A 143022-nucleotide genomic window follows, 5' to 3' on the forward strand; every position below is an offset into this window, starting at 1 on the left:
GCTTATTTCAAGTAACCATGATGCTTATTGTTTTCAAAGGAAAGTATTTCATTATTACAAGCATATGTTAATTCTTGGAGAAGCCAGGATTTTGTAGGGCAATGTATTATTGTAAAGAGATTGAGTTCTGGGAATTTTTGAGGGTCAGCTAAGCATGTAGAAAGCGTGGAATATTGATGACTACTGACGGAAGTTGGGATCTGTTGGAACATATGGTAAGCTATGGCAGACCAAGACATTAAAGTTGAGTAGAGGAAAACACCCTTCATCGAGGTACGTAATAACGTACTACTTTGCGTGAACTGTTAACCCATTCTCTTTAATTACATATGTTATTGTTTGTGTACCTCCGATTTGCACCTATACGATTTCAGTTATCACTTGGGTCTAGCATGCTATTTTTATTATCCTATATACCATTTGATTTCAGTTTTGTTATGATATTGTTTCGATATTGACTCTTTGGCTTTGTACCGATATGGATTAATTTGATTTTTGCCTTTGCCACGATATTGTTGAGTTTACCTATAAAGTGAACTTTCGAAACTCTTACAGAACCCTTTTGCTGAGCTTTCACGATTATCCTTATAAACTCTTCGAGACCATCTGTTTGGACTCATATGGCTTTTGTTACCGTCATTGCTTTGGTTATTTTAGTTTGTTATGAACCTTTGATATGACACCTGAATCTTTGAAAAATATCTGTTTTGGACTCTGGATTTTGGATCCGTTATCTGGACCTTTGGAACTAATGTGAAACACCCACTTTGAACTTTGAACACCTATTGAGAGGCTTAGGTTATGTGAACTCAAAAAAGACCCCATTAGTGGGGCATGGGCATTAGCCTATATGTGAACATAAGAACTGTGATCCTGCCAATGGGGGATAAACGTTGGCCCTGTCGACAGGTATGTGAACCTAGGAACTAGTTTCGACACCGTGGGCGGTCGGTGTAAGCAATAACACGCTTTTTGAACCCGTGGGCAGTCGGGGTGATAATAACTTGCTTTTTGAACCCGTGGGCAGTTAGGGTGAAAATAACTTGCCTTTGGACTAAGCCGATGATCTTGAAGTGGAGTTTGCATTTTGAACTTTGAATTCCGAACACCCTTTGGCATTGACTATTGTTTTGATATTCTGGACACCCTTTTTGGCTTTGGTTTCTGTTTTGATTCTGGATTTGACTGGATTTGACTTCGATTTTGATACTAGCTTTGATTACTGTTTGATACTATTTAGTTTCGACTGCACATCCGTTCAGTATTCTGTTTTGATATGCTCTTTCGATTATCGTTATACCCACTCTTTCTGTTTGAGACTTATAGTATTCAGCTCTGACCTTTCTATTTGACCCTTATTGAACCTTGGCATGCTTAGACCTACACTTAGAGTAGTGCTTTATTATGTACTGAGCTTTTCAGCTGACTGTGGTTTATAACATTTTCAGATTTAGATCCTCGTGAGGCGAACGAGGAAGTCGAGGCTTAACCTTGGAGAACTTTTAGTTTGATTTGGTCAGTGAGACAGTGAGTATTATGTGAACCCTGTAAGAGATGTTGCTAAATTTCTTTAAGTTTAGCTTATTTTTATGCTTGGATATGATATTTTCAGCTAGCCTTGTATACTTGTAGGGCTTGCTTTGCAGGCATACGGCGCTGTCATGTCCTATGCCCAGGGTGTGGTTTGGGGCATGACACCTAGCTAGCCCCTTATCCAAAAAGTGCTTCTCCTCTAGGCCTCTGAATTAATTGGTATCAGAGCTAAGTGTGGGCAGTTTTCTGTCTATAAGATCAATTGTCTCAATTATACGTAAATGCCCATGCCCCCCCCCCCCCCATCGGACCCGATACTTATTGTTTGATCTTGATGGTAACTAACTTTGGCCATAAGCTGTTTTCTACAGGTCAACAATGTTGGGGTATATTAAGCCCAAAGACATTGTTGACTTGTAGAAAATTTGGGGGTTTATATTGAGCCCTGAGATAGGGACTAGAAAATTTGTTTACACCCATTTTGTATTTGTTTACACAAGAGACCAACTTATCAGATGATGACTCGTTTGGACCGAGTTAATAAAGTTATACGCCAGGCAGGCATTCCACAGGGATCATTGAGATGATTTTGGGTTACAAACTACTTAGGTTTAAGCTCAACAAATTAATGGTTTGGATCTTCGAACTAAGTGGCCCAGTGAATTTTCTTTAAAAAAAAAAAGCCGCGTTATATGATGCATGCACGTAGGTGAGGTGGGCCCAGTGTATATTGTGTTGCATATGTCCGTAAGTGAGCATAAAAAAGGGCGGCCCAGAGCACTAGGCTCCCGCCATTTCAGGGTCTAGGGAGGGCTAGATGTATGATGAAATCCGTAGGTGAGCATATATTTCAAAAATATAATGAAAACCACCTTGTTTGAGGATCCAAACCTTTCAGTTGTTGGGCCTTAATGTTAATAGACTGTGCTCCAAAAATCAGCTCCATTGGACGATCCTATCTCTTTAATCTATAGATAAACTACACCATAAAGAAGTCTCTATAGATCAAAGAGGTAGGATTATCCAGTGGAGATGATTTTCGTTGTGCGACGTATCTATGTTGGGGCCTTCCAACTGAAGGGTTTAGATCTTTGAAAAAGGGTCCAATGTAAATAGGTCTTTCGATGACCTTAACTATCCGTTCCTAGAGGGTGCGTACTACGCATTCCACGCATACTTGTGTAATCAATAACCCACAATCACTCACTCTTCTATTCTTCAAAAAAAATCAGAGGAATTTTGGTTCAGACCCATATAGAAATTCAGGTACGATTCTCTTTTTCACTCTCCTTTGTTCTTTCTTCTTTTCTTCTTCTTTCTTTTTGTGCTATAAGAGATTTTAGTTTTTTTTTTTTTAATGGGTTGCTTCAATTGGATTTTGGTTTATGTAATAGGATTTCGATTCCTTTGAATTTGGGTCTTGGTTGATTTAGTTTTTTTTTTTTTTGAAAATGTGGGTCTTGGTTGAGTTCTTTTGTAGTGTTTGGTTATATGTAGGATCAATTCTTTTCAGTTTTCTTGGGTTTGTTACAATCTTTAGGGTTTTAGTTTGGACTAGAGGAATCAATTTCCTTTTCATGTCTTCACTTAGACGGATGGTGTGATTTTTTTTTTTCTATTTGTTTAGGGTTTTGGTTGGGTTTTTAACTATTTATTAGGGTTTCTTTTTCTTTTTATCAGGGTTAGGGTTTTGGCCTTTTGGGATTGCGGTATTTTTGTGCGCGTGCGTGTCTGTGTGGGGTAATCAGTTGGTTTAAAATGCCATGGATGCTTGATTTTCTGTTTCTTTTTATTACAGGTTTCAGAACGAGTTGTTGATTCGGGGCTAATGCTTTATTTGGTTTATCATGTTATAAACACTCTTATTAGATGAATTTTCACATTATTTCATTGTTGAAATTGCAATTGTATCTTGATTAAGGGTAGAGAAAGGAATATAAATCAATTGTATTTGACAGTTCTTTGTAATGGATGCACTTGAAGAATTGATTCGGAGTTACACGGAACCGGATTTGGAGGAGGATTCGTTTGAAAATGCGCAGGATAGGGATTCGAGGTATTCAGGAAGGATGGAAAGTGGCAGAGGTCTTGGAAATGCGCAGGATAGGGATTCGAGGTATTCACGAAGCCCTGAGAGAATTGAGAGACATCATCCAGAGTCTGATGAAATTGATCGAGGTTCCTCTCAATCTGACAATGAAAGAAGCATTAGCCACAGACGGAGGCAACGTGAAAAAGAAGCTTACGGAAATGATAGATCCAAAGGCAGAGAGATAAGGATTGGGGAGGTTCTAAAGATTGTTGGAGGAAAAGGCAGCAGAGCTGGAATGATAAAGAGGCAAAAGATGGGGATGGTGATTTTGACTATAAAACTGAATGGGACTCACAGAGGCGTGAACAAGATAGAATGGATAATGAGAAGCTTCATGGTAGACCTGGTTATAGAAAAGATAGAACCAGGACTGAAGTCGTGAAAAACTCGAGTGTTGGAACTACAAATGAGTATTCTGATGTGATAGAGATCAGGCCCAAGTCTTTCGATTATGGGAGCGAGGAGTCCGGATCCATGTCTTCTAGGCATACTACTAGTGCAGGCCAGACTTCTATTAGGGGTTCACAGTCTCCATTTGGAAATAACCAGGGACTGGGGTCTTTCAATAGGGGTATTCCTCAATGAAGAATAGGAGGCTGGAGAGGACGAAGAGGAAGCGTTCAGGGGAGGGACAGGCAACGTGTTGTAATCCCAGTGCCTATTGTGGGACCTCCCTTTGGTCACTTGGGCTTGCCACCTGGACCCATGCAGCCCATTGGGCCGAACATGTCCGCAGCTCCAGGCCCACCAATTGTACCGTTTTTCACTCCTCCATCTCCAGGGCCCATTATTTGGCCTGGACCTCGAGGTTTTGATATGAATATGTTAGCTGCCCCACCTGGACTTTCTCCCATACCACACCTCGATTGTCAGGACCGCGATTCCTTCCTAATATGGGGACTGGCCCAAACCATGCAATTTATTTTAATCAACTTGGCCCTGGAAGAGGAGTATCTCCTAGCGTAACTGGTCCTGGATTTAATATAATGAGACCAATCGGACCTGGAGTACCTCATGATAATGCTTCAATGGGTTGGTGTCCACCTAGGACTAGTGCTCCCCCTGGTAAAGCTCCTTCAAGGGGAGAGCAAAATGACTGCTCCCAAAATTTTGTGGATACTGGTATGCGACCACAGAATTTCATCAGGGAGCTAGAACTCACCAGTGCTGTGGAGGTACCTCATGATATTGCTCCAATGGGTTGCGGTCCACCTAGGATTAGTGCTTCCCCTGGTAAAGCTCCTTCAAGGGGAGAGCAAAATGACTACTCCCAAAATTTTGTGGATACTGGTATGCGACCACAGAATTTCATCAGGGAGCTAGAACTCACCAGTGTTGTGGAGGATTACCCAAAGCTGAGGGAACTTATTCAGAGGAAAGATGAAATTGTGGCCAAATCTGCATCCGCACCCATGTATTACAAGTGCGACCTGCGCGAGCATGTGTTGTCCGCTGAATTTTTTGGCACGAAGTTCGATGTCATTCTTGTCGATCCCCCATGGGAGGAATATGTCCATCGGGCTCCTGGTGTTACTGACCATATGGAGTACTGGACACCAAAAGAAATACAAAATCTAAAAATTGAGGTACATCATTTACTTGTCCTAAGGTTATTCACTTCAGTGTTGGCGTATTTGATATGGCTTTTGGATGTCTTTATTTTCTCTCAAATCTATTTACATAATTACATATGCAACATTTGCTGTCCATTCATATTATTTTAAAACCTTGTGCCTTTTCTCTGAAGTCTTAATTCTGCTCTTACCATGTTTTCAGGCAATTGCTGACACTCCTTCATTTATCTTCCTTTGGGTTGGTGATGGTGTGGGTCTTGAGCAGGGACGCCTGTGCCTAAAGAAGGTATGTTAGTTGAGCTTAACAGAAATTACTATTTCACTTACATCGGAATTGAGTATTGATCTTGATTACCACAGCTAAGAGAGGACCCTAAAGAAAATTTCTGATAGCATTAACATGATAACATCTCTTAACTTCATTGCATTGCTTTGGACTTTATTTATTTATTTTAGAAAATGGATGCTTGGAGTTTGGACTTTATGCTCACACATAATACAGACCAAAAAAAAAAAAAAAAACTTCGCTGCATTGCCCCCTGTTGGAATGCAGTAATGTTTTCAACTGTAATATATCCTTTCATTCCCTCTAATGTGCTTCCTTTTTGTTTGTATGGTATTTTTTTCTCTTAATTTAGTGGGGATTTCGGAGATGTGAGGATATATGTTGGGTGAAGACAAACAGGTTGAATGCGACTCCAGTACCGCGGCATGATTCACACACTTTGTTTCAGCCCTCTAAGGTTGGTTATAATTGCCTTAATATTTTCTGTTTGGTGCATATAATCTTCATTTTTTTATGGATAAATATCTTGTTATAATTTGTGGCCTCATTTTGTGGACTAGGAACACTGCTTGATGGGCATAAAAGGAACTGTTCGCCGTAGCACTGATAGTCATGTTATCCATGCCAACATTGACCCAGACATAATTATTGACGAAGAACCTCCTGATGGTTAGTATTCATGATTCCAAATTTGCCACCTAAAAACGTTTTCTGGCCTTCAAATCCAGAATCTGCACGCATTTCTTAAGTGGTTTATATTTCTTATGCCATTGTCTGCACTCTGCACAATCACGGAATAAGGTTTGCTCCCATTCATAGGGATTAGTTCCATATCCCATCAAAATTTGAATAATCGAAACAATATGGACTTTTTTGGAGATTGGATGCAGTTACCAATTCACCTATGATTTAGCTGGCACTTATTACCGGCACATGTGTCGTGTCGTGTCGTGTCCGATGCAACAAGCGTGTCCACACGTGTCGACACTCCTTTAGACACCTTTAAATGTAATGCTAGAAGTGTTAGACTTAATACGGGCTTGTGGACACGTTTTTGTACCGTGTCAAGTGTGACATTCTACTTTATTATAGAATATTGTATATGCCTCTTTTATCATTAAGTCTTCTTTTATTATAAACTCTTCTTTTATCTCTTCGTTAAATAATATTTGTTGTTATATCCCCTCCCCTCCCCTAAACCTAAAACTCTAAACAAACTCTTATTCCAATAGGACCAATACTATGTTCATTATATCATATTGGTCTCCCTTACTAGCTGTATATTGGAGACGGAAGATAACTAGATTAAATTGATGAATGTGCTGTTATTTGATTATCTCATGTTTGTTTTAGATTATAGTTGAGATTTATTAGTTTGTTAAATGATTACCATATTTATATTGTTACAAATTATACAATAATTAGTAATTCTATATGTATGTACGTTTCACCATTTTTAGATTCTTAGATGTCCTCATGTCTAACAACTCGTATCTGTGTCGAAACTTGACATAGGAATCCATATCCACAAATTATGATTATATCTACGTTCTATTTTAGTTGTGTCCCCGTTTCAAAATTTTGGGAGTTTGCCGTATCCGTGTGTCAACACGCGACACTCGAGTTTGTATCCACAAATCATAGCAATTCTCCCTCTCAAGAGGAGAAAAGAGTGAATTATTCCCTCTGTTTGTGTAGTCTATGTATGAATATACATTAATATGATGTGTTTCATTCGTGGAGGCAACTGTGTGTAACGACCTGGATTTTGGGTAAATTTTTAGACATAATTTTTTTTTCAAAATCTCAAAATCCGAATCGCTACCCCAAAAGGGAAAAAAGCTGACTCTCAACTATAAAATAGTAATTTCATTTCCTTTTGAATTTGCAAACCACCAACACAAAAAAATCTAGAAGCCTCCTAACATAAGTTGAAACTAATCCACTGAATAAAACAAACTAAGGCAAATTGCCTGACAGGATAACTAGTCAAACCAACAATGGCCGAACACACTTTCCTCGATCCCTTTAAGCTCTCTTATTTTGTGTTCATGCCATCATGTAAACCTATAAAAACTGTATTAACTGAGTCATAACGAGCTGAACAAGATCCCTTAGTGCCTTGCACAATAAGAGCTACAAAATGAGAATTACATTATAAAAACATTTTTTATGATTAAACGGTTAGTATAAGAAAAACAACCATTCATTAAAATAAAGGTAGAAACAGAACTGAAAGTAGAAATATAAATAGTAATGAGATAGAAACTAAAAGTGCAAAGATGAATGCATGCGAAGATTTAGAGGCTGTTTGGGTTAGGGTTGACCCTCATCCCCTAATATACATTTTTTTTATATTTTTTTATGTTTTTGTCACAACCAAGCCGAGCCCGACCTTTTATCCTTTTATCGGGTTAGATGGGTTGGGTTAGGGTTGATAGATTTAAAGGCTGTTTGGGTTGGAGTTGACCCTCTTCCCCTAATATACATTTTTTTTTATATTTTTTTCTGTTTTTGTCACGACCAACCCGAGCCCGACATTTTATCCTTTTATCGGGTTAGACGGGTTGGGTTAGGGTTGATAGATTTAAAGGCTTTTTGGGTTAGAGTTGACCCTCGTCCCCTAATATATATATATATATATATATATATTTTATATTTTATCCTTTTATCGGGTTAGACGGGTTGGGTTAGGGTTGATAGATTTAAAGGCTGTTTGGGTTAGAGTTGACCCTCTTCCCCTAATATACATTTTTTTTAAATTTTTTTCTTGTTTTTGTCGCGACCAAGCCGAACCCGACCCTCTATCGGGTTATAAGATGGGTTGGGCTAGGGTTGATAGATTTAAAGGCTGTTTGGGTTAGAGTTGACCCTGATCCCCTAATATACATTTTTTTTTTCTATTTTTTTCCTGTTTGTCGCGACCAAGCCGAACCAGACCCTCTATCCGGTTAGATGGGTTGGGCTAGGGTTGATAGATTTAAAGGCTGTTTGGATTAGAGTTGACCCTCCTCAACCTGGGGTTCGGATTGAGTCGGGCTAGGGTTGAGTCATGTGACCTCTGCTTCGGTTAGGTTGGTCACAAACCGACTGTATCGGGCTCGAGTGGCACCCTTATAATTAGCATCATGGTTCTTTTTTATCTTTTTTTAAATGACATAGGGAATAGTCCCACCCTAAAAATTGGGGTGGAGACACAGTATCCTGGTTCTTATACCTATGCCTCTACAGTCTACTATATAATATGGCGATGCGTCAAATGATCTGGGCCTCCCAAATTATTGCCCAGAGCGTTGGATAATATATAATATTGGTTGAGAAAAGGTTTCTACACACTAGTGTAGATAAGTTATCTACTCACTAGCTTAAAATACAGTGGGGGCCCACATTGTCTGGGTGATCCAAAGCATTCATTTAATTGGCCCTCACATGGATAGGGTGTCCACAAAAAGTAGCTCCGTTGGATCATCCCAACCCTACGATTTGTGGAGGTAAAATGGACGTAGGGTTGGTATGATCCTATGAAGCTGATTTTTTGTGGACACCCTATCTATGTGAGGGCCCATCAAATGAATGCTTTGGATCACCCAAACAATATATGCCCTCCACTGTATTTTAAGCTAGTGTGTAGATAACTTATCTACACTTGTTTGTAGAAACCGTTTTTTGTTTTCATGCCGAAATGTACCACAGACAAGTGATTGGATCCATTGAACTGATCAACGTTCACATCCGTGCTCCATTGCCTTTGAACCCACTTTGATCGGAGGATCCTAGCCCCTTATCCTAAAAGTACTTCTCCTCTACGCCTCTGATTTAATTGGTATCAGAGCTACATGGGAAGTTTTCTGACGGTCTATAAGATCAACGGTATCAATTAGCATATGCATCGTGTCTCTCCTCTACTGTCAACCCTTCTAAGTTGAAGACAAATTAAATCTCAAACTTCTTGTTTTGGAGGAGGACTTTGCATTGCATTAATGCTATATAAACATAGGTTTCAATATCACTCATCATACCTAATCATAAGAAGCAAAAAACATAAAGGCATGCATGTGTCAATATCACTCACCATATATTTCGCCTTAAAATATTGATCCAAAGACGTTGATATCTTAGTAAGACAGTGGCCATTTCATCTCTTTTACTCTTGTTATGTCTTGGAGCTGATGCATTGCTTGGGACCTGATTACCGCATGGGCGTGATGCGAGAAGGGGTTATCCCCGACCCGCTCCCAGATCACGGATCCACACCATTTTTTTTTATGATTCCAAACACAAGTGATTTTATATCAGTAATATGTTTGAATGTTTGGGTTGTAGATCTGGTGTTCTTTGTGCAATTCAAGGATGCTTGGATAGGAGCTAATTTAGAGCATATTTGAGTGCTAGGAGATCCAAGGAGCCAAGATGGAATTGAAACCTTGAAGTTTAAGAGAAGATCAAGTTGAGTTCAACTCTGTTTAGAATGTAAAAGTCCTCTTCTTGTTTTGAGGTTGTTAGAGGCACTTATTTAAGTTAATTAGTGTCCCTTAACGTGATAATATACATGGGACAAGACCTAGCCAACTCTCCCAAAATATTGAAATACATTGAGCTTTAAATGTGCAAACTAGCAGGGCCAAGCGATTGCCCTACCCCAGTCGACTGGAGTGGGCTGAAAAAATAGTCGTTAGGCTATATCAGCTAGTTGTTTGGGAACTTAGTAGATTTACCAACATGCCATTCCAACGCTTGTTTTCGGTCCCCACCGAATCCGAAATTTCGGATTTCGGTCGAAATTTAAAACCATGCTTCTAATAACTATTCATCTTTCTAGATTCCCGTGGTCCGAAATTTCGGATTTCGGTCGAAATTTAAAACCTTGCTTCTAATAACTGTTCATCTTTCTAGATTCCCATACAGGCCAAAAGCTTTGAGCGAGACCTAATAAATAAACTGATGACGTCAAGTCAATTGATGGTTTTTTTTGGAGTGGAAGTTTCAATGATAGGTGAGGCTTTCGTCAAACACAAGCAAGACCAAAGCTACTATTTTTTTCTTGGCACGAGTGAAGAAAAAAACGTTAGATAAAATGTAATTGGTAGTCAATGCATTTTCATTTCTTTCCATATAAAATGAAATTGGGAGACAAAAAAATTCGTCATCTTTTGGTCTTTTTCTTATATTTAAAAAACCACCTCTTTTCTAAAAAATTAAAACCTTTTTATTTTCAACTCCACTTTTATTTTCAAGCACAAGAAGAGCTTCAACCCGGAGCTACCAGGTATGAGTCTTCTTAGTGTGCTTTGGTCATTTATCTTCTCTGTAAATCTCTTCTTTGCCATGAACGTAGTACATTCGAATTCTGCAACCACCACCACCTTACTAGGAAACGAAACCGATCGAATGGCTCTGTTCTCATTCAAGGTTGGTATAATGAGTGATCCTCTTGGAGCCTTATCATCATGGAACCATACTCTCCATTTCTGCAAGTGGTATGGAGTCACGTGCGGTCGGAGGCATCAAAGGGTCACTCGATTGAACCTTAGTGGGCAAAACTTGGTGGGTACTCTATCTCCTGCCATATCCAACCTCACCTCCCTTAGGGAAATCCACCTCCAAGAAAACAGCTTCAATGGCCAAATATCCAAAGATATTGGCCGTCTATTCAGACTGCGACATCTTAATATGAGCCATAATTCTTTGGGAGGGGAAATTCCATCCAATCTCACGCACTGTAGGGACCTCAGAGCCATCCATTTGAGTTTCAATGAGTTGACAGGGGAAATTCCCATCCAACTTAGCACTCTACCGAAGCTATCCTTGTTTCTATCTCATAATCATCTTACAGGGAGCATTCCACCTCAACTAGGGAACGTTTCATCTCTCACCACTCTCTATTTATTTGAAAATAATTTGGTGGGACACATCCCAGATGACCTGGCCCGAATTAATAACTTGAAAAAGATCAACCTTTCTTCAGATTTATTATCTGGTACGGTTCCTTCCTCTTTTTATAATAATCTCTCGTTTCTTGTGGAGTTTGCCGTGGAATATAACCAGTTACACGGAACCCTTCCACCCAACATAGGATTCTCTCTTCCTAAACTCAAATATCTACTTTTAGGAGGCAATCAATTTACCGGACACATTCCAAATTCATTATCCAATGTTTCAAGTCTTGAATGGCTTGGAATGGAAGGGAACCAGTTTAGCGGACCAGTGCCTGAAAATATTGGATGGGCAAAGAATCTACTCGGATTTGACTTGAGCTATAATGGCCTTGGTAGAGCTGATGACTTGAAATTTATCACTTCTTTGACCAACTGTAGTAATCTAAATAAGTTGTTCATACATAGAAATCATTTTGTTGGCATATTTCCCAACTCCATAGCCAATCTCTCAACTCACCTTTATTGGTTGTCAATAGGACAAAACCAAATTTCTGGTAACATCCCTAGTCAGATCGGGAATCTCATCAACTTACAAAGTTTGGCTATATATTCAACCTTCATCACGGGTTCTATTCCCACTTCAGTTGGGATGCTCCAGAACCTACAACACCTCTACTTGGGAAATAATAGTCTGTCCGGGAAAATCCCATACAATATTGGAAATATTACTCAACTGACCAACCTCGATTTAGGATATAACAACCTACAAGGAAGCATACCTCTATCTCTTGCAAACTGTACAAAACTTTTAGAATTGATCCTTTCTCGAAATAACCTTCGAGGTACGATACCAAAACAAATTATTGGCCTTTCTTCGCTATCAATTGCACTCAATTTGTCTCAAAATTTTTTTATTGGCTCTCTCCCATCAGAAGTGGGTAACTTGGAAATTCTAGAGCTATTGGATGTTTCTCAGAACAAATTGTCAGGTGAAATCCCAAGGACTCTTGCAAATTGTAAGAGCATGCGAGAACTTTATATGCAGGGTAACGCCTTCCGAGGAGATGTTTCGTCAGTTTTTACTACATTAACATACATTGAAGACCTTGATCTTTCATACAATAACTTCTCAGGAAAGATTCCAAAATATCTAGAGGGGTTTAAGTTTCTACAGTATCTAAACTTGTCTTTCAATCATTTTGAGGGTGAAGCTCCAAAACAAGGGGTCTTTGGAAATGCCAGTACAATTTCAGTCACGGGAAATGATAATCTTTGTGGTGGTATGCCAGAATTAAAGTTGCCTACATGCCCAGTGCTAGCTAATGACAGACGAGGAAAAGCCCATGTTTCTAGAGTAACCATCCTAGTAGTAAGTGCGGTTGTATGTTTGATTTTTTTATTGTGTGTCCCTGCTTCACTTTACTGGGTAAGAAAGTCAAGGAAGAAACCATCTTCCCTATCTTCTATGGAGGGCCGGCATTTAAAGGTTTCTTATGCAGAGCTCTGTAAAGCAACAGATGGGTTCTCTTCAGCCAATTTGATAGGCACGGGAAGTTATGGATCAGTTTATAAGGGAATCCTCAGTCGCATTGAAAATGTTGTTGCTGTGAAAGTGCTCAACCCTCACTTAAGGGGAGCGTCAAAGAGTTTCATAGCTGAATGCAACGCATTGAGAAACATTCGTCATCGAAATCTTGTGAAGATCATAACTTCTTGTTCAAGCATCGATTTTGGAGGTAATGACTTCAAAGCTCTCGTGCATGAGTTCATGCCAAATGGGAGTCTAGAGAACTGGTTGCATTCAAAATTAGATGGGCAAAATCAATTAGGAAGTTTAAACTTCATTAAGAGATTAAACATAGCAATTGACATAGCTTCTGCGCTGGATTATCTTCACCATCATTGCCATACACCGATTGCTCATTGTGATCTAAAGCCAAGCAACATTTTTTTGGCTAAAGACATGAATGCTCATGTGGGTGATTTTGGGTTAGCCAAGTTTTATCCAAGAATCATTCAGAGCTCATCTGAAGATCAAAGCAGCACAACTGGATTAAAGGGAACTATTGGGTACATTGCTCCAGGTAATAATTTTATCAATTTTTGTCATCATGTCTATCCTCAATGACTTTTATAAAATATTTCTCACTTATTAGGTATATAATGTAGTGCAACAAAGGCTAAATTAGCATTTTGAACCAAAAAAATTACTGGATAACATTTCTATATTTATTGACAGAGTATATAGGAATTTTATTTTAAATCAAGTGGTCTCGTACATGTCACCCGAATAACAGGTGGCCTTTTTAGTACCTATGACCGTGAGTTTTTTTTATTCAAAATAGTTGTGTAGAAAATGCTAATCATGTAAATGGTTAAAAAATTATAATTTTGGAAAAATTTGGAGAAGTAATTATTCAATAAAATCTCTAATATTATTAGAAAATAATGAGAAATTTTGTAAATAAATTTCCAAAAAACCCATGTCTAATGTTTCTCAACAAAAAATGGCCCAACACTCCAATGATGAATCAAATCGTGCTTCTTAAATGAGCTAGAGCAGTAAAACACCCCAAAGACCCATGAGAGAAAATATATTCCAATGAAAGAAGCAAAAGTACCATGAAAAGTGCATTTTTTTCAAAATTATCCAACTTTTCAAAAAGGACCAAAATGCTCTGGAGTTGGCCAATTGGACAGGCCCCTGTTCGATTGGATCCCACTACCGCTGGGCATCATTGCCACAGCCTGAAACCATGTGTGCAACCCCTTTGCCATTTCAAAGATTGGGTGAACCATTTGCCAAGATTGTCTAGAGCTGGACAATCGGCAACCACCATTGAACGAAGGTATAACACTATGAGGAGTGTGACAAACCCGAACATTTAGCAACTACTCATCCACGAAGGTATAACACATTGTCTCCTCTTGCATCTGTAGATTTTGTGGTTACAGCATCTGTAAATTTTGTGGTTACAGCATTAATTGTGGAGATTTTGAACTTAATAAGATTATTGGAGCCAAGGATTGAGCATCGTAGGAGGTCAGCTAATGAGGCGGCGGATATTCTAGTAAAAGAAGGAGTCCTTAGGGAGTCCATGTTAGTCGTGTTGCCGGTTATCCCACCTATCTAATAGGCTTTGTAGTGGGTCTGCGGACCACTCTTAAGTATCATGTGTGGGACATCTTGTCCCTGCCCAATACTTTTTGACTATTAATGCAATGTCAATTTTCAAAAAAAAAAACATAGAGTTAGGTATTTGTTTTCATTCCACTGGTTCAGACGAAGGGTGGGGGTCAAGTAGCCACTTTCTAGCATCGGCCTCACAAGGATTTCCAGATAAATGACTGCCGCCAAAGATCCCAATTGGCGCATCACAAGTTCAATCCATGCCATCTGCTGAAGGTGCACACACTTCCCTCTAGATGTCAGTGGAGGATGGTTCCCACACTCAGAACCCTTGCTTTCTTTCTAATAAATAGTTGTTTCTATTAATCCCTAGTCAAACATTTCAACTTTTGGTGATTTTTTTCAAAGAAAAGTGGTTTGGAAGAAAGATGAACTATGTTCTCCAAAAGAGCTTGAGCACATGGCAAGTAACACTTTCCTAGTCTGGTTATATGGTTCTATACATAGTCATGTCCGGGACTTAGGGCTCATAATCCTTATTTGGTGATCCTAGGGTAGTAAGTGGTACATTACCTCATTCCTTCTAGGATCGTAAGAATGCGGTGTGTGTGTGTGTGTGTGTGTGTGTGTGTTTGTGTGCGTGTCTAATCCAAGGAATGAATTTTTGGCAATCCCCGTTCAGAAGAGAAAAGAGGGAGGAATATTTATAGTTGCCATACGTGATATATGGCAAATCTAGAACCAGGAATGCGGAGGCTAGGGCAAGGCAATAGTAGCATGTGGGCAAATCTAAGGAATGATTATTGTTTAACTAGCTATCAAAGGTTGTTACAATTCCAAACAAAACTCTCCGTAGCTCATTAAAAAGTGTAAAACAATGTGAGTCTTACTCATAATGAAAACATGGTCATGCGAATAATTGTAGCCTTTTGGTAACCATCTTAAGTTCTGTTTGCCAATTATCCTAAATTTAATGTGTTTGATAAATATAAGTCAAGGAGGTTTCTAATAATTCCTAATAATAAATACGAGACTTTTGGATTAATGTTGTGACTGAAATAGTGTTTCTCTTGGAAAGGAAGCTTAAATGATGCCATTTCCCTTTCCGAGACACGTTTGGTTGGTGTGCACTATTCATTCTACTTCCTTGTGTTTAATGGATTTTTCAACAATTGCCTTTTAAGTTGCCTCTCCCAAGTCAACATGAAAGTGAAATTAAAGATTTGACATTTTCAACTATTTTGTTTGTACTTAGAAAATGACATCATTTCACTTTCCTTCTACTTCTTCTTATTTTTTACCGTATAAGTAGTATAAAATTAAATTTAATCTACTTTTGTAGTGCTTTTGCATGTGTAATCACTGAGACTTGGTTGGTTTTAGATGAAAAAATCATGTTGAGAAATTATCATGGTCGAAAATTGGCTAGCATTTTTGAGTAATACATATTGGAATGCTATTCATCACTTACATGACTTGATTGGCCGAAACCCATGTTACATTGATTCTTCTAAATGGGTGAAGTACCCGTGTGGGACACGTACGTCTCAAATTGCACGAGTCTCTAAGACAGTTCTAGATCCCTTTTATCTGTTTTCTGTTTTACAGGATGCTACTGCCACAACTTCATAATTATCACACATTTTGAATTTTACCCATCCTATTAGTTATTTTCTTAAAAAAAAACAGAATATTATATCTACTTAACTTATCAAAATTTAAATATGTTATGGGTTAAAATAATATTATTATGTAAAAAATTAAAATTTGACAATTGATTAAAATATTTTGACGAATCTACAAATCATTCTTCTTGAGGTTTGCTGAATTTGACACTAGATAACCATGTCAGATTCTGACACTCTTACCTATAGGTCCTATACTAATGCAACATAGGACATAACTTCTATATTTTCTTTCATTGTGCTAAATCATTTCTTATGTGTTTCTCTAAAAATTCTAGACTCTTTCCATGCAACTTAGGTTTCTAAATGTGAAGAGATCATTCAATTAACTATCATCTCTTTGATAAAATTTTCACCTTTTTTTCAAAATCAAACCTCATATTTGCTCTTAGTTTCTAACTGGTATCTTATATCCTTTATCACAACAAAAAGTGTAAAAGATGTGTGGAATTGCAGAATATGGGGCAGGTGGCCATGTGTCTACAACCGGAGATGTGTATAGCTATGAGATTCTTTTATTAGAGATATTCACTGGAAAGCGCCCCACGGATGAAATGTTTAAGGATGGCCTAAGTCTTCACAAATTTGTCCAGTTGTCTTTGCCTGATCTAGTGATGGAGATTCTGGATCCATTAGTTCTTGTAGATGATGATGAAGGAAGAGCTACAAACATTACTGAGAATTACAATGACAAGATACGTCGTTTGCAGGAGTGTTTGGTATCTTTAGTGAGGATTGGAGTGGTGTGTTCTGCAGAATCTCCGAGAGAACGAATGGAGATGGGAGGCGTTGTAAAGGAAATGTGTGCTGGGATCCACGGAGAATGATGAAATAGGGCCTAATTTGTCACTGAAGGTTTATCTTACCTCAGTAATTTTTGAGATACTATGAAAAAAAAATTTCACTGCTACATCCGCTTTTGTTTCCCACTGGACAAAGATTACTATTTTACATGTTATTTCTTTGATGTATTTGCAAGTTAATGTTATATTATATGCGTTTTGTTTGGTGGTGCCACTTGCAAGTAATGTTTTTTTCTCATATCTATATTTTCTTTACCTATTAATACAAAATTACTATCAAATCTTGAGTGTGAAGGTTTCCATTGCAATACATTGATCATTCCATCTTGGGAGATTTATGGAAGATGATTTCCAAGCCATTAATTAAAACAAGGTAGCTACATGTTGGAAATTAAAGATAAGTTTGTGGAAGAAGGCTTTATTCTTCATTCTCCTTTTTTCTCCTTTCATTTGAATTTGTATGTGATGAATGCGTTTCTTCACATTCTGTATTGGAGAAACCCTCTCTCCAAGTTTGTATGGAGTGAGATAGGCCTATTTTGATGAGAAACACTCTCCTACTTTTTCTTCTTTTTGTTCTCCTTTGAATTTTTTAGCTTTTGTTTTCCTTTCTCTTTGATATTTCCTTCCTTTAGACGACCACTTGATTTTTTCCTTTATTGGACTCATCACGCACAAACCAATTAATCCCATAGTTAGCAAAACGTGATTCGGGAAAAAAAAAAAAAACGGGACAACCAAAATTCGAGTTTAATACGGTACTGGTTGAAAAAACCATAGTAAAAAAAACAGAAACACAAGAAAATGAGTTTAGAATTTTGTCATTTACAAAATATGGTGGCGCTAAAATTAGAAAGTTGGTTGAAAAAACGTGTTTAAAATGTTTAAAATGCATTTTAAACTTGTTTAAAACATTTGCCTAAAAAAAACAGAGTTTTATTCTTTGTAAAAGTTTTAAATGGCACACAATAAAACAAAAAGAAAAAACGCCGTTTTAAACAGAGTTTTGCTAACTATGATTAATCATGAGGAATAAATGGCGTTTTATATTACTTTGTGATGTGTAATATAAAACCAGTTTTAGGAAGAATAAAGCCTAGAACTACTGTCCTGATGGGTGAAGAATACCCTGTTTTAGGAAGGGTGAATGGTACAGCACCACCTTCTACTCTACTCTAACCACATGAAAATAAGAAAAAAGTTGTTCAATTCCAATCCATTGAGAAGTGATTAATTGAGATTGGTGGGTTCTCTGTCAAACTATAAGAGAAGTAAAAACAAGGGAAATGATTTCAGCATAACTATGTTTTGATACATGCGCGCATGTATCTTGTCTTTTAGCATTTAATTGTTAGGTAAGTACTTTTTGGGGACAGTAAAAACCCTTTTAAAGCTCTTTAAAAGCAGTACATTCGAATTCTGCAACCACCACCACCTTACTAGGAAACAAAACTGATCGAATGGCTCTGCTCGCTTTTAAGGATGGTATAAGAAGTGATCCTCTATGAAAGACTTTGGTCCTGTTCGTTTTGGATTTTGAGAATTGATTTTTAGTCCAAAATATAATCAATATCCAAAACGAATAGGGACTCAACTAGTAACTCTAATGCCTAGACACCTTGTGACACGTTTTGACTCGGTAATCAGTTTTGGATTCAAAATTGATTTTAAAAGCCAAAAACCTACTCGGCCGGCTTGGAGCGAGCAGTGTTATAATTGAAGGGATTGACGAGGTCAAGTCAATTGATGGCTACATCACCAATCACTATAATCGAGAGAACATATGATTTTCCCTCGACTAATGTATTCTCACGATGGAGAAATTTTTTGGACTGGAGTTTAGAGTACAGAAATTTAATTGAAAGGTGACTTTCGTGGACCCCCTTGAAGGGAAAAATACCAAATACTAGACTTTGAAATTTGCAGTCCAAATTCGACATAAAATGAAATGAAATGAAAATGGGCAGACAAAAAAAAATGGTGTATCTGTTCAGCACAAGAAGAGCTTCAACCAGGATGGAGCTTTGGTCATTTATCCTCTCTCTAAATCTCTTCTTTGCTATGAATGTACTACTTTCAGAATCTATAACCACCACCACCTTACTAGGAAACGGAACCGATCGAATGGCTCTGCTCTCCTTCAAGGATGGTATAACGAGTGATCCTCTTGGAGCCTTATCATCATGGAACCATACTCTCCATTTCTGCAATTGGAATGGAATCACGTGCGGTCGGAGGCATCAAAGGGTCACTGTATTGAACCTTAGTGGGCAGAACTTGGTGGGTACTCTATCTCCTGCCATATCCAACCTCACCTTTCTTAGGGAAATCCAGCTCCAAGAAAACAGCTTCACTGGCCAAATATCCCAAGATATTGGCCGTCTATTTAGACTGCGACATCTTAATATGAGCTTTAATTCCTTGGGAGGGGAAATTCCATCCAATCTCACCCACTGTAGGGACCTCGGAGTCATCGATTTGAGTTACAATGAGTTTACAGGGAAAATTCCCATCCAACTTAGCACTCTACCGAAGCTATTCGGGTTGTCTCTGGGTCCTAATAATCTTAATGGGAGCATTCCACCTCAACTAGGGAACGTTTCATCTCTCATGTTTCTCAATTTAAGGGGAAATAGTTTGGTGAGACACATCCCAGATGACCTGGCCCGAATTAATCACTTGAAATTGATCATCCTTTCTTCAAATTTATTATCTGGTACGGTTCCTTCCTCTTTTTATAATAATCTCTCGTTTCTTGTGAACTTTGCCGTAACAAATAACCAGTTACACGGAACCATTCCACGCAACATAGGATTCTCTATTCCTAATCTCAAATATCTACTTTTAGGAGCCAATCAATTTACCGGACGCATTCCAAATTCATTATCCAATGTTTCAAGTCTTAAATGGCTTGAAATGGAAGAGAACCAGTTTAGCGGACCAGTGCCTGAAAATATTGGTTGGGGAAAGAATCTATTCGTATTAGGCTTGAGCCATAATTACCTAGGCCTTGGTAGAGCTGATGACTTGAAATTTTTCACTTCTTTGACCAACTGTAGTAATCTAAAGTTGTTGGAAATACAGAGAAATCATTTTGCTGGCCCACTTCCCAACTCCATAGCAAATCTCTCAACTCACCTTTATCAGTTGGCAATAGGACAAAGCCAAATTTCTGGTAACATCCCTAGTCAGATCGGGAATCTCATCAACTTACAAAGTTTGGCTATATATTCAACCTTCATCACGGGTTCTATTCCCACTTCAATTGGGATGCTCCAGAACCTACAACACCTCTACTTGGGAAATAATAATCTGTCCGGTAAAATCCGATACAATATTGGAAATCTTACTCAATTGACCAACCTCGATTTAGGATATAACAACCTGCAAGGAAGCATACCTCTATCTCTTGCAAACTGTACAAAACTTTTAGAATTGTTCCTTTCTAGAAATAACCTTCGAGATACGATACCAAAACAAATTATTGGCCTTTCTTCGCTATCAATTGCACTCGATTTGTCTCAAAATTTTTTTACTGGCTCTCTCCCATCAGATGTGGGTAACTTGGAAATTCTAAAGATATTGGATGTTTCTCAGAACAAATTGTCAGGTGAAATCCCAAGCACTCTTGCAGATTGTAAGAGCATGCGAGAACTTTATATGCAGGGTAACACCTTCCGAGGAGATGTTTCGTCAGTTTTTACTACATTAACATCCATTGAAGCCCTTGATCTTTCATACAATAACTTCTCAGGAAAGATTCCAAAATATCTAGAGGGGTTTAAGTTTCTACAGTATCTAAACTTGTCTTTCAATCATTTTGAGGGTGAAGTTCCAAAACAAGGGGTCTTTGGAAATGCCAGTGCAATTTCAGTCGTGGGAAATGATAATCTTTGTGGTGGTATCCCAGAATTAAAGTTGCCTACATGCCCAGTGCTAGCTAATGACAGACGAGGAAAAGCCCATGTTTCTAGAGTAATCATTCTAGTAGTAAGTGCGGTTGTATGTTTGATTTTCTTATTGTGTGTCCCTGCTTCACTTTACTGGACAAGAAAGTCAAACAAGAAACCATCTTCCATATCTTCTATGGAGGGTCGGCATTTGAAGGTTTCTTATGCAGAGCTCTTTAAAGCAACAGATGGGTTCTCTTCAGCCAATTTGATAGGAGCAGGAAGTTATGGATCAGTGTACAAGGGAATCCTTGGGCACATTGAAAATGTTGTTGCTGTCAAAGTGCTCAACCTTCACTTAAGGGGAGCTTCAAAGAGTTTCGTAGCTGAATGCAACGCGTTGAGAAACATTCGTCATCGAAATCTTGTGAAGATCATAACTTCTTGTTCAAGCATCGATTTTGGAGGTAATGATTTCAAAGCTCTCGTGCTTGAGTTCATGCCAAATGGGAGTCTAGAGAAGTGGTTGCATTCAAAATTAGATGGGCAACATCAATTAGGAAGTTTAAACTTCATTAAGAGATTAAACATAGCAATTGGCATAGCTACTGCGCAGGATTATCTTCATCATCATTGCCATACACCGATAGCTCATTGTGATCTAAAGCCAAGCAACATTTTTTTGGATGAAGACATGAATGCTCATGTGGGTGATTTTGGGTTAGCCAAGTTTTATCCAAGAATCATTCAGAGCTCATCTGAAGACCAAAGCAGCACAACTGGATTAAAGGGAACTATTGGGTACATTGCTCCAGGTAATAATTTGATCAATTTTCGTCATCCTATCTATTCTCAATGAGCTTTTTAAAATATTTCTCACTTATTAGGTATATAATGTAGTGCAACAAAGGCTAAATTAGCATCTTGAACCAAAAAAATTACTTGATAGCATTTCTATATTTATTGACAAAGTATATAGGAATGTTATTTTACATCAAGTGGTCTCGTACATGTCACCCGAATAATAGGCGGCCTTTTTAGTACCTATGACCATGAGTTCTTTATGCAAAATAGTTGTGTAGAAAATGGTAATCTCGTAACTGCTTAAAAAGTTATAATATTGGAAAAATTCGGAGTAGTAATTATTCAATTATTCAATAAAATCTCTAATATGATTAGAAAATAATGAGAAATTTTGTAAATTTCCAAAAAAACCCATGACTAATGTTTCTCAACAAAAAATGGCCCAACACTCCAATGATGAATCAAATCGTGCTTCTTAAATGAGCTAGAGCAGTAAAACACCCCAAAGACCCATGAGAGAAAATATATTCCAATGAAAGAAGCAAAAGTACCATGAAAAGTGCCTTTTTCAAAATTATCCAACTTTTCAAAAAGGACCAAAACGCCCTGGAGTTGGCCAATCGGACGAGCCCCTGTTTGATTGGATCCCACTACTGCTAGGCGTCATTGCCACAGCCTGAAACCATGTGTGCAACCCCTTTGCCATTTCAAAGATTGGGTGAACCATTTGCCAAGATTGTCTAGAGCTGAACGATCGGCAACCACCCTTGAGCGAAGGTATAACACTCTGAGGAGTGTGACAAAGCCGAACATTTAGCAACTAATTATCCACGAAGCTATAACACCCTGTCTCTTCTTGCATCTGTAGATTTTGTGGTTACTACATCTGTAAATTTTCTGGTTAATGCATTAATTGTGGAGATTTTGGACTTAATAAGATTATTGGAGCCAAGGATTGAGCATCGTAGGAGGTAGGATAATGAGGCGGCGGATATTCTAGCAAAGGAAGGAGTCCTTAGGGAGTCCATGTTAGTCGTGTCGCCGGTTATCTCACCTATCTAACAGGCTTTGTAATGTGTCTGCGGACCACTTTTAAGTATCATGTGTGGGACATCTTGTCCCGCCCAATACTTTTCGACTATTAATGCAATGTCAATTTTTAAAAAAAAAGAACATAGAGTGTTAGGTATTTGTTTTCGTTCCACTGGTTCGTACGAAGGGTGGGGGTCAAGTAGCCACTTTCTGGCATCGGCCTCACAAGGTTTCCAGATTAATGAGTGCCGCCAAAGATCCCAATTGGCGCATCACAGGTTCACTCCACGCCATCTGCTGAAGGTGCACACACTTTCCTCTAGATGTCAGTGGAGGATGCTTCCCACACTAAGAACCCTTGCTTTCTTTCTAATAAATAGTTGTTTCTATTAATCCCTAGTCAAACATTTCAACTTTTGGTGATTTTTTTCAAAGAAAAGCGGTTTGGAAGAAAGATGAATTATGTTCTCCAAAGGAGCTTGAGCACATGACAAGCGATACTTTCCTAGTCTGGTTATATGGTTCTAGACAGAGTCATGTCCAGGACTTAGGGCCTATAATCCCTAAATTTAATGTGTTTGATAAATATAGGTCAAGGAGGTTTCTAATAATTACTAATAATAAATATGAGACTTTTGGATTAATGTTGTGACTGAAATAGTGTTTCCCTTGGAAAGGAGGGTAAAATTATGCCATTTCCCTTTTCGAGACACGTTTGGTTGGCGTGCACTATTCATTCTACTTTCTTGTGTTTAATGGATTTTAAACAATTGCCTTTTAAGTTGCCTCTCCCAAGTCAACATGAAAGTGAAATTAAAGATGATATTTACAACTATTTTGTTTGTACTTAGAAAATGATATCATTTCATTTCCTTCTACTTCTACGAATTTTTTACCTTACAAATAGTATGAAGTTTAATTTGATCTACTTTTGTAGTGCTTTTGCATGTGTAATCACTGAGACTTGGTTGGTTTCAGATGAAAAAATCATGTTGAGAACCCGTGTGGGACATGTACGTCTCAAATTGCAGGAGTCTCTAAGACAGTCGATCTCTTTTATCTCTTTTCTGTTTTTTCTGGATGCTACTGCCTCAACTTTATAATTATCACACATTTTGAATTTTACCCATCCTATTAGTATTTTTTTTAAAAAGAAATAAAACATTATATTTATTTAACTTATTAAAAGTTAAATATGTTATTGGTTACAATAATAGTATTATGAAAACAAATTAAAATTTGTCGAATGATTAAAATATTTTGGCAAATCTACAAATCATTCCTTTTTAGGTTTACTGAATTTGACACTAGAAACCCATGTCAGAAGATTCTGACACTCGTACCAGTAAAAATGCAACACAGGACATAAGTTCTACATTTTCTTTCATTGTGCTAAATCGCTTCTTATGTGTTTCTCTAAAAATTCTAGACTCTTTCCTTGCAACGTAGGGTTCTAAATGTGAAGAGATCATTCAATTATCTATCATCTCTTAGATAAATTTTCCTCCTTTTTTTTTAAAATCAAACCTCATATTTACTTTTAGTTTCTACCTCGAATCTCATATCCTTTATCACAACAAAAAGTGTAAAAGATGTGTGGAATTGCAGAATATGGGGCAGGTGGTCATGTGTCCACAATCGGAGATGTGTATAGCTATGGGATTCTTTTATTGGAGATATTCACTGGAAAGCGCCCCACAGATGACATGTTTAAGGATGGCCTTAGTCTTCACAAATTTGTCCAGATGTCTTTGCCTGATCGAGTGATGGAGATTCTAGATCCATTAATTCTTTTAGAAGATGATGAAGAAAGAGCTACAAACATTGCTGAGAATTACAATGATAAGATACGTCGTTTGCAAGAGTGTTTGGTATCCTTAGTGAGGATTGGAGTGGTGTGTTCTGCAGAATCTCCGAGAGAACGAATGGAGATGGCAGACGTTGTAAAGGAAATGTGTTCTATTAGAAACATATATCTTGGTGCTGGGATCCACAGAGAATGATGAAATAGGGCCTTATTTGTCAGTGACGGTTTATCTTACCTCAGTAATTTTTGAGATACTATGGAAAAAATAATTTCACTGCTACATCCGCTTTTGTTTCCCAATGGACAAAGATTACAATTTTACATGTTATTTCTTCGATGTATTTGTAAGTTAATGTTATATTATATGCGTTCTGTTTGGTGGTGCCACTTGCAAGTAATGTTTTTTCTCATATCTATATATTCTTCGCCTATTAATACAAAATTACTATCAAATCTTGAGTATGAAGGTTTCCACTGCAATACATTGATCATTCCATCTTGCGAGATTTATGGAAGATGATTACCAAGCCATTACTTAAAACAAGGTAGCTACATGTTGGAAATTAAAGATAAGTTTGTGGAAGAATGCTTTATTCTTCATTCTCCTTTTTTCTCCTTTCATTTGAATTTGTATGTGATGAATGCGTTTCTTCAAATTCAGTCTTGGAGAAACCCTCTCTCCAAGTTTGTACGGAGTGAGATAGGCCTATTTTGATGAGAAACACTCTCCTACTTTTTCTTCTTTTTATTCTCCTTTGAATTTTTTAGGTTTTGTTTTCCTTTCTCTTTGATTTTTCCTTCCTTTAGGTGACCCCTTGATTTTTTCCGTTATTGGACTCATCACGCACAAACCGATTAATCCCATAGTTCGCAATATGTGATTCAGCAAAAAAAAAAAAAAAAAAAAAAAGGTATAGCAAAAATTCGAGTTTAATACGGTACTGGTTGAAAAAACCATAGTAAAAAAAAGAAACACAAGAAAATGAGTTTAGAATTTTGTCATTTACAAAATATGGTGGTGCTAAAATTAGAAAGTTAGCCGGAAAAACGTGTTTAAAATGTTTAAAATGCATTTTAAACGTGCTTAAAACATTTGCCTAAAAAAAATAGAGTTTTATTCGTTGTAAAAGTTTTAAACGGCACACCAATAAAACAAAAAGAAAAAAAACATCATTTTAAACAGAGTTTTGCTAGCTATGATTAAACATGAGGAATAAAGGACATTTTATATTACTCCGTGATGTGTAATATAAAACCAATTTTAGGAAGAATAAAGCCTAGAACTACTGTCCTAAAAGATGGGTGAAGAATACCCTGTTTTAGGAAGGTTGAATGGTACAGCACCACCTTCTACTCTACTCTAACCACATGAAAATAATAAAAAGTTTTCAATTCCAATCCATTGAGGAGTGATTAATTGAGATTTGAGGTTGGTGGGTTATCTGTCAAACTATAAGAGAAGTAAAAACAAGGGAAATGATTTCAGCACAACTATGTTTTGATACATGCGCTCATGTATCTTGTCTTTTAGCATTTACTTGTCAGGTAAGTGCTTTTTGGGGACAGTAAAAAACCTTTTACAGCTCTTTAAATATAAAAGACAAGAAACATGAGCCTCTTGTGTCAAAAGATGTGTGTGTTGAAATCATTTCCCCAAAACAAACAGCAAGTGACAAAAGACAAAAGCCATTTATAGTTTGTGATTAATTGCAGCCCTATTTTCCTAGCATTGCTCCCTTCTATTTGTCTCTTCCTAAGTAATGAAAAGGGGCACATTTATCTTTCCCTATCTTTAATTTCATATCTTTTTATCTTAACCCACCTGATAAGAACAAACAACAAATACATTTTTTTTGTTCGTATCTTCATTCTACATGTCTAATGAGAGAGATTTAGAGTGAACCTAAATTATAAACGGAGGATCACCCATTGGCATTGTCATTGTGATTTCTCACGATCCGCCCATTGGAATTTCCATTTTCGCCAAGGTGTATGACCTCCTCATGATGTGTTTTAATTTTATTTATTTATTTATCTTTTATATTATTTTAAATTCAATACGTTTATCATATTCACATGAGAGAGAGAGAGAGAGAGAGAGAGAGAGAGAGAGTGCTTAAGGTCCTTTTTGGATTGCCAAAAAAACAAAAAAAAGAAAATTTCACAGGAAATTTGTTCTTACGGCCCCGTTTCTTTCGACATAAAATTTGTTTTATGTTGTAAAAATGATCATAAAACAAATTTTATGTCCAATTTTACGTCGAAAGAAACGGAGCCTACTCAAATTTTTTCTTCCCACAATTTAGGGGGATGTCATCATAAATTGATGGTCCCTGTCATTGTAAATCGAATAGGGTTGTTTCAAGTTTCCTTTTTTCTTGTTTTAAAAAAGTAAGAAATTTTAGTGACACTTTTCCTTTCCAAGAGAATTCATGTTAGAAACAAGCATGTCGAACGAGTGTGGAAAAACCCAAAATGATGTTGATTTTTTTTTATTTTTATAAAAGCGTAAATTTTAAATGTTAGATACGAAAGTTCTAAGCTTAGTTATTTATTAAGCTTAAAACAACAACACTACCTTGCAGACAAGAGTTTTCAACTCATATAGTTGCCCATTGTTGATGGAAGGGCTAACTTGCACAAAGCTCGGGTCTAGTTTTAAACCAATATGATACATTAAATGGCCCAGTTAAGAGCTTTTTCGAAGCTCACAGTCTAACGCATAAAGATTCGAGTCTTGTTGTCACCGAATAACATGGCAATATATGTTATTTTATGTCATGTTACAACTATCTCAATCATCCAGGGAGCACACATGTAAACTGATAATCTATGATATTGGTCAACGAAAAGATTAGAATGGTGATTGCACAAAACTCACATTAAATTTAACAACCCTATTTGCTTGAACATGTAACAAAAATGGGCAATTGCTTGCTAAGAAATGATATCAGCACTACCATGTTTTGATATTTCCACAAAAGCTACTTGTCTTTTAATATTTAAAGTGGCATACATGTAAACTGATAATCTATAATATTGGTCGACGAAAAAGAGTAGAATGGTCATTGCACAAAACTCACATTAATATAATAACCCTAATTGCTTGAACATGTAACAAAAATGGGCAATTGCTTGCTAAGAAATGATATCAGCACTACCATGTTTTGATATTTCCACTAAAGCATCTTGTCTTTTAATATTTAAAGAGATGTCAGAAGGTTATTACAGTTCCCACAAGAAAATTAAAAAGAAAAGACAAGCTGGGAAAGTGCAACTATTAAAACATGGTTGTGGTGATGTCTAGGGGTGTCAATGGATCCAGACGGTCCGATGGATCGTCCAAATCCAAATGTTAATGAACGGGATCTAAACATATGAATAGGATCCATGGGCATATTTCGGATCATCAAATCGGGGATCCGAAAAATGTTGGATTTTGTACGGGCATGCCACATATGTCCATTGAATAGTCACGATCCAAAATGGTTTACAAAAATACCCTCCAAATTTTGTTAATGCTAACCGTTCTATGAAGGGTATTTTGGTCAAAACCTCTCTTATCACTTAATGAATAGGATGGGAATGCGATTTCGCTCATTTCAGTCGTTTCATTTCATACTTTCACGAAGGAAAAGAGAGAGGGGTTTTGTTCTTTATGGATCATATTCTTTGATAATAGTTATACATTATATTTGTGTATGTAATTTTGATTAGTTTTATTGTTTACAAGCATTATTATACACATAGGTTAAACATAGATAAATTTTTAATTTAGTTGAAGAAAATGCATAGAGACAAACTAACAGTGGACTGCCATTCTATTTCTTTTTTTAAAAATTAATTGTTTACTTAGCTTAGTGGGACATAATAGGACATTCCAATGGACGGTCCGAATTAAAATGGATCATGATCATGACGTGGAAAGTAGGATCCGAAGAACAATCCGACTCCGACCCGACCGATAAGGAATTTGAATGGATCGTGACTGTGACATAGGTGGATCCGACCCGAAGTGGATCAGGTGACACCCCTAGTGATGTCATTTCCCTTGATAAAATGTGACAATAATGTGACAGGTGGTCCTTACCACTGGCAAATGTAAAAACATCAGCGATTATTTTAAGCTAATTTGTGGCGGTCAATAAGGATGATAAGAAACGAATGAATGCTCTCTTCAATTGAGAGTTCTTTAAAAAAGGAAATTCTATCTAACTAATCACAACTGACAGGTCTCCTGGATAACTACAATAGTTACACGTGGGATCTGGATAAATCCAATCCAATAGTGATCATTGTTAGCAAAACTCCGTTTTATTAGTGTGCGCCATTTAAAACTTTTACAACGAATAAAACTCCATTTTTTTTGAGGCAAATGTTTTAAACACATGTTAAAGGCGTTTTAAACGTTTTAAACATACTTTTTGGGCCAACTTTCTTATTTGACCCCACCATATTTTGTAAATGACAAAATTCTAAGGGAAATGATATATTCGCCCCTTTTGATCACCAGGAACACCCCCTGTCAGTGCATCAATGACTAAAGAGGGGCTGTTGAACTTTTGTCAAAAGATTTAAATGCCCCAGACTGCCAAAAACACTGACAGGGGTGTTCCTGGTGATCAAAAGGGGCGAATATATCACTTCCCAATTCTGAACTCATTTTCTTGTGTTTCCGTTTTTTTACTTAGTTTTTTTTTTTTTGAACAAATGCCATATAAAACTCGAAATTTTGGCTTTCCTATTTTTTTTTTGCCGAATCATGTTTTACTGACTATTGTTGTGCTCACTAGATTAGTATTATGAAAATTGGGTCATAAAAACTTTTGCTAGAAATAATGCGGAATTCAAACTTAATGGCAAATCAAACAACAATCCACAAATTAAAGATAGAATCAAATGTACAAACAAGAATAGAGAGACCAGATAGAAAGTGTGGGCTGAGATTTGCTTAGTTCTTGGAACTTGGCAGTTTTTACTAAAATGCCACTCAAACGACTAGTTTTCACCCTAGCCTATATATAGGTTCCTTAACCCTCTAAACAGAATTCTAACACTCGTAAACTCAATTGGAAAGCAATTTGGAGTTAGAAAACCCTTTGGAGCCTATATGAATCAATCTCAAGTGAATTGGACATAGAATTTATTTGTACACGGCACTATTATTGAAAAAATAGCTCGTAGTTCTGCTAAATTCGGCAGAACAACGGCGATATTTGAAAGATGTCGCTATGAATCTTCGAAAATTCGGCGGAATGCTAACGGCCAGTGTGAGTTACCTAAGAATTTCTCTACTTTCTCTCTTCTAAAGTAAAGAAACTAGGGTTTTCTGGAAATCAGGAAAAGGTTTTGAATTGAAAACCCAGAAGAGAAATAACCAGGAGTTAAAAATCTAAACCAGAGAGAAGTTAAAATCTGATTTACGCTTACCTTCTCCCCTATTTATAGAATTCCGGGGGGGGGGGGGTATTTTTGTAAATTTCCACTCAAATTTCGCAAATTACGAAATTGGAAAATCTAATTTCACAATTTGTGATATTTGGAGTCACAACAATGCCATGTCGGTTGTATGGGGAAATGCGATTTCCCGTCTTTTGTGTTTTTTTCGAAAACTGTGATATTTCATCTCTTTTGAGGAATTTCGGCAGACCGTTACTCCTCCGATTGGACTCCGAATCACGTGCGGTCAAATCCGTTGGATTCCTCATTTCGAGGAGATTCCAATGAATCTAATATCGTTAGCTTTTAGGACACCAAGTTTTTTTGAGTAAAAACGGATGTTTTTTACTCAAAGTTAACTTCTTGTTTGACATGCCGTGTGATAACGGGCTTTTTGGTTCTGTGTAAAAGGCGGGTGCTGTGTAAAGACAGGCTTTTGTTGCATCTCTGGGATAAAATCACTTTCGAAAAGTATTTTCCTGTTTCAATAATCTAAAGAGAGATTGAGAGAAAAGGAACTGGTGCTCTGGGACTCGTCATGAGATTCTTCCTCGCAACAACCTACCATTAGTTCCACCTTGACAAAATTGGGTGTCTACAACTATTTACAAATTAGTTTGGAGAGATGATCCCCCCACCCTACCCCTCGCGTGTAGGATTATGTGCCCCCCTTGTAACATGAATTGTGGGCAGACCAATTTGATCTAAAAGTATATAACAAATTGGTTGATCTCAAAGTAGTTGACATGTACAAAAACGACCATGACTCGGTGCATCTCCATTACCATGCTCCATTCATGTATAGGAGTCCCTGATGTTGAGGCTTTCCCCGTGCAAAGGCAGGTTGAACAACCTCTGCCTGTCAAAGAAATGCAGATAATGGAGAGAGATTAGATTAGTGACAAACCTAACTTAGATGGTGAAAAACCCTTTTTTTCAATGTTAGTGAAATTTTCTTTCTTTCTTTGAACTTTTACATCATCAAATATGCAAGCACGATTAAGTCTTAGAAATTGGAATACAGAGTCTTCACATGCCCATTCATCCAAGTTAACAGAAAGGTATATCTTTATCCATTTGTTAACCAAAAAGTACTTATAGAAATGGCTGAATTCCGCTGACAATTAAATTTCGGGAGCTGAACTAGCAGGTTCAATAGCTATATTGAGTAGGAAACTGATTTTTCATTTGAATTTGTACACCATTATCAGTTAACTATGCTCAGGAACCCTTTCCAATCCGTGAACATGGTCACATGCATTCAAAGAGGGATTCAAAATGATATAGCAACCACCTTGTTTAGTGTTCATCATGAGAAGCTAAAACTAAAAATGCATAGAAAACACCAAAGTAGTTATTCCTATACACAGATTACATGTCCTATAAAGACTGCTAGTCACAACTCAATTAACTTGAAAGAGGGACTGATCGATTGCCTCATGACATCCAACACCAGTTGAGTCATTCAAAAGCTGGGCGACTTGGAGCCAAATTCCCTTGCGTGGTGTGGAGCCCTATAATGAGATCCTCATGAGATATGTATAAGGGTTGGACTGCTTACTTAGGCAAACGAGAAGAAGGGTCTGACTTTGAAGTCACTTGCTACAGAAGCATGGATCCCATTTGGATCTAAGAAAGTACTGCAATGTGCAATTGAGTAGGACCTAACCTGAACCTGATGGGTTCAGCCGATTTCGGCTCGGGTTAAGTTGGCCTTACATAAGGTTGGGTTGGGTTGGGTTTGAGTTGAAGTCTCGCCATCGGACCTGACCTGAACCCAAGGTTGTCCCCCCTAAACTCCTCTTAGCTATGGACGATTAAGGTGGTACAAAGTGATCTTAGCTGTAGGATTTTATTTTCCCTATGAGAAGTGGACGTCTAATTCTCTTTTGTCTCTAGCTCTATCTACGGCTTTTCAATAGCAGTAATTTTTTTCCATTAATCAAGAATTTCCATCCTCCTTAGACCCCTATCTCAATTAGGATGGCCAATCATCTGTATTTCAAAAAGAAGGATTGAAGCATCAAGCCTTTACTTTTCATTTATTATATTGAAGGTTCAACTCTCTGCCAATGGTTAATTCCACCATGAAGATGCTAGGGCCTGGACATCATGTGCACCCCTTTCCATCCGATGCCTCCATTAACCCCAGATAGAAAGATATTGGCCAAAGTATCTCAAATAATTATCAACCATTGATTTAGTGCTCGATCAAGAGGAGATGTACAGTTCGTCCAAATCACATATGCTAGCCATTTCAAGTAACCATGATGCTTATTGTTTTCAAAGGAAAGTATTTCATTATTACAAGCATATGTTAATTCTTGGAGAAGCCAGGATTTTGTAGGGCAATGTATTATTGTAAAGAGATTGAGTTCTGGGAATTTTTGAGGGTCAGCTAAGCATGTAGAAAGCGTGGAATATTGATGACTACTGACGGAAGTTGGGATCTGTTGAAACATATGGTTAGCTATGGCAGACCAAGACATTAAAGTTGAGTAGAGGAAAACACCCTTCATCGAGGTAAGTAATAACGTACTACTTTGCGTGAACTGTTAACCCATTCTCTTTAATTACATATGTTATTGTTTGTGTACCTCCGATTTGCACCTATACGATTTCAGTTATCACTTGGGTCTAGCATGCTATTTTTATTATCCTATATACCATTTGATTTCAGTTTTGTTATGATATTGTTTCGATATTGACTCTTTGGCTTTGTACCGATATGGATTACTTTGATTTTTGCCTTTGCCACGATATTGTTGAGTTTACCTATAAAGTGAACTTTCGAAACTCTTACAGAACCCTTTTGCTGAGCTTTCACGATTATCCTTATGAACTCTTCGATACCATTTGTTTGGACTCATATGGCTTTTGTTACCGTCATTGCTTTGGTTATTTTAGTTTGTTATGAACCTTTGATATGACACCTGAATCTTTGAAAAATATCTGTTTTGGACTCTGGATTTTGGATCCGTTATCTGGACCTTTGGAACTAATGTGAAACACCCACTTTGAACTTTGAACACCTATTGAGAGGCTTAGGTTATGTGAACTCAAAAAAGACCCCATTAGTGGGGCATGGGCATTAGCCTATATGTGAACATAAGAACTGTGATCCTGCCAATGGGGGATAAACGTTGGCCCTGTCGACAGATATGTGAACCTAGGAACTAGTTCCGACACCGTGGGCGGTCGGTGTAAGCAATAACACGCTTTTTGGACCCGTGGGCAGTCGGGGTGATAATAACTTGCTTTTTGAACCCGTGGGCAGTTAGGGTGAAAATAACTTGCCTTTGGACTAAGCCGATGATCTCGAAGCGGAGTTTGCATTTTGAACTTTGAATTCCGAACACCCTTTGGCATTGACTATTGTTTTGATATTCTGGACACCCTTTTTGGCTTTGGTTTCTGTTTTGATTCTGGATTTGACTTCGATTTTGATACTAGCTTTGATTACTGTTTGATACTATTTAGTTTCGACTGCACATCCGTTCAGTATTCTGTTTTGATATGCTCTTTCGATTATCGTTATACCCACTCTTTCTGTTTGAGACTTATAGTATTCAGCTCTGACCTTTCTATTTGACCCTTATTGAACCTTGGCATGCTTAGACCTACACTTAGAGTAGTGCTTTATTATGTACTGAGCTTTTCAGCTGACTGTGGTTTATAACATTTTCAGATTTAGATCCTCGTGAGGCGAACGAGGAAGTCGAGGCTTAACCTTGGAGAACTTTTAGTTTGATTTGGTCAGTGAGACAGTGAGTATTATGTGAACCCTGTAAGAGATGTTGCTAAATTTCTTTAAGTTTAGCTTATTTTTATGCTTGGATATGATATTTTCAGCTAGCCTTGTATACTTGTAGGGCTTGCTTTGCAAGTATACGGCGCTATCATGTCCTATGCCCAGGGTGTGGTTTAGGGCATGACACCTAGCCCCTTATCCAAAAAGTGCTTCTCCTCTAGGCCTCTGAATTAATTGGTATCAGAGCTATGTGTGGGCAGTTTTCTGTCTATAAGATCAATTGTCTCAATTATACGTAAATGCCCATGCCCCCCCCCCCCCCCATCGGACCCGATACTTATTGTTTGATCTTGATGGTAACTAACTTTGGCCATAAGCTGTTTTCTACAGGTCAACAATGTTGGGGTATATTAAGCCCAAAGACATTGTTGACTTGTAGAAATTTTGGGGGTTTATATTGAGCCCTGAGATATGGACTAGTAGAAATTTTGGGGCTTTTGTATTTGTTTACACCCATTTTGTATTTGTTTACACAAGAGACCAACTTATCAGATGATGACTCGTTTGGACCGAGTTAATAAAGTTATACGCCAGGCAGGCATTCCACAGGGATCATTGAGATGATTTTGGGTTACAAACTACTTAGGTTTAAGCTCAACAAATTAATGGTTTGGATCTTCGAACTAAGTGGCCCAGTGAATTTTCTTTAAAAAAAAAAAAGCCGCATTATATGATGCATGCACGTAGGTGAGGTGGGCCCAGTGTATATTGTGTTGCATATGTCCGTAAGTGAGCATAAAAAAGGGCGGCCCAGAGCACTAGGCTCCTGCCATTTCAGGGTCTAGGGAGGGCTAGATGTATGATGAAATCCGTAGGTGAGCATATATTTCAAAAATATAATGAAAACCACCTTGTTTGAGGATCCAAACCTTTCAGTTGTTGGGCCTTAATGTTAATAGACTGTGCTCCAAAAATCAGCTCCATTGGACGATCCTATCTCTTTAATCTATAGATAAACTACACCATAAAGAAGTCTCTATAGATCAAAGAGGTAGGATTATCCAGTGGAGATGATTTTCGTTGTGCGACGTATCTATGTTGGGGCCTTCCAACTGAAGGGTTTAGATCTTTGAAAAAGGGTCCAATGTAAATAGGTCTTTCGATGACCTTAACTATCCGTTCCTAGAGGGTGCGTACTACGCATTCCACGCATACTTGTGTAATCGATAACCCACAATCACTCACTCTTCTATTATTCAAAAAAAATCAGAGGAATTTTGGTTCAGACCCATATAGAAATTCAGGTACGATTCTCTTTTTCACTCTCCTTTGTTCTTTCTTCTTTTCTTCTTCTTTCTTTTTGTGCTATAAGAGATTTTAGTTTTTTTTTTTTAATGGGTTCCTTCAATTGGATTTTGGTTTATGTAATAGGATTTTGATTCCTTTGAATTTGGGTCTTGGTTGATTTAGTTTTTTTTTTTTTTGAAAATGTGGGTCTTGGTTGAGTTCTTTTGTAGTGTTTGGTTATATGTAGGATCAATTCTTTTCAGTTTTCTTGGGTTTGTTACAATCTTTAGGGTTTTAGTTTGGACTAGAGGAATCAATTTCCTTTTCATGTCTTCACTTAGACGGATGGTGTGATTTTTTTTTTTCTATTTGTTTAGGGTTTTGGTTGGGTTTTTAACTATTTATTAGGGTTTCTTTTTCTTTTTATTAGGGTTAGGGTTTTGGCCTTTTGGGATTGCGGTATTTTTGTGCGTGTGCGTGTCTGTGTGGGGTAATCAGTTGGTTTAAAATGCCATGGATGCTTGATTTTCTGTTTCTTTTTATTACAGGTTTCAGAACGAGTTGTTGATTCGGGGCTAATGCTTTATTTGGTTTATCATGTTATAAACACTCTTATTAGATGAATTTTCACATTATTTCATTGTTGAAATTGCTATTGTATCTTGATTAAGGGTAGAGAAAGGAATATAAATCAATTGTATTTGACAGTTCTTTGTAATGGATGCACTTGAAGAATTGATTCGGAGTTACACGGAACCGGATTTGGAGGAGGATTCGTTTGAAAATGCGCAGGATAGGGATTCGAGGTATTCAGGAAGGATGGAAAGTGGCAGAGGTCTTGGAAATGCGCAGGATAGGGATTCGAGGTATTCACGAAGCCCTGAGAGAATTGAGAGACATCATCCAGAGTCTGATGAAATTGATCGAGGTTCCTCTCAATCTGACAATGAAAAAAGGATTAGCCACAGACGGAGGCAACGTGAAAAAGAAGCTTACGGAAATGATAGATCCAAAGGCAGAGAGATAAGGATTGGGGAGGTTCTAAAGATAGTTGGAGGAAAAGGCAGCAGAGCTGGAATGATAAAGAGGCAAAAGATGGGGATGGTGATTTTGACTATAAAACTGAATGGGACTCACAGAGGCGTGAACAAGATAGAATGGATAATGAGAAGCTTCATGGTAGACCTGGTTATAGAAAAGATAGAACCAGGACTGAAGGCGTGAAAAACTCGAGTGTTGGAACTACAAATGAGTATTCTGATGTGATAGAGATCAGGCCCAAGTCTCTCGATTATGGGAGCGAGGAGTCCGGATCCATGTCTTCTAGGCATACTACTAGTGCAGGCCAGACTTCTATTAGGGGTTCACAGTCTCCATTTGGAAATAACCAGGGACTGTGGTCTTTCAATAGGGGTATTCCTCAAGGAAGAATAGGAGGCTGGAGAGGACGAAGAGGAAGCGTTCAGGGGAGGGACAGGCAACGTGTTGTAATCCCAGTGCCTATTGTGGGACCTCCCTTTGGTCACTTGGGCTTGCCACCTGGACCCATGCAGCCCATTGGGCCGAACATGTCCGCAGCTCCAGGCCCACCAATTGTACCGTTTTTCACTCCTCCATCTCCAGGGCCCATTATTTGGCCTGGACCTCGAGGTTTTGATATGAATATGTTAGCTGCCCCACCTGGACTTTCTCCCATACCACACCTCGATTGTCAGGACCGCGATTCCTTCCTAATATGGGGACTGGCCCAAACCATGCAATTTATTTTAATCAACTTGGCCCTGGAAGAGGAGTCTCTCCTAGCGTAACTGGTCCTGGATTTAATATAATGGGACCAATCGGACGTGGAGTACCTCATGATAATGCTTCAATGGGTTGGTGTCCACCTAGGACTAGTGCTCCCCCTGGTAAAGCTCCTTCAAGGGGAGAGCAAAATGACTGCTCCCAAAATTTTGTGGATACTGGTATGCGACCACAGAATTTCATCAGGGAGCTAGAACTCACCAGTGCTGTGGAGGTACCTCATGATATTGCTCCAATGGGTTGGGGTCCACCTAGGATTAGTGCTCCCCCTGGTAAAGCTCCTTCAAGGGGAGAGCAAAATGACTACTCCCAAAATTTTGTGGATACTGGTATGCGACCACAGAATTTCATCAGGGAGCTAGAACTCACCAGTGTTGTGGAGGATTACCCAAAGCTGAGGGAACTTATTCAGAGGAAAGATGAAATTGTGGCCAAATCTGCATCCGCACCCATGTATTACAAGTGCGACCTGCGCGAGCATGTGTTGTCCCCTGAATTTTTTGGCACGAAGTTCGATGTCATTCTTGTCGATCCCCCATGGGAGGAATATGTCCATCGGGCTCCTGGTGTTACTGACCATATGGAGTACTGGACACCAAAAGAAATACAAAATCTAAAAATTGAGGTACATCATTTACTTGTCCTAAGGTTATTCACTTCAGTGTTGGCGTATTTGATATGGCTTTTGGATGTCTTTATTTTCTCTCAAATCTATTTACATAATTACATATGCAACATTTGCTGTCCATTCATATTATTTTAAAACCTTGTGCCTTTTCTCTGAAGTCTTAATTCTGCTCTTACCATGTTTTCAGGCAATTGCTGACACTCCTTCATTTATCTTCCTTTGGGTTGGTGATGGTGTGGGTCTTGAGCAGGGACGCCTGTGCCTAAAGAAGGTATGTTAGTTGAGCTTAACAGAAATTACTATTTCACTTACATCGGAATTGAGTATTGATCTTGATTACCACAGCTAAGAGAGGACCCTAAAGAAAATTTCTGATAGCATTAACATGATAACATCTCTTAACTTCATTGCATTGCTTTGGACTTTATTTATTTATTTTGGAAAATGGATGCTTGGAGTTTGGACTTTATGCTCACACATAATACAGACCAAAAAAAAAAAAAAAAACTTCGCTGCATTGCCCCCTGTTGGAATGCAGTAATGTTTTCAACTGTAATATATCCTTTCATTCCCTCTAATGTGCTTCCTTTTTGTTTGTATGGTATTTTTTTCTCTTAATTTAGTGGGGATTTCGGAGATGTGAGGATATATGTTGGGTGAAGACAAACAGGTTGAATGCGACTCCAGGACCGCGGCATGATTCACACACTTTGTTTCAGCCCTCTAAGGTTGGTTATAATTGCCTTAATATTTTCTGTTTGGTGCATATAATCTTCATTTTTTTATGGATAAATATCTTGTTATAATTTGTGGCCTCATTTTGTGGACTAGGAACACTGCTTGATGGGCATAAAAGGAACTGTTCGCCGTAGCACTGATAGTCATGTTATCCATGCCAACATTGACCCAGACATAATTATTGACGAAGAAACTCCTGATGGTTAGTATTCATGATTCCAAATTTGCCACCTAAAAACGTTTTCTGGCCTTCAAATCCAGAATCTGCACGCATTTCTTAAGTGGTTTATATTTCTTATGCCATTGTCTGCACTCTGCACAATCACGGAATAAGGTTTGCTCCCATTCATAAGGATTAGTTCCATATCCCATCAAAATTTGAATAATCGAAACAATATGGACTTTTTTGGAGATTGGATGCAGTTACCAATTCACCTATGATTTAGCTGGCACTTATTACCGGCACATGTGTCGTGTCGTGTCGTGTCCGATGCAACAAGCGTGTCCACACGTGTCGAGACTCCTTTAGACACCTTTAAATGTAATGCTAGAAGTGTTAGACTTAATACGGGCTTGTGGACACGTTTTTGTACTGTGTCAAGTGTGACATTCTACTTTATTATAGAATATTGTATATGCCTCTTTTATCATTAACTCTTCTTTTATTATAAACTCTTCTTTTATCTCTTCGTTAAATAATATTTGTTGTTATATCCCCTCCCCTCCCCTAAACCTAAAACTCTAAACAAACTCTTATTCCAATAGGACCAATACTATGTTCATTATATCATATTGGTCTCCCTTACTAGCTGTATATTGGAGACGGAAGATAACTAGATTAAATTGATGAATGTACTGTTATTTGATTATCTCATGTTTGTTTTAGATTATAGTTGAGATTTATTAGTTTGTTAAATGATTACCATATTTATATTGTTACAAATTATACAATAATTAGTAATTTTATATGTATGTACGTTTCACCATTTTTAGATTCTTAGATGTCCTCATGTCTAACAACTCGTATCTGTGTCGAAACTTGACATAGGAATCCATATCCACAAATTATGATTATATCTACGTTCTATTTTAGTTGTGTCCCCGTTTCGAAATTTTGGGAGTTTGCCGTATCCGTGTGTCAACACGCGACACTCGAGTTTGTATCCACAAATCATAGCAATTCTCCCTCTCAAGAGGAGAAAAGAGTGAATTATTCCCTCTGTTTGTGTAGTCTATGTATGAATATACATTAATATGATGTGTTTCATTCGTGGAGGCAACTGTGTGTAACGACCTGGATTTTGGGTAAATCTTTAGACATAATTTTTTTTTCAAAATCTCAAAATCCGAATCGCTACCCCAAAAGGGAAAAAAGCTGACTCTCAACTATAAAATAGTAATTTCATTTCCTTTTGAATTTGCAAACCACCAACACAAAAAAATCTAGAAGCCTCCTAACATAAGTTGAAACTAATCCACTGAATAAAACAAACTAGGGCAAATTGCCTGACAGGATAACTAGTCAAACCAACAATGGCCAAACACACTTTCCTCGATCCCTTTAAGCTCTCTTATTTTGTGTTCATGTCATCATGTAAACCTATAAAAACTGTATTAACTGAGTCATAACGAGCTGAACAAGATCCCTTAGTGCCTTGCATAATAAGAGCTACAAAATGAGAATTACATTATAAAAACATTTTTTATGATTAAACGGTTAGTATAAGCAAAACAACTATTCATTAAAATAAAGGTAGAAACAGAACTGAAAGTAGAAATATAAATAGTAATAGAGATAGAAACTAAAAGTGCAAAGATGAATGCATGCGAAAGATTTAGAGGCTGTTTGGGTTAGGGTTGACCCTCATCCCCTAATATACATTTTTTTTATATTTTTTTCTGTTTTTGTCACAACCAAGTCGAGCCCGACCTTTTATCCTTTTATCGGGTTAGATGGGTTGGGTTAGGGTTGATAGATTTAAAGGCTGTTTGGGTTGGAGTTGACCCTCTTCCCCTAATATACATTTTTTTTATATTTTTTTCTGTTTTTGTCACGACCAACCCGAGCCCGACATTTTATCCTTTTATCGGGTTAGACGGGTTGGGTTAGGGTTGATAGATTTAAAGGCTGTTTGGGTTAGAGTTGACCCTCGTCCCCTAATATATATATATATATATATATATATATATATATATATATATATATATATATATATATTTATATTTTATCCTTTTATCGGGTTAGACGGGTTGGGTTAGGGTTGATAGATTTAAAGGCTGTTTGGGTTAGAGTTGACCCTCTTCCCCTAATATACATTTTTTTTATATTTTTTTCTGTTTTTGTCGCGACCAAGCCGAACCCGACCCTCTATCGGGTTATAAGATGGGCTGGGCTAGGGTTGATAGATTTAAAGGCTGTTTGGGTTAGAGTTGACCCTGATCCCCTAATATACATTTTTTTTTCTATTTTTTTCCTGTTTGTCGCGACCAAGCCGAACCAGACCCTCTATCCGGTTAGATGGGTTGGGCTAGGGTTGATAGATTTAAAGGCTGTTTGGATTAGAGTTGACCCTCCTCAACCTGGGGTTCGGATTGAGTCGGGCTAGGGTTGAGTCATGTGACCTCTGCTTCGGTTAGGTTGGTCACAAACCGACTGTATCGGGCTCGAGTGGCACCCTTATAATTAGCATCATGGTTCTTTTTTATCTTTTTTTAAATGACATAGGGAATAGTCCCACCCTAAAAATTGGGGTGGAGACACAGTATCCTGGTTCTTATACCTATGCCTCTACAGTCTACTATATAATATGGCGATGCGTCAAATGATCTGGGCCTCCCAAATTATTGCCCCGAGCGTTGGATAATATATAATATTGGTTGAGAAAAGGTTTCTACACACTAGTGTAGATAAGTTATCTACTCACTAGCTTAAAATACAGTGGGGGCCCACATTGTCTGGGTGATCCAAAGCATTCATTTAATTGGCCCTCACATGGATAGGGTGTCCACAAAAAATTAGCTCCGTTGGATCATCCCAACCCTACGATTTGTGGAGGTAAAATGGACGTAGGGTTGGTATGATCCTATGAAGCTGATTTTTTGTGGACACCCTATCTATGTGAGGGCCCATCAAATGAATGCTTTGGATCACCCAAACAATATATGCCCTCCACTGTATTTTAAGCTAGTGTGTAGATAACTTATCTACACTTGTGTGTAGAAACCGTTTTTTGTTTTCATGCCGAAATGTACCACAGACAAGTGATTGGATCCATTGAACTGATCAACGTTCACATCCGTGCTCCATTGCCTTTGAACCCACTTTGATCGGATGATCCTAGCCCCTTATCCTAAAAGTACTTCTCCTCTACGCCTCTGATTTAATTGGTATCAGAGCTACATGGGAAGTTTTCTGACGGTCTATAAGATCAACGGTATCAATTAGCATATGCATCGTGTCTCTCCTCTACTGTCAACCCTTCTAAGTTGAAGACAAATTAAATCTCAAACTTCTTGTTTTGGAGGAGGACTTTGCATTGCATTAATGCTATATAAACATAGGTTTCAATATCACTCATCATACCTAATCATAAGAAGCAAAAAACATAAAGGCATGCATGTGTCAATATCACTCACCATATATTTCGCCTTAAAATATTGATCCAAAGACGTTGATATCTTAGTAAGACAGTGGCCATTTCATCTCTTTTACTCTTGTTATGTCTTGGAGCTGATGCATTGCTTGGGACCTGATTACCGCATGGGCGTGATGCGAGAAGGGGTTATCCCCGACCCGCTCCCAGATCACGGATCCACACCATTTTTTTTTATGATTCCAAACACAAGTGATTTTATATCAGTAATATGTTTGAATGTTTGGGTTGTAGATCTTGTGTTCTTTGTGCAATTCAAGGATGCTTGGATAGGAGCTAATTTAGAGCATATTTGAGTGCTAGGAGATCCAAGGAGCCAAGATGGACTTGAAACCATGAAGTTTAAGAGAAGATCAAGTTGAGTTCAACTCTGTTTAGAATGTAAAAGTCCTCTTCTTGTTTTGAGGTTGTTAGAGGCACTTATTTAAGTTAATTAGTGTCCCTTAACGTGATAATATACATGGGACAAGACCTAGCCAACTCTCCCAAAATATTGAAATACATTGAGCTTTAAATGTGCAAACTAGCAGGGCCAAGCGATTGCCCTACCCCAGTCTACTGGAGTGGGCTGAAAAAATAGTCGTTAGGCTATATCAGCTAGTTGTTTGGGAACTTAGTAGATTTACCAACATGCCATTCCAACGCTTGTTTTCGGTCCCCACCGAATCCGAAATTTCGGATTTCGGTCGAAATTTAAAACCATGCTTCTAATAACTATTCATCTTTCTAGATTCCCGTGGTCCGAAATTTCGGATTTCGGTCGAAATTTAAAACCTTGCTTCTAATAACTGTTCATCTTTCTAGATTCCCATACAGGCCAAAAGCTTTGAGCGAGACCTAATAAATAAACTGATGACGTCAAGTCAATTGATGGTTTTTTTTGGAGTGGAAGTTTCAATGATAGGTGAGGCTTTCGTCAAACACAAGCAAGACCAAAGCTACTATTTTTTTCTTGGCACGAGTGAAGAAAAAAACGTTAGATAAAATGTAATTGGTAGTCAATGCATTTTCATTTCTTTCCATATAAAATGAAATTGGGAGACAAAAAAATTCGTCATCTTTTGGTCTTTTTCTTATATTTAAAAAACCACCTCTTTTCTAAAAAATTAAAACCTTTTTATTTTCAACTCCACTTTTATTTTCAAGCACAAGAAGAGCTTTAACCCGGAGCTACCAGGTATGAGTCTTCTTAGTGTGCTTTGGTCATTTATCTTCTCTGTAAATCTCTTCTTTGCCATGAACGTAGTACATTCGAATTCTGCAACCACCACCACCTTACTAGGAAACGAAACCGATCGAATGGCTCTGTTCTCATTCAAGGTTGGTATAATGAGTGATCCTCTTGGAGCCTTATCATCATGGAACCATACTCTCCATTTCTGCAAGTGGTATGGAGTCACGTGCGGTCGGAGGCATCAAAGGGTCACTCGATTGAACCTTAGTGGGCAAAACTTGGTGGGTACTCTATCTCCTGCCATATCCAACCTCACCTCCCTTAGGGAAATCCACCTCCAAGAAAACAGCTTCAATGGCCAAATATCCAAAGATATTGGCCGTCTATTCAGACTGCGACATCTTAATATGAGCCATAATTCTTTGGGAGGGGAAATTCCATCCAATCTCACGCACTGTAGGGACCTCAGAGCCATCCATTTGAGTTTCAATGAGTTGACAGGGGAAATTCCCATCCAACTTAGCACTCTACCGAAGCTATCCTTGTTTCTATCTCATAATCATCTTACAGGGAGCATTCCACCTCAACTAGGGAACGTTTCATCTCTCACCACTCTCTATTTATTTGAAAATAATTTGGTGGGACACATCCCAGATGACCTGGCCCGAATTAATAACTTGAAAAAGATCAACCTTTCTTCAGATTTATTATCTGGTACGGTTCCTTCCTCTTTTTATAATAATCTCTCGTTTCTTGTGGAGTTTGCCGTGGAATATAACCAGTTACACGGAACCCTTCCACCCAACATAGGATTCTCTCTTCCTAAACTCAAATATCTACTTTTAGGAGGCAATCAATTTACCGGACACATTCCAAATTCATTATCCAATGTTTCAAGTCTTGAATGGCTTGGAATGGAAGGGAACCAGTTTAGCGGACCAGTGCCTGAAAATATTGGATGGGCAAAGAATCTACTCGGATTTGACTTGAGCTATAATGGCCTTGGTAGAGCTGATGACTTGAAATTTATCACTTCTTTGACCAACTGTAGTAATCTAAATAAGTTGTTCATACATAGAAATCATTTTGTTGGCATATTTCCCAACTCCATAGCCAATCTCTCAACTCACCTTTATTGGTTGTCAATAGGACAAAACCAAATTTCTGGTAACATCCCTAGTCAGATCGGGAATCTCATCAACTTACAAAGTTTGGCTATATATTCAACCTTCATCACGGGTTCTATTCCCACTTCAGTTGGGATGCTCCAGAACCTACAACACCTCTACTTGGGAAATAATAGTCTGTCCGGGAAAATCCCATACAATATTGGAAATATTACTCAACTGACCAACCTCGATTTAGGATATAACAACCTACAAGGAAGCATACCTCTATCTCTTGCAAACTGTACAAAACTTTTAGAATTGATCCTTTCTCGAAATAACCTTCGAGGTACGATACCAAAACAAATTATTGGCCTTTCTTCGCTATCAATTGCACTCAATTTGTCTCAAAATTTTTTTATTGGCTCTCTCCCATCAGAAGTGGGTAACTTGGAAATTCTAGAGCTATTGGATGTTTCTCAGAACAAATTGTCAGGTGAAATCCCAAGGACTCTTGCAAATTGTAAGAGCATGCGAGAACTTTATATGCAGGGTAACGCCTTCCGAGGAGATGTTTCGTCAGTTTTTACTACATTAACATACATTGAAGCCCTTGATCTTTCATACAATAACTTCTCAGGAAAGACTCCAAAATATCTAGAGGGGTTTAAGTTTCTACAGTATCTAAACTTGTCTTTCAATCATTTTGAGGGTGAAGCTCCAAAACAAGGGGTCTTTGGAAATGCCAGTACAATTTCAGTCACGGGAAATGATAATCTTTGTGGTGGTATGCCAGAATTAAAGTTGCCTACATGCCCAGTGCTAGCTAATGACAGACGAGGAAAAGCCCATGTTTCTAGAGTAACCATCCTAGTAGTAAGTGCGGTTGTATGTTTGATTTTTTTATTGTGTGTCCCTGCTTCACTTTACTGGGTAAGAAAGTCAAGGAAGAAACCATCTTCCCTATCTTCTATGGACGGCCGGCATTTAAAGGTTTCTTATGCAGAGCTCTGTAAAGCAACAGATGGGTTCTCTTCAGCCAATTTGATAGGCACGGGAAGTTATGGATCAGTTTATAAGGGAATCCTCAGTCGCATTGAAAATGTTGTTGCTGTGAAAGTGCTCAACCCTCACTTAAGGGGAGCGTCAAAGAGTTTCATAGCTGAATGCAACGCATTGAGAAACATTCGTCATCGAAATCTTGTGAAGATCATAACTTCTTGTTCAAGCATCGATTTTGGAGGTAATGACTTCAAAGCTCTCGTGCATGAGTTCATGCCAAATGGGAGTCTAGAGAACTGGTTGCATTCAAAATTAGATGGGCAAAATCAATTAGGAAGTTTAAACTTCATTAAGAGATTAAACATAGCAATTGACATAGCTTCTGCGCTGGATTATCTTCACCATCATTGCCATACACCGATTGCTCATTGTGATCTAAAGCCAAGCAACATTTTTTTGGCTAAAGACATGAATGCTCATGTGGGTGATTTTGGGTTAGCCAAGTTTTATCCAAGAATCATTCAGAGCTCATCTGAAGATCAAAGCAGCACAACTGGATTAAAGGGAACTATTGGGTACATTGCTCCAGGTAATAATTTTATCAATTTTTGTCATCATGTCTATCCTCAATGACTTTTATAAAATATTTCTCACTTATTAGGTATATAATGTAGTGCAACAAAGGCTAAATTAGCATCTTGAACCAAAAAAATTACTGGATAACATTTCTATATTTATTGACAGAGTATATAGGAATTTTATTTTAAATCAAGTGGTCTCGTACATGTCACCCGAATAACAGGTGGCCTTTTTAGTACCTATGACCGTGAGTTTTTTTTATTCAAAATAGTTGTGTAGAAAATGCTAATCATGTAAATGGTTAAAAAATTATAATTTTGGAAAAATTTGGAGAAGTAATTATTCAATAAAATCTCTAATATTATTAGAAAATAATGAGAAATTTTGTAAATAAATTTCCAAAAAACCCATGTCTAATGTTTCTCAACAAAAAATGGCCCAACACTCCAATGATGAATCAAATCGTGCTTCTTAAATGAGCTAGAGCAGTAAAACACCCCAAAGACCCATGAGAGAAAATATATTCCAATGAAAGAAGCAAAAGTACCATGAAAAGTGCATTTTTTTCAAAATTATCCAACTTTTCAAAAAGGACCAAAATGCTCTGGAGTTGGCCAATTGGACAGGCCCCTGTTCGATTGGATCCCACTACCGCTGGGCATCATTGCCACAGCCTGAAACCATGTGTGCAACCCCTTTGCCATTTCAAAGATTGGGTGAACCATTTGCCAAGATTGTCTAGAGCTGGACAATCGGCAACCACCATTGAACGAAGGTATAACACTATGAGGAGTGTGACAAACCCGAACATTTAGCAACTACTCATCCACGAAGGTATAACACATTGTCTCCTCTTGCATCTGTAGATTTTGTGGTTACAGCATCTGTAAATTTTGTGGTTACAGCATTAATTGTGGAGATTTTGAACTTAATAAGATTATTGGAGCCAAGGATTGAGCATCGTAGGAGGTCAGCTAATGAGGCGGCGGATATTCTAGTAAAAGAAGGAGTCCTTAGGGAGTCCATGTTAGTCGTGTTGCCGGTTATCCCACCTATCTAATAGGCTTTGTAGTGGGTCTGCGGACCACTCTTAAGTATCATGTGTGGGACATCTTGTCCCTGCCCAATACTTTTTGACTATTAATGCAATGTCAATTTTCAAAAAAAAAAACATAGAGTTAGGTATTTGTTTTCATTCCACTGGTTCAGACGAAGGGTGGGGGTCAAGTAGCCACTTTCTAGCATCGGCCTCACAAGGATTTCCAGATAAATGACTGCCGCCAAAGATCCCAATTGGCGCATCACAAGTTCAATCCATGCCATCTGCTGAAGGTGCACACACTTCCCTCTAGATGTCAGTGGAGGATGGTTCCCACACTCAGAACCCTTGATTTCTTTCTAATAAATAGTTGTTTCTATTAATCCCTAGTCAAACATTTCAACTTTTGGTGATTTTTTTCAAAGAAAAGTGGTTTGGAAGAAAGATGAACTATGTTCTCCAAAAGAGCTTGAGCACATGGCAAGTAACACTTTCCTAGTCTGGTTATATGGTTCTATACATAGTCATGTCCGGGACTTAGGGCTCATAATCCTTATTTGGTGATCCTAGGGTAGTAAGTGGTACATTACCTCATTCCTTCTAGGATCGTAAGAATGCGGTGTGTGTGTGTGTGTGTGTGTGTTTGTGTGCGTGTCTAATCCAAGGAATGAATTTTTGGCAATCCCCGTTCAGAAGAGAAAAGAGGGAGGAATATTTATAGTTGCCATACGTGATATATGGCAAATCTAGAACCAGGAATGCGGAGGCTAGGGCAAGGCAATAGTAGCATGTGGGCAAATCTAAGGAATGATTATTGTTTAACTAGCTATCAAAGGTTGTTACAATTCCAAACAAAACTCTCCGTAGCTCATTAAAAAGTGTAAAACAATGTGAGTCTTACTCATAATGAAAACATGGTCATGCGAATAATTGTAGCCTTTTGGTAACCATCTTAAGTTCTGTTTGCCAATTATCCTAAATTTAATGTGTTTGATAAATATAAGTCAAGGAGGTTTCTAATAATTCCTAATAATAAATACGAGACTTTTGGATTAATGTTGTGACTGAAATAGTGTTTCTCTTGGAAAGGAAGCTTAAATGATGCCATTTCCCTTTCCGAGACACGTTTGGTTGGTGTGCACTATTCATTCTACTTCCTTGTGTTTAATGGATTTTTCAACAATTGCCTTTTAAGTTGCCTCTCCCAAGTCAACATGAAAGTGAAATTAAAGATTTGACATTTTCAACTATTTTGTTTGTACTTAGAAAATGACATCATTTCACTTTCCTTCTACTTCTTCTTATTTTTTACCGTATAAGTAGTATAAAATTAAATTTAATCTACTTTTGTAGTGCTTTTGCATGTGTAATCACTGAGACTTGGTTGGTTTTAGATGAAAAAATCATGTTGAGAAATTATCATGGTCGAAAATTGGCTAGCATTTTTGAGTAATACATATTGGAATGCTATTCATCACTTACATGACTTGATTGGCCGAAACCCATGTTACATTGATTCTTCTAAATGGGTGAAGTACCCGTGTGGGACACGTACGTCTCAAATTGCACGAGTCTCTAAGACAGTTCTAGATCCCTTTTATCTGTTTTCTGTTTTACAGGATGCTACTGCCACAACTTCATAATTATCACACATTTTGAATTTTACCCATCCTATTAGTTATTTTCTTAAAAAAAACAGAATATTATATCTACTTAACTTATCAAAATTTAAATATGTTACGGGTTAAAATAATATTATTATGTAAAAAATTAAAATTTGACAATTGATTAAAATATTTTGGCGAATCTACAAATCATTCTTCTTGAGGTTTGCTGAATTTGACACTAGATAACCATGTCAGATTCTGACACTCTTACCTATAGGTCCTATACTAATGCAACATAGGACATAACTTCTATATTTTCTTCCATTGTGCTAAATCATTTCTTATGTGTTTCTCTAAAAATTCTAGACTCTTTCCATGCAACTTAGGTTTCTAAATGTGAAGAGATCATTCAATTAACTATCATCTCTTTGATAAAATTTTCACCTTTTTTTCAAAATCAAACCTCATATTTGCTTTTAGTTTCTAACTGGTATCTTATATCCTTTATCACAACAAAAAGTGTAAAAGATGTGTGGAATTGCAGAATATGGGGCAAGTGGCCATGTGTCCACAACCGGAGATGTGTATAGCTATGGGATTCTTTTATTAGAGATATTCACTGGAAAGCGCCCCACGGATGAAATGTTTAAGGATGGCCTAAGTCTTCACAAATTTGTCCAGTTGTCTTTGCCTGATCGAGTGATGGAGATTCTGGATCCATTAGTTCTTGTAGATGATGATGAAGGAAGAGCTACAAACATTACTGAGAATTACAATGACAAGGTACGTCGTTTGCAGGAGTGTTTGGTATCTTTAGTGAGGATTGGAGTGGTGTGTTCTGCAGAATCTCCGAGAGAACGAATGGAGATGGGAGGCGTTGTAAAGGAAATGTGTTCTATTAGAAACATATATCTTGGTGCTGGGATCCACAGAGAATGATGAAATAGGGCCTTATTTGTCACTGAAGGTTTATCTTACCTCAGTAATTTTTGAGATACTATGAAAAAAAAAATTTCACTGCTACATCCGCTTTTGTTTCCCACTGGACAAAGATTACTATTTTACATGTTATTTCTTTGATGTATTTGAACGTTAATGTTATATTATATGCGTTTTGTTTGGTGGTGCCACTTGCAAGTAATGTTTTTTTCTCATATCTATATTTTCTTTACCTATTAATACAAAATTACTATCAAATCTTGAGTGTGAAGGTTTCCATTGCAATACATTGATCATTCCATCTTGGGAGATTTATGGAAGATGATTACCAAGCCATTAATTAAAACAAGGTAGCTACATGTTGGAAATTAAAGATAAGTTTGTGGAAGAAGGCTTTATTCTTCATTCTCCTTTTTTCTCCTTTAATTTGAATTTGTATGTGATGAATGTGTTTCTTCACATTCAGTATTGGAGAAACCCTCTCTCCAAGTTTGTACGGAGTGAGATAGGCCTATTTTGATGAGAAACACTCTCCTACTTTTTCTTCTTTTTGTTCTCCTTTGAATTTTTTAGCTTTTGTTTTCCTTTCTCTTTGATATTTCCTTCCTTTAGGCGACCACTTGATTTTTTCCTTTATTGGACTCATCACGCACAAACCAATTAATCCCATAGTTAGCAAAACGTGATTCGGCAAAAAAAAAAACTGGACAACAAAAATTCGAGTTTAATACGGTACTGGTTGAAAAAACCATACCGTATTAAAATGAGTTTAGAATTTTGTCATTTACAAAATATGGTGGCGCTAAAATTAGAAAGTTGGTTGAAAAAACGTGTTTAAAATGTTTAAAATGCATTTTAAACTTGTTTAAAACATTTGCCTAAAAAAAACAGAGTTTTATTCTTTGTAAAAGTTTTAAACGGCACACAATAAAACAAAAAGAAAAAACGCCGTTTTAAACAGAGTTTTGCTAACTATGATTAATCATGAGGAATAAATGGCGTTTTATATTACTTTGTGATGTGTAATATAAAACCAGTTTTAGGAAGAATAAAGCCTAGAACTACTGTCCTGATGGGTGAAGAATACCCTGTTTTAGGAAGGGTGAATGGTACAGCACCACCTTCTACTCTACTCTAACCACATGAAAATAAGAAAAAAGTTTTAATTCCAATCCATTGAGAAGTGATTAATTGAGATTGGTGGGTTCTCTGTCAAACTATAAGAGAAGTAAAAACAAGGGAAATGATTTCAGCACAACTATGTTTTGATACATGCGCGCATGTATCTTGTCTTTTAGCATTTAATTGTTAGGTAAGTACTTTTTGGGGACAGTAAAAACCCTTTTAAAGCTCTTTAAAAGTAGTACATTCGAATTCTGCAACCACCACCACCTTACTAGGAAAAGAAACTGATCGAATGGCTCTGCTCGCTTTTAAGGATGGTATAAGAAGTGATCCTCTGTGAAAGACTTTGGTCCTGTTCGTTTTGGATTTTGAGAATTGATTTTTAGTCCAAAATATAATCAATATCCAAAACGAATAGGGACTTAACTAGTAACTCTAATGCCTAGACACCTTGTGACACGTTTTCTGACACTATGCAAACTCTCATTAACTACAAATGGTTAGTCATGGAATTCTCTAAGCCCGTTTATGTTTTGGATTTTGAGTCCAAAGCTGAACATTGGACTAAAAAATAGACACAATTTGACTCGGTAATCAGTTTTGGATTCAAAATTGATTTTAAAAGCCAAAAACCTACTGGGCCGGCTTGGAGCGATCAGTGTTATAATTGAAGGGATTGACGAGGTCAAGTCAATTGATGGCTACATCACCAATCACTAAAATCGAGAGAACATATGATTTTCCCTCGACTAATGTATTCTCACGATGGAGAAATTTTTCGGACTGGAGTTTAGAGTACAGAAATTTAATTGAAAGGTGACTTTCGTGGACCCCCTTGAAGGGAAAAATACCAAATACTAGACTTTGAAATTTGGAGTCCAAATTCGACATAAAATGAAATGAAATGAAAATGGGCAGACAAAAAAAATGGTGTATCTGTTCAGCACAAGAAGAGCTTCAACCAGGATGGAGCTTTGGTCATTTATCCTCTCTCTAAATCTCTTCTTTGCTATGAATGTACTACTTTCAGAATCTATAACCACCACCACCTTACTAGGAAACGGAACCGATCGAATGGCTCTGCTCTCCTTCAAGGATGGTATAACGAGTGATCCTCTTGGAGCCTTATCATCATGGAACCATACTCTCCATTTCTGCAATTGGAATGGAATCACGTGCGGTCGGAGGCATCAAAGGGTCACTGTATTGAACCTTAGTGGGCAGAACTTGGTGGGTACTCTATCTCCTGCCATATCCAACCTCACCTTTCTTAGGGAAATCCAGCTCCAAGAAAACAGCTTCACTAGCCAAATATCGCAAGATATTGGCAGTCTATTTAGACTGCGACATCTTAATATGAGCTTCAATTCCTTGGGAGGGGAAATTCCATCCAATCTCACCCACTGTAGGGACCTCAGAGTCATCGATTTGAGTTACAATGAGTTTACAGGGAAAATTCCCATCCAACTTAGCACTCTACCGAAGCTATTCGGGTTGTCTCTGGGTCCTAATAATCTTACAGGGAGCATTCCACCTCAACTAGGGAACGTTTCATCTCTCATGTTTCTCAATTTAAGGGAAAATAGTTTGGTGGGACACATCCCAGATGACCTGGCCCGAATTAATCACTTGAAATTGATCATCCTTTCTTCAAATTTATTATCTGGTACGGTTCCTTCCTCTTTTTATAATAATCACTCGTTTCTAGTGAACTTTGCCGTAACAAATATCTACTTTTAGGAGCCAATCAATTTACCGGACGCATTCCAAATTCATTATCCAATGTTTCAAGTCTTGAATGGCTTGAAATGGAAGAGAACCAGTTTAGCAGACCAGTGCCTGAAAATATTGGTTGGGGAAAGAATCTATTCGTATTAGGCTTGAGTTATAATTACCTAGGCCTTGGTAGAGCTGATGACTTGAAAATTTTCACTTCTTTGACCAACTGTAGTAATCTAAAGTTGTTGGAAATACAGAGAAATCATTTTGCTGGCCCACTTCCCAATTCCATAGCAAATCTCTCAACTCACCTTTTTCAGTTGGCAATAGGACAAAGCCAAATTTCTGGTAACATCCCTAGTCAGATCGGGAATCTCATTAACTTACAAAGTTTGGCTATATATTCAACCTTCATCACGGGTTCTATTCCCACTTCAATTGGGATGCTCCAGAACCTACAACACCTCTACTTGGGAAATAATAATCTGTCCGGTAAAATCCCATACAATATTGGAAATATTACTCAATTGACCAACCTCGATTTAGGATATAACAAGCTGCAAGGAAGCATACCTCTATCTCTTGCAAATTGTACAAAACTTTTAGAATTGTTCCTTTCTGGAAATAACCTTCGAGATACGATACCAAAACAAATTATTGGCCTTTCTTCGCTATCAATTGCACTCGATTTGTCCCAAAAAATTTTTACTCGCTCTCTTCCATCAGATGTGGGTAACTTGGAAATTCTAGAGATATTGGATGTTTCTCAGAACAAATGGTCAGGTGAAATCCCAAGCACTCTTGCAGATTGTAAGAGCATGCGAGAACTTTATATGCAGGGTAACACCTTCCGAGGAGATGTTTCGTCAGTTTTTACTACATTAACATCCATTGAAGCCCTTGATCTTTCATACAATAACTTCTCAGGAAAGATTCCAAAATATCTAGAGGGGTTTAAGTTTCTACAGTATCTAAACTTGTCTTTCAATCATTTTGAGGGTGAAGTTCCAAAACAAGGGGTCTTTGGAAATGCCAGTGCAATTTCAGTCGTGGGAAATGATAATCTTTGTGGCGGTATCCCAGAATTAAAGTTGCCTACATGCCCAGTGCTAGCTAATGACAGACGAGGAAAAGCCCATGTTTCTAGAGTAATCATTCTAGTAGTAAGTGCGGTTGTATGTTTGATTTTCTTATTGTGTGTCCCTGCTTCACTTTACTGGACAAGAAAGTCAAGCAAGAAACCATCTTCCATATCTTCTATGGAGGGTCGGCATTTGAAGGTTTCTTATGCAGAGCTCTTTAAAGCAACAGATGGGTTCTCTTCAGCCAATTTGATAGGAGCAGGAAGTTATGGATCAGTGTACAAGGGAATCCTTGGGCACATTGAAAATGTTGTTGCTGTCAAAGTGCTCAACCTTCACTTAAGGGGAGCTTCAAAGAGTTTCGTAGCTGAATGCAACGCGTTGAGAAACATTCGTCATCGAAATCTTGTGAAGATCATTACTTCTTGTTCAAGCATCGATTTTGGAGGTAATGATTTCAAAGCTCTCGTGCTTGAGTTCATGCCAAATGGGAGTCTAGAGAAGTGGTTGCATTCAAAATTAGATGGGCAACATCAATTAGGAAATTTAAACTTCATTAAGAGATTAAACATAGCAATTGGCATAGCTTCTGCGCAGGATTATCTTCATCATCATTGCCATACACCGATTGCTCATTGTGATCTAAAGCCAAGCAACATTTTTTTGGATGAAGACATGAATGCTCATGTGGGTGATTTTGGGTTAGCCAAGTTTTATCCAAGAATTATTCAGAGCTCATCTGAAGACCAAAGCAGCACAACTGGATTAAAGGGAACTATTGGGTACATTGCTCCAGGTAATAATTTGATCAATTTTCGTCATCCTATCTATTCTCAATGAGCTTTTTAAAATATTTCTCACTTATTAGGTATATAATGTAGTGCAACAAAGGCTAAATTAGCATCTTGAACCAAAAAAATTACTTGATAGCATTTCTATATTTATTGACAGAGTATATAGGAATGTTATTTTACATCAAGTGGTCTCGTACATGTCACCCGAATAATAGGCGGCCTTTTTAGTACCTATGACCATGAGTTCTTTATGCAAAATAGTTGTGTAGAAAATGGTAATCTCGTAACTGCTTAAAAAGTTATAATTTTGGAAAAATTCGGAGTTGTAATTATTCAATTATTCAATAAAATCTCTAATATTATTAGAAAATAATGAGAAATTTTGTAAATTTCCAAAAAAACCCATGACTAATGTTTCTCAACAAAAAATGGCCCAACACTCGAATGATGAATCAAATCGTACTTCTTAAATGAGCTAGAGCAGTAAAACACCCCAAAGACCCATGAGAGAAAATATATTCCAATGAAAGAAGCAAAAGTGCCATGAAAAGTGCCTGTTTTTAAAATTATCCAACTTTTCAAAAAGGACCAAAACGCCCTGGAGTTGGCCAATCGGACGAGCCCCTGTTTGATTGGATCCCACTACTGCTAGGCGTCATTGCCACAGCCTGAAACCATGTGTGCAACCCCTTTGCCATTTCAAAGATTGGGTGAACCATTTGCCAAGATTGTCTAGAGCTGGACGATCGGCAACCACCCTTGAGCGAAGGTATAACACTCTGAGGAGTGTGACAAAGCCGAACATTTAGCAACTAATTATCCACGAAGCTATAACACCCTGTCTCTTCTTGCATCTGTAGATTTTGTGGTTACTACATCTGTAAATTTTCTGGTTACTGCATTAATTGTGGAGATTTTGGACTTAATAAGATTATTGGAGCCAAGGATTGAGCATCGTAGGAGGTAGGCTAATGAGGCGGCGGATATTCTAGCAAAGGAAGGAGTCCTTAGGGAGTCCATGTTAGTCGTGTCGCCGGTTATCTCACCTATCTAACAGGCTTTGTAATGTGTCTGCGGACCACTTTTAAGTATCATGTGTGGGACATCTTGTCCCCGCCCAATACTTTTCGACTATTAATGCAATGTCAATTTAAAAAAAAAAAAGAACATAGAGTGTTAGGTATTTGTTTTCGTTCCACTGGTTCGTACGAAGGGTGGGGTTCAAGTACCCACTTTCTGGCATCGGCCACACAAGGTTTCCAGATTAATGAGTGCCGCCAAAGATCCCAATTGGCGCATCACAGGTTCACTCCACGCCATCTGCTGAAGGTGCACACACTTTCCTCTAGATGTCTGTGGAGGATGCTTCCCACACTAAGAACCCTTGCTTTCTTTCTAATAAATAGTTGTTTCTATTAATCCCTAGTCAAACATTTCAACTTTTGGTGATTTTTTTCAAAGAAAAGCGGTTTGGAAGAAAGATGAATTATGTTCTCCAAAAGCATGACAAGCGATACTTTCCTAGTCTGGTTATATGGTTCTAGACAGAGTCATGTCCAGGACTTAGGGCCTATAATCCCTAAATTTAATGTGTTTGATAAATATAGGTCAAGGAGGTTTCTAATAATTACTAATAATAAATATGAGACTTTTGGATTAATGTTGTGACTGAAATAGTGTTTCCCTTGGAAAGGAGGGTAAAATTATGCCATTTCCCTTTTCGAGACACGTTTGGTTGGCGTGCACTATTCATTCTACTTTCTTCTGTTTAATGGATTTTAAACATTTGCCTTTTAAGTTGCCTCTCCCAAGTCAACATGAAAGTGAAATTAAAGACGATATTTACAACTATTTTGTTTGTACTTAGAAAATGATATCATTTCATTTCCTTCTACTTCTACGAATTTTTTACCTTACAAATAGTATGAAGTTTAATTTGATCTACTTTTGTGGGGCTTTTGCATGTGTAATCACTGAGACTTGGTTGGTTTCAGATGAAAAAATCATGTTGAGAACCCGTGTGGGACATGTACGTCTCAAATTGCAGGAGTCTCTAAGGCAGTCGATCTCTTTTATCTCTTTTATGTTTTTTCTGGATGCTACTGCCTCAACTTTATAATTATCACACATTTTGAATTTTACCCATCATATTAGTAATTTTTTTTTAAAATAAATAAAACATTATATTTATTTAACTTATTAAAAGTTAAATATGTTATTGGTTACAATAATAGTATTATGAAAACAAATTAAAATTTGTCAAATGATTAAAATATTTTGGCAAATCTACAAATCATTCCTTTTTAGGTTTACTGAATTTGACACTAGAAACCCATGTCAGAAGATTATGACACTCGTACCAGTAAAAATTCAACACAGGACATAATTTCTACATTTTCTTTCATTGTGCTAAATCGCTTCTTATGTGTTTCTCTATAAATTCTAGACTCTTTCCATGCAACGTAGGGTTCTAAATGTGAAGAGATCATTCAATTATCTATCATCTCTTAGATAAATTTTCCTCCTTTTTTTTCAAAATCAAACCTCATATTTACTTTTAGTTTCTACCTCGAATCTCATATCCTTTATCACAACAAAAACTGTAAAAGATGTGTGGAATTGCAGAATATTGGGCAGGTGGTCATGTGTCCACAATCGGAGATGTGTATAGCTATGGGATTATTGGAGATATTCACTGGAAAGCGCCCCACAGATGACATGTTTAAGGATGGCCTTAGTCTTCACAAATTTGTCCAGTTGTCTTTGCCTGATCGAGTGATGGAGATTCTGGATCCATTAATTCTTTTAGAAGATGATGAAGAAAGAGCTACAAACATTGCTGAGAATTACAATGATAAGATACGTCGTTTGCAAGAGTGTTTGGTATCCTTAGTGAGGATTGGAGTGGTGTGTTCTGCAGAATCTCCGAGAGAACGAATGGAGATGGCAGACGTTGTAAAGGAAATGTGTTCTATTAGAAACATATATCTTGGTGCTGGGATCCACAGAGAATGATGAAATAGGGCCTTATTTGTCAGTGACGGTTTATCTTACCTCAGTAATTTTTGAGATACTATGGAAAAAATAATTTCACTGCTACATCCGCTTTTGTTTCCCAATGGACAAAGATTACAATTTTACATGTTATTTCTTCGATGTATTTGTAAGTTAATGTTATATTATATGCGTTCTGTTTGGTGGTGCCACTTGCAAGTAATGTTTTTTCTCATATCGATATTTTCTTCGCCTATTAATACAAAATTACTATCAAATCTTCACTGTGAAGGTTTCCACTGCAATACATTGATCATTCCATCTTGCGAGATTTATGGAAGATGATTACCAAGCCATTACTTAAAACAAGGTAGCTACATGTTGGAAATTAAAGATAAGTTTGTGGAAGAATGCTTTATTCTTCATTCTCCTTTTTTCTCCTTTCATTTGAATTTGTATGTGATGAATGCGTTTCTTCAAATTCAGTCTTGGAGAAACCCTCTCTCCAAGTTTGTACGGAGTGAGATAGGCCTATTTTGATGAGAAACACTCTCCTACTTTTTCTTCTTTTTATTCTCCTTTGAATTTTTTAGGTTTTGTTTTCCTTTCTCTTTGATTTTTCCTTCCTTTAGGTGACCCCTTGATTTTTTCCGTTATTGGACTCATCACGCACAAACCGATTAATCCCATAGTTCGCAAAATGTGATTTAGCAAAAAATAAAAATAAAAATGGTACAGCAAAAATTCGAGTTTAATACGGTACTGGTTGAAAAAACCATAGTAAAAAAAAGAAACACAAGAAAATGAGTTTAGAATTTTGTCAATTACAAAATATGGTGGCGCTAAAATTAGAAAGTTAGCCGGAAAAACGTGTTTAAAATGTTTAAAATGCATTTTAAACGTGCTTAAAACATTTGCCTAAAAAAAATAGAGTTTTATTCGTTGTAAAAGTTTTAAACGGCACACCAATAAAACAAAAAGAAAAAAAACATCATTTTAAACAGAGTTTTGCTAGCTATGATTAAACATGAGGAATAAAGGACATTTTATATTACTCCGTGATGTGTAGTATAAAACCAATTTTAGGAAGAATAAAGCCTAGAACTACTGTCCTAAAAGATGGGTGAAGAATACCCTGTTTTAGGAAGGGTGAATGGTACAGCACCACCTTCTACTCTACTCTAACCACATGAAAATAAGAAAAAGTTTTCAATTCCAATCCATTGAGGAGTGATTAATTGAGATTTGAGGTTGGTGGGTTATCTATCAAACTATAAGAGAACTAAAAACAAGGGAAATGATTTCAGCACAACTATGTTTTGATACATGCGCTCATGTATCTTGTCTTTTAGCATTTGCTTGTCAGGTAAGTGCTTTTTGGGGACAGTAAAAAACCTTTTACAGCTCTTTAAATATAAAAGACAAGAAACATGAGCCTCTTGTGTCAAAAAATGTGTGTGTTGAAATCATTTCCCCAAAACAAACAGCAGGTGACAAAAGACAAAAGCCATTTATAGTTTGTGATTAATTGCAGCCCTATTTTCCTAGCATTACTCCCTTCTATTTGTCTCTTCCTAAGCAATGAAAAGGGGCACATTTATCTTTCCCTATCTTTAATTTCATATCTTTTTATCTTAACCCACCTGATAAGAACAAACAACAAATAAATTTTTTTTGTTCGTATCTTCATTCTACATGTCTAATGAGAGAGAATTAGAGTGAACCTAAATTATAAACGGAGGATCACCCATTGGCATTGTCATTGTGATTTCTCAATATCCGCCCATTGGAATTTCTATTTTCGCCAAGGTGTATGACCTCCTCATGATGTGTTTTAATTTTATTTATTTATTTATCTTTTATATTATTTTAAATTCAGTACGTTTATCATATTCACATGAGAGAGAGAGAGAGAGAGAGAGAGAGAGAGAGAGAGAGTGCTTAAGGTCCGTTTTGGATTGCCAAAAAAAGAAAATTGCACAGGAAATTTGTTCTTACGGCCCCGTTTCTTTCGCCATAAAATTTGTTTTATGTTGTAAAAATGATCATAAAACAAATTTTATGTCCAATTTTACGTCGAAAGAAACGGAGCCTACACAAATTTTTTCTTCCCACAATTTAGGGGGATGTCATCATAAATTGATGGTCCCTGTCATTGTAAATCGAATAGGGTTGTTTCAAGTTTCCTTTTTTCTTGTTTTAAAAAAGTAAGAAATTTTAGTGACACTTTTCCTTTCCAAACTTTCCAAGAGAATTCATGTTAGAAACAAGCATGTCGAACGAGTGTGGAAAAACCCAAAATGATGATGATTTATTTTTATTTTTATAAAAGCGTAAATTTTAAATGTTAGATACGAAAGTTCTAAGCTTAGTTATTTATAAAGCTTAAAACAACAACACTACCTTGCAGACAAGAGTTTTCAACTCATATTGAGGGTTTTGTATTTGTTTACACCCATTTTTGGGCATTAATGGTCACATTAAGCTCGACTTACTCCATTTCCGCTTCTCTTCATCATTAAGCTTGTTAATCATATTGAAGTGTTCCACATGGATATTCACAAGATTAGCATATGCATCGTGTCTCTCCTCTACTGTCAACCCTTCTGAGTTGAAGACAAAATCTCAAACTTCTTGTTTTGGAGGAGGACCTTGCATTGCATTAATGCTATATAAACATAGGTTTCAATATCACTCATCATAACTAATCCATAAGAAGGAAAAAACATAAAGGCATGCATATGTGTTAATATCACTCACCATATATTTCGCCTTAAAATATTGATCCAGCGATGTTGATATCTCAGTAAGACAGTGGCCATTTCATCTCTTTTCCTCTTGTTATGTCTTGGAGCTGATGCATTGCTTGGGACCTGATTACCGCATGGGCATGATGTGAGAAGGGGTTATCCCCGACCCACGACCCGCTCTCAGATCACGGATCCACACCATCTTGTTTTGATGATTCTAAACACAAGTGATTTTATATCAGTAGTATGTTTGAATGTTTGGGTTGTAGTTCTTGTGTTATTTGTGCAATTCAAGGATGCTTGGATAAAGTCAGAGGAGCTAATTTAAAGCATATTTGGGGAGAATTTATATGATGGGTGGCCGTGAAAACACGTGAAGTCTAAAAAAAGTAGGTACGGCCCATTTTTTTATGATCCAAACCGTTCATCTGTTTGGGCGCAACGTAAATAGATTGTGCCCAAATATCATTTCCATAGGATGATCCTAGCCCTCCCATCTGTAGAAGATTCCATAAATTATTTTTGGAAATCTCCATTTTCAGATCAGTTCAAATCGGAGGGATCATCCTATGGAAATGATTTTTGGGGCACAACCTATTTTCGTTGTGCCTAGACACCTTGTGACACGTTTTCTGACACGTATGCAAACTCTCGTTAGCTACAAATGGTCAGTCATGGAATTCTCTAAGCCCGTTTATGTTATGGATTTTGGACTAAAAAATAGACACAATTTGACTCGGTAATCAGTTTTTGATTCAAGATTGATTTTAAAAGCCAACAACCTACTGGGCCGGCTTGGAGCGAGCAGTGTTATAATTGAAGGGATTGACGAGGTCAAGTCAATTGATGGCTACATCACCAATCACTATAATCGAGAGAACATATGATTTTCCCTCGACTAATGTATTCTCACGATGGAGAAATTCTTTGGACTGGAGTTTAGAGTACAGAAATTTAATTGAAAGGTGACTTTCGTGGACCCCCTTGAAGGGAAAAATACCAAATACTAGACTTTGAAATTTGGAGTCCAAATTCCACATAAAGGTCTAGTGAGATGAAATGAAAATGGGCAAACAAAAAAAAATGGTGTATCTGTTCAGCACAAGAAGAGCTTCAACCACGATGGAGCTTTGGTCATTTATCCTCTCTCTAAATCTCTTCTTTGCTATGAATGTACTACTTTCAGAATCTATAACCACCACCACCGTACTAGGAAACGAAACCGATCGAATGGCTCTGCTCTCCTTCAAGGATGGTATAAGGAGTGATCCTCTTGGAGCCTTATTATCATGGAACCATACTCTCCATTTCTGCAATTGGAATGGAATCACGTGCGGTCGGAAGCATCAAAGGGTCACTGTACTGAACCTTAGTGGGCAGAAATTGGTGGGTACTCTATCTCCTGCCATATCCAACCTCACCTTTCTTAGGGAAATCCACCTCCAAGAAAACAGCTTCAATGGCCAAATATCCCAAGATATTGGCCGTCTATTCAGACTGCGATATCTTAATATTAGCCATAATTCCTTGGGAGGGAAAATTCCATCCAATCTCAGTACCCACTGCAGGGACCATCGAATCATCAATTTGGGTTACAATGAGTTGACAGCGAAAATTCCCATCCAACTTAGCACTCTACCGAAGCTATCCTTGTTGCATCTGGGTGATAATCATCTTACAGCAAGCATTCCCCCTCAACTTGGAAACGTTTCATCTCTCATCCTTCTCTCTTTATTTCAAAATAGTTTGGTGGGACACATCCCAGATGACCTGGCCCGAATTAATCACTTGAAATCGATCGTCCTTTCTGCAAATTTATTATCTGGTACGGTTCCTTCCTCTTTTTATAATAATTTCTCGTCTATTGTGGAGTTTGCCGTGGCAGGTAACAAGTTACACGGAACCGTTCCACCCAACATAGGATTCTCTCTTCCTAAACTCCAATATCTACTTTTAGGATTCAATCAATTTACCGGACACATTCCAAGTTCATTATCCAATGTTTCAAGTCTTGAATGGCTTGAAATGGAAGTGAACCAGTTTAGCGGACCAGTGCCTGAAAATATTGGATGGGCAAGGAATCTACTCATATTTGAATTGAGCGATAATTACCTAGGCCTTGGTAGAGCTGATGACTTGAAATTTATCACTTCTTTGACCAACTGTAGTAATCTAAATTTGTTGGACATATTGAGAAATCATTTTGCTGGTCCACTTCCCAACTCCACAGCCAATCTCTCAACTCACCTTTATCAGTTGGCAGTAGGAGAAAACCAAATTTCTGGTAACATCCCTAGTCAGATCGGGAATCTCATCAACTTACAAAGTTTGGCTATATATTCAACCTTCATCACGGGTTCTATTCCCACTTCAATTGGGATGCTCCAGAACCTACAACACCTCTACTTGGGAAATAATAGTCTGTCCGGGAAAATCCCATACAATATTGGAAATATTACTCAATTGATCGAACTTGATTTAGGATATAACAACCTGCAAGGAAGCATACCTCTATCTCTTGCAAACTGTACAAAACTTTTAGAATTGTTCCTTTCTGGAAATAACCTTCGAGATACGATACCAAAACAAATTATTGGCCTTTCTTCGCTATCAATTGCACTCGATTTGTCTCAAAATTTTTTTACTGCCTCTCTCCCATCAGATGTGGGTAACTTGGAAATTCTAGAGATATTGGATGTTTCTCAGAATAAATTGTCAGGTGAAATCCCAAGCACTCTTGCAGATTGTAAGAGCATGCGAGAACTTTATATGCAGGGTAACACCTTCCGAGGAGATGTTTCGTCAGTTTTTACTACATTAACATCCATTGAAGCCCTTGATCTTTCATACAATAACTTCTCAGGAAAGATTCCAAAATATCTAGAGGGGTTTAAGTTTCTACAGTATCTAAACTTGTCTTTCAATCATTTTGAGGGTGAAGTTCCAAAACAAGGGGTCTTTGGAAATGCCAGTGCAATTTTAGTCGTGGGAAATGATAATCTTTGTGGTGGTATCCCAGAATTAAAGTTGCCTACATGCCCAGTGCTAGCTAATGACAGACGAGGAAAAGCCCATGTTTCTAGAGTAATCATTCTAGTAGTAAGTGCGGTTGTATGTTTGATTTTCTTATTGTGTGTCCCTGCTTCACTTTACTGGACAAGAAAGTCAAGCAAGAATACATCTTCCATATCTTCTATGGAGGGTCGGCATTTGAAGGTTTCGTATGCAGAGCTCTTTAAAGCAACAGATGGGTTCTCTTCAGCCAATTTGATAGGAGCAGGAAGTTATGGATCAGTGTACAAGGGAATCCTTGGGCACATTGAAAATGTTGTTGCTGTCAAAGTGCTCAACCTTCACTTAAGGGGAGCTTCAAAGAGTTTCGTAGCTGAATGCAACGCGTTGAGAAACACTCGTCATCGAAATCTTGTGAAGATCATAACTTCTTGTTCAAGCATCGATTTTGGAGGTAATGATTTCAAAGCTCTCGTGCTTGAGTTCATGCCAAATGGGAGTCTAGAGAAGTGGTTGCATTCAAAATTAGATGGGCAACATCAATTAGGAAGTTTAAACTTCATTAAGAGATTAAACATAGCAATTGGCACAGCTTCTGTGCAGGATTATCTTCATCATCATTGCCATACACCGATTGCTCATTGTGATCTAAAGCCAAGCAACATTTTTTTGGATGAAGACATGAATGCTCATGTGGGTGATTTTGGGTTAGCCAAGTTTTATCCAAGAATTATTCAGAGCTCATCTGAAGACCAAAGCAGCACAACTGGATTAAAGGGAACTATTGGGTACATTGCTGCAGGTAATAATTTGATCAATTTTCGTCATCCTATCTATTCTCAATGAGCTTTTTAAAATATTTCTCACTTATTAGGTATATAATGTAGTGCAACAAAGGCTAAATTGGCATCTTGAACCAAAAAAATTACTTGATACCCTTTCTATATTTATTGACAGAGTATATAAGAATGTTATTTTACATCAAGTGGTCTCGTACATGTCACCCGAATAATAGGCGGCCTTTTTAGTACCTATGACCATGAGTTCTTTATGCAAAATAGTTGTGTAGAAAATGGTAATCTCGTAACTGCTTAAAAAGTTATAATTTGGGAAAAATTCGGAGTAGTAATTATTCAATTATTCAATAAAATCTCTAATATTATTAGAAAATAATGAGAAATTTTGTAAATTTCCAAAAAAACCCATGACTAATGTTTCTCAACAAAAAATGGCCCAACACTCGAATGATGAATCAAATCGTGCTTCTTAAATGAGCTAGAGCAGTAAAACACCCCAAAGACCCATGAGAGAAAATATATTCCAATGAAAGAAGCAAAAGTGCCATGAAAAGTGCCTTTTTTCAAAATTATCCAACTTTTCAAAAAGGACCAAAACGCCCTGGAGTTGGCCAATCGGACGAGCCCCTGTTTGATTGGATCCCACTACTGCTAGGCGTCATTGCCACAGCCTGAAACCATGTGTGCAACCCCTTTGCCATTTCAAAGATTGGGTGAACCATTTGCCAAGATTGTCTAGAGCTGGACGATCGGCAACCACCCTTGAGCGAAGGTATAACACTCTGAGGAGTGTGACAAAGCCGAACATTTAGCAACTAATTATCCACGAAGCTATAACACCCTGTCTCTTCTTGCATCTGTAGATTTTGTGGTTACTACATCTGTAAATTTTCTGGTTACTGCATTAATTGTGGAGATTTTGGACTTAATAAGATTATTGGAGCCAAGGATTGAGCATCGTAGGAGGTAGGCTAATGAGGCGGCGGATATTCTAGCAAAGGAAGGAGTCCTTAGGGAGTCCATGTTAGTCGTGTCGCCGGTTATCTCACCTATCTAACAGGCTTTGTAATGTGTCTGCGGACCACTTTTAAGTATCATGTGTGGGACATCTTGTCCCCGCCCAATACTTTTCGACTATTAATGCAATGTCAATTTAAAAAAAAAAAAGAACATAGAGTGTTAGGTATTTGTTTTCGTTCCACTGGTTCGTACGAAGGGTGGGGTTCAAGTACCCACTTTCTGGCATCGGCCACACAAGGTTTCCAGATTAATGAGTGCCGCCAAAGATCCCAATTGGCGCATCACAGGTTCACTCCACGCCATCTGCTGAAGGTGCACACACTTTCCTCTAGATGTCTGTGGAGGATGCTTCCCACACTAAGAACCCTTGCTTTCTTTCTAATAAATAGTTGTTTCTATTAATCCCTAGTCAAACATTTCAACTTTTGGTGATTTTTTTCAAAGAAAAGCGGTTTGGAAGAAAGATGAATTATGTTCTCCAAAAGCATGACAAGCGATACTTTCCTAGTCTGGTTATATGGTTCTAGACAGAGTCATGTCCAGGACTTAGGGCCTATAATCCCTAAATTTAATGTGTTTGATAAATATAGGTCAAGGAGGTTTCTAATAATTACTAATAATAAATATGAGACTTTTGGATTAATGTTGTGACTGAAATAGTGTTTCCCTTGGAAAGGAGGGTAAAATTATGCCATTTCCCTTTTCGAGACACGTTTGGTTGGCGTGCACTATTCATTCTACTTTCTTCTGTTTAATGGATTTTAAACAGTTGCCTTTTAAGTTGCCTCTCCCAAGTCAACATGAAAGTGAAATTAAAGACGATATTTACAACTATTTTGTTTGTACTTAGAAAATGATATCATTTCATTTCCTTCTACTTCTACGAATTTTTTACCTTACAAATAGTATGAAGTTTAATTTGATCTACTTTTGTGGGGCTTTTGCATGTGTAATCACTGAGACTTGGTTGGTTTCAGATGAAAAAATCATGTTGAGAACCCGTGTGGGACATGTACGTCTCAAATTGCAGGAGTCTCTAAGACAGTCGATCTCTTTTATCTCTTTTATGTTTTTTCTGGATGCTACTGCCTCAACTTTATAATTATCACACATTTTGAATTTTACCCATCCTATTAGTAATTTTTTTTTAAAAGAAATAAAACATTATATTTATTTAACTTATTAAAAGTTAAATATGTTATTGGTTACAATAATAGTATTATGAAAACAAATTAAAATTTGTCAAATGATTAAAATATTTTGGCAAATCTACAAATCATTCCTTTTTAGGTTTACTGAATTTGACACTAGAAACCCATGTCAGAAGATTCTGACACTCGTACCAGTAAAAATGCAACACAGGACATAAGTTCTACATTTTCTTTCATTGTGCTAAATCGCTTCTTATGTGTTTCTCTATAAATTCTAGACTCTTTCCATGCAACGTAGGGTTCTAAATGTGAAGAGATCATTAAATTATCTATCATCTCTTAGATAAATTTTCCTCCTTTTTTTTCAAAATCAAACCTCATATTTACTTTTAGTTTCTACCTCGAATCTCATATCCTTTATCACAACAAAAACTGTAAAAGATGTGTGGAATTGCAGAATATTGGGCAGGTGGTCATGTGTCCACAATCGGAGATGTGTATAGCTATGGGATTATTGGAGATATTCACTGGAAAGCGCCCCACAGATGACATGTTTAAGGATGGCCTTAGTCTTCACAAATTTGTCCAGTTGTCTTTGCCTGATCGAGTGATGGAGATTCTGGATCCATTAATTCTTTTAGAAGATGATGAAGAAAGAGCTACAAACATTGCTGAGAATTACAATGATAAGATACGTCGTTTGCAAGAGTGTTTGGTATCCTTAGTGAGGATTGGAGTGGTGTGTTCTGCAGAATCTCCGAGAGAACGAATGGAGATGGCAGACGTTGTAAAGGAAATGTGTTCTATTAGAAACATATATCTTGGTGCTGGGATCCACAGAGAATGATGAAATAGGGCCTTATTTGTCAGTGACGGTTTATCTTACCTCAGTAATTTTTGAGATACTATGGAAAAAATAATTTCACTGCTACATCCGCTTTTGTTTCCCAATGGACAAAGATTACAATTTTACATGTTATTTCTTCGATGTATTTGTAAGTTAATGTTATATTATATGCGTTCTGTTTGGTGGTGCCACTTGCAAGTAATGTTTTTTCTCATATCGATATTTTCTTCGCCTATTAATACAAAATTACTATCAAATCTTCACTGTGAAGGTTTCCACTGCAATACATTGATCATTCCATCTTGCGAGATTTATGGAAGATGATTACCAAGCCATTACTTAAAACAAGGTAGCTACATGTTGGAAATTAAAGATAAGTTTGTGGAAGAATGCTTTATTCTTCATTCTCCTTTTTTCTCCTTTCATTTGAATTTGTATGTGATGAATGCGTTTCTTCAAATTCAGTCTTGGAGAAACCCTCTCTCCAAGTTTGTACGGAGTGAGATAGGCCTATTTTGATGAGAAACACTCTCCTACTTTTTCTTCTTTTTATTCTCCTTTGAATTTTTTAGGTTTTGTTTTCCTTTCTCTTTGATTTTTCCTTCCTTTAGGTGACCCCTTGATTTTTTCCGTTATTGGACTCATCACGCACAAACCGATTAATCCCATAGTTCGCAAAATGTGATTTAGCAAAAAAAAAAAAAAAAATGGTACAGCAAAAATTCGAGTTTAATACGGTACTGGTTGAAAAAACCATAGTAATAAAAAGAAACACAAGAAAACGAGTTTAGAATTTTGTCAATTACAAAATATGGTGGCGCTAAAATTAGAAAGTTAGCCGGAAAAACGTGTTTAAAATGTTTAAAATGCATTTTAAACGTGCTTAAAACATTTGCCTAAAAAAAATAGAGTTTTATTCGTTGTAAAAGTTTTAAACGGCACACCAATAAAACAAAAAGAAAAAAAACATCATTTTAAACAGAGTTTTGCTAGCTATGATTAAACATGAGGAATAAAGGACATTTTATATTACTCCGTGATGTGTAGTATAAAACCAATTTTAGGAAGAATAAAGCCTAGAACTACTGTCCTAAAAGATGGGTGAAGAATACCCTGTTTTAGGAAGGGTGAATGGTACAGCACCACCTTCTACTCTACTCAAACCACATGAAAATAAGAAAAAGTTTTCAATTCCAATCCATTGAGGAGTGATTAATTGAGATTTGAGGTTGGTGGGTTATCTATCAAACTATAAGAGAACTAAAAACAAGGGAAATGATTTCAGCACAACTATGTTTTGATACATGCGCTCATGTATCTTGTCTTTTAGCATTTGCTTGTCAGGTAAGTGCTTTTTGGGGACAGTAAAAAACCTTTTACAGCTCTTTAAATATAAAAGACAAGAAACATGAGCCTCTTGTGTCAAAAAATGTGTGTGTTGAAATCATTTCCCCAAAACAAACAGCAGGTGACAAAAGACAAAAGCCATTTATAGTTTGTGATTAATTGCAGCCCTATTTTCCTAGCATTACTCCCTTCTATTTGTCTCTTCCTAAGCAATGAAAAGGGGCACATTTATCTTTCCCTATCTTTAATTTCATATCTTTTTATCTTAACCCACCTGATAAGAACAAACAACAAATAAATTTTTTTTGTTCGAAACTTGACATAGGAATCCATATCCACAAATTATGATTATATCTACGTTCTATTTTAGTTGTCCCCGTTTCGAAATTTTGGGAGTTTACCGTATCCGTGTGTCAACACGCGACACTCGAGTTTGTATCCACAAATCATAGCAATTCTCCCTCTCAAGAGGAGAAAAGAGTGAATTATTCCCTCTGTTTGTGTAGTCTATGTATAAATATCCATTAATATGATGTGTTTCATTCGTGGAGCCAACCGTGTGTAACGACCTGGATTTGGGGTAAATTTTTAGACATAATTTTTTTTTCAAAATCTCAAAATCCGAATCGCTACCCCAAGAGGGAAAAAAGCTGACTCTCAACTATAAAATAGTAATTTCATTTGCTTTTGAATTTGCAAACCACCAACACAAAAAAATCTAGAAGCCTCCTAACATAAGTTGAAACTAATCCACTGAATAAAACAAACTAAGGCAAATTGCCTGACAGGATAACTAGTCAAACCAACAATGGCCGAACACACTTTCCTCGATCCCTTTAAGCTCTCTTATTTTGTGTTCATGTCATCATGTAAACCTATAAAAACTGTAGTAACTGAGTCATAACGAGCTGAACAAGATCCCTTAGTGCCTTGCATAATAAGAGCTACAAAATGAGAATTACATTATAAAAACATTTCTTATGATTAAACGGTTAGTATAAGCAAAACAACTATTCATTAAAATAAAGGTAGAAACAGAACTGAAAGTAGAAATATAAATAGTAATAGAGATAGAAACTAAAAGTGCAAAGATGAATGCATGCGAAAGATTTAGAGGCTGTTTGGGTTAGGGTTGACCCTCATCCCCTAATATACATTTTTTATATATATTTTTTTTTCTGTTTTTGTCACGACCAAGCCGAGCCCGACCTTTTATCCTTTTATCGGGTTAGATGGGTTGGGTTAGGGTTGATAGATTTAAAGGCTGTTTGGGTTGGGGTTGACCCTCTTCCCCTAATATACATTTTTTTTTATATTTTTTTCTGTTTTTGTCACGACCAACCCGAGCCCAACATTTTATCCTTTTATCGGGTTAGACGGGTTGGGTTAGGGTTGATAGATTTAAAGGCTGTTTGGGTTAGAGTTGACCCTCGTCCCCTAATATATATATATATATATATATATATATGTAAGGAAAGTGTTGGTGAGCTTAAGCGCCCAATCACATTGGGGCCTACTTTGTTAGGATGATCCAAAGCAGTCATTTTAAAGGCCCTATCATAGATGGGGTGTGTACCAAAAATCAGCTCCATAGGATCATCCTAAGCCATCCATTTGTGGAGGTCAAAATGGACAGACATTATTTGTCCACAAATCTGCCCATTGTTGTCCTCCACAAATGGAGGGGTTAGGATGATCCTATGGAGCTGATTTTTGGTACACACCCTATCTATGATAGGGCCTTGCAAATGAATGGTTTGGATGACCACAGAAAATGTGAGACCCATGTGATTGGGGCGCTTAAGCTCACCATAAGTTTGGTGAGCTTAAGCTCACCAACACTTTCCTCTCTCTCTCTCTCTCTCTCTATATATATATATATATATATATATATATATTTTTATTTATTTTTTTATTTTTATTTTTTTCTGTTTTTGTCGCGACCAAGCCGAACCCGACCCTCTATCGGGTTATAAGATGGGTTGGGCTAGGGTTGATAGATTTAAAGGCTGTTTGGGTTAGAGTTGACCCTGGTCCCCTAATATACATTTTTTTTTCTATTTTTTTCCTGTTTGTCGCGACCAAGCCGAACCAGACCCTCTATCCGGTTAGATGGGTTGGGCTAGGGTTGATAGATTTAAAGGCTGTTTGGATTAGAGTTGACCCTCCTCAACCTGGGGTTCGGATTGAGTCGGGCTACGGTTGAGTCATGTGACCTCTGCTTCGGTTAGGTTGGTCACAAACCGACTGAATCGGGCTCGAGTGGCACCCCTATAATTAGCATCATGGTTCTTTTTTTTATCTTTTTTTTAATGACATAGGGAATAGTCCCACCCTAAAAATTGGGGTGGAGACACAGTATCCTGGTTCTTATACCTATGCCTCTACAGTCTACTATATAATATGGCGATGTGTCAAATGATCTGGGCCTCCCAAATTATTGCCCAGAGCGTTGGATAATATATAATATTGGTTGAGAAAAGGTTTCTACACACTAGTGTAGATAAGTTATCTACTCACTAGCTTAAAATACAGTGGGAGCCCACATTGTCTGGGTGATCCAAAGCATTCATTTAATTGGCCCTCACATGGATAGGGTGTCCACAAAAAATTAGCTCCGTAGGATCATCCCAACCCTACGATTTGTGGAGGTAAAATGGACGTAGGGTTGGTATGATCCGATGAAGCTGATTTTTTGTGGACACCCTATCTATGTGAGGGCCCATCAAATGAATGCTTTGGATCACCCAAACAATATATGCCCTCCACTGTATTTTAAGCTAGTGTGTAGATAACTTATCTACACTTGTGTGTAGAAATCGTTTTTTGTTTTCATGCCGAAATGTACCACGGACAAGTGATTGGATCCATTGAACTGATCAACGTTCACATCCGTGCTCCATTGCCCTTGAACCCACTTTGATCGGATGATCCTAGCCCCTTATCCTAAAATACTTCTCCTCTATGCCTATGATTTAATTGGTATCAGACCTACGTGCGAAGTTTTTTGACGGTCTGTAAGATCAACGGTATCAATTATACATAAAAAGAGAGCTGCTAATACTACCGAATTGATTTTCTGAAATGGTAATTGCTACAAGTTCTGTTTGGTTTTGAGAAAATAGTTTCCTAAATTGAAGTTGCCATCACTTCAATTGGAACTAGGGTTTTTACAACTAAACTCAGCTACCAGAACTTGTTTTCCATTCAAGCTCTGAGATAATCCATTTGAATAGATCGAGTGGCTGTTCAAATACCAGTTCATTTTAATTTGTTCACGGCTCCGCTACAAGAGACCCTGCATCAGGGGGCCATGGCCACTAAACTAGCTAAGCATGCATGTACAGCCATGCACCATAAAAGAGGTTTTGCAAGTCATTGGGCCGGCCATGGCCCCCCCTCATGCTATATGTACCTCCGCCCCTGTATGTTAAGATAGGTTGTATTTAGAGACTTACTGCTCTGTTTGGTTGCTTGTAGATGGCTGGGGGATTAGGAGAAAAAGAAGTCAGAGAAAAAGACAAGCATGGAAGATTGGGAGAAGATTAGGAGGGAGATTTGTTAGTAGTGTTTGGTTGTGTGAGAAAATTAGCGGAAGATGTAGGGTGTCATTATCAAAATGTAGGGTGGAAGAGAGAGAAAGAGAGAAAAAGAATAAGGCAAGAGAGATTCTCCTAATTCCCCACACAAATTTCTCCATTTTGGTGAAAAAGGGGGAGAAAATTATGGGGGCGAACATTTCCGCCACGTAGGCGCCACCTAGGATAAAATGCAATAATGATGTCTAGAAGTTGTCTAGTGGTCAAATGTCTAAATGACAACCAAACATGTTTTGGGGAGATCTTTGGAAGATCTCAAGCATTTGAAATTCCTACAATCCACCCAAAATAAGCAACCAAACAGAGCAAGTACTCTGTTTGGTTGCTTGTAGATGGGTGGGAGATTAGAGAAGAAGAAGTCAACGGGGAGATCAAAAGCAAATCAAAATACCGGTGAATTAGTGGTGAATCTAGGAAATGTCGTTTGCTTGCCTTGTGAATTAGTGGTGAATTAGTAGGAAATCTCGAAATATTAGCCCAAGATTCGTTTCCCCAAGAATTTCTCCCAAAATTTCTTCCATTTCACAAAATTTCACAAGCGAATTTGGAGGGTGCCACGTCAGCCGACAATGCTGGTGGTCAAAAGCCCAATTTTGTAAAATAAGCAAGCAAACAACTTTAAGCAATTCACGATAATAACTTTTAACGCTATTCTCCTAAAAAATAGCAACCAAATTGATGACTAATTGAATATATCTTATAGATTACGTATTTACACTTAAATTCTCTTTAAAATAAAGAAAAAGTAATTCTTTACATGATAATCATTGATAGCTAAACTTTTGTCTCATGATAATCATTGATGTCTAATTGAATCTATCTTATAGATTAGGTATTTGCACTTAAAATCTCTTTAAAATAAAGAAAAAGTAATTTCTTTACAAAGTAGCTCAATCCTCATATACATTCCCACACGGATAGAAATTTGCCTTATTAACTCTTATGATTTGTTCTTGAACGAGTATGAGTTTTTGAACATTGGTAGAATCTTGCCTTATTAACTCTTATGATTTGTTACCTTTACATTTTTTGTAATTTAGATTTTGAGTGTATAAGTCTCTAGATGGTGTAATTAATGTATTATTAGTACTTACTCCTTTTTCCAAGTTCAATCTTATTAAGTTTCTAATCTGTAGATTTTGTGCCATTATATCATGGTATGGGAGTGCACATGTACACTTGTTAAACTCCTCCATCTAGGAGGAATATCATATCTAGATGATTAAATCCCGACTGATTTTGTGGCAACAGTTGCAACATGGTCTTTATAGTGGATATTAATATTATTACCACAGACTTGAAGGTTTAATTGGCTTTCCCAATACCAGCTTCATGAGCATCCCTAAAACTTTCTATGAACTCAGTATTGTTATCCAAGAAATAATCTTAGGTTTTTTCAACTTAGATGACACCTTCTAATTCTTCCTGACTCTCCCACATACAATCACTTAACAATATTGAGAAATAGCAGAGTTCGTTGGTTTTCCATTTACTACCAATGCTAGCCAAAAGCATGGCATCTTGGACAGGAAGACTACAGAACAGACATCTGAAACAAGCACCTGAACGATGAACTTAAGCTGAACTTATAGCCACTAAGACGAAATCTGTGTCTCGAGGTAGTATTATTATGTGCTCACTCTAGAAGTGTGAACTGGAGAAATGAATCACATCAGGTATACCATATGTTGTTGACGTTTAGAGTTTAGACGTATGAGTAAGTTCTCTTTAGGGAACTTTCTTAAGCCTAGGCATCGAATAGGAAATTCGAGAGAAAGTTTTCCATGAAGGAGTTTCAATGAGCACTATTTCTCTTCTGCTCCAACAGTGTATGAACGGAAGGAACAGCAAGGCTCCAGTTTCTTTCATCCCAACTTCACCTCCTTTCCTGTAAAAAATAATGCCATGTTGCACTTGATTCTGTTACGAACCCGATTCACTTCGCAACATATTTGATCTTCTAATAGGGAATATCAGCTTCTTGATCCACTTCGAGGGAAGGATCAATCCTCCTCTCCGCACAAAGACACACGTTCTTGAACAAGTTTCTTCATTGAATTTAATAAAACATATCTAAAACTATCTATAACCCTTGTCTCTAAGACTCCTTTGTACATGCTATTTATAGAAAATTCCTAATCTAGATAACCCTCGTCTCTAAGACTCCTACCTATACTAAACAACTAGAGAACATATAAAAAAAACAACAGATATCTAAACAGATTTATTTCAACCAATGTGGATCCATTTAGTCATGTAACAATATCTCAAACCGTCGATCACATGCCAGCACAACAAATGATATCATAATCAGGTCCTGTTTGTTTTGGATTTTGACCGTGCGACCAGACCGTGATTAACGGCTTGGATCTCTTTGCGAGATCTTCAGCTACGGAGGATCATTCTCATCCGGTTTACTGGCTGGGGCGGTTGCACAGTTGTTTGACAGATCATACCCTTTTTTATTTTTTAACTTAAAAAATAAAATAAAAATCAATTAAGAGTCCAAAACTGATTACTGAAAATTACTCAAAATCGATTCTCTAATAAAAAACAAACAGGGCCTTAATTTTTTTTTGAAAGATAACAAACAGGGCCTTAATGATTCTCATAATTGCTTGACTCAGCCTTTGAATCCATCAGCTCTGTTCATTTTGGATTTTGGCTCCAAAACTGATTATTGCTCTCAAAATCAAATGCAATTTTCGGTCTTATAATCAGTTTTGGAGTCAAAAACATTGAAACTGGGGGTTTATTTGATTATTTCGAAGTTCTAACCATGAAGTTACAGTTGGTATACATTTTCTATCTTGTGGAGTGTTTTATACTCGGCCGAAATCTGGTAATTGAAAATGTTGATGTTTACATTTATTACATTTGCAGAAGATAAATCGGATGCTCGGCCCCTCCTCAACCTGGGGTTCGGATTGGGTCGGGCTAGGGTTGAGATCATGTGACCTCTGCTTCGGTTAGGTTGGTCACAAACCGACTGAACCGGGCTCGAGTGGCACCCCTATAATTAGCATCATGGTTCTTTTTTTAATCTTTTTTTAATGACATAGGGAATAGTCCCACCCTAAAAATTGGGGTGGGGACACAGTATCATGGTTCTTATACCCATGGTTTTTCGGTTTCGGTAACCGTTTCAGACATTCGGAAAACCGAAATTTCGACCGAAAGTCCGAAATTTCAGTTGAAATTTGGTACTCCAATTCGAAATTCCGGACTGAAATTCCGAAATTCCGGCCGTTTGTAATGTTTTTTTAAAAAAAAAATAAAAAATGCATTTTCTCGAAATTTCTGACCGAAATTACCTAAATTACTGAAATTTCGGACCGAAATTCCGAAATTTGGTAAATGGTGAAATATTTAATTTCACCAAATACCGGTTTCGGTCCCCACCGAAAACCGAAATTTCGGTCCGAAATTTCGGATTTCGGTCGAAATTTTAAACCATGCTTATACCTATGCCTTTACTATATAATATGGCGATGTGTCAAATGATCTGGGGCCTCCCAAATTATTGGCCAGAGCGTTGGATAATATATAATATTGGTTGAGAAAAAGGATTCTACACACTAGTGTAGATAAGTTATCTACACACTAGTTTAAAATACAGTGGGGCCCACATTGTTTGGGTGATCCAAAGCATTCATTTAATTGGCCCTCACATAAATAGGGTGTCCACAAAAAATTAGCTCCATAGGATCATCCCAACCCTACGATTTGTGGAGGTAAAATGGACGTAGGATTGAACCCACTTGAACCCACTTTGATAGGATGATCCTAGCCCCTTATCCTAAAAGTGCTTCTCCTCAACGCCTCTATTAATTGGTATCAGAGCTAGGTGGGAAGTTTTCTGACTGTCTATAAGATCAACGGTCTCAATTATACATAAATGCCCATACCCCCCTGTCGGACCCAAAACTTAGGGAAGTGATAAATCCGCCCCTTATTGTTCGATCTTGATGATATATAACTTTTGGCCATAAGCTGAGATTAGATCAATTACTCATATCTTATGGATGGTTGGTTATGAACAATACATTATGTTCTAAATTCAATTGGCAAAACTTGTATTTCGCCTTAAAATATTGATCCAACGATGTTGATATCTCAGTAAGACAGTGGCCATTTCATCTCTTTTCCTCTTGTTATGTGAGAAGGGGTTATCCCCGACCCACGACCCGCTCTCAGATCACGGATCCACACCATCTTGTTTTGATGATTCTAAACACAAGTGATTTTATATCAGTAATATGTTTGAATGTTTGGGTTGTAGTTCTTGTGTTATTTGTGCAATTCAAGGATGCTTGGATAAAGTCAGAGGAGCTAATTTAAAGCATATTTGGGGAGAATTTATATGATGGGTGGCCGTGAAAACACGTGAAGTCTAAAAAAAGTAGGTACGGCTCATTTTTTTTTATGATCCAAACCGTTCATCTGTTTGGGCACAAAGTAAATAGGTTGTGCCCAAAAATCATTTCAATAGGATGATCCTAGCCCTCCCATCTGTAGAAGATTCCATAAATTATTTTTGGAAATCTCCATTTTCAGATCAGTTCAGATCGGAGGGATCATCCTATGGAAATGATTTTTGGGGCACAACCTATTTACGTTATGCCTAGACACCTTGTGACACGTTTTCTGACACGTAGGCAAACTCTCGTTAGCAACAAATGGTAGGTCATGGAATTCTCTAAGCCCGTTTATGTTTTGGATTTTGGACTAAAAAATAGACACAATTTGACTCGGTAATCAGTTTTGGATTCAAAATTGATTTTAAAAGCCAAAAACCTACTCGGCCGGCTTGGAGCGAGCAGTGTTATAATTGAAGGGATTGACGAGGTCAAGTCAATTGATGGCTACATCACCAATCACTATAATCGAGAGAACATATGATTTTCCCTCGACTAATGTATTCTCACGATGGAGAAATTTTTTGGACTGGAGTCAAGAGTACAGAAATTTAATTGAAAGGTGACTTTCGTGGACCCCCTTGAAGGGGAAAGAAACCAAATACTAGACTTTGAAATTTGGAGTCCAAATTCCACATAAAGGTCTAGTGAGATGAAATGAAAATGGGCAGACAAAAAAAATGGTGTATCTGTTCCTCAGCACAAGAAGAGCTTCAACCTGCAGCATGGAGCTTTGGTCATTTATCCTCTCTCTAAATCTCTTCTTTGCTATGAATGTACTACTTTCAGAATCTATAACCACCACCACCTTACTAGGAAACGAAACCGATCGAATGGCTCTGCTCTCCTTCAAGGATGGTGTAAGGAGTGATCCTCTTGGAGCCTTATTATCATGGAACCATACTCTCCATTTCTGCCAGTGGAATGGAGTCACGTGCGGTCGGAGGCATCAAAGGGTCACTGTATTGAACCTTAGTGGGCAGAAATTGGAGGGTTATCTGTCTCCTGCCATATCCAACCTCACATTCCTTAAGGAAATCCACCTCCAAGAAAACAGCTTCAATGGCCAAATATCCCAAGATATTGGCCGTCTATTTAGACTGCGACATCTTAATATGAGCTTTAATTCCTTGGGAGGGGAAATTCCATCCAATCTCACCCACTGTAGGGACCTCGGAGTCATCGATTTGAGTTACAATGAGTTTACAGGGAAAATTCCCATCCAACTTAGCACTCTACCGAAGCTATTCGGGTTGTCTCTGGGTCCTAATAATCTTAATGGGAGCATTCCACCTCAACTAGGGAACGTCTCATCTCTCATGTTTCTCAATTTAAGGGGAAATAGTTTGGTGAGACACATCCCAGATGACCTGGCCCGAATTAATCACTTGAAATTGATCATCCTTTCTTCAAATTTATTATCTGGTACGGTTCCTTCCTCTTTTTATAATAATCTCTCGTTTCTTGTGAACTTTGCCGTAACAAATAACCAGTTACACGGAACCGTTCCACGCAACATAGGATTCTCTATTCCTAATCTCAAATATCTACTTTTAGGAGCCAATCAATTTACCGGACGCATTCCAAATTCATTATCCAATGTTTCAAGTCTTAAATGGCTTGAAATGGAAGAGAACCAGTTTAGCGGACCAGTGCCTGAAAATATTGGTTGGGGAAAGAATCTATTCGTATTAGGCTTGAGCTATAATTACCTAGGCCTTGGTAGAGCTGATGACTTGAAATTTTTCACTTCTTTGACCAACTGTAGTAACCTAAATTCGTTGGAAATACAGAGCAATAATTTTGTTGGCCTATTTTCCAACTCCATAGCCAATCTCTCAACTCAACTTTTTCGGTTGTCAGTAGGAGAAAACCAAATTTCTGGTAACATCCCTAGTCAGATCGGGAATCTCATCAACTTAAATCATTTGGGTATATATGGAACCTTCATCACGGGTTCTATTCCCACTTCAATTGGGATGCTCCGGAGCTTACAACAACTCCTCTTGGGTGGTAATAGTTTGTCCGGGAAAATCCCATACAATATTGGAAATATTACTCAAATGACCGACCTCGATTTACCATATAACAACCTGGAAGGAATCATACCTCTATCTCTTGCAAACTGTACAAAACTTTTAAGATTGAGCCTTTCACAAAATAACCTTACAGGTACGATACCAAAACAAATTATTGGCCTTTCGCTATCAATAGCACTCGATTTGTCTCAAAATTTCTTTACTGGCTCTCTCCATTCAGAAGTGGGTAACTTGAAAATTCTAGAGCTATTGGATGTTTCTCAGAACAAATTGTCAGGTGAAATCCCAAGCACTTTTGCAAATTGTAAGAGCATGCGAGAACTTTATATGCAGGGTAACGCCTTTCGAGGAGATGTTTCATCGGTTTTTACTACTTTAACATCCATTGAAGTCCTTGATCTTTCATACAATAACTTCTTAGGGAAGATTCCAAAATATCTAGAGGGGTTTCAGTTTCTACAATATCTAAACTTGTCTTTCAATAATTTTGAGGGTGAAGTACCAAAACAAGGGGTGTTTGGAAATGCCAGTGCAATTTCGGTCACGGGAAATGATAATCTTTGTGGTGGTATCCCAGAATTAAAGTTGCCTACATGCCCAGTCCTAGCTAATGACAAACGAGGAAAAGCCCATGTTTCTAGAGTAATCATCCTAGTAGTAAGTGCGGTTGTATGTTTGATTTTCTTATTGTGTGTCCCTGCTTCTCTTTATTGGATAAGAAAGTCAAGCAAGAAAGCATCTTCCATATCTTCTATGGAGGGTCGGCATTTAAAGGTTTCTTATGCAGAGCTCTTTAAAGCAACAGATGGGTTCTCTTCAGCCAATTTGATAGGCACGGGAAGTTATGGATCAGTGTATAAGGGAATCCTCAGTCGCATTGAAAATGTTGTTGCTGTCAAAGTACTCAACCTTCACTTAAGGGGAGCTTCAAAGAGTTTCATAGCTGAATGCAACGTATTGAGAAACATTCGTCATCGAAATCTTGTGAAGATCATAACTTCATGTTCTAGCATCGATTTTGGAGGTAATGATTTCAAAGCTCTCGTGCTTGAGTTCATGCCAAATGGGAGTCTAGAGAAGTGGTTGCATTCAAAATTAGAAGGGCAACATCAATTAGGAAGTTTAAACTTCATTAAGAGATTAAACATAGCAATTGACATAGCTTCTGCGCTGGATTATCTTCACCATCATTGCCATACACCGATTGCTCATTGTGATCTAAAGCCAAGCAACATTTTTTTGGATGAAGACATGAATGCTCATGTGGGTGATTTTGGGTTAGCCAAGTTTTATCCAAGAATCATTCAGAGCTCATCTGAAGACCAAAGCAGCACAACTGGATTAAAGGGAACTATTGGGTACATTGCTCCAGGTAATAATTTTATCAATTTTCGTCATCCTGTCTATTCTCAATGAGTTTTTTAAAATATTTCTCATTTATTAGGTATATAATGTAGTGCAACAAAGGCTAAATTAGCATCTTGAACCAAAAAAATTACTTGATAGCATTTCTATATTTATTGACAGAGTATATAGGAATGTTATTTTACATCAAGTGGTCTCGTACATGTCACCCGAATAATAGGCGGCCTTTTTAGTACCTATGACCACGAGTTCTTTATGCAAAATAGTTGTGTAGAAAATGCTAATCATGTAAATGGTTAAAAAGTTATAATATTGGAAAAAATCAAAGAAGTAATTATTCAATTATTCAATAAAATATCTAATATTATTAGAAAATAATGAGAAATTTTGTAAATAAATTTCCAAAAAAACCCATGACTAATGTTTCTCAACAAAAAATGGCCCAACACTCCAACGATGAATCAAATCGTGCTTCATAAATGAGCTAGAGCAGTAAAACACCCCAAAGACACCCATGAGAGAAAATATATTCCAATGAAAGAAGCAAAAGTACCATGAAAAGTGCCTTTTTTCAAAATTATCCAACTTTTCAAAAAGGACCAGAACGCCCTGGAGTTGGCCAATCAGACGAGCCCCTGTTCGATTGGATCCCACTACCGCTAGGCGTCATTGCCACAACCTTAAACCATGTGTGCAACCCCTTTGCCATTTCAAAGATTGGGTGAACCATTTACCAAGATTTTCTAGAGCTGGACGATCGACAACCACCCTTGAACGAAGGTATAACACTCTGAGGAGTGTGACAGAGCCGACCATTTAGCAACTAATCATCCACGAAGCTATAACACCGTGTCTCCTCTTGCATCTGTAGATTTTCTGGTTACTACATCTGTAAATTTTGTGGTTACTGCATTAATTGTTGAGATTTTGGACTAAATAAGATTATTGAAGCCAAGGATTGAGCATCGTAGGAGGTCGGCTAATGAGGCGGTGGATATTCTAGCAAAGGAAGGAGTCCATGTTAGTCGTGTCGCCGGTTATCTCACCTATCTAACATGCTTTGTAATGGGTCTGCGGACCACTTTTAAGTATTATGCGTGGGACATCTTGTCCCTGCCCAATACTTTTTGACTAGTAATCTAAAGTTGTTGGAAATACAGAGAAATCATTTTGCTGGCCCACTTCCCAACTCCATAGCAAATCTCTCAACTCACCTTTATCAGTTGGCAATAGGACAAAACCAAATTTCTGGTAACATCCCTAGTCAGATCGGGAATCTCATCAACTTACAAAGTTTGGCTATATATTCAACCTTCATCACGGGTTCTATTCCCACTTCAATTGGGATGCTCCAGAACCTACAACACCTCTACTTGGGAAATAATAATCTGTCCGGTAAAATCCCATACAATATTGGAAATATTACTCAATTGACCAACCTCGATTTAGGATATAACAACCTGCAAGGAAGCATACCTCTATCTCTTGCAAACTGTACAAAACTTTTAGAATTGTTCCTTTCTGGAAATAACCTTCGAGATACGATACCAAAACAAATTATTGGCCTTTCTTCGCTATCAATTGCACTCGATTTATCTCAAAAAAATTTTACTGGCTCTCTCCCATCAGATGTGGGTAACTTGGAAATTCTAAAGATATTGGATGTTTCTTAGAACAAATTGTCAGGTGAAATCCCAAGCACTCTTGCAGATTGTAAGAGCATGCGAGAACTTTATATGCAGGGTAACACCTTCCGAGGAGATGTTTCGTCAGTTTTTACTACATTAACATCCATTGAAACCCTTGATCTTTCATACAATAACTTCTCAGGAAAGATTCCAAAATATCTAGAGGGGTTTAAGTTTCTACAGTATCTAAACTTGTCTTTCAATCATTTTGAGGGTGAAGTTCCAAAACAAGGGGTCTTTGGAAATGCCAGTGCAATTTCAGTCGTGGGAAATGATAATCTTTGTGGTGGTATCCCAGAATTAAAGTTGCCTACATGCCTAGTGCTAGCTAATGACAGACGAGGAACAGCCCATGTTTCTAGAGTAATCATTCTAGTAGTAAGTGCGGTTGTATGTTTGATTTTCTTATTGTGTGTCCCTGCTTCACTTTACTGGACAAGAAAGTCAAGCAAGAAACCATCTTCCATATCTTCTATGGAGGGTCGGCATTTGAAGGTTTCTTATGCAGAGCTCTTTAAAGCAACAGATGGGTTCTCTTCAGCCAATTTGATAGGAGCAGGAAGTTATGGATCAGTGTACAAGGGAATCCTTGGGCACATTGAAAATGTTGTTGCTGTCAAAGTGCTCAACCTTCACTTAAGGGGAGCTTCAAAGAGTTTCGTAGCTGAATGCAACGTGTTGAGAAACATTCGTCATCGAAATCTTGTGAAGATCATAACTTCTTGTTCAAGCATCGATTTTGGACGTAATGATTTCAAAGCTCTCGTGCTTGAGTTCATGCCAAATGGGAGTCTAGAGAAGTGGTTGCATTCAAAATTAGATGGGCAACATCAATTAGGAAGTTTAAACTTCATTAAGAGATTAAACATAGCAATTGGCATAGCTTCTGCGCAGGATTATCTTCATCATCATTGCCATACACCGATTGCTCATTGTGATCTAAAGCCAAGCAACATTTTCTTGGATGAAGACATGAATGCTCATGTGGGTGATTTTGGGTTAGCCAAGTTTTATCCAAGAATCATTCAGAGGTCATCTGAAGACCAAAGCAGCACAACTGGATTAAAGGGAACTATTGGGTACATTGCTCCAGGTAATAATTTGATCAATTTTTCGTCATCCTATCTATTCTCAATGAGCTTTTTAAAATATTTCTCACTTATTAGGTATATAATGTAGTGCAACAAAGGCTAAATTAGCATCTTGAACCAAAAAAATTCCTTGATAGCATTTCTATATTTATTGACAGAGTATATAGGAATGTTATTTTACATCAAGTGGTCTCGTACATGTCACACGAATAATAGGCGGCCTTTTTAGTACCTATGACCACGAGTTCTTTATGCAAAATAGTTGTGTAGAAAATGGTAATCTCGTAACTGCTTAAAAAGTTATAATTTTGGAAAAATTCGGAGTAGTAATTATTCAATTATTCAATAAAATCTCTAATATTATTAGAAAATAATGAGAAATTTTGTAAATTTCCAAAAAAACCCATGACTAATGTTTCTCAACAAAAAATGGGCCAACACTCCAATGATGAATCAAATCGTGCTTCTTAAATGAGCTACAGCAGTAAAACACCCCAAAGACCCATGAGAGAAAATATATTCCAATGAAAGAAGCAAAAGTACCATGAAAAGTAGCTTTTTTCAAAATTATCCAACTTTTCAAAAAGGACCAAAACGCCCTGGAGTTGGCCAATCGGACGAGCCCCTGTTTGATTGGATCCCACTACTGCTAGGCGTCATTGCCACAGCCTGAAACCATGTGTGCAACCCCTTTGCCATTTCAAAGATTGGGTGACCCATTTGCCAAGATTGTCTAGAGCTGAACGATCGGCAACCACCCTTGAGCGAAGGTATAACACTCTGAGGAGTGTGACAAAGCCGAACATTTAGCAACTAATTATCCACGAAGCTATAACACCCTGTCTCTTCTTGCATCTGTAGATTTTGTGGTTACTACATCTGTAAATTTTCTGGTTATTGCATTAATTGTGGAGATTTTGGACTTAATAAGATTATTGGAGCCAAGGATTGAGCATCGTAGGAGGTAGGCTAATGAGGCGGCGGATATTCTAGCAAAGGAAGGAGTCCTTAAGGAGTCCATGTTAGTTGTGTCGCCGGTTATCTCACCTATCTAACAGGCTTTGTAATGTGTCTGCGGACCACTTTTAAGTATCATGTGTGGGACATCTTGTCCCCGCCCAATACTTTTCGACTATTAATGCAATGTCAATTTTTTTTTAAAAAGAACATAGAGTGTTAGGTATTTGTTTTCGTTCCACTGGTTCGTACGAAGGGTGGGGGTCAAGTAGCCACTTTCTGGCATCGGCCTCACAAGGTTTCCAGATTAATGAGTGCCGCCAAAGATCCCAATTGGCGCATCACAGGTTCACTCCACGCCATCTGCTGAAGGTGCACACACTTTCCTCTAGATGTCAGTAGAGGATGCTTCCCACACTAAGAACCCTTGCTTTCTTTCTAATAAATAGTTGTTTCTATTAATCCTTAGTCAAACATTTCAACTTTTGGTGATTTTTTTCAAAGAAAAGCGGTTAGGAAGAAAGATGAATTATGTTCTCCAAAAGAGCTTGAGCACATGACAAGCGATACTTTCCTAGTCTGGTTATATGGTTCTAGACAGAGTCATGTCCAGGACTTAGGGCCTATAATCCCTAAATTTAATGTGTTTAATAAATATAGGTCAAGGAGGTTTCTAATAATTACTAATAATAAATATGAGACTTTTGGATTAATGTTGTGACTGAAATAGTGTTTCCCTTGGAAAGGAAGGTAAAATTATGCCATTTCCCTTTTCGAGACACGTTTGGTTGGTGTGCACTATTCATTCTACTTTCCTGTGTTTAATGGATTTTAAACAATTGCCTTTTAAGTTGCCTCTCCCAAGTAAACATGAAAGTGAAATTAAAGATGATATTTACAACTATTTTGTTTGTACTTAGAAAATGATATCATTTCATTTCCTTCTACTTCTACGAATTTTTTACCTTACAAATAGAATGAAGTTTAATTTGATCTACTTTTGTAGTGCTTTTGCATGTGTAATCACTGAGACTTGGTTGGTTTTAGATGAAAAAATCATGTTGAGAACCCGTGTGGGACATGTACGTCTCAAATTGCAGGAGTCTCTAAGACAGTCGATCTCTTTTATCTCTTTTCTGTTTTTTCTGGATGCTACTGCCTCAACTTTATAATTATCACACATTTTGAATTTTACCCATCCTATTAGTAATTTTTTTTAAAAAGAAATAAAACATTATATTTATTTAACTTATTAAAAGTTAAATATTTTATTGGTTACAATAATAGTATTATGAAAACAAATTAAAATTTGTCAAATGATTAAAATATTTTGGCAAATCTACAAATCATTCCTTTGTAGGTTTACTGAATTTGACACTAGAAACCCATGTCATAAGATTCTGACACTCGTACCAGTAAAAATGCAACACAGGACATAAGTTCTACATTTTCTTTCATTGTGCTAAATCGCTTCTTACGTGTTTCTCTAAAAATTCTAGACTCTTTCCATGCAACGTAGGGTTCTAAATGTGAAGAGATCATTCAATTATCTATCATCTCTTAGATAAATATTCCTCCTTTTTTTTCAAAATCAAACCTCATATTAACTTTTAGTTTCTACCTCGAATCTCATATCCTTTATCACAACAAAAAGTGTAAAAGATGTATGGAATTGCAGAATATGGGGCAGGTGGTCATGTGTCCACAATCGGAGATGTGTATAGCTATGGGATTCTTTTATTGGAGATATTCACTGGAAAGCGCCCCACAGATGACATGTTTAAGGATGGCCTTAGTCTTCACAAATTTGTCCAGTTGTCTTTGCCTGATCGAGTGATGGAGATTCTGGATCCATTAATTCTTTTAGAAGATGATGAAGAAAGAGCTACAAACATTGCTGAGAATTACAATGATAAGATACGTCGTTTGCAAGAGTGTTTGGTATCCTTAGTGAGGATTGGAGTGGTGTGTTCTGCAGAATCTCCGAGAGAACGAATGGAGATGGCAGACGTTGTAAAGGAAATGTGTTCTATTAGAAACATATATCTTAGTGCTGGGATCCACAGAGAATGATGAAATAGGGCCTTATTTGTCAGTGACGGTTTATCTTACCTTAGTAATTTTTGAGATACTATGGAAAAAATAATTTCACTGCTACATCCACTTTTGTTTCCCAATGGACAAAGATTACAATTTTACATGTTATTTCTTCGATGTATTTGTAAGTTAATGTTATATTATATGCGTTCTGTTTGGTGGTGCCACTTGCAAGTAATGTTTTTTCTCATATCTATATATTCTTCGCCTATTAATACAAAATTACTATCAAATCTTGAGTGTGAAGGTTTCCACTGCAATACATTGATCATTCCATCTTGCGAGATTTATGGAAGATGATTACCAAGCCATTACTTAAAACAAGGTAGCTACATGTTGGAAATTAAAGATAAGTTTGTGGAAGAATGCTTTATTCTTCATTCTCCGTTTTTCTCCTTTCATTTGAATTTGTATGTGATGAATGCGTTTCTTCAAATTCAGTCTTGGAGAAACCCTCTCTCCAAGTTTGTACGGAGTGAGATAGGCCTATTTTGATGAGAAACACTCTCCTACTTTTTCTTCTTTTTATTCTCCTATGAATTTTTTAGGTTTTGTTTTCCTTTCTCTTTGATTTTTCCTTCCTTTAGGTGACCCCTTGATTTTTTCCATTATTGGACTCATCACGCACAAACCGATTAATCCCATAGTTCGCAAAATGTGATTCAGCAAAAAAAAAAAAACGGTACAGCAAAAATTCGAGTTTAATACGGTACTGGTTGAAAAAACCATAGTAAAAAAAAGAAACACAAGAAAATGAGTTTAGAATTTTGTCATTTACAAAATATGGTGGCGCTAAAATTAGAAAGTTAGCTGGAAAAACGTCTTTAAAATGTTTAAAATGCATTTTAAACGTGCTTAAAACATTTGCCTAAAAAAAATAGAGTTTTATTCGTTGTAAAAGTTTTAAACGGCACACCAATAAAACAAAATGAAAAAAAACATCATTTTAAACAGAGTTTTGCTAGCTATGATTAAACATGAGGAATAAAGGACATTTTATATTACTCCGTGATGTTTAATATAAAACCAATTTTAGGAAGAATAAAGCCTAGAACTACTGTCCTAAAAGATGGGTGAAGAATACCCTGTTTTAGGAAGGTTGAATGGTACAGCACCACCTTCTACTCTACTCTAACCACATGAAAATAAGAAAAAGTTTTGAATTCCAATCCATTGAGGAGTGATTAATTGAGATTTGAGGTTGGTGGGTTATCTGTCAAACTATAAGAGAAGTAAAAACAAGGGAAATGATTTCAGCACAACTATGTTTTGATACATGTGCTCATGTATCTTGTCTTTTAGCATTTACTTGTCAGGTAAGTGCTTTTTGGAGACAGTAAAAAACCTTTTACAGCTCTTTAAATATAAAAGACAAGAAACATGAGCCTCTTGTGTCAAAAGATGTGTGTGTTGAAATCATTTCTCCAAAACAAACAGCAGGTGACAAAAGACAAAAGCCATTTATAGTTTGTGATTAATTGCAGCCCTATTTTCCTAGCATTACTCCCTTCTATTTGTCTCTTCCTAAGTAATGAAAAGGGGCACATTTATCTTTCCCTATCTTTAATTTCATATCTTTTTATCTTAACCCACCTGATAAGAACAAACAACAAACCACCTGATAAGAACAAACAACAAATAAATTTTTTTTGTTCGTATCTTCATTCTACATGTCTAATGAGAGAAATTTAGAGTGAACCTAAATTATAAACGGAGGATCACCCATTGGCATTGTCATTGTGATTTCTCACGATCCGCCCATTGGAATTTCCATTTTCGCCAAGGTGTATGACCTCCTCATGATGTGTTTTAATTTTATTTATTTATTTATCTTTTATATTATTTTAAATTCAATACGTTTATCATATTCACATGAGAGAGAGAGAGTGCTTAAGGTCCTTTTTGGATTGCCAAAAAAAAACAAAAAAAAGAAAATTTCACAGGAAATTTGTTCTTACGGCCCCGTTTCTTTCGACATAAAATTTGTTTTATGTTGTAAAAATGATCATAAAACAAATTTTATGTCCAATTTTACATCGAAAGAAACGGAGCCTACACAAATTTTTTCTTCCCACAATTTAGGGGGATGTCATCATAAATTGATGGTCCCTGTCATTGTAAATCGAATAGGGTTGTTTCAAGTTTCCTTTTTTCTTGTTTTAAAAAAGTAAGAAATTTTAGTGACACTTTTCCTTTCCAAACTTTCCAAGAGAATTTTTTTTTTTTTTATAAAAGCGTAAATTTTAAATGTTAGATACGAAAGTTCTAAGCTTAGTTATTTATTAAGCTTAAAACAACAACACTACCTTGCAGACAAGAGTTTTCAACTCATATTGTTGCCCATTGTTGATGGAAGGGCTAACTTGCACAAAGCTCGGGTCTAGTTTTAAACCAATATGATACATTAAATGGCCCAGTTAAGAGCTTTTTCGAAGCTCACAGTCTAACGCATAAAGATTCGAGTCTTGTTGTCACCGAATAACATGGCAATATATGTTATTTTATGTCATGTTACAACTATCTCAATCATCCAGGGAGCACACATGTAAACTGATAATCTATGATATTGGTCAACTAAAAGATTAGAATGGTCATTGCACAAAACTCACATTAAATTTAACAACCCTATTTGCTTGAACATGTAACAAAAATGGGCAATTGCTTGCTAAGAAATGATATCAGCACTACCATGTTTTGATATTTCCACAAAAGCTACTTGTCTTTTAATATTTAAAGTGGCACACATGTAAACTGATAATCTATAATATTGGTCGACGAAAAAGAGTAGAATGGTCATTGCACAAAACTCACATTAATATAATAACCCTAATTGCTTGAACATGTAACAAAAATGGGCAATTGCTTGCTAAGAAATGATATTAGCACTACCATTTTCTGATATTTCCACTAAAGCATCTTGTCTTTTAATATTTAAAGAGATGTAAGAAGGTTATTACAGTTCCCACAAGAAAATTAAAAAGAAAAGACAAGCTGGGAAAGTGCAACTATTAAAACATGGTTGTGGTGATGTCTAGGGGTGTCAATGGATCCAGACGGTCCGATGGATCGTACGAATCCAAACGTTAATGAACGGGATCTAAACATATGAATAGGATCCATGGGCATATTTCGGATCATCAAATCTGGGATCCGAAAAATGTTGGATTTTGTACGGGCATGCCACATATGTCCATTGAATAGTCACGATCCGAAATGGTTTACAAAAATACCCTCCAAATTTTGTTAATGCTAACCGTTCTATGAAGGGTATTTTGGTCAAAACCTCTCTTATCACTTAATGAATAGGATGGGAATGCAATTTCGCTCATTTCAGTCGTTTCATTTCATACTTTCACGAAGGAAAAGAGAGAGGGGTTTTGTTCTTTATGGATCATATTCTTTGATAATAGTTATACATTATATTTGTGTATGTAATTTTGATTAGTTTTATTGTTTACAAGCATTATTATACACATAGGTTAAACATAGATAAATTTTTAATTTAGTTGAAGAAAATGCATAGAGACAAACTAACAGTGGACTGCGATTCTATTTCTTTTTTTTAAAATTAATTGTTTACTTAGCTTAGTGGGACATAATAGGACATTCCAATGGACGGTCCGAATTAAAATGGATCATGATCATGACGTGGAAAGTAGGATCCAAAGAACAATCAGACTCCGACCCGACCGATAAGGAATTTGAATGGATCGTGACTGTGACATAGGTGGATCCGACCCGAAGTGGATCCGGTGACACCCCTAGTGATGTCATTTCCCTTGATAAAATGTGACAATAATGTGACAGGTGGTCCTTACCACTGGCAAATGTAAAAACATCAGCGATTATTTTAAGCTAATTTGTGGCGGTCAATAAGGATGATAAGAAACGAATGAATGCTCTCTTCAATTGAGAGTTCTTTAAAAAAGGAAATTCTGTCTAACTAATCACAACTGACAGGTCTCCTGGATAACTACAATAGTTACACGTGGGATCTGGATAAATCCAATCCAATACTGACCATTGTTAGCAAAACTCCGTTTTATTAGTGTGCGCCATTTAAAACTTTTACAACGAATAAAACTCCATTTTTTTGAGGCAATTGTTTTAAACACATGTTAAAGGCGTTTTAAACGTTTTAAACATACTTTTTGGGCCAACTTTCTTATTTGACCCCACCATATTTTGTAAATGACAAAATTCTAAGGGAAATGATATATTCGCCCCTTTTGATCACCAGGAACACCCCCTGTCAGTGCATCAATGACTAAAGAGGAGCTGTTGTACTTTTGTCAAAAGATTTAAATGCCCCTGACTGCCAAAAACACTGACAGGGGTGTTCCTGGTGATCAAAAGGGGCGAATATATCACTTCCCAATTCTCAACTCATTTTCTTGTGTTTCCATTTTTTTACTTAGTTTTTTTTTTTTTGAACAAATGCCATATAAAACTCGAAATTTTGGCTTTCCTATTTTTTTTTGCCGAATCATGTTTTACTGACTATTGTTGTGCTCACTAGATTAGTATTATGAAAATTGGGTCATAAAACCTTTTGCTAGAAATAATGCGGAATTCAAACTTAATGGCAAATCAAACAACAATCCACAAATTAAAGATAGAATCAAATGTACAAACAAGAATAGAGAGAACAGATAGAAAGTGTGGGCTGAGATTTGCTTAGTTCTTGGAACTTGGCAGTTTTTACTAAAATGCCACTCAAACGACTAGTTTTCACCCTAGCCTATATATAGGTTCCTTAACCCTCTAAACAGAATTCTAACACTCGTAAACTCAATTGGAAAGCAATTTGGATTAGAAAACCCTTTGGAGCCTATATGAATCAATATCAAGTGAATTGGACATAGAATTTATTTGTACACGGCACTATTATTGAAAAAATAGCTCGTAGTTATGCTAAATTCGGCAGAACAACGGCGATATTTGAAAGATGTCGCTATGAATCTTCGAAAATTCGGCGGAATGCTAACGGCCAGTGTGAGTTACCTAAGAATTTCTCTACTTTCTCTCTTCTAAAGTAAAGAAACTAGGGTTTTCTGGAAATCAGGAAAAGGTTTTGAACTGAAAAACCAGAAGAGAAATAACCAGGAGTTAAAAATCTAAACCAGAGAGAAGTTAAAATCTGATTTACGCTTACCTTCTCCCCTATTTATAGAATTCGGGGGGGGGGGTATTTTTGTAAATTTCCACTCAAATTTCGCAAATTACGAAATTGGAAAATCTAATTTCACAATTTGAGATATTTGGAGTCACAACAATGCCATGTCGGTTGTATGGGGAAATGCGATTTCCCGTCTTTTGTGTTTTTTTCGAAAACTGTGATATTTCATCTCTTTTGAGGAATTTTGGCAGACCGTTACTCCTCCGATTGGACTCCGAATCACGCGCGGTCAAATCCGCTGGATTCCTCATTTCGAGGAGATTCCAATGAATCTAATATCGTTAGCTTTTAGGACACCAAGTTTTTTTGAGTAAAAACGGATGTTTTTTACTCAAAGTTAACTTCTCGTTTGACATGCCGTGTGATAACGGGCTTTTTGGTTCTGTGTAAAAGGCGGGTGCTGTGTAAAGACAGGCTTTTGTTGCATCTCTGGGATAAAATCACTTTCGAAAAGTATTTTCCTGTTTCAATAATCTAAAGAGAGATTGAGAGAAAAGGAACTGATGCTCTGGGACTCGTCATGAGATTCTTCCTCGCGACAACCTACCATTAGTTCCACCTTGACAAAATTGGGTGTCTACAACTATTTACAAATTAGTTTGGAGAGATGATCCCCCCACCCCACCCCCCGCGTGTAGGATTATGTGCCCCCCTTTTAACATGAATTGTGGGCAGACCAATTTGATCTAAAAGTATATAACAAATTGGTTGATCTCAAAGTAGTTGACATGTACAAAAACGACCATGACTCGGTGCATCTCCATTACCATGCTCCATTCATGTATAGGAGTCCCTGATGTTGAGGCTTTCCCCGCGCAAAGGCAGGTTGAACAACCTCTGCCTGTCAAAGAAATGGAGATAATGGAGAGAGGTTAGATTAGTGACAAACCTAACTTAGATGGTGAAAAACCCTTTTTTTCAATGTTAGTGAAATTTTTTTTCTTTCTTTGAACTTTTACATCATCAAATATGCAAGCACGATTAAGTCTTAGAAATTGGAATACAGAGTCTTCACATGCCCATTCATCCAAGTTAACAGAAAGGTATATCTTTATCCATTTGTTAACCAAAAAGTACTTATAGAAATGGCTGAATTCCGCTGACAATTAAATTTCGGGAGCTGAACTAGCAGGTTCAATAGCTATATTGAGTAGGAAACTGATTTTTCATTTGAATTTGTACACCATTATCAGTTAACTATGCTCAGGAACCCTTTCCAATCCGTGAACATGGTCACATGCATTCAAAGAGGGATTCAAAATGATATAGCAACCACCTTGTTTAGTGTTCATCATGAGAAGCTAAAACTAAAAATGCATAGAAAACACCAAAGTAGTTATTCCTATACACAGATTACATGTCCTATAAAGGCTGCTAGTCACAACTCAATTAACTTGAAAGAGGGACTGATCGATTGCCTCATGACATCCAACACCAGTTGAGTCATTCAAAAGCTGGGCGACTTGGAGCCAAATTCCCTTGCGTGGTGTGGAGCCCTATAATGAGATCCTCATGAGATATGTATAAGGGTTGGACTGCTTACTTAGGCAAACGAGAAGAAGGGTCTGACTTTGAAGTCACTTGCTACAGAAGCATGGATCCCATTTGGATCTAAGAAAGTACTGCAATGTGCAATTGAGTAGGACCTAACCTGAACCTGATGGGTTCAGCCGATTTCGGCTCGGGTTAAGTTGGCCTTACATAAGGTTGGGTTGGGTTGGGTTTGAGTTGAAGTCTCGCCATCGAACCTGACCTGAACCCAAGGTTGTCCCCCCTAAACTCCTCTTAGCTATGGACGATTAAGGTGGTACAAAGTGATCTTAGCTGTAGGATTTTATTTTCCCTATGAAAAGTGGACGTCTAATTCTCTTTTGTCTCTAGCTCTATCTACGGCTTTTCAATAGCAGTAATTTTTTTCCATTAATCAAGAATTTCCATCCTCCTTAGACCTCTATCTCAATTAGGATGGCCATCTGTATTTCAAAGAGAAGGATTGAAGCATCAAGCCTTTAATTTTCATTTATTATATTGAAGGTTCAACTCTCTGCCAATGGTTAATTCCACCATGAAGATGCTAGGGCCTGGACATCATGTGCACCCCTTTCCATCCGATGCCTCCATTAACCCCAGATAGAAAGATATTGGCCAAAGTATCTCAAATAATTATCAACCATTGATTTAGTGCTCGATCAAGAGGAGATGTACAGTTCGTCCAAATCACATTTGCTAGCCATGCTTATTTCAAGTAACCATGATGCTTATTGTTTTCAAAGGAAAGTATTTCATTATTACAAGCATATGTTAATTCTTGGAGAAGCCAGGATTTTGTAGGGCAATGTATTATTGTAAAGAGATTGAGTTCTGGGAATTTTTGAGGGTCAGCTAAGCATGTAGAAAGCGTGGAATATTGATGACTACTGACGGAAGTTGGGATCTGTTGGAACATATGGTAAGCTATGGCAGACCAAGACATTAAAGTTGAGTAGAGGAAAACACCCTTCATCGAGGTACGTAATAACGTACTACTTTGCGTGAACTGTTAACCCATTCTCTTTAATTACATATGTTATTGTTTGTGTACCTCCGATTTGTACCTATACGATTTCAGTTATCACTTGGGTCTAGCATGCTATTTTTATTATCCTATAAACCATATGATTTCAGTTTTGTTATGATATTGTTTCGATATTGACTCTTTGGCTTTGTACCGATATGGATTACTTTGATTTTTGCCTTTGCCACGATAATGTTGAGTTTACCTATAAAGTGAACTTTCGAAACTCTTATAGAACCATTTTGCTGAGCTTTGACGATTATCCTTATGAACTCTTCGATACCATCTGTTTGGACTCATATGGCTTTTGTTACCGTCATTGCTTTAGTTATTTTAGTTTGTTACGAACCTTTGATATGACACCTGAATCTTTGGGAAATATCTGTTTTGGACTCTGAATTTTGGATCCGTTATCTGGACCTTTGGAACTAATGTGAAACACCCACTTTGAACTTTGAATACCTTCTTTTCAACTGTGTGAACTTTGAACACCTATTGAGAGGCTTAGGTTATGTGAACTCAAAAAAGTCCCCATTAGTGAGGCATGGGCATTAGCCTATATATATATATATATATATATATATATATATATATATATGTGTGTGTGTGTGTGTGTGTGTGTGAACATAAGAACTGTGATCCCGCCAATGGGGGATAAACGTTGGCCCTGTCGACAAGTATGTGAACCTAGGAACTAGTTCTGACACCGTGGACGGTCGGTGTAAGCAATAACACGCTTTTTGGACCCGTGGGCAATCGGGGTGATAATAACTTGCTTTTTGGACCCGTGGGCAGTCGGTGAAAATAACTTGCTTTTTGGACTAAGCCGATGATCCCGAAATGGAGTTTGCATTTTGAACTTTGAATTCCGAAGGCATTGACTATTGTTTTGATATTCTGGATACCCTTTTTGGCTTTAGTTTCTGTTTTGATGTTGGCTTTGACTTCTATTTTGATACTAGCTTTGATTACTGTTTGATACTATTTAGTTTGGACTGCACATCCGTTCAGTGTTCTGTTTTGATATGCTCTTTCGATTATCGTTATACCCACTCTTTCTGTTTGAGACTTACATTATTCAGCTCTGACCTTTCTATTTGACCATTATTTAACCATGGCATGCTTAGACCTACACTTAGAGTAGTGCTTTATTATGTACTGAGCTTTTCAGCTGACTATGGTTTATAACATTTTCAGATTTAGATCATCGTGAGGCGAACGAGGAAGTCGAGGCTTAACCTTGGAGATCATTTAGTTTGATTTGGTCAGTTAGACAGTGAGTATTATGTGAACCCTGTAAGAGATGTTTCTAAATTTCTTTAAGTTGAGCTTATTTTTATGCTTGGATCTGATATTTTCTGCAAGCCTTGTATACTTGTAGGGCTTGCTTTACAGGTATACGGCGCTGTCATGTCCTATGCCAAGGGTGGGGTTTGGGGCGTGACAGCTAGCCCCTTATCCAAAAAGTGCTTCTCCTCTAGGCCTCTGAATTTTTTGGTCTCAGAGCTACGTGGGCAGTTTTCTGTCTATAAAATCAATTGTCTCAATTATACGTAAATGGACCCCCCCCCCCCCATCGACCCAATACTTATTGTTTGATCTTGATGGTAACTAACTTTGGCCATAAGCTGAGATTAGATCATTTACACAATCTTTTGGCACGAATTTGTTTCTAATAATATTTTTGATCTATTTTACTCGTTTATGAGGGGCTCACAATTCGACAATATTGATATTTATATTTAGGGGATTGACATTGATATTCCCACTCCCAATAGACAATAATCCCACACCTTTTTGTTATGTAATTTTTGGGGAGTTTAGAGCCACTAATTTTAATTTCCAAATGATTAGGAGTAAATGTCAGCAATTGGTCTGATATGGTGCATTCAATGGTTGATCGGAGTACTAACAAGTTCCAACGAGATATGGACTGGTAGAAATTTTGGGGCTTTTGTATTTGTTTACACCCATTTTGTATTTGTTTACACAAGAGACCAACTTATCAGATGATGACTCGTTTGGGCCAAGTTAATAAAGTTATACGCCAGGCAGGCATTCCACAGGGATCATTGAGATGATTTTGGGTTACAAACTACTTAGGTTTAAGCTCAACAAATTAATGGTTTGGATCTTCGAACTAAGTAGCCCAGTGAATTTTCTTTAAAAAAAAAAGCCACAATCACTCACTCTTCTATTCTTCAACAAACAAAAAATTCAAGAAAAAAGAAAAGAAAAAGAAAGCGAAAAGAATCCCATCATTTCTCATATTCATCTTGACTCAGAATTTCAAGGCAAAAAAATCAGAGGAATTTTGGTTCAGACCCATATAGAAATTCAGGTACGATTCTCTTTTTCACTCTCCTTTGTTCTTTCTTCTTTTCTTCTTCTTTCTTTTTGTGCTATAAGAGATTTTAGTTTTTTTTTTTTAATGGGTTGCTTCAATTGGATTTTGGTTTATGTAATAGGATTTCGATTCCTTTGAATTTGAATCGAGCTTACTATATTGGGTCTTGGTTGATTTAGTTTTTTTTTTTTTTTTTTGAAAATGTGGGTCTTGGTTGAGTTCTTTTTTAGTGTTTGGTTATATGTAGGATCAATTCTTTTCAGTTTTCTTGGGTTTGTTACAATCTTTAGGGTTTTAGTTTGGACTAGAGGAATCAATTTCCTTTTCATCTCCTCACTTAGACGGATGGTGTGATTTTTTTTTATTTTTCTATTTGTTTAGGGTTTTGGTTGGGTTTTTAACTATTTATTAGGGTTTCTTTTTCTTTTTATTAGGGTTAGGGTTTTGGCCTTTTGGGATTACGGTATTTTTGTGCGCGTGCGTGTCTGTGTGGGGTAATCAGTTGGTTTAAAATGCCATGGATGCTTGATTTTCTGTTTCTTTTTATTACAGGTTTCAGAACGAGTTGTTGATTCGGGGCTAATGCTTTATTTGGTTTATCATGTTATAAACACTCTTATTAGATGAATTTTCACATTATTTCATTGTTGAAATTGCAATTGTATCTTGATTAAGGGTAGAGAAAGGAATATAAATCAATTGTATTTGACAGTTCTTTGTAATGGATGCACTTGAAGAATTGATTCGGAGTTACACGGAACCGGATTTGGAGGAGGATTCGTTTGAAAATGCGCAGGATAGGGATTCGAGGTATTCAGGAAGGATGGAAAGTGGCAGAGGTCTTGGAAATGCGCAGGATAGGGATTCGAGGTATTCACGAAGCCCTGAGAAAATTGAGAGACATCATCAAGAGTCTGATGAAATTGATCGAGGTTCATCTCAATCTGACAATGAAAGAAGCATTAGCCACAGACGGAGGCAACGTGAAAAAGAAGCTTACAGAAATGATAGATCCAAAGGCAGAGAGATAAGGATTGGGGAGGTTCTAAAGATAGTTGGAGGAAAAGGCAGCAGAGCTGGAATGATAAAGAGGCAAAAGATGGGGATGGTGATTTTGACTATAAAACTGAATGGGACTCACAGAGGCGTGAACAGGATAGAATGGATAATGAGAAGCCTCATGGTAGACCTGCTTATAGAAAAGATAGAACCAGGACTGAAGGCGTGAAAAACTCGAGAGTTGGAACTACAAATGAGTATTCTGATGTGATAGAGATCAGGCCCAAGTTTCTCGATTATGGGAGCGAGGAGTCCGGATCCATGTCTTCTAGGCATACTACTAGTGCAGGCCAGACTTCTATTAGGGGTTCAGAGTCTCCATTTGGAAATAACCAGGGACTGGGGTCTTTCAATAGGGGCATTCCTGAAGGAAGAATAGGAGGCTGGAGAGGACGAAGAGGAAGCGTTCAGGGGAGGGACAGGGAACGTGTTGTAATCCCAGTGCCTATTGTGGGACCTCCCTTTGGTCACTTGGGCTTGCCACCTGGACCCATGCAGCCCATTGGGCCGAACATGTCGGCAGCTCCAGGCCCACCAATTGTACCGGTTTTCACTCCTCCATCTCCAGGGCCCATTGTTTGGCCTGGACCTCGAGGTTTTGATATGAATATGTTAGCTGCCCCACCTGGACTTTCTCCCATACCACACCTCGATTGTCAGGACCGCGATTCCTTCCTAATATGGGGACTGGCCCAAACCATGCAATGTATTTTAATCAACTTGGCCCTGGAAGAGGAGTATCTCCTAGCGTAACTGGTCCTGGATTTAATATAATGGGACCAATCGGACGTGGAGTACTTCATGATAATGCTCCAATGGGTTGGTGTCCACCTAGCACTAGTGCTCCCCCTGGTAAACCTCCTTCAAGGGGAGAGCAAAATGACTGCTCCCAAAATTTTGTGGATACTGGTATGCGACCACAGAATTTCATCAGGGAGCTAGAACTCACCAGTGCTGTGGAGGTACCTCATGATATTACTCCAATGGGTTGCGGTCCACCTAGGATTAGTGCTCCCCCTGGTAAAGCTCCTTCAAGGGGAGAGCAAAATGACTACTCCCAAAATTTTGTGGATACTGGTATGCGACCACAGAATTTCATCAGGGAGCTAGAACTCACCAGTGTTGTGGAGGATTACCCAAAGCTGAGGGAACTTATTCAGAGGAAAGATGAAATTGTGGCCAAATCTGCATCCGCACCCATGTATTACAAGTACGACCTGCGCGAGCATGTGTTGTCCCCTGAATTTTTTGGCACGAAGTTCGATGTCATTCTTGTCGACCCCCCATGGGAGGAATATGTCCATCGGGCTCCTGGTGTTACTGAACATATGGAGTACTGGACACCAAAAGAAATACAAAATCTAAAAATTGAGGTACATCATTTACTTGTCCTAAGTTTATTCACTTCAGTGTTGGCGTATTTGATATGGCTTTTGGATGTCTTTATTTTCTCTCAAATCTATTTACATAATTACATATGCAACATTTGCTGTCCATTCATATTATTTTATAACTTTGTGCCTTTTCTCTGAAGTCTTAATTCTGCTCTTACCATGTTTTCAGGCAATTGCTGACACTCCTTCATTTATCTTCCTTTGGGTTGGTGATGGTGTGGGTCTTGAGCAGGGACGCCTGTGCCTAAAGAAGGTATGTTAGTTGAGCTTAACAGAAATTACTATTTCACTTACATCGGAATTGAGTAGTGATCTTGATTAGCACAGCTAAGAGAGGACCCTAAAGAAAATATCTGATAGCATTAACATGATAACATCTCTTAACTTCATTGCATTGCTTTGGACTTTATTTATTTATTTTGGAAAATGGATGCTTGGAGTTTGGACTTTATGCTCACACATAATACAGACCAAAAAAAAAAAAAAAAAACTTCACTGCATTGCTCCCTGTTGGAATGCAGTAATGTTTTCAACTGTAATATATCCTTTCATTCCCTCTAATGTGCTTCTTTTTTGTTTGTATGGTATTTTTCTCTCTTAATTTAGTGGGGATTTCGGAGATGTGAAGATATATGTTGGGTGAAGACAAACAGGTTGAATGCGACTCCAGGACTGCGGCATGATTCACACACTTTGTTTCAGCCCTCTAAGGTTGGTTATAATTGCCTTAATATTTTCTGTTTGGTGCATATAATCTTCATTTTTTTATGGATAAATATCTTGTTATAATTTGTGGCCTCATTTTGTGGACTAGGAACACTGCTTGATGGGCATAAAAGGAACTGTTCGCCGTAGCACTGATAGTCATGTTATCCATGCCAACATTGACCCAGACATAATTATTGACGAAGAACCTCTTGATGGTTAGTATTCATGATTCCAAATTTGCCACCTAAAAACGTTTTCTGGCCTTCAAATCCAGAATCTGCACGCATTTCTTAAGTGGTTTATATTTCTTATGCCATTGTCTGCACTCTGCACAATCACGGAATAAGGTTTGCTCCCATTCATAGGGATTAGGTCCATATCCCATCAAAATTTGAATAATCAAAACAATATGGACTTTTTAGGAGATTGGATGCAGTTACCAATTCACCTATGATTTAGCCGGCACTTATTACCGGCACATGTGTCGTGTCGTGTCGTGTCCGATGCAACAAGCGTGTCCACACGTGTCGACACTCCTTTAGACACCTTTAAATGTACTGCTAGAAGTTTTAGACTTAATACGGGCTTGTGGACACGTTTTTGTACCGTGTCAAGTGTGACATTCTACTTTATTATAGAATATTGTATATGCCTCTTTTATTATTAACTCTTCTTTTATTATAAACTCTTCTTTGAACTCTTCGCTAAATAGTATTTGTTGTTATATCCCCTCCCCTCCCCTAAACCTAAAACTCTAAACAAACTCTCTTATTCCAATAGGACCAATACTATGTTCATTATAACATATTGGTCTCCCTTACTAGCTGTATATTGGAGACGGAAGATAACTAGATTAAATTGATGAATGTGCTGTTATTTGATTATCTCATGTTTGTTTTAGATTATAGTTGAGATTTATTAGTTTGTTAAATGATTACCATATTTATATTGTTACAAATTATACAATAATTAGTAATTTTATATGTATGTACGTTTCACCATTTTTAGATTCTTAGATGTCCTCATGTCTGACAACTCGTATCCGTGTTGAAACTTGACATAGGAATCCATATCCACAAATTATGATTATATCTACGTTCTATTTTAGTTGTGTCCCCGTTTCGAAATTTTGGGAGTTTGCCGTATCCGTGTGTCAACACGCGACACTCGAGTTCGTATCCACAAATCATAACAATTCTCCCTCTCAAGAGGAGAAAAGAGTAATTATTCCCTCTGTTTGTGTAGTCTATGTATGAATATCCATTAATATGATGTGTTTCATTCGTGGAGCCAACCGGGTGTAACAACCTGGATTTGGGGTAAATTTTTAGACATAATTTTTTTTTCAAAATCTCAAAATCCAAATCGCTACCCCAAAAGGGAAAAAAGCTGACTCTCAACTATAAAATAGTAATTTCATTTCCTTTTGAATTTGCAAACCACCAACACAAAAAAATCTAGAAGCCTCCTAACATAAGTTGAAACTAATCCACTGAATAAAACAAACTAAGGCAAATTGCCTGACAGGATAACTAGTCAAACCAACAATGGCCGAACACACTTTCCTCGATCCCTTTAAGCTCTCTTATTTGGTGTTCATGTCATCATGTAAACCTATAAATACTGTAGTAACTGAGTCATAACGAGCTGAACAAAAGATCCCTTAGTGCCTTGCATAATAAGAGCTACAAAATGAGAATTACATTATAAAAACATTTCTTATGATTAAACGGTTAGTATAAGCAAAACAACTATTCATTAAAATAAAGGTAGAATCAGAACTGGAAGTAGAAATATAAATAGTAATAGAGATAGAAACTAAAAGTGCAAAGATGAATGCATGCGAAAGATTTAGAGGCTGTTTGGGTTAGGGTTGACCCTCATCCCGTAATATACATTTTTTTTATATTTTTTTTCTGTTTTTTGTCACGACCAAGCCGAGCCTGACCTTGTATCCTTTTATCGGGTTAGATGGGTTGGGTTAGGGTTGATAGATTTAAAGGCTGTTTGGGTTGGAGTTGACCCTCTTCCCCTAATATACATTTTTTTTTTATATTTTTTTTCTGTTTTGTCACGACCAACCCGAGCACGACATTTTATCCTTTTATCGGGTTAGATGGGTTGATAGATTTAAAGGCTGTTTGGGAACTGACCCTCATCCCGTAATATACATTTTTTTTTCTATTTTTTTCCTGTTTGTCGCAACCAAGCCGAACCAGACCATCTATCCGGTTAGATGGGTTGGGCTAGGGTTGATAGATTTAAAGGCTGTTTGGATTAGAGTTGACCCTCCTCAACCTGGGGTTCGGATTGAGTCGGGCTAGGGTTGAGTCATGTGACCTCTGCTTCGGTTAGGTTGGTCACAAACCGACTGAATCGGGCTCGAGTGGCACCCCTATAATTAGCATCATGGTTCTTTTTTTATCTTTTTTTTAATGACATAGGGAATACTCCCACCCTAAAAATTGGGGTGGGGACACAGTATCCTGGTTTTTATACCTATGCCTCTACAGTCTACTATATAATATAGCGATGTGTCAAATGATCTGGGCCTCCCAAATTGTTGCCCAAAGTGTTGGATAATATATAATATTGGTTGAGAAAAGGTTTCTACACACTAGTGTAGATAAGTTATCTACTCACTAGCTTAAAATACAGTGGGGGCCCACATTTCTTTTTGTTATGTAATTTTTGGGGAGTTAGAGCCACCACTAATTTTAATTTCCTAATGATTAGGAGTAATTGTCAGTAATTGGTCTGATATATAACTTTGGCCATAAGCTGAGATTAGATCAATTACTCATATCTTAGCATTCCCATTGGTGGCACTACAGATGGATGGTTGATATGGAAAATACATAAAGTGGTATTTGTGACCCTTGATCTGTAATTTACAATTGTTATGGGGCATCCAACGTCTGATTCCATTAAATCTGGACACATCTCAAGACAATTCCATCATTCTGAAAATATCGGTACCATCAGATTTTCTTTTTTGTTATGTAATTTTTGGGGAGTTAGCCACCACTAATTTTAATTTCCGAATGATTAGGAGTAATTGTCAGTAATTGGTCTGATATGGTGCATCCAATGGTTGATCGGAGTACTAAGAAGTTCCAAGGACTAATGTTAGGGTATATTAAGCCCTAAGACATAGTTGACTTGTAGAAATTTTGGGGGTTTTATATTGAGCCCTAAGATATCGAGTTGTAGAAATTTTGAGGGTTTTGTATTTGTTTACACCCATTTTTTGGGCATTAACGGTCACAAGAGACCGACTTACTACATTTCCGCTTCTCTTCATCATTAAGCTCGTTAATCATATTGAAGTGTCTCTCCTCTACTGTCAACCTTTCTAAGTTGAAGACAAAATCTCAAACTTCTTGTTTCGGAGGAGAACCTTGCATTGCATTAATGCTATATAAACATAGGTTTCAATATCACTCATCATACCTAATCCATAAGAAGCAAAAAAAATAAAGGCATGCATATGTGTCAATATCACTCACCATATATTTCGCCTAAAAATATTGATCCAAAGACATTGATATCTTAGTAAGACAGTGGCCATTTCATCTCTTTTACTCTTGTTATGTCTTGGAGCTGATGCATTGCTTGGGACCTGATTACCGCATGGGCGTGATGCGAGAAGGGATTATCCCCGACCCGCAACCCGCTCCCAGATCACGGATCCACACCATCTTGTTTTGATGATTCCAAACACAAGTGGTTTTATGTCAGTAATATGTTTGAATGTTTGGGTTGTAGATCTTGTGTTATTTGTGCAATTCAAGGATGCTTGGATAAAGTCAAAGGATCTAATTTAGAGCATATTTGAGTGCCAAAGACTTAGGAGATCCAAGGAGCCAAGATGGACTTGAAACCTTGAAGTTTAAGAGAAGATCAAGTCGAGTTCAACTCTTTTTAGAATGTAAAAGTCCTCTTCTTGTTTTGAGGTTGTTAGAGGCACTTATTTAAGCTAATTAGTGTCCCTTAACGTGATAATATACATATGACAAGACTTAGCCAACTCTCCCAAAGATTGAAATACATTGAGCTTTAAATGTGCAAACTAGCAGGGCCAAGCGATTGCCCTACCCCAGTTGACTGGGGAAGTCGACTGGAGTGGGCTGAAAAACTAGTCGTTACGCTATATCAGCTAGTTGTTTGGGAACTTAGTAGATTTACCAACATGCCATTCCAACGCTTGTTTTGGTCTAAAACTATATATATATATATATATATATATATATATATATATATATATATATATATGAGAAAAGTGAGTCTGGTCTGCCGACCAGAAAAGTGATTTCTGCTCCTTCCATCGTTTTAGCCGTTAGATCATTATTAAAAAATCGTGGCCGTTGTTGGTTTGCAGAAAGCAAAAACCCATTCGTTTATGACAAAGTTGCAGAGGGCAAAACCCATTCGTTTCTACAAATCTGCAGAGGGCAAAAAAACGAGTGGTTTTTGAAAACCCATTCATTAGAAAAAAACGACGAAGCAAGCAAAAACCCATTCGTGTTCTACAAACCAGCAGAGGGCAAAAACCATTCGTTTTTTTCAAAGTTGCAGAGGGCAAAACCCATTCGTTTCTACAAATCTGCAGAGGGCAAAAAAACGAGTGGTTTTTGAAAACCCATTCATTAGAAAAAAACGACGAAGCAAGCAAAAACCCATTCGTGTTCTACAAACCAGCAGAGGGCAAAAACCATTCGTTTTTTTCAAAGTTGCAGACCCACGACGAAGCAAACCCACCTCCATATGTATAACAGGTACTTTCTCTCTCACTCTCTTCTTTGTTTTTCCGGAAAGATCTGTAGAGATCTTTCAAAAACCGTACCCTTCTTCTCCTAAAGACCCATTTCAAAACCCATTTGAAGAAGGGTACGGTTTTTTGAAGGTTCGATCTGTAGAGAAGAAGAAGGGTACGGTTTTTTCTGGGTTGGATCTGTAGAAGAAGGGTTATGGTTTGGTTATGGTTTGGTTAGGTCGTTTTTGAATTTAGTGGTTTAATGTTTTATGATATAATGGTTGTTGAATCTGGTGATGTTTATTGTTGTTAGATGTATGTGATTTTGTTATTTTTTCCTCTGATTTTGCATCTTTTATTTTCAACTTATCTTTTTTTTTATGTTTTGGTTAGGTCTGTTTTGAATCTAGTGGTTTTGATGCTTTATGTTATAATGGTTGTGATTCTGGTGAAGTTTATTGTTGTTTGATGTACATGATTTTGTTATTTTATTTTTTCAGCTAGACTATTGTTGTTCTGCTTCTTCTTTATTTTGAACTTCTCTTTTTTATGGGAGTTTGGTTTGAAATTGGAGTGGCACTTTGTATTCAAAGGAAATTTTGCTGGTTTTTGCCTGTTCTAGGAAATGTTAATTTCAGAGGCATCTGTGATATTTTGATACATGAGTAGCAATTTTATGTTTTTTTTTCCAATTGATATACATATTACATTTTCAGTAAGATTTAATGTCAGAATTGGGTACATTGTTTTTTCCTTTTTGTTGGCATTGAGAGGCAGTTATGTTGCTCAGATTTCAGAAACCAGCTCAGATTTCAGAAACCACAATCTTGGGTTTGGGGTTCATAAACGTTTAGATATTTGCATTTCTCAGTTTTTATTTATTTCTTTTGAATCTAATGTGGGAGGCCTTGACTTTGATGTGATGATCCTGCCATTCTACTTTCCGAGTTGTATTGTCGTAGCAAAAATTTTTTATTGTCAATGAACATCAAAAATAGATTGAACTGGTTTTTAGAGGTTTTGACAAATACTCGGATGATCTCATCTTTCCGGTTCATTTCACAAGGTTTTTCCATATAGCTTGGTGCATGTTCTTATTTAATTTTGGAGGAAGGTAAAATAAATTGATGGCTTCATCTTCAAATAGTGATGGAAGGTCAAGTATGTTCAGAATCCCCGTACTTAAATGTAAATGTCAGAAGAAAGCTACCTTGAAAATAGCTGAGACTGATGTGAATGATAACCAAGAACGGGTCTTCTACTCCTGTCATTTCAATGTAAGTATTGAAGTTTATTTGAAAATTTTTTTCTTGGCAATTTCAAAGGTCCAACTTACATATGTATAACGCACAGGATGGTATTACATGGAGGTGCAATTATTTTTTATGGGTGGATGATGTTTTAAACAAGCCGGAATTTGGGTGCCAGAGGGAATCCAATAACCATCAGAGAAGGTTGGGAGATGAGGTAGCCAAATTGAATATGTCGACGCAAGAGACGAAGGAAGCGGTAGCTGAATTGGGAGATGCATTATCCAGATTGGTTGGGTGCCAGAGGGAATCCAATAACCATCTGAGAAGCTTGGGAGATGAGTTATCCAGATTGAACATGTCGATGCAAGAGACGAATCAAGCAGTAGGTGAATTAAAGGTGTTGTTGCGATGCTCGAAAGTACTTGAGAATGAAAAGGGGTGGAATAAAGCAGTTGGAGTTCTTGCCTTTTTGTTCTTGACTTTTTGGTACCTATTTCAGGGTTTTTGAAAATGAAATGACTATTTGTAGGAATACGTTGTAAAGAGTGTGTTTTTGTTCTTGTCTTCTTGTTATTTCTTGAAGTGTAGTAAGACTTGTCTTTTTTATTTTGAAACACCATTATCTATTGCACCTATGTTCTTGTCTTCTATACTTTTTTATTTCGAAACACCATTATCTATTGCACCTATGTTCGTCATGGTCCCCACCACATGATTAATTTGAATGATCCGAACCCTTCATTTGAAGGGCCAGTGTGGCCTTATAGCATTTGTGCCACGGAGGAAGCATATCCCTTGGTCTGGATGAAAAAATATAACCTTTTGTAATTATTGCCATCACAATACAATGATTTTTCATTTTGCAGGATATGTTGATAGGTTGTTTGGATCGGCTACTACCCAGAAAATCAGGTTCTGCAGCTGAAAAATGAGCTCAAAAGAGAATTGCTTAGCAGTTGAATTGGTACTAGAGATTTCTTAGAGTTACAATAAATGTCTGAAATATCAATATTGGAGACTGTAGTGTGGCAATCAGATAGATCTTAAGAATACAATTGCATTGGTATTTTAAGCAAAGGTAGAAAAATTTGTAGTTGAATGAAGTTACTGTATGAAGAACATGTAACTGCACATATCCTACTTGGTCACATGTGTAGGTTTTGTCGTGGGGTAGTTAATTAATGTATGAACTTTTGCAATCGTTGATGAGCATGGTTGAATATGTAGGGCAGGTTATGATCAATAATATTGAAATTTCCAAGTTTTATTTTGTGGTAAATAAATTTCAAACAACGAGGAGACGAGGCAACTCTTCAATGTGGGAGTCGCGGAGTCATTGGGTGCCTGGTAATGGTTGAGAAATATAACATTGTTGAAAAAGACTGGATAGCGAAAATGTGGGAGTCGCGGAGTCATTGGGTGCCAGTTTTGCCGGGATTTAACACAACGTGTCAAAAGAAAAGGAAGGTTTGGATTACTGCTAACATTTTCCTTTTTTTTTCCTGAAATATTTATTGTTCACGGGATTTAACATGTAGTACCTTTTTTTCTTTAATATGTGTCCATAGATGCCCACAACAGAGGTGCAGGAGGATGAAGACGTAGCGGAAGACGAAGAGGCAGAGGAGGAAGATGAAGAGGCAGAGGAAGAAGACGAAGACTGAATATAGATTGAACAACAATATGGAGGTAATTTCTACTTCACATGAAATGGTTTATTTGTATCAGTTGTAACGGCCTGATGATGATCCTTATTCTTGTTCATGCAGGGCAAGGCTGACTAGAAGAAAGTGTTTTTAGCAGTGGTTTGTGTTTTTACTGTGGGAATGAAGAAAGTTTGTTGGGTAGGGTATCTGTTATTGTTTTTAGTTTATGGGTCGATTTTGTTCTTGTCGCTGCTTCATTTTCTATGTGTTTTGGGTAGGGTATCAATTAGATGACTGCGGCAAAACTGGTCACATGGGTCTGGTCTTTGGAGGGTTCCATATGTTTCCAGTGAACTGTATAAATTTGGAAATGCTGGATATGTTTCCAGTGTCCTGATTTTTATTTGATCTTCCCACCTCTTTCTCTTTTTTCGTTCTCTGTCAATCCTTTTCTTTTTCTTTTACCAGCCCTCCCAAATGTTGTTTTCCTTTTTTCTCATTCAATGTATTTTTGAACTAGAAAGGATGAACAGGTGCACATGCCACTATTTGTGATCGTTTACTTGTTTCAAGCATTAACAGGTGCAGAGGCCACTGAATCTGAGTTCTAAAAAACAGAGGAACTTCGGATCTCTCTAATTTTCCTCTTTACCACTGCATATAGAAAATTCATCAAGAGCCTTGGATGGAGGGACAATTTTCTTTGTAAAAAGTAATTCCTTAGAGAATGAGTTTTCCAGCATTTTGGTTCACTCATATTTCTTTTTCTATGAAAATTGCAACCTATTAGACCCTCTAATTTTCTTTTCCATGAATTTTTTTTTTCTCCCTGGCCAAGACAGAATCACTTCCAACTATTTACAAGAGAAAGGTCAGTTTTGGATCCTTGCCTTAAAAAATAACATGGGAATCCCTGGATTTGTACAGTTCCCATCAAATGCGGCTATGACTGAGCTATAAATATAATCCAGGGATGTTTGGCGAACAACCCAGTTAGGTGACCAATATCTATTCTGTACCCACATGAATGAATCCATTTGTAGCGTATAACACCACTCCACCTTCCGAATGTAGGGCATGGGGAAAGATGCCTACTAAGGAGAAAACTTACAGCCAAATGCGGCCATTCTAGGACAACATTCATGCTACTTTGTAATGTCATATGATAGTGAATTTGAGAAGGTCTAGACAAGGGCGGTTGAAATGATAATATTTGATTGAAGAGTTGCCTCGTCTCCTCGTTGTTTGAAATTTATTTACCACAAAATAAAACTTGGAAATTTCAATATTATTGATCATAACTTGCCCTACATATTCAACCATGCTCATCAACGATTGCAAAAGTTCATACATTAATTAACTACCCCACGACAAAACCTACACATGTGACCAAGTAGGATATGTGCAGTTACATGTTCTTCATACAGTAACTTCATTCAACTACAAATTTTTCTACCTTTGCTTAAAATACCAATGCAATTGTATTCTTAAGATCTATCTGATTGCCACACTACAGTCTCCAATATTGATATTTCAGACATTTATTGTAACTCTAAGAAATCTCTAGTACCAATTCAACTGCTAAGCAATTCTCTTTTGAGCTCATTTTTCAGCTGCAGAACCTGATTTTCTGGGTAGTAGCCGATCCAAACAACCTATCAACATATCCTGCAAAATGAAAAATCATTGTATTGTGATGGCAATAATTACAAAAGGTTATATTTTTTCATCCAGACCAAGGGATATGCTTCCTCCGTGGCACAAATGCTATAAGGCCACACTGGCCCTTCAAATGAAGGGTTCGGATCATTCAAATTAATCATGTGGTGGGGACCATGACGAACATAGGTGCAATAGATAATGGTGTTTCGAAATAAAAAAGTATAGAAGACAAGAACATAGGTGCAATAGATAATGGTGTTTCAAAATAAAAAAGACAAGTCTTACTACACTTCAAGAAATAACAAGAAGACAAGAACAAAAACACACTCTTTACAACGTATTCCTACAAATAGTCATTTCATTTTCAAAAACCCTGAAATAGGTACCAAAAAGTCAAGAACAAAAAGGCAAGAACTCCAACTGCTTTATTCCACCCCTTTTCATTCTCAAGTACTTTCGAGCATCGCAACAACACCTTTAATTCACCTACTGCTTGATTCGTCTCTTGCATCGACATGTTCAATCTGGATAACTCATCTCCCAAGCTTCTTAGATGGTTATTGGATTCCCTCTGGCACCCAACCAATCTGGATAATGCATCTCCCAATTCAGCTACCGCTTCCTTCGTCTCTTGCGTCGACATATTCAATTTGGCTACCTCATCTCCCAACCTTCTCTGATGGTTATTGGATTCCCTCTGGCACCCAAATTCCGGCTTGTTTAAAACATCATCCACCCATAAAAAATAATTGCACCTCCATGTAATACCATCCTGTGCGTTATACATATGTAAGTTGGACCTTTGAAATTGCCAAGAAAAAAAATTTCAAATAAACTTCAATACTTACATTGAAATGACAGGAGTAGAAGACCCGTTCTTGGTTATCATTCACATCAGTCTCAGCTATTTTCAAGGTAGCTTTCTTCTGACATTTACATTTAAGTACGGGGATTCTGAACATACTTGACCTTCCATCACTATTTGAAGATGAAGCCATCAATTTATTTTACCTTCCTCCAAAATTAAATAAGAACATGCACCAAGCTATATGGAAAAACCTTGTGAAATGAACCGGAAAGATGAGATCATCCGAGTATTTGTCAAAACCTCTAAAAACCAGTTCAATCTATTTTTGATGTTCATTGACAATAAAAAAAATTTGCTACGACAATACAACTCGGAAAGTAGAATGGCAGGATCATCACATCAAAGTCAAGGCCTCCCACATTAGATTCAAAAGAAATAAATAAAAACTGAGAAATGCAAATATCTAAACGTTTATGAACCCCAAACCCAAGATTGTGGTTTCTGAAATCTGAGCAACATAACTGCCTCTCAATGCCAACAAAAAGGAAAAAACAATGTACCCAATTCTGACATTAAATCTTACTGAAAATGTAATATGTATATCAATTGGAAAAAAAACATAAAATTGCTACTCATGTATCAAAATATCACAGATGCTTCTGAAATTAACATTTCCTAGAACAGGCAAAAAGCAGCAAAATTTCCTTTGAATACAAAGTGCCACTCCAATTTCAAACCAAACTCCCATAAAAAAGAGAAGTTCAAAATAAAGAAGAAGCAGAACAACAATAGTCTAGCTGAAAAAATAAAATAACAAAATCATGTACATCAAACAACAATAAACTTCACCAGAATCACAACCATTATAACATAAAGCATCAAAACCACTAGATTCAAAACAGACCTAACCAAAACATAAAAAAAAGATAAGTTGAAAATAAAAGATGCAAAATCAGAGGAAAAAATAACAAAATCACATACATCTAACAACAATAAACATCACCAGATTCAACAACCATTATATCATAAAACATTAAACCCACTAAATTCAAAAACGACCTAACCAAACCATAACCAAACCATAACCCTTCTTCTCTACAGATCCAACCCAGCAAAAACCGTACCCTTCTTCTTCTCTACAGATCGAACCTTCAAAAAACCGTACCCTTCTTCAAATGGGTTTTGAAATGGGTCTTTAGGAGAAGAAGGGTACGGTTTTTTGAAAGATCTCTACAGATCTTTCCGGAAAAACAAAGAAGAGAGTGAGAGAGAAAGTACCTGTTATACATATGGAGGTGGGTTTGCTTCGTCGTGGGTCTGCAACTTTGAAAAAAACGAATGGTTTTTGCCCTCTGCTGGTTTGTAGAACACGAATGGGTTTTTGCTTGCTTCGTCGTTTTTTTCTAATGAATGGGTTTTCAAAAACCACTCGTTTTTTTGCCCTCTGCAGATTTGTAGAAACGAATGGGTTTTGCCCTCTGCAACTTTGAAAAAAACGAATGGTTTTTGCCCTCTGCTGGTTTGTAGAACACGAATGGGTTTTTGCTTGCTTCGTCGTTTTTTTCTAATGAATGGGTTTTCAAAAACCACTCGTTTTTTTGCCCTCTGCAGATTTGTAGAAACGAATGGGTTTTGCCCTCTGCAACTTTGTCATAAACGAATGGGTTTTTGCTTTCTGCAAACCAACAACGGCCACGATTTTTTAATAATGATCTAACGGCTAAAACGATGGAAGGAGCAGAAATCACTTTTCTGGTCGGCAGACCAGACTCACTTTTCTCTATATATATATATATATATATATGAGAAAACTGTTGGTGAGCTTAAGCGCACCATTTTTTTGGTGCGCTTATAACGTCTCCCATTGGTGCGCTTAAGTGGGACCCAGCGGGACCCATATATATATATATATATATGGAGAGAGAGAGAGAGAGAGAGAGAGAGAGAGAGAGAGAGTTCCTGAGGTTAACCTCATATAAGCTCATTTGAGGTGGCGCTCACAAAACATAAGGCACCCACTTTGTTTAGATGATCCAAACCATTCATTTGCAAGGCCCCATCATAGATAGAGTGTGTACCAAAAATCAGCTCCATTGGATCATCCTAACCCCTCTAAAAGTGGAGGAAAAATGGGCAGATTTGTGGACAAAAAGATTCTATTCATTTTGCCCTCCACTATTGGATGGGTTAGGATAATCCAATGGAGCTAATTTTTTGTACACACCCTATCTATGATGGGGCCTTTCAAATGAATGCTTTGGATCATCCTAAGAATGTGGGCCCCATATGTTTTGTGAGCGCCACCTCATATAAGCTATATGAGGTTAACCTCAGGAACACTTTTCTCATATATATATATATATATATATAGTTACTAAACCATTCTAAATGAACCAAGAACACTAAAACTTATTTGGAACGTCTTAAAAGAGTGAATCAACTTAAGTTGTTCCTCTCTCATCTTTGAACAAGATTTGGATATAGGACTTCTTTGTACATCTTCTTTACAACTTATAACCCTCTTTGAAGGGATTTTGTTTTTCTTTCTTCAAAGATACAAAGTTTTATTGGGCGAGTGTAGGAGACTCGGAAAATCTTTGACTGATTAAGTTGGACCTTGGCGAACCTAATTCCGTTTGAGACTGGTGGGTTTTCTGTAGACTCAGTCATGAGTTGGACCAGGACCTAGATGAACATAATTATCCCCCAATGGAAACCCTACACTCAAGATTTTATATACTTTGTTGACTCGGTCATTTTTAGGACTCAGTCTAGATAAAAGCCGGACCTGAACGAACCTAATTCCACCCTCCAACTGGTAGGAGTACTCGGAAGCACAGCCTCAGTACGTTAGCTACAGGACATGCTTGTTATCGTGCTAGAGAGGTGATTGTACTGGCGCAATTGGCACCATTTCTTCGGATAGAAAACCGAATAGTCTGTCTACCTGCTTAGAAAAATCTCGCTAGAGGACTGAAAGGGCCTCATCACTTCTGAAATTTGGCGAGCTGCCATTTATGACAACTTATGGGAATTCCCGTCCATATGCTTCCTAAGGGTCTAGCAAAGGATTTTCCCAATTAGAAGTCACTTTATCATGTATATCAACACTATTGGAAACATTAGAGTCACTAGAATTCTGGGAAACTGGGGCCCGTAGTTTTACGTCATGTATTGTGAGCCATTTAAATGCTATGCAATGCATCGTGTCCACTGTGCGTGCCAAAAAGAGTGTTGGCTTTCGATTGGTATGGAGGGGTGCTCCTGTGCGGTCAGTCAGTGTGACCATCTGATTTTGGTGTGTGCGTGTGGAGCGTGTGAGAGTGTGTGCGGGTTCCTCTTTACTTACACAGATGGAAAGGACTTTTCAGGTGTACTCGTGACTTCTAAACATAGAGACTCTCAGGGTCAGCAGATCGTTCGACTCAAGCTAAATGACAAAAGGGACACAGACAAAACGCTAGTGCGAGGTATAGTTTAGTTAAAGAGATAGACTCACCAGAGAAGATGAATTCATTGCTAACTTAATCCAAGTATAGCTACAGTTACAAAAAGTAAAGGGTTCAAGTGCTTAAAAAAAAAGATAAAAGGCTAAAAACATGTTTGGATTTGGTTTTGTGACCTCTTCCATGGAGACAAATGTCTCCTTATATAGCTTTATTCTGGTAACCGTTCTTCATTACCCCACGTTCTCTTGGAGGCCGGGAACTTTTTTTGTAACTACCCATGATGGGTTCCCTTATTCTCAGGTCCTCCATTGTCCAAGTGGTTATCCTCCACCTTCTCGCGATTGGAAACTGTAATGTCACATCCTTGAATCAGTCAAACCGGATGTTCTCTTAGTAATTCGGTCCCATTTGACAGACTGGCTATAAGTTTGAAACTTTGAACACACACTAGAGTGGTCTTCTAATCATGGTTTAAAATTTCAGTTTCGGTACCGGTTTTGGACCCCTGAAATTTTGAATTAAAAATGAAGACATCTGTAAAAAAGTGGGGGTGTCACCAATTGAGGAGAAGATGAGAGAGCACCGCTTAAGATTGTTTGGGCATATCCAATGCAGGCCATTGGATGCTCCAGTAAGAAGAAGTGACTAGTGCCAAGTTGATGGAGTAAAAAGAGGTAGGGGCAAACCGAAAACAACTTGGGTAGAAACAATGAGGAAAGACTTGAGGGCTTGGAACATAACAGAGAACATGACCTTGGATAGGGGAGAATGGAAGAAAATGATCCATGTAGACGAACCCAACTAGTGTCAGGATTAGACTTAGTCAATTTGGGCTAGGTAGATCCTTTCACCTTCTTCATGAAATTTTTCTAAAGGATTCATTAGCCAACCCCAACTAGTTTGGGACGAAGGCTTAGATGAGTTGAGTTGAGCATAGGCTATACCCACGCCAATTTTTAGAGTGGGACTATTCCCTACAGTGCACGCAATCACCCATAAACCACATGCATCAGGTAAGCCACGGGGATTTGAACTCGCGTCAAAATTACCCTAAGAGCCACACCCGTACGGGTTTTCTCTACAGTTTGCTGACAACTAAACACTCATCTCATAGGTTTTCCAATTCGTTCTCCACATCATTTCCCTGCACTGCACTTTCCTAATAAAGTGAAGCAACTAAATGAATTCGTAAGGGCTGTTTGAACGCATTGCAAATTTTTACCATGGAAAATGAATTTTTCGTTGTTTGGTAAACTTATTTTTCATGATTTTTTTCCCAAATTCCAAAATCTCCTCTCTTTACAAGGAAAATTGCTAAACTTCTAGATGTGGAATTTTTTTTCCAAAGAACTTTTTCTCATGGAATTTCTTTTCCATCATTTTGTCTACCTAGATCCAAACACAAGTGATTTTATATCGGTAATATGTTTGAATGTTTGGGTAGTAGATCTTGTGTTCTTTGTGCAATTCAAGGATGCTTGTATAAAGTCAAAGGAGCTAATTTAGAGCATATTTGAGTGCCAAAGACTTAGGAGATCCAAGGAGCCAAGATGGACTTGAAACCTTGAAGTTTAAGAGAAGATCAAGTTGAGTTCAACTCTGTTTAGAATGTAAAAGTCCTCTTCTTGTTTTGAGGTTATTAGAGGCACTTATTTAAGTTAATTAGTGTCCCTTAACGTGATAATATACATGGGACAAGACCTAGCCAACTCTCCCAAAAGATTGAAATACATTGAGCTTTAAATGTGCAAACTAGCAGGGCCAAGTGATTGCCCTACCCCATTCGACTGGGGAAGTCGACTGGAGTGGGCTGAAAAAATAGTCGTTAGGCTATATCAGCTAGTTGTTTGGGAACTTAGTAGATTTACCAACATGCCATTCCAATGCTTGTTTTCAGTCCCCACCGAATCCGAAATTTTGGATTTTGGTGGAAATTTAAAACCATGCTTCTAATAACTATTCATCTTTCTAGATTCCCGTGGTCCGAAATTTCGGATTTCGGTCGAAATTTAAAACCATGCTTCTAATAACTGTTCATCTTTCTAGATTCCCATGCTCCGAAATTTCGGATTTCGGTCGAAATTTAAAACCATGCTTCTAATAACTGTTCATCTTTCTAGATTCCCATGGTCCGAAATTTCAGATTTCGGTCGAAATTTAAAACCATGCTTCTAATAACTGTTCATCTTTCTAGATTCCCATACAGGCCAAAAGCTTTGAGCGAGCCATGTTATTTAATCTAAAGACCTAATAAATAAACTGATGAAGTCAAGTCAATTGATGGTTTTTTTTGGAGTGGAAATTTCAATGATAGGTGAGGCTTTCGTCAAACACGAGCAAGGCCAAAGCTACTACTTTTTTCTTGGCACGAGTGAAGAAAAAAACGTTATATAATGTAATTGGTAGTCAATACATTTTCATTTCTTTCCATATAAAATGAAATTGGGAGACAAAAAAATTCGTCATCTATGACGTTGTTTTGGTCTTTTTCTTATATTTTAAAAACCACCGCTTTTCTAAAAAATTGAAACCTTTTTCAACACCACTTCTATTATAACTTGGGATTTGCTAAGCTCCATCGCAAAAGGTTTTCGCGGCTGGTCTGTAGCACATCAGACCAGCTGCCTCATTAACTAGGTGGCTGGTCTGATGTGCTACAGACCAGCCGCGAAAACCCTCTTGGGATGGACGCTGGCAATTCCCTTATAACTTTTACTCTTTTATCTGTTTCTCTCTGTCCGACGTGTGGTGATGCGTATGCTCCCGTAGTGTATGAACGAGAATCATATACCACAAGTGGCAATTCGTCGAGCAATTTATTATGGGCAATGATTTTTTCACCCCCTGTAGGATAATGCGCCCCCAGTCTGACATGATTTGACGTCAAACAGCGTTAAAGTCTGTCCACAATTCACGTTAACAGTAGGGTGTATTATCCTACAGTGGGGGCGAAAAAAATATCTGCCTTCATTATTCACAAGCGAATTTTTAGCCTTCGGTGGGAGCGGATAAAGTTGCCCCTTCGACGATAAATTCGCCCCTTATGAGAATAGATATAATCAGATATAATCAGTTTTCAACTAAAATCAATTCTCAAAACCCAAAACCAACAGGTCCTTAGCTAGTAAAACCAATGCTCTACAATCCGTCTGCTGATACGTATGCAAACTCTCGTTCACTAAAAATGGTTAGCAATGGAGTATTCTAAGCCCATTTTTGTTTTGGATTTTTAGAATTGATTTTTAGTCGAGACCGAGCCTTGGTGCAACGGTATGGTTGCTCTATTGTGACATGGTGATCACGGGTAATGGCTGTGTGTATCTAGCCCTCCCCAAGCCCAGCAATGGCAGGAGCCTCGTGCAGTGGGTCGCCGTTTTAGAATAGATTTGTAGTCCAAAATTGATAATTGGACGCAAGCTAAAACACAATTTCAGTCCAGTAATCAGTTTTTGATTTCAAAATTGATTCTAAAAATCCAAAACCAACACCAACACCAACACCGCCAAAAGCTCTGAGCCGTTATATAATCTAAAGACCTAATAAATGAATGAATTGATGAGGTCAAGTCAATTGACGGCTATATCGTCTGTCCATGTGACTAGTAAATGCATCATCATTTCGTTCTGTATAAAAGTCGAGTGTGATCAAATGAAATTGGGAGACAAAAAATAAATAAAATCTCGTCTTTGCTCAGCACAAGAAGAGCTTCAACCCGCAGCTACCAGGTATGAGTCTTCTTAGTGTGCTTTGGTCATTTATCTTCTCTGTAAATCTCTTCTTTGCCATGAACATAGTAAATTCGAATTCTGCAACCACCACCACCTTACTAGGAAACGAAACCGATCGATTGGCTCTGCTCGCCTTCAAGGATGGTATAAGGAGTGATCCTCTTGGAGCCTTATTATCATGGAACCATACTCTCCATTTCTGCAATTGGAATGGAGTCACATGCGGTCGGAGGCATCAAAGGATCACTGTATTGAACCTTAGTGGGCAGAAATTGGTGGGTTCTTTGTCTCCTGCCATATCCAACCTCACATTCCTTAAGGAAATCCACCTCCAAGAAAACAGCTTCAATGGCCAAATATCCCAAGATATTGGCCGTCTATTGAGATTGCAACATCTTAATATGAGCCATAATTCCTTGGGAGGGGAAATTCCATCCAATCTCACCCACTGTAGGGACCTCAGAGTCATCCATTTGAGTTTCAATGAGTTGACAGGGAAAATTCCCATCCAACTTAGCACTCTACCGAAGCTATCCTTGTTGTTTCTGGGTCCTAATCTTCTTACAGGGAGCATTCCACCTCAACTAGGGAACGTTTCGTCTCTCATGTATGTAAATTTAAGGGAAAATATGTTGGTGGGACACATCCCAGATGACCTGGCCCGAATTAATCACTTGAAATGGATCGTCCTTTCTGCAAATTTATTATCTGGTACGGTTCCTTCCTCTTTTTATAATAATCTCTCATTTATTGAAGATTTTGTCGTGGCAGATAACCAGTTACACGGAACCCTTCCACCCAACATAGGATTCTCTCTTCCTAATCTCCAATCTCTATCTTTAGCAAGCAATCAATTTACCGGACACATTCCAAATTCATTATCCAATGTTTCAAGTCTTGAATTGCTTGAAATGGAAGAAAACCAGTTAAGCGGACCAGTGCCTGAAAATATTGGATGGGGAAAGAATCTAGTCAGATTTGACTTGAGCTATAATTACCTAGGCCTTGGTAGAGCTGAGGACTTGAAATTTATCACTTCTTTGACCAACTGTAGTAACCTAAATTGGTTGTGCATACAGAGAAATCATTTTGTTGGCCTATTTCCCAACTCCATAGCCAATCTCTCAACTCAACTTTTTCGGTTGTCAGTAGGAGAAAACCTAATTTCTGGTAACATCCCTAGTCAGATCGGGAATCTCATCAACGTAAATCATTTGGGTATATATAGAACCTTCATCACGGGTTCTATTCCCACTTCAATTGGGATGCTTCAGAACTTACATCAACTCTACTTGGGTGGTAATAGTTTGTCCGGGAAAATCCCATACAATATCGGAAATATTACTCAATTGACCGACCTCCATTTAGGATTAAACAACCTGCAAGGAAGCATACCTCTATCTCTTGCAAACTGTACAAAACTTTTAAGATTGAACCTTTGTCGAAATAACCTTACAGATACAATTCCAAAACAAATTATTGGCTTTTCTTCGCTATCAATTGCACTCTTTTTGTCTCAAAATTTTTTTACTGGCTCCCTCCCATCAGAAGTGGGTAACTTGAACATTCTAGCGCTATTGGATGTTTCTCAGAACAAATTGTCAGGTGAAATCCCAAGCACTCTTGCAAATTGTAAGAGCATGCGAGCACTTTATATGCAGGATAACGCCTTCCGAGGAGATATTTCGTCAGTTTTTACTACATTAACATCCATTGAAGTCCTTGATCTTTCATACAATAACTTCTCAGGGAAGATTCCAAAATATCTAGAGGGATTTAAGTTTCTACAATATCTAAACTTGTCTTTCAATAATTTTGAGGGTGAAGTACCAAAACAAGGTGTCTTTGGAAATACTAGTACAATTTCAGTCATGGGAAATGATAATCTTTGTGGCGGTATACCAGAATTAAAGTTGCCTACATGCCCAGTGCGAGCTAATGGCAGACGAGGAAAAGCCCATGTTTCTAGAGTAATCATCCTAGTAGCAAGTGCGGTTGTATGTTTGATTTTCTTATTGTGTGTCCCTGCTTCACTTTACTGGATAAGAAAGTCAAGGAAGAAACCATCTTCCCTATCTTCTTTGGACGGCCGGCATTTAAAGGTTTCTTATGCAGAGCTCTTTAAGGCAACAGATGGGTTCTCTTCAACCAATTTGATAGGCACGGGAAGTTATGGATCAGTGTATAAGGGAATCCTCAGTTGCAATGAAAATATTGTTGCTGTCAAAGTGCTCAATCTTCACTTAAGGGGAGCTTCAAAGAGTTTCATAGCTGAATGCAACGCATTCAGAAACATTCGTCATCGAAATCTTGTGAAGATCATAACTTCTTGTTCAAGCATCGATTTTGGAGGTAATGCTTTCAAAGCTCTCGTGCTTGAGTTCATGCCAAATGGGAGTCTAGAGAAGTGGTTGCATTCAAAATTAGATGGGCAACATCAATTAGGAAGTTTAAACTTCATTAAGAGATTAAACATAGCAATTGACATAGCTTCTGCGCTGGATTATCTTCACCATCATTGCCATACACCGATTGCTCATTGTGATCTAAAGCCAGGCAACATTTTTTTGGATGAAGACATGAATGCTCATGTGGGTGATTTTGGGTTAGCTAAGTTTTATCCAAGAGTCATTCAGAGCTCATCTGAAGACCAAAGCAGCACAACTGGATTAAAGGGAACTATTGGGTACATTGCTCCAGGTAATAATTTTATCAATTTTTGTCATCCTGTCTATTCTCAATGAGTTTTTTAAAATATTTCTCACTTATTAGGTATATAATGTAGTGCAACAAAGGCTAAATTAGCATCTTGAACCAAAAAAATTACTTGATAGCATTTCTATATTTATTGACAGAGTATATAGGAATCTTATTTTACATCAAGTGGTCTCGTACATGTCACCCGAATAATAGGCGGCATTTTTAGTACCTATGACCATGAGTTCTTTATGCAAAATAGTTGTGTAGAAAATGCTAATCAAGTAAATGGTTAAAAAGTTATAATTTTGGAAAAAATCGGAGAAGTAATTATTCAATAAAATCTCTAATATTACTAGAAAATAATGAGAAATTTTGTAAATAAATTTCCAAAAAAACCCATGACTAATGTTTCTCAACAAAAAATGGCCCAACACTCCAATGATGAATCAAATCGTGCTTCTTAAATGAGCTAGAGCAGTAAAACACCCCAAAGACCCATGAGAGAAAATATATTCCAATGAAAGACGCAAAAGTACCATGAAAAGTGCCTTTTTTCAAAATTATCCAACTTTCAAAAAAGACCAAAATGCCCTGGAGTTGGCCAATCGGACGAGCCCTTGTTTGATTAGATCCCACTACTGCTAGGCGTTATTGCCACAACCTGAAACCATGTGTGCAACCCCTTTGCCATTTCAAAGTTTGGGTGAACCATTTGCCAAGATTGTCCAGAGCTGGACGATCGGCAACCACCCTTGAACGAAGGTATAACACTCTGAGGAGTGTGACAAAGCCGAACATTTAGCAACTAATCATCCACGAAGCTATAACACCCTCTCTCCTCTTGCATCTGTAGATTTTGTGGTTACTGCATCTGTAAATTTTGTGGTTACTGCATTAATTGTGGAGATTTTGGACTTAATAAGATTATTGGAGCCAAGGATTGAGCATCGTAGGACAGCTGAAATGCAGGTGCGACAACCCAGGGGGGGTGAATTGGTCAATTAAAAATTTTGGGCTTAATTAAATGGATTATGAAAATTAATTTACTAATTAAGCACTTATTAATCTAACCCTTGTTCAAATATTCAAGATAATGAAGTTTAGGGTTTAGATATTACTTTAAGCCTATTTGCCCTAACCCTTGTTTTAATATAACATAAATACAAGAAATGGTAGAGTTTACCAATCACCAATGTGCAAATGAGAAGGAGAAGAAGAATCAACCCACAAGGCACAAGATTTATAGTGGTTCGGTCTATCACAAGACCTACTTCACTCTTCCAAGTTTACCTCATTGGGATCTTCACTAAAATGATGAGATTCTTCAACGGGCGAATCTCCAAGCCGTACACCCGACTTCTCAAACTCCAAAGGGGACACACCCATTTTCGTACAAAGCCATGTCGAGGGATCACACCCTCTTGTAATGTCTCCACCTTTCTTAACGGGCCGAAGAGTAGACCCTCACAGCGTCTTCACCTTTGTTGCCGGGCCGAAGAGGAGACCTTCAAATACAATGAAGAAAATAAATGAAAAACTTTTAATGCCTCATTAGATAGGCAGATTACAAACTTTAATAGCTCACTAACACTCCAAGGAAAGACAAAATGTAAAGCATATGGAGTACCTCTTGAGAAAATGTGCAATGCAAGATCAAAGAGGTTTGGCTTTTGATAGAAGGTTTTAGCTCAAGAAAAATGGATTTTGATCTTTCTTAAATGTTCAAAAGCTTCTAGAGATAGGTTTTAATCATCTATATATAGTGTATTTGAAAATATGACTATTTGGGGGTAAAACCGTAAAAAACTGGCTTGAAAAAGTCAAGCAGAAAATGCCTCAACGGCAAGTTTGCCCAACCGTCGCGGTTGACTGAGCCACCGCGGTCGCCCGCCCCTATCGGGCGCCCTTTTATATTTTCAAATTTATTACCGTTGCGGTCGACTAGCCCCATGGCGGTCGTCCTGTGAGGCTAACCTGTTAGCTCAAAAATTCGGCTAAAAAACCTATCCGCAGTCGACCCACCCATTGCAGTTGTCCGCCAAGCCCAACCTGGATGTTTCTGAATTTTCAGAAAATCAATCCGCAGCCGACCGGATTGGCCCGGTCGACCAGCTCGATAAATTTTGAGATGTCCTGAACTTCCAGGTTCCATCTCGTGGTCTCCCGAAAAAGCCCTGTCGACCGGCTCTTTGTGAAATTCCATTTTTAACTTTAAAAATCAGGGGCTTTTGGGCCATGGTCTTGGGCTTAAGTCCTAGGTTTTCAAACACATTTTTGGGTGTGTATATCGTTTTCAAAGATGTAAAAAGTTAAGTATGAAAACCATTTGAAATTGCATTTTACATAAAATCGAGAGGACTCTAAATACATTCTAAAAATAAGAACCTTGAGTCTTCTTTGAATGTATCAGCTCCTTTGGACTTCCTTGGACTTCTTTGGCTTGAGTGAACATCTTGATCTTGTCTTGGCTCTTGTGACGTCTCCTCCAATCTCCAATGCATGTTGAGGTACATGAGGTGTCACCATGGCATGTTCAACTCCAAGCTCCTTCTTGACACTTGCTTAGGAACTTGTGGGATCTTCATGTTGAGCTTCTTGACTTGAACATCTTCAAATGAGGAAGTGTCCAATGTAGGTGCAAGCTCTTGGTTACTTTGCTCCTTGATCCACAAGCCATGTAATGTGAAGAGTTGTGTAATGACGATTATGATATGAAAATCCTGTATACAACATAACACAACACCTCAAAGCAACACATCAGTCCATAAATGCTAATCAATTTGGTTTGCCAGCATCAAAACAAGAAGGTAAGGTGAATGATTAACCCTTGGGAACCCTTGGGCTTACATCGGCTAATGAGGCGGCGGATATTCTAGCAAAGGAAGGAGTCCTTTGGGAGTCCATGTTAGTCGTGTCGCCGGTTATCTCACCTATCTAACAGGCTTTGTAATGGGTATGCGGACCACTTTCAAGTATCATGTTTGGAACATCCATCCCCGCCCAATACTTTTTGACTATTAATGCAATGCCAAATTTCAAAAAGAAGAAACATAGAGTTAGGTATTTGTTTTCATTCCACTGGTTCGGACGAAGGGTGGGGGTCAAGTAGCCACTTTCTGGCATCGGCCACACAAGGATTTCCAGATTAATGAGTGCCGCAAAAGATCCCAATTGCAGCATCACAAGTTCACTTCACACCATCTGCCGAAGGTGCACACACTTCCCTCTAGATGTCAGTGGAGGATGGTTCCCACACTTAGAACCCTTGCTTTCTTTCTATTAAATAGTTGTTTCTATAAATCCCTAGTCAAACATTTCAACTTTTGGTGATTTTTTTCAAAGAAAAGTGGTTTGGAAGAAAGATGAATTAGGTTCTCCAAAAGAGCTTGAGCACATGACAAGCGATACTTTCCTAGTCTGGTTATATGGTTCTAGAAAGAGTCATGTCCAGGACTTAGGGCCCATAATCCCTAAATTTAAGGTGTTTGATAAATATAGATCAAGGAGGTTTCTAATAATTACTAATAATAAATACGAGACTTTTGGATTAATGTTGGGACTGAAATAGTGTTTCCCTTGGAAAGGAAGGTAAAATGATGCCATTTCCCTTTTCGAGACATGTTTGGTTGGCGTGCACTATTCATTCTACTTTCTCGTGTTTAATGGATTTTCAACAATTGCCTTTTAAGTTGCCTCTCCCAAGTCAACATGAAAGTGAAATTAAAGATGATATTTACAACTATTTTGTTTGTACTTAGAAAATGACATCATTTCATTTCCTTCTACTTCTACGTATTTTTTACCTTATAAATAGTATGAAGTTTAATTTGATCTATTTTTGTAGTGCTTTTGCATGTGTAATCACTGAGACTTGGCTGGTTTCAGATGAAAAAATGATGTTGAGAACCAAAATTGGCTAGCAGTTTTGAGTAATACATAGTGGAATGCTATTCATCACTTACATGACTTGATTGGCCAAAACCCATGTTATATGGATTCTTCTAAATGGGTGAAGTACCCGTGTGGGACACTTACGTCTAAACTTGCTGGAGTCTCTATGACAGTCGATCTCTTTTATCTCTTTTCTGTTTTTCTGGATGCTACTGCCACAACTTTATAATTATCACACATTTTGAATTTTACCCATCCTATTAGTAATTTTTTTTAAAAAGAAATAAAACATTATATGTACTTAACTTATTAAAATTTAAATATGTTATTGGTTAAAATAATAGTATTAAGAAAAAAAATTAACATTTGACAAATGATTAAAATATTTTGGCGAATCTACAAATCATTCTTTTTTAGGTTTTCTGAATTTGACACTAGATACCCATGTCAGATTCTAACACTCGTACCTGTAAAAATGCAACATAGGACATAACTTCTACATTTTCTTTCATTGTGTTAAATCGCTTCTTATGTGTTTCTCTAAAAATTCTAGACTCTTTCCATGCAACGCAGGTTTCTAAATGTGAAGAGATCATTCAATTATCTATCATCTCTTAGATAAAATTTCCTTCTTTTTCTTCAAAATCGAACCTCATATTTACTTTTAGTTTCTACCTGGTATCTTTTATCCTTTATCACAACAAAAAGTGTAAAAGATGTGTGGAATTGCAGAATATGGGGCAGGTGGTCATGTGTCCACAGCCGGAGATGTGTATAGCTATGGGATTCTTTTATTGGAGATATTCATTGGAAAGCGCCCCACAGATGACATGTTTAAGGATGGCCTAAGTCTTCACAAATTTGTCCAGTTGTCTTTGCCTAATCGAGTGATGGAAATTCTGGATCCATTAATTCTTTTAGAAGATGATGAAGAAAGAGCCACTAACATTGCTGAGAATTACAATGATAAGATACGTCGTTTGCAAGAGTGTTTGGTATCCTTAGTGAGGATTGGAGTGGTGTGTTCTGCAGAATCTCCGAGAGAGAGAATGGAGATGGCAGACGTTGTAAAGGAAATGTGTTTTGTTAGAAACATATATCTTGGTGCTGGGATCCACAGAGAATGATGAAATAGGGCCTTATTTGTCAGTGAAGGTTTATCTTACCTCAGTAATTTTGGAGATACTATGGAAAAATAATTTCACTGCTACATCCGCTTTTGTTTCCCATTGGACAAAGATTACAATTTTACATGTTTTTTCTTCGATGTATTTGTAAGTTAATGTTATATTAAATGTGTTCTGTTTGGTGGTGCCACTTGCAAGTAATGTTTTTTCTCATATCTATATTTTCTTCACCTATTAATACAAAATTACTATCAAATCTTGAGTGTGAAGATTTCCACTGCAATACATTGATCATTCCATCTTGCGAGATTTATGGAAGATGATTACCCAGCTATTACTTAAAACAAGGTAGCTACATGTTGGAAATTAAAGATAAGTTTGTGGAAGAAGGCTTTATTCTTCATTCTCCTTTTTTCTCCTTTCATTTGAATTTGTATGTGATGAATGCGTTTCTTCACATTCTGCCTTGGAGAAACCCTCTCTCCAAGTTTGTACGGAGTGAGATAGGCCTATTTTGATGAGAAACACTCTCCTACTTTTCTTATTTTTATTCTCCTTTGAATTTTTTAGGTTTTGTTTTGTTTTCTCTTTGATTCTTCCTTCCTTTAGGCCACCCCTTGATTTTTTCCCGTTATTGGACTCGTCACGCACAAACCGAATAATCCCATAGTTAGCAAAATGTGATTCGACAAAAAAAAAAAAAAAAAAACGGTACAGCAAAAATTCGAGTTTAATACGGTACTGGTTGAAAAATCCATAGTAAAAAAAAGAAACACAAGAAATGAGTTTAGAATTTTGTCATTTACAAAATATGGTGGTGCGAAAATTAGAAAGTTGGCCGGAAAAACGTGTTTAAAATGTTTAAAATGCATTTTAAACGTGCTTAAAACATTTGCCTCAAAAAAATAGAGTTTTATTCGTTGTAAAAGTTTTAAACGGCACAACAATAAAACAAAAAGAAAAAATAACATCGTTTTAAACAGAGTTTTGCTAACTATGATTAAGCAAGAGGAATAAAGGACGTTTTATATTACTCCATGATGTGTAATATAAAACCAATTTTGTGAAGAATAAAGCCTAGAACTACGGTCCTAAAAGATGGGTGAAGAATACCCTGTTTTAGGAAGGGTGAATGGTACAGCACCACCTTCTACTCTACTCTAACCACATGAAAATAAGAAAAAAGTTTTTAATTCCAATCCATTGAGGAGTGATTAATTGAGATTTGAGGTTGGTGGGTTCTCTGTCAAACTATAAGAGAAGTAAAAACAAGGGAAATGATTTCAGCACAACTATATTTTGATACATGCGCTCATGTATCTTGTCTTTTAGCATTTACTTGTCAGGTAAGTGCTTTTTGGGGACAGTAAAAACCCTTTTACATCTCTTTAAATATAAAAGACAAGAAACATGAGCCTCTTGTGTCAAAAGATGTGTGTGTCGAAATCATTTCCCCAAAACAAACAGCAGGTGACGAAAGATAAAAGCCATTTATAGTTTGTTTTGCCTCACTCTCCCACTTTCATTTCCATTTTCATGATAGTGTGTTGGCCAAGACAAAAGCTCTTCAATTGGAGTTTAAAACCATCTCCACCTGACACTATGTTTTACGTGTGATTCTATATTCAAATCCATATCAGGAATCCTAAGGAACTTAATTAACTTCTTAAGCCAAAAGCTACTTCCTTCCTTGCCTTCCATTTCTTTGAGGATGAGCTTTTTTAATTTATTTGTATCAATAGCCATCCTCAAAAGCATGTTTACATCCTAGGGAAGCATTGCAATGCAAGAGGCCAAACCAACTTTTTCTTTTTTCCGTGTGATTAATTGCAGCCCTATTTTCCTAGCATTGCTCCCTTCTATTTGTCTCTTCCTAAGTAATGAAAAGGGGCGTATTTATCTTTTCCTATCTTTAATTTCTTATCTTTTTATCTTGTCCCACTTGATAAGAACAAACAACAAATAAAGAAATTTTGTTCGTATCTTCATTCTACATGTCTACTGAGAGAGATTTAGAGTGAACCTAAATTATAAACGGAGGATCACCCATTGGCATTGTCATTGTGATTTCTCATGATCCGCCCATTGGAATTTCCATTTTGGCCAAGGTGTATGACCTCCTCAAGGTGTGTTTTAATTTTTTTTATTTATTTATCTTTTATATTATTTTAAATTCAGTATGTTTATCATATTCGCATGAGAGAGAGAGAAAGTGCTTAAGGTCGTTTTAAAATTGCCAAAAAAAAGAAGGTAAAATTCTCAAAAAAATGTGATTTTTATCTGAAATACAAGGTGACAACCCAAGGGGGGGGGTGAAATGGTTAATTAAAAATTTAGGGCTTAATTAAGTGGATTATTAAAATCAATTTACCAATTAAGCCTAAACAAGTTTAACCCTTAATCAATCAATAATGTATGCTAGAGATTAGATTTTACTTTATGCATATATACTCTAACCCGTCAATCAAGCATAAACATAAGTAAAGAAAAAGATTACCAAACACCCAAGTACAAAGAGAAGGAGAAGAGAAAGCATCCACAAGGCACAAGATTTATAGTGGTCTGATCACGACTTGACCTACTCCACTCTTCTAAGTTTTCCTCATTGGATTTCTTCACTAACCAATAAGATTCTTCAACGGGCGAATCTTAAAGCCGTACACCAACTCCTTCAACATCCAAGGGATCACACCCTTTCGCACGAAGCCTTTCCGAGGACACCTTTCTCTTACAATTGTTTCCGGGCCAAATCGGAGACCCTCAAATATAGAATGAAAAAATAAAATGAAAGAACTCTCAATGCCTCTTGATAGGCTGATTACAACTTTTAAAAGCTCACAATCTCTCCAAGGAATAGATGCAAATGTAAAGCCTATAGAGATCCTCTTGATAGAATGTAAAAATACAAGTTCAGAGAGGTTTAACCTTTCATAGAAAAGTTTAGGTTCAAGAAGATAGGATTTGATCTTGCAAAAAAAAAGGGGTTGGTTATAAAGGTTTTGATAGTGTATATAGCCCACAAGGAAATATGACCGTTTGGGGGTAAAACTGTGAATTACAGAGTTGAAAAAGTCAACTTGCGAAAGCCCCAACGGATCTATTTCCAAGCTGCGGCGGTCGACCGAGGCACGGAGGTCGCCCGCCCTTATCGGGCTCTTCTTTTGAAATTCAAAATTCATACCGACGCGGTCGACCGGCCCAAGGGCGGTCGCCCGGCTAGGGCTTCCTGTTTGAATTAATTTTCGCTCAAAATATTATCGCGGTCGACCGGACCCATTGCGGTTGACCTCTAAGACCAACTTGGATTGTTTCTGTTTCAAACAGAAACATATCCGCGGTCGCCCGGCTTACCCCGGTCGACTGGCCTAATAAATTTCGAGGCGTCTGGAATTCCAGGTCTCATACCGCGGTCACTCAGCATTGCCCGGTCAACCGTCGCTGAGTGAAGTTCTATTTTTAACTTTAAAATCCAGGGGCTTTGGGCTTTGGTCTTTGAGATTTAGTCCTAGGTTTTCAAGCACATTCTTGGGTGTGTTGATGGTTTTCAAAGATGTAAAATGTTAAGTATGAAAACCATTTTGAAAACCTTTTGAAGGTTCATTTAAACATAAAATCAAGAGGAATCCAAATACATTCTAATAGTGTATACCATTGAGTCTTCTTGGAATGTCTTTGTTCCTTTGCACTTCCTTGAACTTCTTCAACTTGAGAGTGAACTTCTTGAATTTCGTTTGACTCTTGTGACTCCTCCAATCTTGAATGCATGTTGGAAGGTGCATGAGGTGTCACCAATGACTTGTTCAACTCCAAGCTTCTTCTTGACACTTGTTGGGAACTTGTAGGATCTTTATGTTGAGCTTCTTGACTTGAACATCTTCAAATGAGGATGCTTCTAATGTAGGTGTAAGCTCTCGGTTCCTTGCTTTCTTGATCCACAAGCTATGTGTTGAGATGAGTTGTGTAATGGCGATCATGACATGAAATTCCTGTATATGACACAACACCTCAAAGCAACACATTAGACCATAAAAGCTAATCAATTTAGTTTGCTAGCATCAAAACAAGAAGGTAAGGTAAATGATTAACCCATGGGAACCCTTGGGCTTACATTATCTGAAAATCTCAAAAAAGGGTGAAGTTGGCTAATTTCTCAAAAAGGGGTGAAACGCATCCCAAGGATTGTTTTAGGACCAAAATGCCCTTTTGTTGGTTCTCCCCCCCCAAGAAATTAAGCAACGGATCCCAATGCATTTCACGTAACATTTTGACCTTTTTACCTTCTTCTTCCCCACGCCAAAATGAAACTCCATTGTCTAGGAAATGTTCTAAAAATCCATTCAAATTCCATTGCAGAGAGGTGAAAGTCCCATCTCCTAAAATCAAGATTTTATTGGATCTCTTTATTTTTCCTTGGCTATGAAACCTAAGCTTCTCTTCTAGGTCTATTGTGATACATTTGCATAGTTTTAACATGTTCCTTACAGTGCTATGATGTATTGTCATCATCTTGTGCATTTGTTAGGGATTTGTTATGGTTTTGTTAGGCATTTGTTATTGTCATCATCCTCTTTACAATGCTATGGTGTATTGTCATAATCTCTTTATTGCCCTCTATGTTTCTATTTAGAGTAAACTTGGATGAAAATCATGTCTATACAATTACAACCACTATTTAAATGTGTAGAAGCAATATTTTGCTCTCGGAACCACTGTTGATATCTAGGAACCAATATTTAAACACTTAGAAGCACCAATTACACCTAAGAACCACTATTTACCACTGTGTAGTAGTTCCGAGGTATAAGTAGTGGTTCCAAGGTATAAATAGTGGTTCCATAGTAGAAATATTGCTTCACACAATCTAATAGTACTTCATTCGGTGTCAATGTTGCAATGAATTTAGGAACAATGGGTTAAATAGTTGTCTAAAGACTCAAATCTTATGGTGGTTCATAGTTTAGATTGCCTAATACTTGTTCCGAGAGCTTAAATTGTGATTACAAAAAGTTGTGCACTAAAAAACACTATAAAAAGTGAGAATGAGTTTATTTATAGGGTTTTAAACCCTCATAACCACTAATTATACCTAGGAACCACTATTTATTAGTATATAGTGGTTCCAAGGTATAAATAGTGGTTCCAAGGTATAAATAGCTGATCCAAGGTATAAATAGTGGTTCCGGAGTAGAAATATTTCTAGTACTTCATTGGGTGCCAATGTTGCAATGAATTTAGGAACAATGGATTAAATAGTTGTATAAAGACTCAGATCTTATGGTGATTCATAGTTTAGATGGCCTAATACTTGTTCTGAGAGTTTAAATTGTGATTAAAAAAAGTTATGCAGTAAAAAACACTATAAAAAGTGAGAATGAGTTTATTTATAGGGTTTTAAACACTCAGAATCACTAATTATACCTAGGAACCATTACTTACCAGTATGTAGTGGTTCCAAGGTATAAATAGCTGATCCAAGGTATAAATAGTGGTTCAAGAGTAGAAATATTGCTAGTACTTCAATGGGTGTCAATGTTGCAATGAATTTAGGAACAATGGGTTAAATAGTTGTCTAAAGACTAAGATTTTATGGTGGTTCATAGTTTAGATGGCCTAATGCTTGTTCCGAGAGTTAAAATTGTGATTACAAAAAGTTATACACTAAAAAATACTATAAAAAGTGAGAATGAGTTTATTTATAGGGTTTTAAACACTCAGAACCACGAATTATACATAGGAACCACTATTTACCAGTATGTAGTGGTTCCAATGTATAAATAGTGGTTCTAAGGTGTAAATAGCTGATCCAAGGTATAAATAGTGGTTCCAGAGTAGAAATATTGGTTGTACTTCATTGGTGACATGTTGCAATGAATTTATGAACAATGGGTTAAATAGTTGTCTAAACACTCAGATCTTATGGTGGTTCATAGTTTAGATGGCCTAATACTTGTTCGGAGAGATTAAATTGTGATTACAAAAAGTTATGCACTCAAAAACACTATAAAGAGTGAGAATGAGTTTATTTATAGGGTTTTAAACACTCAGAACCACTAATTATACTTAGGAACCATTAATTATACCTAGGAACCACTATTTACCAGTATGTAGTGGTTCCAAGGTATAAATAGTGGTTCCAAGGTATAAGTAGTGGTTCCAAGGTATAAATAGTGGTTCTGAGGTGTAAATAGTGGTTCCAAGGTATAAATAGTGGTTCCAGAGTAGAAATATTGCTTCACACAATCTAATAGTATTTCATTGGGCGTGAAATTTGCCATGAATTTATGTACCGTTGTAAAATATTAACTTAAACCCTCAGATGTTATGGTGCTTCACACAATCTAATAATATAAATAGTGGTTCCAGACTAGTAGGCATTCTTCTCGTCCCACAGCTTCTAGCCGCATCACAACCTGAAATCCATTTCATATTTGGATCACAAATTCAACTATAATAACCTAATAGACATGTAAGACAACAACCGGTATGAATTATTCTCTCACTTGTGATGCTTCGAAAACCCCGTCAGCAATATGCGTAATCAACTTTCTATGCTCCCTCCTCTTCGTATCTATCTTACCTGTACACTTCAATAGACGTGGATACACATGGGGATGAGAAGGTACCCATAACACGGTATGCTCAAATAGCCATACTTGAAATCAAGCAATATGGTTTAGACAATCCAATACTTAAAAAACACGAAACATTAAAGATTGCATGTGAAATTTACCTATAATAAGATAGAGCATCCCACTATATGCCCATTTCCATTCGCAACATATGAATTTAATGACTCTATCAAGAAGTCATAGACGACGTAGGCCCATGCAACATTTCCAACCGTCTCCAGACCAATATACAGAAATAGGCAAGAATATGCCTTGTGATCCGTCTATGCAAATAAGAAAATGCTACAAAACAGCAAGTCACATGCTTCAAAGTGGACCTAATTGATTCTTCCTCATTTGAGAACATTTCGTATTTATTACCTCTAAAATCTGTTCAACGGTGGTTGTTGGAGCCCCAAACCTCCATCCATCATCAACGGTCGTGCTATCCCAGTGAGGGTATGGCAACCCAAGCGCGGGGTAAATTGGGTCTTAAAAACTTTTGCAAATCAAACTTAATGGCAAATCAAACAACAATCCACAAATCTATCTATCTATCTATCTATCTATATATATATAAACCTGAATGTGGTAAGCTGTGGTGGCACCACGTGGCACCCCCACTGCATTCCGAAATTTAAAAATGCTTTAAGGGGATGTTGCACACCGTTTTACACTTTTGAAATTCCAAAAGTTCTTTAAGAGTCGCTAAAAAATACGAAAATGAAACGCCTTTTCACACGTATTCCTCTATCACACGAAACCTTAGTAAAGTATCACAAGGGTAGGGTGTCAAAACCCTAAACGACCTTTTTTTACTTCCCACTTAGATAAAAAATCAAGGAGCAGGGTTTGACACCCTGCCCTTGTGATTTTCACGGTCGGGCATCATATAAATTGTCCTTTTTCCAATAAACATTTAACGCAAAAAAGTTTTCCAATAAAGAGTCCCAAAAAACCTTTTCTAAATTGATTTCATCTAAATTGCAAAATAAGCATTTAACGCAATAAAGTTTTCCGGTAAATATTTAACGCAATAAAATTTCCCAATAAAGAATCCCATAAAAATAGGAACATTTCTAAATTGATTTGTACAAATCCGTAAGATCATAAATTTTTCTTCGCCCCGTGCATCGCATGGGATTGCAACTAGTTAAAGATAGAACCAAATGTACAGACAAGAATAGAGAGAACAGATGAAAGTGTGCGCCGAGATTTGCTTAGTTCTTGGAACTTGGCAGTTTTTACTAAAATGCCACTCAAACGACTAGTTTTCACCCTAGCCTATATATAAATTCCTTAATCCTCTAAACAGAATTTAGAGCATATTTTGAGTGCCAAATACTTAGGAGATCCAAGGAGCCAAGATGAACTTGAAACCTTGAAGTTTAAGAGAAGATCAAGTTGAGATCAAGTCTTTTTAGAATGTAAAAGTCTTCTTCTTGTTTTGAGGTTGTTAGAGGCACTAATTTAAGGTAATTAGTGTCCCTTAACGTGATAATATACATGGGACAAGACCTAGCCAACACTCCCAAAAGATACATTTAGCTTTAAAAGTGCAAACTAACAGGGCCAAGCGATTGCCCTATTCCAGTCGACGGGGGGGGGGGAGCGCAGTTGATTGGAGTGGGCTGAAAAACTAGTCGTTAGGCTATATCAGCTAGTTGTTTGGGAACTTAGTAGATTTACCAACATGCCATTCCAACGCTTGTTTTGGTCTAAAACTATATATATATATATATATATATATATATATATATATATATATATATATATATATATATATATATATTTATATATTTGAGAAAAGTTTCTCTAGTCGGCCGACCAGAGAACCTTCTCTAGTCCGCCGACCCAAAACACAGTCGGCCCACATTGTTTGGATGATCCAAAGCATTCATTTGATAGGCCCTAGCATAGATAGGGTGTGCCCAAAAAATCAGTTCCATACGATCATCTTAACCCTTTGATTTGTTGAGCTAAAAATTGGACAGATTAGTGAGGTTTTATACCCGTCCATTTTAACCTCCACAAATCGTAGGGTTGGGATGATCCTATGGAGCTGATTTTTTGGGCACACCCTATCCATGTCAGGGCCTATTAAATGAATGCTTCGGATCACACAAAAAATGTGGGCCCGCACTGTTTTTTGGCGGGCGGACTAGAAAACTTTTCTAGTCGGCCGACTAGAAACATCAACCCCATATATATATCTGCGTGTGTGTGTGTGTGTGTGTGTGTGTGTGTGTGTGCGCGTGTGTGTGTGAGTTACTAAACCATTCTAAATGAACCAAGCGACACTCAAACTACTTATTTGGAACGTCTGATGCAGCCCACACCCATGAGGTTGACAAGTTTGAAGCCCAGATGAACCATCCTAAGCAAGGGAGAAGGTCAGCCCGCATCCAAGCCCAACACAAGGCCCATGTCTAACTTGAATCCATTAAGCATAAAGACCACCATGGACACGTTGATCGAGCTGGAGTCCCGCATTAATGAGTCTGACCACTTTTTGGAGTCCGCTTTTGGACCTCTAGATGGACGAATCAGAGAAAATGCTTAACTAGGAAGTTGTAGGTCTTTGAATTATCTTTCCAACAGATATTCATAGTCCTAATTTGGCTCAGTGGGAAGAGTTATGGCTATTTTGGTAGACTGTGTTTGCTAGCTTTGACTAGTTAATGTGTTTAGAGTTCCTAAAACTATTAATGATGTATGTGAGCCCCTAAACTAGTTAGTGGACTAGTTTGAACGAATTTTCTCATATATTTCTCTATTTAAAGAGTATCAAACATATGTAATGGAGTTGTTGAATATTTGAATGAAAATTTGCTTAGTGCATTTTTCCTTGAACCTTGAAGACTTCTTCCTTGAAACCTAGAAGAGTTTCACTCCTTCCTTGAAGAGTAGGAGCTTTCCCCTATTGTTTGTATCCTTGAAGAGTTGCAACCATCAATCTAGAAGAATTGATGTTACCTATCTTCCTTGGCAACCTAGAAGAGTAGCCATTGAAGTTATCTTTCTATATTTTGCCCCGCTCTATTTCCAGAAACCTGTCCATTCGCATTCATCCACCATTTCAAGCCCTTTCCAGTATTTGTCTAAGCTAACTTTTGTCAGTAAAGTTGTAGATCTTTGCGTCCTTGAAATTTTGGCTTTTGAATCAAGTCATTCCGACCTATATCGAGGGAGATACGCTCATTTTACCGAACTTGGGCAAATCTGGTTTTTTTCTTGAATCCGAATTCTTGAGCATTTGAGTGTGTGTCTGTCACTCTCCCGATCCTTAGTCCAAGAAGCCTAGGAGCGACTTGCATCAACGTCTTATAAGAGTGAATCAACTTAAGTTGTTCCCCCATCCTTTGAACAAGATTTGGATATAGGACTTCTTTGTACATCTTCTTTACATCTTATAACCCTCTTTGAAGGGATTTTGTTTTTCTTTCTTCAAAGATACAAAGATTTTATTGGGCGATTGTAGGAGACTCGAAAAATCTTTGACTGATTAAGTTGGACTTGGACGAACCTAATTCCGCTTGTGATTGGTGGGTTTTCTGTAGACTCGGTCATGAGTTGGACCAGGACCTAGACGAACCTAATTATCCCCCAATGGATACCCTACACTCAAGATTTTATATACTTTGTTGACTCGGTCATTTTTAGGACTCAGTCTAGATAAAAGATGGACCTGAACGAACCTAATTCCGCCCTCCAACTAGTAGGAGCACTCGGAAGCACAGCCTCAGTACATTAGCTACAGGACATGCTTGTTATCATGCTAGAGAGGTGATTGTACTAGCTACTTAGAAAAATCTAGCTAGAGGACTGAAAGGGCCTCAACACACTTCAGAAATTTGGCAAGCTGCCATTTATGATAACTCATGGGAATTCCCGTCCATATGCTTCCTAAGGGTGGCTTCCATCTCCTGAAATGGCATATGTGCATCAGGGCTTCGTCCACATGAGGGAGACTCTCTAGTATGCATAGCATTATTTAGATTTTCCTCTAACAAAGAATTTTCCTGGTTAGAAGTCACTTTATCATGTGTATCAACACTATTGGAAACATTAGTCACTAGAATTCCGGGAAACACTGGGGCCCGTGGTTTTACGTCATGTATTGTGAGCCATTTAAATGCTACGCAATGCACCGTGCGTGCCAAAAAGAGTGGTGGCTTTTGATCGGTATGGAGGGGCACCCCTGCACGGTCAGTCAGTGTGACCATCTGATTTTGGTGTGTGCGTGGCATGTGAGAGTGTGTGCGGGTTCCTCTGTACTTACACAGATGGAAAGGACTTTTCAGGTGTACTCGTGACGTCTAAACATAGAGACTCTCAGGGTCACCAGATCGTTGGACTCAAGCTAAATGACAAAAGGGACACAGACAGAACGCTAGTGCGTGGGATAGTTAAGTTAAAGAGATAGACTCACCCGAGAAGATGAATTCATTGCTAGCTTAATCCAATTATAGCTACAGTTACGAAAAGTAAAGGGTACAAGTGCTTAAAAGAAAAGGTAAAATGCCAAAAACATGTTTGGATTTGATTTTGTGACCTTTTCCATGTAGACAAACGTCTCCTTATATAGCTTTATTCTAGTAACCGTTCTTCATTACCCCACGTTGTCTTGGAGGCCGAGAACTTGTTTTTGTAACTACCCATGATGGGTTCCCTTATTCTCAGGTCCTCCGTTGTCCAAGTGGTTATCATCCACCTTCTCATGATTGGAAACTGTAATGCCACATCCTTGAATCAGTCAAACCGGATGTTCTCTTAGTAATTCGGTCCCATCTGACAGATTGGCTTTAAGTTTGAACACACACTAGAGGGGGTCTTCGAATAACTGTTCATCTTTCTAGATTCCCATACAGGCCAAAAGCTTTGAGCGAGCCGTGTTATTTAATCTAAAGACCTAATAAATAAACTGATGAAGTAAAGTCAATTGATTTTAAGCCCATTTTTGTTTTGGATTTTTAGTATTGATTTTTAGTCGAGACCGAGCCTCGGTGCAACGGTAAGGTTTCTCTACTGTGACATGGTGGTCACGGGTTCGAGTCAATGAAACATCCTCTCTGCAAAATAGGGGTAAAGGCTGAATACATCTAGCTCTCCCCAGGCCCCGCCGTTTTTAGAATAGATTTTTAGTCCAAAACTGATAATAGGACTCAAAATAAAACGTAATTTCAGTCCAGTAACCGCTTCTAAAAATCCAACAACAACATAGATTTTTAGTCCAAAACTGAAAATAGGACTCAAAATAAAATGTAATTTCAGTCCAGTAATTGCTTCTAAAAATCCAACACCAACAGGGCTAAAAGCTTTGGCCTGTTATATAATCTAAACCCCGTTCATGTGAGTCGTGTGTAACACATCGTGAACACATGTGTACGGTGTACCAAACTACCACATTGTGAATGCATGTGACAAGCGTGTACATGGAAATTAGGAGTTCAAATTTCATGAAAAAACGTTAGATAGAGGGAAATAATTTCATCATCATTTCGTTCTGTATAAAGGTCGAGTGTTATCAAATGAAATTGGGAGACAAAAAATAAATAAAATCTTCTCTTTGCTCAGCACAACAAGAACTTTAATCAGGATGGAGCTACTCTCTCTAAATCTCTTCCTTGCTATGAATGTACTACTTTCAGAATCTATAACCACCACCACCTTACTAGGAAACGAAACCGATCGAATGGCTCTGCTCTCCTTCAAGGATGCTAAAACGAGTGATCCTCTTGGAGCCTTATCATCATGGAACCATACTCTCCATTTCTGCAATTGGAATGGAATCACTTGCGGTCGGAGGCATCAAAGGGTCACTGTATTGAACCTTAGTGGGCAGAACTTGGTGGGTACTCTATCTCCTGCCATATCCAACCTCACCTTTCTTAGGGAAATCCACCTCCAAGAAAACAGCTTCAATGGCCAAATATCCCATGATACTGGCCGTCTATTTAGACTGCGACATCTTAATATGAGCTATAATTCCTTGGCAGGGGAAATTCCATCCAATCTCACCCACTGTAATGATCTTCGAGTCTTTGAAATGAGTTTCAATGAGTTGACAGGGAAAATTCCCATCCAACTTAGCACTCTACCGAAGCTATCCGGGTTGTTTCTTGGTCATAATCATCTTACAGGGAGCATTCCACCTCAACTAGGGAACGTTTCATCTCTCACCCGTCTCTATTTATTTGAAAATAGTTTGATGGGACACATCCCAGATGAAGGTGGTTCTTCTATAAGAGGAAGAGGGAGAGGAAAACCTCTATCCCAAATTCAATGCTATCATTGTCAAAGGTTTGATCATGCCATGAAGTATTGTAGAAAGAAGATTGCGGAAGAAAGCAAAAAAGAATCTACCTTCATGTATAAGAAAGAAGAAAGTAAAGAAGAAGACACTCTTTTTCTTGCTTGTAATGTGCAAGAAGTGGCTCTTGATGAGACGTGGTATCTTGATAGTGGTTGTAGTAACCACATGACCGGCAACAAAGGCGTGTTTGTAAAGTTGGATGAATCTCTCAAAAGTGAAGTTCGAACGGGTGATGACAAGAGGCTTTCCGTAAGGGGAAGTAGTGATATTCTTGTTCAAACAAAGAAAGGCGTCAAGTGCATCTCCAATGTTTTCTATGTTCCCGGTCTAAAGCACAATCTCTTGAGTGTTGGGCAACTTCTAATGAAAAGTCATGATGTTCATTTCAAGGAAGATGTATGTGAAATCAAAGACAAAAATCATGTTCTCATAGCCAAGGTGAGAATGACTCAAAATAAAATATTTCCTTTAAAGTTTCAAAGTGAAGGTCTACCTTGTTTCAACACCAATGTCAAATATATGTCATGGCTATGGCATCTTCGCTATGGTCACTTGAGCTTTAGCACTTTATCTCTCATGAACAAGAAGCATATGACGAGAGGCATGCCAAACATCGACCGCCAAGATCAAGTGTGTGAAGGGTGTGCACTTGGAAAGCATCAAAAGACTCTTTTCCAGTTGGAAAGACTTGGAGGGCATCAAATCCTCTTGAGCTAGTGCATTCGGATTTATGCGGGCCTATGCAAACGACATCAATTGGAGGTAATCGATAGTTTTTCACCTTCATTGATGATTATAGTAGAAAGACATGGGTTTATTTCCTTAAAGAAAAATCGAAAGTTTTTGGATGCTTTAAAACTTTCAAGAGCTTGATTGAAAAGCAAAGTGATTTCATGTTGAAAACTTTACGTTCCGACAGAGGTGGTGAATATGTTTCTCATGAGTTTGAGAATTTCTTGAAAGAAAATGGGATTCGGCATCAACTTACCACTCGGTACACAGCTCAACAAAATGGGGTTGCCGAAAGGAAGGGCCGGACAATTATGGAATTGGCTAGAAGTATGTTGAAAGCAAAAGGGATGCCTAATATGTTTTGGGCGGAAGCTGTTGCATGTGCCATCTATCTCTTGAATCGGGCATCATCAAAAAGTGTTCAAGGTATAACTCCTCAAGAATCTTGAAGTGGTCATAAGCCTTGTGTTGCTCACTTGAAAATTTTTGGTAGTATTGCTTACTCTAACTTGCCGGATGAAATAAGAAGAAAGTTGGATGACAAATCCGAAAAATGCATCCTTGTTGGGTATAGCGAAAGTTCAAAAGCGTACAAGTTGTTCAATCCCATGACTAAGAAAATTGTCATAAGTAAGGATGTGAAGTTCAATGAAGAAGACTCTTGGAATTGGAATCAAAGTGAGAAGAATAAAGAAGTTTTGGTAGAGATTGATGAAAGCAAAGATACTCATGATGGTGGAATTGAAGAAATTGAAGAGGATATGGCTCCTCCTATCGCTCCATACTCTTCTCCATCTTTTTCGGCTCCATCATCTTCAATAAGCCCCGACTCTCCTACAAGGAAGACAAAAAGCATAAGGAAAATTTATGAAAAGTCTAGAAGAATTACCGATGAAGAGTTGACGAATTTTTCTTTGTTTGCCGATGCCGATCCGATTAGTTTTGAAGAAGCTTGTCAGGAAGAAAAGTGAAAGCAAGCAATGGATCAGGAAATGTGTTCAATTCAAAAGAACAATACATGGGAGCTAACGGAGCTTCCATATGGGCAAAAGACTATTGGTGTAAAGTGGGTATACAAGACAAAGTTGAATGCAAGTGGTGAAGTTGAAAAGTATAAAGCTCGCTTAGTAGTAAAAGGCTACAAGCAAAGGTATGGCATTGATTATAAAGAAGTGTTTGCTCCCATTGCTCGTCTTGAGACAATTCGTATAGTTCTAGCTTTGGCAGCACAAAATAGTTGTAAAGTTTATCAAATTGATGTCAAATCGGCATTCCTGAATGGGTTTTTTGAAGAGGAGGTGTATGTTGATCAACCTCCCGGTTATGTGAAGAAAAGTGAAAAAAGCAAAGTGTGTCGATTGAAGAAGGCTTTGTATGGCTTGAAGCAAGCACCAAGGGCATGGTATAGTCGCATTGACGGATATTTCATGAAGAATGGTTTCAAAAGGTGTCCTTATGAACACACCCTCTACATCAAAGAGAACACCCAAAGTGAGCTTTTGATTGTTTGCTTATATGTTGATGGTTTGATTTTTACAGGCAATAGTTCAAACATGTGTGAAGAATTCAAAAGAAATATGATGCAAGAATTTGAGATGACCGACATGATCTTCTCCATTTCTTTCTTAGTATTGAGGTCAACTAAAGAGAGGATGGAATTTTTATTTCTCAAAAGAACTATGCAAAAGATTTGCTAAAGAGGTTTAGAATGGAAGGTGTAACACATATAGCACACCTATGGAAGTTGGCTTGAAACTATGCAAGAACGAGGATGAGAAAAGAGTTGATGCAACTCTTTATAGAAGTCTCGTTGGTAGTCTCATGTACTTGACGGCCATAAGATCGGATCTTATGTTTGCGGTGAGTATGATTAGTAGATTTATGGAATCACCAAAAAGAAGTCATTAGGAAGCCGGCAAAAGAATCTTAAGGTATGTGTGTGGAACCGTTGATCATGGGATACGTTATGGAAGAGTTGAATATATAAGTTTGGTTGGTTATTGTGATAGTGATTGGGGCGAAAGTGTTGATGATAGCAAGAGTACTTCCGGCTATGTTTTAAACATTGGTTCGGGTGCAATTTCATGGGCATCAAAGAAGCAATCAGTTGTTGCTCTTTCTATGGCGGAAGCGGAGTACATTTCATTATCTTCGGCGAGTTGTCAAGCTCTTTGGCTACGATAGATATTAGAAGAACTCAAACATCCGCGACAAGGTGGTACGGGTTTATTTTATGATAATAGTTAAGTGATTTCACTCACAAAGAATCCAGTTTTTCATGGCAAAAGCAAGCATATAAGGATCAAGTATCATTTCATTCGAGATTTGGTAAATGATAGAGTTGCCAATGTTCGCTTCTGCAAAACTAAAGATCGAGTTACTGATATTTTTACAAAGGTTTTAAAGACCGATACATTCATCAAGATGAAGGCAAAACTCGGTATTGTAGTGGTCTAGCTTAAGGGGGGCTATTGGAAATTTAATCTTGACCTCTAGATCTTGATCATCCATCGACTTGACTTTCTTGGCTTGGAAGATAAGACTTGACCACATTGGAAATCTCCTTTGTGGCATTTAATGGCCTAGGGACTATGTTTTGTGTTTTGGAATTGTGCTAGCCATTTACTTTTCATGTAAGAATGTGTTAGTGGTGCTTAGGAAAGCTAATAGCAACTAAGAAAAGCTAATTTCGGATTTGTAATGAGGGCTGAGATTTAGACCTTGTGTCTCTTCATTTGTAAGGTTTTTTAGTGAAATTTGAAGTTTTTTGAGTTGCACAACAACTTGGGTTACTTTCTTTGTGTGTTTGGCATCAAGAGAACAATCTTCTTCTCTTGAAACTCATCTTCTCCCTCCAACCTCGTTGGTTTCATTCCAACAAATTCTTAGTCAACATTAAAATTCAAAGACCATCATCACATTGTTTATTTAACTCCACAGAACGAAATAACTAAGTACCACTAAATCAAAAGTAACAAAAAGGAAAAAGAAAGAGAAAAATACAGTTCCTGGATAGGCAATGTCTGACTAGGCCTCTTAAAACATTTATTTAATCAAGATATGGTGTATGTCCTCCTATGGGACAACGGCATGCTTACTATTTATTTTCTAGGAAGACTGTAAATGTAAACATTTGTTTTGGCACCAAAATTGTTGCATCTATGTTGGAGCTCTGGCTCCTGAGGTGATATCACTTGTGAGACTTCTTTATTCTTACGCCACACCAAGTAAGCAATTCTAGTTAAATACAGCATCAATTCTGACAAAAAAAATGAATATTGCAGCCGATACAACTGGTACAACCCCTAAGCCATTGTTTTGGCAGGCCAGGAAGTTGAAGTTGAAAGTTCTGACATAATTTATTCATCAATGTATTAAAAAATAAATGAATAACCTTTGCTTTTCCTTACCCAATTCATATTTAGGTAGCCAGAAATGCTTATCTACACATTGCTTTTCCTTATCGGGCTCTCTTTTTTAAATTCAAATTTCAAATCGGCGCAGTCGACCGGCCCTATAGCGGTCGCCCGGCGAGGGCAATCTGTTTGAATAAAAATTCGGCTAAAAAACACTATCGCGGTCTACCGACCCATTGCAGTCGCCAAACTATGACGGATTGTTTCTGTTTCAGCAGAAATAATTCCACGATCGTCCAGCTAACCCCCGGTCGACCGGCCCGCTATTTTTCGCAAGTGATGGAATTCCAGCAAGCTTGTCGTGGTCGCCCGAGACACCCCGGTCGACCTGCCTTGTATAAAATTCCATTTTAACTTTAAAATTCAAGGGCTTTGGGCCATGGTCTTTGGGCTTTAGTCCTAGGTTTTCAAACACATTTTTGAGTGTATGTATGGTTTTCAAATATGTTAAAAGTTAAGTATGAAAACCATTTGAAAACCTTTGAAAGTGCATAAAAGCAAGAGGACTCCAAATACAATCTAAAAGATGTAAACCTTGGTTCTTCTTGGATTGTCTTGGCCGTGTAGCACTTTCTTAGACTCCTTCAACTTGAGAGTGAACTTCTTGACCTTGTTTGGCTCTTGTGACTCCTCCAATTTTCAATGGATGTTGAAAGGTGCATGAGGTGTCACCAATGGCTAATTCAACTCCAAGCTTCTTCTTGACACTTGCTAGGTAGCTTGTTGGATCTTCATCTCGAGCTTCTTGACTTGAACATCTTCGAAGGATGATGTCTTCACTGTGAGTACAAGCTCTTAATCATTGTGTGTGTGGATCCGCAAGCCATGTGATGTGTTGAGTTGTGTAATGACGATTGACATATGAAATTCCTGTATAAAACACAACATCTCAAAGCAACACATTAGTCCATCAATGCTAATCGATTTTGGTTTGTTAGCATCAAAACAAGAAGGTAAGGTGAATGATTGAACCCATGGGAACCCTTGGGCTTACAATATATATATATATATATATATATATAGAGAGAGAGAGAGAGAGAGAACGGTTTCTACACACAAGTGTAGATAAGTTGTCTACACACTGGCTTAAAATACAATGTAGGGCATATTTTTTGGGTGATCCAAACCGTTCATTTGATTGGCCCTCACATAGATAGGGTGTCCACAAAAAATCAGCTCCATAGGATCATTCCAACCCTACGATTTGTGAGGGGGTCTTCTAATAACTGTTCATCTTTCTAGTTTCCCATATAGGCACGTTCCTCCACACGCTCAATAAATGCCAGCGTGGCATATACTTTGTTGACCCAACTACAAACGGTTAGTCATGAAATTTTCTAAGCCCGCTTTTGTGTTGGATTTTGTTAATCGATTTTGAGTGAGCCGTGTTATTTAATCACCTTAATTTATTTCCTAAATCCAAGTACAAGAGGGAGACAAAGAGACGCGGGAAGAGTGAGAGGGAGAGGCTTTTCTCATTTCCTCCGAGATTATACAATTTCATTTTTTGGATTTGCTCAACTGTAATTCATTCTCAATTTCTTGAGAGAATTAGACTTTTTTATTTTATTAGCTGGTTTCCTACAAATCAACCCAAGTTGCACTCCCAAAACTAACAACAGACAAATGTGTCTTGTAAAAACCACTGGTTTTGGTTGTGCTACATCAAAGAATGCCTCTCAATGGGTGCCATTATAATAACGAAGTGGGTGTGGGAAGATAATATTATCTCACATAAGTGAAGAATGGAGATGATGTTTACCCCCAAAGGATGATGCGCCCCCCTTGTAAGTGAATTGTGGGCAGACCTTAACGCTTTTTTACGTCACATCATGTTTGTGGGGGAGGGATTTACACTTGATGGGGCCGGACTAATTTACACTAGCCTGAATTGATTAGGGGGCCTATGGCCACTAAGCTTGCATGTAAAGCCACTAAACTAGCTAAGCATGCATATACGGCCATAAACCATAAAAGGGATTTTGCAATTCCTCGCCCCCTCATGCTATATGTTCCGAGTCACCACCATAACAATTTGATGGGGCTAAATTTCCTCTCTGTTGTGCTGAAATTGTTATGGTGGTGACTCGTCACTTGTTGACATATTCTCTGCAAAAGCAGCATATTTCATATATTCCGCATTTCTAATCGAATATGTATACGAGTCCAATCTATGAGCATCTCAAAAATTTTATGCTAAATATTTGAAAAATGTCAGAAGGAATAAAAATTTGAGATGCTCATAAATTGGATTCAGATACATATTCTATTAGAAATGTCAGAATATCTGAAATAAATGCTCATAACTTGAACAAGGTGGGTTCAAGTTATTTTTTCCATGAGTAAAACGTGAGCAATTTTTAAAAAAAATTCCTTTCCAAACTTTTCCACAAGATTCCATTTGCAAATAGTCCATTTGGATAATCCAAATAATGTATGCCGGGTGAAGTGACGGTGGAATTTACTCCATTTGCAAAGCATATGGACCACGATTCGTTTTGCAAACACGACTCTATTCGCAAATAGTCCATAGTGGAATC

The 143022-nt window shown here is 37.6% G+C and overlaps 2 protein-coding genes and 5 pseudogenes across 4 annotated transcripts; all 7 read left to right on the plus strand.

Moving 5' to 3' along the window:
- Positions 1 to 3500: 3500 nt before the first annotated feature.
- On the plus strand, positions 3501 to 6159 carry LOC143858935 (N6-adenosine-methyltransferase non-catalytic subunit MTB-like; annotated as a pseudogene).
- Positions 6160 to 10873: 4714 nt separating this feature from the next.
- Positions 10874 to 17003, plus strand: LOC143858936 (receptor kinase-like protein Xa21 pseudogene; annotated as a pseudogene).
- Positions 17004 to 19103: 2100 nt separating this feature from the next.
- LOC143858937 (receptor kinase-like protein Xa21) lies at positions 19104 to 24708 on the plus strand. Its single transcript, XM_077369642.1, has 2 exons — positions 19104 to 21684; positions 24314 to 24708. Exons 1-2 carry the CDS (start codon positions 19104 to 19106, stop codon positions 24706 to 24708), a joined length of 2976 nt encoding a protein of 991 aa, XP_077225757.1.
- Positions 24709 to 34961: 10253 nt separating this feature from the next.
- Positions 34962 to 49353, plus strand: LOC143859134 (N6-adenosine-methyltransferase non-catalytic subunit MTB-like; annotated as a pseudogene). Its single transcript, XR_013239157.1, has 6 exons — positions 34962 to 35006; positions 35698 to 37417; positions 37608 to 37691; positions 38044 to 38148; positions 38252 to 38360; positions 48863 to 49353. The product of XR_013239157.1 is annotated as a N6-adenosine-methyltransferase non-catalytic subunit MTB-like (transcript).
- A 2103-nt stretch (positions 49354 to 51456) lies between these two features.
- Positions 51457 to 56992, plus strand: LOC143858938 (receptor kinase-like protein Xa21). The gene is made up of 4 exons (XM_077369643.1): positions 51457 to 52048; positions 52123 to 53979; positions 55972 to 56006; positions 56603 to 56992. Exons 1-4 carry the CDS (start codon positions 51457 to 51459, stop codon positions 56990 to 56992), a joined length of 2874 nt encoding a protein of 957 aa, XP_077225758.1.
- A 3851-nt stretch (positions 56993 to 60843) lies between these two features.
- On the plus strand, positions 60844 to 66548 carry LOC143858939 (receptor kinase-like protein Xa21 pseudogene; annotated as a pseudogene).
- A 28516-nt stretch (positions 66549 to 95064) lies between these two features.
- LOC143858928 (N6-adenosine-methyltransferase non-catalytic subunit MTB-like) lies at positions 95065 to 123594 on the plus strand (annotated as a pseudogene). The gene is made up of 6 exons (XR_013239090.1): positions 95065 to 95223; positions 95942 to 97661; positions 97852 to 97935; positions 98289 to 98393; positions 98497 to 98605; positions 123016 to 123594. The product of XR_013239090.1 is annotated as a N6-adenosine-methyltransferase non-catalytic subunit MTB-like (transcript).
- The last annotated feature ends 19428 nt before the right edge of the window (positions 123595 to 143022 follow it).

Source organism: Tasmannia lanceolata, unplaced genomic scaffold, assembly GCF_043159265.1.
Source record: "Tasmannia lanceolata isolate RefF3 unplaced genomic scaffold, GAP_Taslan_0.1 ptg000029l, whole genome shotgun sequence".
NCBI lineage: Eukaryota > Viridiplantae > Streptophyta > Magnoliopsida > Canellales > Winteraceae > Tasmannia > Tasmannia lanceolata.

Bases quoted from the DNA above. Each gene is read 5' to 3' on its own strand.
- LOC143858937 (XM_077369642.1), top strand. From the start codon at position 19,104: ATGGCTCTGCTCTCCTTCAAGGATGGTATAACGAGTGATCCTCTTGGA. The intron at 21,685-24,313 runs GTAATAATTTGA...GTGGAATTGCAG, and splicing joins TATTGGGTACATTGCTCCAG to AATATGGGGCAGGTGGTCAT.
- LOC143858938 (XM_077369643.1), top strand. From the start codon at position 51,457: ATGGCTCTGCTCTCCTTCAAGGATGGTATAACGAGTGATCCTCTTGGA. The intron at 52,049-52,122 runs GTACGGTTCCTT...ATCTACTTTTAG, and splicing joins TTCTTCAAATTTATTATCTG to GAGCCAATCAATTTACCGGA. The intron at 53,980-55,971 runs GTAATAATTTGA...GGTTGGTTTCAG, and splicing joins TATTGGGTACATTGCTCCAG to ATGAAAAAATCATGTTGAGA.